This window comes from Leuresthes tenuis, unplaced genomic scaffold (genome assembly GCF_036924035.1).
Source record: "Leuresthes tenuis unplaced genomic scaffold, fLeuTen1.0.hap1 SCAF_5, whole genome shotgun sequence".
NCBI classification, from domain to species: domain Eukaryota; kingdom Metazoa; phylum Chordata; class Actinopteri; order Atheriniformes; family Atherinopsidae; genus Leuresthes; species Leuresthes tenuis.
Window position 1 is genome coordinate 31,624,387 of NW_027325359.1, and position 144,179 is coordinate 31,768,565.

Consider the following 144,179-nt stretch of genomic DNA (forward strand, 5'->3'; position numbering starts at 1 on the left):
TTAAGCATACTGTGTGATTCGTGCCGCGCGCGCTCCCGAGACAATCTTTAACAACTGTGCGCGCTCTGGCTTATACTTAACGCCTGGTGTCTGGTCTCTGTTTCAGGAGCGGTGCCAATGTGTACATCGAACAGGCGAATGAGAGCCTAAAAACAGGGATCCTGTGCCCATCACTGCGCCACAAACTCACGCATTTATCCGTCGTGAACTGAAGGACATTTCTTCCGAGGTAAGCGGGTGTGCCTTGGCGAGTGAAACATCAGATTTTCGAGTGTAGTGCGCGTTGGCGAAAACAACAGCAGACGTTAGCTTCTCTTATTAGCGCTGTGCTAACGTTGGCTGTTATCCTGTTTCCGTCTTCGTTTGTGGTTTAAAATCCCTATTGTGGACGTGCAGCCAATACAGAAGCCTTGTTACCAAACACTGTCATTAACATATACTGGACAGGGCATGAAAAACACAAGGGTATCTGTTTCTCGGGTTGTTCACATACTAGCTAAGCTAGCAAGTCACCGATTCGGCTAGCTGGTAAGCTAGGGGATACTGCTTTACGGCAGGACGAGGCCTTGTATGTCTGTGACTGCTAATGCTCGCTGGGTACGCCGTTGTCTGCATTGCCAGACGAGGCCATTTCACTTTAAGGGCACGTTAGGTCAAATATCCATCATGGTATTGTTTTGAATAGCAGCACTGCTGGTAGAACCTGGTTTGTGAAGGAAGTGATGAGTAATGTTTACCCCAAAGTAACGACTGTGGCTGCGTGGGTCTGTTTGTTCTGTCTGAAATGGAGCAGAGCAAACGTGTGCTCTTAATAGTATTTCTTAATCAGAAGGATCCTATCTGCTGTGTGAGCGTGCACGACTTGTATACGTGGACACCTGTGGATTGGTAACGCACACGGATGTAAACAAAACTGCCGGTGTCGCATCCGACTCTTCGGATCTCCTGTAAAGATCAGATTTGTTCTCATACCAGTTTCAAAGTCTCTGTTCAGGTCGATAATACCTGGGTTGATAATCTGATTAATTTATAACATGACAAAGGTCAACAGGCACAGAATGGGGACAGATGACTTGTTGAGTATCTTTGCATGTAGGTTAGAGATGCATAACAAAGTGATTAGTGCATTTAAATGAGTGTTTATTGACATTAATGTCATGGATTTAGTTGTTAAGAGCACTCTGGTGTGCTTTTTGGATTCGACTCGTATGAAAAGTCAAATAACTTGCCTTTTGCAAATGTATTAGATTTGCAATCAAGGGCACTGATGTTACGTATCTATAAAGCCACATATTGATCCGCCACATAAGTCGGTGAGCCATTGATGGACAGCGCAGCTGCAGGTTGTATTGATGTCATATCTGCCCTGTTCAGATTCTGCTGAGTGGCTTTTGTCTGTATGTTTCTGTGTTCATCACCAGTCATTTGCCATATGCTTAATGTGTGTGTTAAGCCCCTTTTCAAGTGTTGAGCTTAAACATGTCGAAAAGGGATGTTTCTGCTGCTTGAATCCATCACTGTTATATTTTAACCTATGTTTGCTTTGCATGCTAATACTGAATTGTTTTGTGGATATGACATGTCAGTGTATGAACAATTAAGTTCTAGAAAGACAATTATACCACACTTCATGCACATAATTAACATGTACAATATTGTGCACACACCATGACTCTTTCCATCACTTTACAGGCATCTGTGTGTGTGAATGAGTGACTGCCATCGCTTTGACACATTGTTAAAGCCGCAGGGCTTTAGAGTCCCTTCCTTGCAGTCCACAGCCGTTTAACTTCAGACAGAATTCCAGCAAAGAAAAGCATGTTTTTTTTGGTTTGTCAAAGATTTGGATAAGAAGGTTGCTGTTGCTTTGTAGAGATGAAGAGTCCCACAAACTGCTGAAATGTCTAAGCTAGTTTTTTGTTTTAGTTTATTTTGTCTTGGCTTGAGTTGCTGCTGCTCGGGTGTGGCTCTAATGGCATAGATTGCATTTTTAAGTCTTACACTAGTGTAACTAAAGCACACTGTTTTGCCCAATATATGTGCTTGAAATGCAAATTTCAGATGGTGTGTTTATCATCTGGCTGCAGGGTTGCACTGACAGAAGATGCCATTGCTCACAGCCTTCGTGATGGTCAGGGAGAAGCTGCTGGAAGGAAACTGAGATATTACATATAAGTAATCTGTGAAAGTAACATGCAGAGTCTCGGGTCTTCAGGTGTTATGTGAAGTGAATGACAGCTAATGTTAGGGTGGCAATGAATTGTAGTGAAAAGACTTAGTTTAAGTATCTGTTTAGACGCAATATGCAGAACTGGAGCTCGAGTATTGTAGTTGACGAATGGCTTTGGTTTCTAAAGTTGCTGTTTTTAAGAGCCACTGGCAACTTTGTTTTATGTTCATTCCTCTGCACTAAGCACAAGGCGTGCATGAGAGCTGCATGGCATTTATTAAGAGAGGCTTGGTCCCATTTGTGGTCAGTAAAAACAACACAACTTTGATACCTCAGACGTGCATTTCAGCTTGTTTATCTCAGTTCATAGGCTGGATCACATTTTCCACATATCCACATTACCACTGCTGTGCCAAACGGTATTCGGGGTCTGTAGAAGATGACGATGTTGTGGGAGTAAGTCCTTGTAAAATTCAGGCCTCGGTGGCATTGTTCTTCATGCATTACCATGGAATTATTACACAATTACATAAATGTTGCAGGTCACTCTGCTTGGTCAGATTGAAGTTGGTCGATTTAAAGATTAAGTCAGAATAGTCCAAGGAAACTGGCGGGCGAGTCATTCAGGCTGCACTCAGCACTGCAGACTCAGGAGCAACATTTACATTAATTCATATTACTCAGAAAACAGTGCAGGGTGTACAGTGTTGGTTGTTTGCAAAACAGAAGCAGGGGTGAACTTGTTTTGACCTGATGGTTTGAAGCTTTTAAAAAGCCTTCATTGTTTGGAAACATCACCACAGGATTGGTTTTTCATCCATGATGGTTGATAAAAATGGATTTATGCCATAGATGGGAAGTGAAATTTGTTTCTTCAGTTTTGTTCGTTTTTGGCTTGCAGTGTGAAAATATTGTCATTTTTTTCTCTGGAAAATGTTAGCAGGTGGTTGGTTGCTCTGTGGAAAATCATGTCCATGTTTCCATGAACCAAGGACATTTGTCTTTTGAACTTTGACCAAATGCAAAGTAGTTGCTTATATTTTTTCTGTTGATTGTGCAGCTCACTGACAAATGGTTCACCTCTGTTTTTGTTTGGATGGATGAAAGATGAAGATTGAGGTTTTAGTTTAATAAATACATCGGTGTATTACTGCGATATCACAAACTTTGAGTTGCAGCTGCGGTTTGAAATGTGCTCAAAATAAACTCTCATTTACGATCAAATACAGATGTGTTGGGTTGCGTGTGCACAGGCAGTACGGGCTTGAACGAGGTTCTGCAACCAGCCTGCGTTGCTGTTTTGCGGATGTATGTTTACACGTGAGACTTTTGCTGTTACTTGGGGGCAGTTCCAGTAATGTTTTGGCTGCTCTTGGTTGTGTTGGTGGTGTTGTTGGTCATTCAGCTTTGCTCTACTTTGGAAAAGGCAGAAGTCAAAGTGATGGAATGGAACTAGTTGTTAAAATGATCAAGTTTCTCCAGTACAGCTGATGCTTTTCAGTTCTTTAATCTTTTCTGTGCTTTGTCCTTTTTCTGATTTAAAATATCAGTTGTTCTCGGCTCCATCCAGCCCAAGCTAACCTTCAAACACAGCGGCGTTTCATCTACACAAAGTGTCAAATCTATGTGCTGTGAGGTTTTAGGGGAACTGCATGCAAGTCCGTCTGTGTTAATGCCCCAAATCCTTCCCTCTGTGTGAGGTTAGATTGACATGGACAGATGCTGTGATAAACTAACCGTAATGTGGTGGTTATGCTCGCTGTTCTTGACTTCACACATCTTTTTGAATGTATGCCAAAAAGTGACATCACAGTATCAGTAATATTGAAGCAGTCGTGCATCTTTTCCTTGATTAAAGGCAAAAACTGCAGGGGAGAGTACTACCCAGTACCCTGTACTGCCCACAAAAACCCAAAGAGGTGCTCTTATCCCAGATATTACAGAAACATCAGATAAAAGTAAAGCAGTTAGCTGAGTAGTTGCATTTATAACACCAGTTTACGTGATTAAAGCATCGTTTGACACCACAAGTCGCTCGAGCAGTGACCAATAATAGAGGCTGAACACCACATAAACACACACACACACACACACACACAAGTGGATGTTCACGTGGACATTTCTCACTGTAATCAAGAAGAGAAAACTTAGTTTGTTCGGTGCACTGCACAGTTGTAAACTGGAAACTTTCCTAATTAATGACTCCTAAATGAAATGTCAGAAGCAACGCGTCGTGATTGTTTCACAGGAGAATAAAAGCTACGGCAGAATTAAATGAGCCCTCATCCATCACGCTCTGACCAAATGACAGCGATGTGGTGGTTGTTTGTTTTCGGTGTGATGGGTTCCCATGGTTACATCCACAATCAACATGTCACCTCTGTCACAGCAGTTTTATTTATTCCATTTTTCTCACATGGGAAAGCACAGGAATCAGAGCAGGGATTGCCTCCCCCTTTAGAAAGAAGTGGGAATCAGAACTTACAGGAAAATAATGTCCTAAAACATCTGCAGAAAACTAAAGATGGATGAAATTCCTAACTTTGCACACATGTAGCTACACATACAAAAAGCTGTATCTGCCTGGTGAATGCAATGTTTCAGTTGACAGCAGTCCATTTAATTTAGTCCTTTGCATGTATCTTTTGCATTATTTGGTCTCAGTGGCTCAGCATTTGCTAAGACTTTGCTAAGACTGTTCTCACATTCCTCAGTGTTTTGACTTGTCTTCCACAGGGGAATAAGTTTCTGCTCCTGCTGCTTTTGGTGGTATGTGACCTTCCAGCGGTAAAGGTTAGAAACTGCTGTCCAATGTGTTTCCAGGTTTTCTTTTCAGTGGTTAATTCTGGAACACAAAGATGCGCCTCTGTTTGATCTACTGCAGTAAGGTCAGAAATCAGTGAACGAACATGTCATGAAGTGCGGAGGAAACATTCAGCCGTCTCATGGTGTGAAGTCTGGTTCTGCTGAAGTGGATGCTTCAGTATGACTGGAACAGGATGTGGCTCGATCGGGTGTCATCTCGTTGAATGTCCCGTCACTGATGCCGCGCCTGGCAGCTCATGTCTGTAGATCTCTGTCCAGTCATCGGGGGGGAAATATTAACAACGTGCCGGAGTGGTAACTAAACTACAGGATGTGTTGCGTGAATGGCGTCGGCAGCAGGCGTTGCATTCAGCAGCAGAGCCATTCAGAAATGCTATGAAGCAGTTTGGGTCAGAAGCGTTGCCCTCTTTAAATAAAAACAGCAATGTGACCTCTACCGTGTTTTTATTGCCACTAAACAAACCCACGATCAATGCTGCGCCTCACTCTGTGAGGCTGATGCTAACTTTGGTTGATGATGATACTCCAAAGGCTTTTAGAATGATTATTATAAGGAGCTGAAATAGTATTGATAACCAGCGTGAAACCAGTAGCCAGTTTAACGGAAACATCTGCTTTGTATGTGATGGAGCTCGACTCGTACAAACCCTTGTTCATGGAGCTGTGAAGCACCAGATCACCAAACCAACATCACATTTACTTGAGTATGGGAGAAGGTGCGATGCCTTGTTTGGACGTCCCGTTTCAACCGTGAGTATCGGATCAGGGGCGGACCGTGGATTAATGTCAGGATCACCGAGTACACCTCAGCTATGATTTTAGCATTCAAGTTAGTGTAATTAGCACAAGATTAATGACCATATTATATAAACGTTCATTTCTGAAACTATTTCCAATAAAAACACTGAATCTGTGGGAGACGTATGAGACGAACGGTGGAGCAGCATCTTCCAGTGAGGCACGTTTGTGTCATCGCGGAACATTTCACTTTCAATTACACGCTCATTTTAAGGTTTTATTCTTCGATTTTTTTTCCTTTTTTAATGTCAGAATTCACCAAGTTTAATGGAAAATACTTGTTAATGTTAAACACTTGCTAGAATTAAGAGCTCTCTGTAAAAACATTTTGGTTTTATATGCATTTTTTTGTTTTAATAATATGACAATACAAGGAAATCTGGGACAGAAACAGCATGACTGGGACATCCCTGTTATCTAGTCTGGAATCTTTAATTTCATGTCCATCTGAGCTGTCGGTCTGCATCTGTTGCTGCCGCCCGGCTGTCACATGACCACCTGTCCGTGTCACATGGCAAAAGATGAGACGTTGTTTTAGAGTGGGTACGTTTTTAGGCCCTAGTTGTGATCTGATTTAAAGCCTTCTTATGGGTTGTTTAGATGAAGCGTTGTGTGCTGTGCTTCGTTGGCTAAATGCATGTTTTAGGTGAGACGTTTTTACTGTCCGTGCACAGCATCAGCAGCTCACGTGCAGTAAATCTAGCTCAGCTCATCTTCAGAAGAATGACAGCTGTTCCTGTCTAGCCTCATGCAGAATGGAGGTGTGTGTGTGTGTGTGTGTGTGAAGGAGATAAACTCAGAAACAGAGGTGAATCAGTGGCTCTTTAACACCGAGGTAAATCGAGCTGTGTTACTAATGCCAGAGGGAGTCCCAGCTTTGTAGTCATTCCCTTTGGTGTGTGTGTGTGCGTGTGTGTGTCTCAGCGTGTGGATGTGTATGCATGACGCATGTGGACTGAGTCGGGGATGGGTTTGCCGTTGCCCTGATATCCCTGCCCTGTGTGGCTTCTCCATGGCAACAAGCTGTTTAGCAGCATTGTTTGGCGGTTGTTTTTTCTGCTCTGGAGAGGTTGCTGAAGCAAAAAGTCGCTGAAACAGAATAGTGGCTGTTTTAGACTTGATTTGGAGCCTCGGATCATTTGTTGCACAGGGATCAAGCTGATTGCGTTGGGCTAAAATGTCATGATGTAGTCTGTAGCAGGAGGTTTGAAATGGAGAAAAATTTATCATGGGTAAAAGGGACAGCAGGTTACAGTTGGAGGGAACCTGTTTATGTGGTCACATGTGAGCCTGAATCCATGCCACTGCAGTTTCCCAAGTTACCTGCAGATTTGTGGTAGCTTATGGTCCATCTGAAAGGTTTCCCACAGTTTAAATACTTTGGGTCGCTGCCCAGGTGTTACATCAGTCATTTCCTTCTTAATGCACTCGAACCAGATCAATACACAGTCATGCCATCAAGGAGCACCAGATGGGTTAAACTGTTTGTGATTAGATTGAGTGACTTTTAGATTTGTTTGTCTTTCTTATTTTTATTTTCCATCCATCCATCATCTGCCGCTTATCCGGGGGTCGGGTCGCGGGGGCAGCAGCTTGAGCAGAGAAACCCAGACGTCTCTGTCCCCGGCCACTTCCTCCAGCTCTTCCGGGGGACCCCGAGGCGTTCCCAGGCCAGCCGAGAGACATGGTCTCTCCAACGTGTCCTGGGTCTCCCCCGGGGTCTCCTCCCAGTGGGACGTGCCGGGAACACCTCCCCAGGGAGGCGCCCAGGGGGCATCCTAACCAGATGCCCAAGCCACCTCATCTGACTCCTCTCGATGCGGAGGAGCAGCGGTTCTACTCCGAGCCCCTCCCGGATGACTGAGCTTCTCACCCTATCTCTAAGGGAGAGTCCAGGCACCCTGCGGAGGAAGCCCATTTCAGCCGCTTGTATTCGCGATCTCGTTCTTTCGGTCTCTACCCACAACTCGTGACCATAGGTGAGGGTAGGAACGTAGATTGACCAGTAAATCGAGAGCTTTGCCTTCTGGCACAGCTCCTTCATCACAACGACGGGTCGGTGCAGCGTCTGCAGTCAGTCTCCCGCTCCATTCGTCCCTCACTGTGAACAAGACCCCGAGATACTTGAACTCCTGCACTTGGGGAAGGATCTCATTCCCGACCCGGAGAAAGCATTCCACCCTTTTCCGGCTGAGAACCATGGTCTCGGATTTGGAGGCGCTGATTCAGATTTTTATTTTTTATTGAAAAAAAGAGACTTTTTACTTTATTTACAAGCCTTATTTACTTTCTGCGCAGGCCGATCACTCACTGCCCCAACAGACATGAAGACTTTGTGCTGATGAACTAATGTAATGATAATTAGAGCTGCGGCAAACAATTATTTAGGTAGTTAAGTATTTTATTGGTTAATCCATCGATTAAGCCACTTTTTGTCTATCCCGTCCAGCCCAAGCCTCAGCTTCCTTCTGCTCCCTGCTAGCGTCCTTCTCGGCTAACAAGCTGACTGATTTCCATTAAAATGCTAACGTGAAATGTTCCCTGGTTTGTTCTGCTCAGTGGACTCGATATGTGAACTGGCTGCTTTCTGCTGAGATGCTGTAGCGTCGACGCTGCGCTAAGCTAACTGGTTTCACACACACTGTACAGTATTTTGTCTCGTCTACAGTTTAAATGATCCCAAACTTTAGACATTTTCACTCTCTTTCTCTGATTTTGATCCTCAGCGTTTTTTCCAGTTTCCTCCATCAAATCAAGCTGCTACAAATGCAGCACGCTCGCACGTTGTGCGACAGTTATAACTGTCCGTGTGAAACGGATCGAGCACTGAGCAGAACATGTTGGTGGGAGATAAACGAAGACTCGAAGCCAATAATTTTATTCATTTCTCCTCCAAAAATGGACTGACATAGATTGGAGAATCATTTCACAGTAGTTGGTCTTTCTTGGTTTGACAGCTGTGTTTTAAAAAAGAATCTGTGCAGATGTGCATTAAACAATCTGCAGTACAGTTTGGAAGAGATTAGCCTGAAACACGTGTGACGATGTTGCTCACGTGTTGATCTGTAGGCTTCATCCTGCAGACACTGGACTTTCTGCTAACATCCGTTGCTGCTTACTTGGGTTGAAGAGTCACTCTTGATCCTCAATGAGGGGGAAAAAATGGCTTGAGAACAGAAACAATGTCAAAAGCATTTATCTTCACAGGATTTACTCTGTTTGTGAAACAAATGAGACGAGGGAAACATCCCCTAATGTGCTGATGAGGTCTACCCTCTGAAAGATCATGTGACATTTTCATTTCAAGCAAAGACTTGATGTGATTAAGGCTTTATTGGCCTTATGTTTGCAGCAGAGACTGTAGAAGAAGAAGACAGCAGGCGTTGTTTCATATGGAAATGTGAGCTCGTGCTTTACCCAACCCCACCCTGTCAACCATCGCGCCCTTTTTTTTTTTTTTTTTTAAATTTCAGTGCATTGACGCTTTATTAGCGTGACAAGATTCAGACATCTGCATTGCTAAAGCGCGGTTAAGATGTAAATGCGTCTTCCCCTCACAGCTTCCTTCTTCTCCTTTGTAAACCCCTGGCTGAAGGTGATGAAGTGTTTGGGTCAACTGCTGCCTGGTCCAGATGGCTCATTGTTGCATCTCCTGTCCTGCCCCTTTAATAACACACTCTGGGCATGGGCTAGACTCACTGGTGCTGTTTTATAGCTCACAGTTGGCATGTGTGTCACAGTGGGGTGGCTTTGTATCCCTTCTTTTTTTCCCCCTGCTGCTTAATGATTGACTGCTCGGTTTATATTGTCGGCTCCTAATTTGAGCAGGTGTAGTGAAACGATTGAAGGGAGTCCAGCAGTTCACTTCAGAAAACTTTTTTTCCACATTAAGTCTTATTTTTAGTAGCATTTGAAGCAAAAGTCGGTAAGATAGCACAGTCTGTAAGAATAATTCAGTAAACACAATTACATGATGCTATAAAAAAAGCTAATTATTGTTGTGATCTGCCCAAAACTGGACTCTCAAAATACACACAAACATGTAGGTTTGAAGCTCTAAAAGGTAAAATCAGTGCTCGTTCACACTTTACTAGACTCAAGTGGATTTATGCGCTCTGCACAAGCTCCAAGGTTCGATCTTTTTGTGAAATAGTAAAGTTGTAAGTGTATATCTATCCAGAAACTGAGATTAAGACCAAATGTCACCTATCTGTCACTTCCAGACTGTCGCTCTGCTCTAATAAAGTCCTTATTTTATAAGCACAGCCTCATGCGACATAATGATCTCCCTCAGAGAAAGTTGGAAGCTGTGGGATGTCTTGAACATTTTCTCCCACAGTCCACGGCGTTGTGGCGTCTGACTTTGGTCGATAAATCGATGTATTCTGGGACAAAGGAGAGTAGTAACTGTAGCTCGACTCGGCTGTTAATGTAGCTGTACTGACTGAATTCAGCTGCATCCTCTGTGTTTGGCGAGTTGTTTCCATCTTTGTTTGGATCTGGAATCACCGTTTTTGTCATTTCTTCTTGGTGCATTAACCCAACTTGTCACTTTATTTCCTGTTGACGGTGATTTGGGGCTTTTACTTAAGCGTCTCTCTCTGGTTGGTTCGGCTTTGTGTGTTTTCATGTGTTGGTGTGCCTGTATGTGCAGCAGAATGAGTTGGTTTTGGAGGAAAAAAGGGCAAAGAAGGAGGAAACATTTGACATTCCTGGAATGGTAAGAACAAAAGCCTTGACTTACAACATGCAGCGGACTCCCCGTGATTTAACACCCATTTGCAGTGAGAATATGTAATCTTATACATGAACCATTAAAGTGTTGCACAAGCTACAGGGGGAATCAGCAGGACGGACTGAAAGGAAAAAGCAGTGAGAAAGTGAGGTATGGTGTCAGCGAGGGCAGCTGGTGGTACAGCCTGCAGCTAGACAAGCCTGAAATCTGAGACTTGCACAACCACGGAGAGAGGAAGGGGGGGGATGTCCATGCTGGAGAAAGAGGGCAAAATATGCAGGCTTCAAGCAGACAAAACGAGGTGTAGCAACACAAGGGGAAAATGGAGAGATGAAAGCAGTGAAATAAAAAGTGGAGTCTGTGTGAAAGAGGCTGTTTGTGCTGTGGTTTGGGTGAGGAAATGCCGAGGGAGAATGGGGAAGGTTGTGAGTGAGCATGCTCCGTTTGGACTGACATTGGATGCCGGCTCTGCTTAGCTTAGCTCCGTCTTTCACTCAAACACACCCAGCAGCAGCAGCAGCAGTGACACCTACCACACTCCAGGGGACAAAGGGAACAGCGCTCGAATGTAAGCTCTGAGGAGAAGAAGTGAGGGGAGAGGCTTTGCTTTGGACTTTCCCTTCCTTCCCTCCCTTTTCCTCTCAGGACACCAAGAGGCAGGGCTTTGTTTTCCCATCAGTGAGGGATTATTCCTGCAGGAACGCCTCTACGCCACACGGGATTTGTTCTTCATTGAAAGCAGCCCTCTTGCTGTGAGGATTATTTTTAGTTGCAAACCTGCAATTTTGGAAGTGGTTGTAGAGGAGTCTGTACCTGTTAAAAGCCGGGGCAGGGGAGTGCCACACGGTTCCTGAAAGGTAGAGCTCGCAGAGGGATGATTATCCAGTGTTGCAGGAGATGTAATGACTTGGCTAAACTAGCTCACGTTGCAGTTGGCAGGCAAAGTGAGAGTGTGGCAGGTTGACCACACACACAGCAGACAAACACTTTTTCTAAAGTTTTCACTGGAACAGAAAGCAAACGTGAGTGTTTCCGTTTTCATCCTGTAACATAATCATCCAGTAACCTCTGTTACTGTCAGTTTGACATTCAGTTGTGTGTTCTCACTCGTAGGCTGCTGTTTCCAGTGACTAAAGGAACTTTTTTTTCTTCTTTTAATTGAAGATTTTGTTAGTTTTTGAGTTGGTCTTCTTTTGTTCCATCCCCTCACGAGCTGCTATTTTTTCCCTGCCATTGAGGATCTGTTCGCCCTTGTGTGCACACAGCCCTCATTCTTTCACTACGGCATACTCTAAGCCCTCACGAGCTCATGCTTCCTAAATGGGGGGCCAGGAGGGAGAAATATGATCCCATGTTTTGTGGTGTGTTTAGAGCAACAGCAGCAGTGTGGTTTCCATGGAAAAGGCCAGAGAAATGTGGCACCGAGGGGCTGCATAAACGCTCTTCCTCTATGTCTGCGGTCCAAGTGAAATCAAAGCCGGCAAGTGTTGCACTACAACCTCCACCCTGGAGCTCCTTGTTCAGACTCTTCTCATGCGTAGCCACGAGGAATGTCCACACAACTAAAGGTGAATGAGCCTGAAAGTGACGACGCACATGAAGTTCAGGGTGTATCTGCCCTCATCCACCCACTGTGTTTTTGCAGCTGGCGTGGTAAAGTGTCGTAATTTCCTGCTCTCGCTTCAGCTGTTGCCGTTTGTGACCAGTGGATGAATTAATACTTTGTTTACGGGGAGCCCGGCCAGCAGAAAGTGTGTTCTGTGTGTTGAATAGTTTGTGTGTGGGTGAGTATGGAAGCCGCTCTGAACTTTGTGTTGTTGTGCACTGAGTGGGTCGTTTGTGTTGAAACTCGGCTCCTTCTCTGCCTCCACCTCTTCTCCATTTGTCTTCTTCCAGGTCCTTTTCTCTTTCTTTTCTTCACCAGATGTTTCCTTCTTTGCTGCTTAATTTTTTTTTTTTCAGCTTTTTTGCTTCGTATTCAGGTGATTTTTCTGTCTGATTTCGGTGCACAAACATCTCGTGATGTTGGCTTCTCTGTTGTGCTTATTTTCGGTCTTTGTCCATCTGATGTGTGAACAGTGTTTCTGGCAGAATGTGACTGTGTTTATGTTTTGTCTCAGGCAGGTCTGCACATGTCGCAAAGCTAAATATTTTTAGTGTATTCCTCAGGGACTGACGTCATATTTTCATAAACCTTACCTCTTTAAAGATCCGATTCTTGGTGTGAAATTACATGGCTTCTCCTTGCTGAAATAATTTATGCCTGATGTAAATGGAGTTCCAGTTACTGCAGAGATGTAGATGCATAAAAGCTTAACTTGGTTTTTCTACATGATGAACACCAGATGAAGGATGTTTCTTGTGGCTAGATGAGCACCTCGCCTAGACGATTACAGCCTCAAGATCAAGTTCTGACACTTTTGCTTCTATTTACAGACAAATTTTTAATTATGACCATGTGATAAACTCAAGAAACAAGTACAGTTTGTTGTAGCCCTATGCTGCTGCTAATGCTGCTGCTAATGCTAATGCTGCTGCTAATGCTGCTGCTGCTAATGCTGCCGCTACTGCTGCTGCTAATGCTGCTGCTAATGTTACTTCTGCTGCTGCTACTGCTAATGCTGCATGGATATGAACTTAGTAATCTCAAATTTAGTCAAACCTTTGAGGATTTCTTGCTTTATCTATTCTCGATAAGTAAAACCAAACATCTCCTGGCCTTAGCAGCCCCAGATGGGTGCTCGTTATTCCACTGATCATAACCACCATGGTGTTGGAGTCTTATCATTTGCACGGTGTGTGTGTTTGGTAGATGGTCTTGGTGCAAAGCATTATGGGTGGCTAACAGCTGCACAGTGTACAGTTCTGATTAATAAGTGAAGGCATCAGATTTATTTGTCACGTGGCCGATGAGGCAGCTGGATTAAACCCTCCACCTGCTGCTCGGAGCAGAGTTAACGTTGAGCCCTGAGTGAAGTCATGCAGGTAGGAAATCTCTGGGAAAAAGCTGCATCTTCTACAGTTTCTGTCTGTGTTGTGTTTAAAAACAGGAGAGAGCCTCCTCGTGTTGACTGTTCACACAGGATTAAGTGTTGCATCCATTAACTTTTTATGTCCTATAAGAATAATTTCATGTGGAAATCCCACATTTTCGTGCTTTCTGCAAAGTCTCTGATGCCTGAATCGGATGATTAAACCTTTTCCTGTCTGCATATTGCACACTGCCTTCATGGTCCATAGTGGGACCTTTTCTGTCAGATACTTTAACAGTTTGGAAGAATAACGTGAGATCTGTTTCAGGCTCTCCTACATTTCTGCTCAGTTTCCCTCATCAGTACGCTGGTGGGTCTTTTTTGGGGGTTATCTTGGCGGTTAACGGGCAGCTTAGAGGTGAATTACCGCCAACCAGTTGACTGAAGTCTGCTCAGGGATACACAGCTGAGTATGTAGATGGATCGACTGAAAATGTCTCATTAAAGTAAACTGAACTGAGATCTAATTTTGAGGTTGTTTTATCGTCCAGTCCGAGCTTAAACTATTCCGTCTGTTCCTTCTTAGCACGTTTTCCGTGTGGGGAGTTGTTGCTGATGCTGGGATTGCGACTTTCCAGCGCACATCTGGCTTTGTAGAGCAGCCAATAGGAACGCCTCTACCTTACAAGAGCTGTGATTGGCCAAACGCAGCCGTCACGGTGTGAACGTTTCTGCAGGCGAAACTGAAGCCACAGGAGATGCAGTGGTGCGGTTGTTTTGTCAGACCACTTGGATTTCAAATGGCTGCACAGTGATTATTGATTTATTTGACAAGTCAAACAAAATGTTTCGCCCGCTACAGCTGAAGGAAGTGGTGTCCAGATCGCGGTGCCGTGCTCCAAAGTTACATCACAGGCGTTGAAGCGGTGGTGTTTGTTTCCGTGTATCTGCCTCTGCTGCAGGTAAAGAGAGCTTCAGACTTTACGATGGCAGCAGGAGACCTGCCCTGACACGCGTGGCTGGAGCACAGTATATTAAGAGCAGGCTGAGACTGTATCTGGGCTTAAATTGATATTCAGTTTAACTTGTTTGTGGTGAGGTCTGAGCAGAATATTTTGATCCTGACTCAATTGTTTGAAAGTACAGAGACGGCTCAAGAGACAGATGTAGCTTTATGAAATGTGTATGAACAGTGCTGGCAGCAGACTCACAGTATGGATCAATGATGGAAGACTCATACTAATGTACATTACTTTAGCAGCAGGTAAGTAGCTTAAATGCCTTGAATGAGCATTATTCGGTCCACTCAAAAGCACTAGATGGGCTGATCTCCACAGGCAGCTGGCACAGTCGTACGTCTGAAACGCTAAGTGCTGACGGAGGCAGAGTGGGAAGGTGTGGGAGCAGCACAGAGTATTAAACCGAGCAGACATTACTTCATGGTTACTGTAGGAACACATTAGGGGGATTAGTTGGTGGGGTTCACCTTTTGTTAACCATTATTATTTGTCTTTTTCAGAGGTCCCCACATTTCAAGAGCAGACGAAAGCCTTATTTGGAAATCTTATGGACGAAGGTGAGTATCTGCTTCTGTAAGAGTGATTTTATTTTGTTCTGTGTTAATCTGCAGCTGTGCCATGTGACGGTACTCATGACACTATTTACAGCACATCATTTACTGTGTCCTGTGGCCTCAGCTCCATATAAACTTTGATTTATGGCTGAAGTATAAAGCTTAATATAAGTGGGTATTTATTAAACCTTCAGATCTCCAAGTGAACTGTTGATGTGACCAATTCTTCCTTCTGGTGTTGTAGGGTTGAACTTGTTTCTCTCCAAAGCTGCAGGGTTTGTTCTGAGGGAAGATCACAAGGCTGTGTGTAATTTGAGTTGATTAGAGGTTTTTAAATTAGATTCTTTATGTTTAACTTCCTGTATAGATCAAAGCACTCTGTCTGGAGTAAGCTCAGATATAAAGCTGAGGTGAGGTGTGCACCCAGTACTGTGTGCTCAGTCATGGTTGGTTCATCTTTGATCATCCTTCCTCCACCTCCGTGCTCCTGTTTTCTCTTCCTTCTCACACTCTAAGTTTACCCCTTTAGTTCTACAGGCACTCGAATGAAGAATCTTTGTTTTCTGCTTCCACATTGTAAGAAGTAATGCCCATAATCTGTGTAAACTATACATTCAGACTGTAAAAGCCACCTCTAAGCTTCCTACTAACAACTAAAGGCTGCTGGGGCCTGCTTGTCTATACTTTGCTTTTATCTCAGCAGTGTCACCTTGCCTCTACATGTGCCAACTGATGGATTGATGCTATGTTTATCCCCCCACACTCTTTAGTTCGGTATGTTGACTGGTGTGCTGCTGGATAGATATCGTAGCTACTGTTTGCAGTTCAGAATCTGTAATGTTAAATAAAACGGGAGCATTTCACGTCTCTGAGAAAGTCACCGGTTGCTACTGCTAACTCTGCCTTTTTGGTCTCTGTTGAGCAGACAAACGCTCGCTGTGTGAAAGCTTTGAGCTCAGACTGGCACAACCTTGAGCTGGACACTGATCTCTTTTAGTTTCTTATTAATCTTCTGTATCTATAGCTAGAGACCCCTCACCTCCAGGTCCCTGATGTAGTTGGCACGCTTTAGCACTAGATCTTCATTCTGTCCTGCGTCAGATGACTCTGCAGTAGTTGTGGCTTTTGATTGGCTCCGGCTCGACTTGGCATCCATGGTGACGACACCACCAGAGTGTGCACACGGCAGTGATCGGCAGCTAAAACAGCCGCAGCTACGTTCGTCTGTAACGTCTCACATGGAGGCTCTGGAACTGACGGCAAAAGCTCGCTGACAACACAAGACAAGCTTTTTGTCTTTTCTATGTTTTAGTCCATCGTCAAGACGGGTGAAACTGACCTGATTATCTGAAGAGAGCCGTGATTATCAGGAACTGCGGTTTGGCACCTGGAGGGTTTTGTGTAATGCCGTCACTCATCTGTTCTTTAGGAGGTCGAGATGAACTCAGTGGGTTGTGGCTCATTTCCGCAGGTGTTCCCGTGTTTTAAAAAACCTTTTTACTCTGCAAGAGACGAGAAAATAATGATCAAATCTGCAAAAGTCCAACCTCTTCTGAGCCATTTTAAAGATGTTTCAACACTGAAATGTGCCTGAAGGCTCCCACACACGAGAACAAAACTGCAAAAAGATTTAAAAATCTAACTCCTGACACCTTCTCGCTTCTAAAGACAAACCCACTGAGTTTTAAGACTCTTCCAGGGTCACTATTTATAAGACCACAGCTACAGAATGTTTCCCATGCTGCACCTGGTCTGTCGGGTGCCGCAGCAGTTGGTTCCCACGTTTCTCCCCCGTTCTGTCATGCCCATAATGCAGTTAGTTGCTCCTCCCTTTGTTCAAGCCAATTCAATCGTACGCCTCCTTCCTGTTTGGAGGCACACGTATTGCTTAAAAATGCAGAATGCGTCACTGATCGACACGGTTTGCGTAAAACAAGACAAAAGACTCGCGGTAGTGTAAAACGTGTCCCCAACATGTGAGAAAGACCTGATGCTGGAAAGTCTAAAACATCTCAAGCTGTGGGCTCCACAGATGAAACGTCGTGTCTGTCCTCTACGGGGAAATGTTTCAATCTTTGTTGAATTAAAAGTCACAGCGCTCCTGACTGAGCTGCGAGTTTGGATGTTTTTTAATGCGTTTCAGTCCTTCTGCTGATTCAGCAGGTCGCCGTCTGCTTTCTGCATCCTTCCCGCCGCTCTGTGACGTGTCCGGTCACATTTGAGAAGCAGTGTGCTCATTACAGAAATGACAGCTGAGCTCGACGTTTACGTTGACCAGTGATAGGCGCCGGTGCTGTCAGTGGAGGAGGGTAATGTGTTCACTAATGGAGCCGGCATGGGTATCTCTGCAGTGTGTGACAGAAGAAACATCTGCCACACCCAGGGCACGAAGGCGTCCCCTGAGACGCGCAGCCGGCCTCTAAAGATGCTGCCGCACAGACTCATTAAAGTCGGTTAGTTTTAAAGCCGTTGTGATTGTAACTTTGTGAATATTTCAGCCGACCGTGACCCTGGCCTTGGCCTTGCTGAACGTCCTGTCCTCCTGCTGCTAGCATGCTAGCCAGCTAAGAAGTTCTATTAATAGCTGCTAAGGCTGCGTCTCCATCACAGCAGATGTGTTTAGAGGCAGGCAAAGAGGCAGCCAGATAATGGTGCCTCCAACTGGAGCCAGTTTTTACCTCGGCTGGCTCCAGAGACACTTTTCCCTCCCCGAGTAAAATGCTGTTTCCTCAAAGAAAGATGGAGGTAAAAGCATCGCTGTGTGCTGTCGGAGTTGTCTAACTGCTGGGAAATTAGATTTGAGTAAAAGCTAATGAAAGACTAATCCCATTGATGAGTTTTTACTTTTTGTAAAATGGCTGAGGAGAAGACTCCAGGAAGCCGGGAAGCGATGAATCCTTCCTCAACCTTTTAAAAGAAGCTGCGAGCTTTGGCAAATTGAGCCGCCAGGACTAAACGTTTCCCAGCGGTAATTTCCCAGCTGGTGTGTTGTCTGCGTACATATGGCTGGGCTGACTCTCCTCTGTCGTCTTGGCCTCCCACACGTCCTGTCCTCAGCTTCTCCTCTCAGCTCTGCGTCTCCCCCTGTCTGTGGAAGGCCTATAAAAAGCATGAACTGCGCCAGGTAGCAGAAGGTGGAGGAACCTCCCACCTGAGAAACATGCTCCTCGCCCTTCTGTCGTTCCCACCTGGTGACGTCACTTCTGTCTGTGTCTGAAGCTTTGATTTGCTGGTCGTCTTGAGTCTGAACCTTGCTGTCTCGTTTCCTGTTTCCTCCAGCCATGCCGTCAGCTTTATCGCCCTCCTCCCTTCGTTCGCAGCAGCTCTGTCTTGTCTCACAAACCAGTTACCATGGCAGCGCCTCAGCACGATAGGAAACAGCAGCTCCGCACAGACACACAAACCACATCTGAGTTGTTTTTACCGTCGCTTGTACTTGTCTTAATGAGCCTGTAACGCTTCAGTTGAATTGTTTCTCAAATAAAAATGTGAATCACCTTAACTTGTACTCCTTTAAGTCTGCGTTTTCTTCGTCAGCGTCCTCGCCTTCAAAGTCCAAGTCCAGCTCAGAAGATTCCCAGCTGAACTCTTCTTCTTCACTCTTGGAAGTTACAATAATTTTTTCCTTCGTAAAATGTGATTCAGGACGTCTGATGTCAGTTGAATGTGTTTTTAAGCTGAAGTTGAGACGTCTCTGTCCTCTCACCACGAGCGGCTGACATTCTGTCCTGAGGGGCGGAGCACGTGGTGCAATGATCATTTGTGGTCCATTATACTGTTTTCATAGTCACGGGTCAGAATTAGACTTAAAATGTGATCATTGGCCCACCTTACACACATGCAGTGAGTAAATAAGAAGCTTATGATCAGACATTTTCTCTGGGATGTAGCTGCGAAACGTCCTCACGGCTGTTCGTCTCTTGTTACCAGAAATGAGTCGCCAGACTGCCACCGCGCTGCCCACAGGAACTTCCAAGTGCCCCCCCTCTCAGCGCGTGCCCACCCTGTCAGGCACCACAGCCTCCAACAGCGACCTGGCCAGCCTGTTCGAGTGTCCTGTCTGCTTCGACTATGTCCTGCCCCCCATCCTGCAGTGCCAGTCCGGGCACCTGGTACGTATGGGTCTGCCGCAGCTTCCTGCCTCGCTGCAGTCAGGAAACGGGCCGTTCTGCTGACCCTCACCTTTATTATCCTCAGCATGGTCCGTGTGCTCTTTGGATCGTTGAATGGAGCTCAGAGAATTTCACTTAACACAAGTACAGAAGTATGAATGAGGAGTGTGCGTTTGAAAACACGAACCTTTTCTGTTCCCCAGGTATGCTCCAACTGCCGACCCAAGCTCACCTGCTGCCCCACCTGCAGAGGGCCCCTGGGCTCCATCAGGAACCTGGCCATGGAGAAGGTGGCCAACTCTGTCCTCTTTCCTTGCAAGTACGCCTCGTCGGGCTGCGAAGTCACGCTGCCCCACACCGACAAGACGGAGCACGAGGAGCTGTGCGAGTTCCGGCCGTACTCGTGCCCCTGCCCCGGCGCCTCCTGCAAGTGGCAGGGCTCCCTGGATGCTGTCATGCCTCATCTGATGCACCAGCACAAGTCCATCACCACTCTGCAGGTCAGGCGCTCATAAACGACACTTGATACAGATGTTTGGTGTTTTAGAAGTCAGGATGTCACCTTATTGTAGTGATTTTATTAAAATGCAGATAGGCGCTCTGCTCAGCTCAGCTCAGCTCAGCTCAGAGTGTGAAACCCAGAGGTTACAAAGCTGATGGTGAATTATAAGCGCGCCCTCTGCTGGACAGCGAGGGATTCGCTGCTGTGTTTGGGATCGTTGGGAACAAACTGTTGCATGTTTTCCACTTGTGACTCATCTTAAGAAATGACTGAACCTGTGCAACCTGTCTGCGTCCAGGGGGAGGACATCGTGTTCCTGGCGACCGACATCAACCTGCCGGGCGCGGTGGACTGGGTGATGATGCAGTCCTGCTTCGGGTTCCACTTCATGCTGGTCCTGGAGAAGCAGGAGAAGTACGACGGACACCAACAGTTCTTCGCCATCGTGCAGCTCATCGGAACTCGCAAGCAGGCCGAGAATTTCGCCTACCGGCTCGAGCTCAACGGGCACCGGCGCCGGCTGACCTGGGAGGCGACGCCCCGCTCCATCCACGAAGGCATCGCCACGGCCATCATGAACAGCGACTGCCTGGTGTTCGACACATCGATCGCACAACTCTTCGCTGAAAACGGCAACCTGGGCATCAACGTCACTATCTCCATGTGCTAAGAACTTCCAAGAGAAGGTCGTTGAAGTTATAGATTGTTGGGGGCATTTTTTTAGGGGTCAAATCAGTTGTGACCTCGCAGTGCCCCCCTCCCTCTGCCTCACCCCTTGAGACGTGGAACTGGACTGTCTAATGGGACAGCTGTGGAGGCCCAGGGGGTGAGACGAATGAATGGATGAATGACTGGAGAAGTGCGTTTAAAAACAAGGACACAACCGTGTAGTGATGGCACTAGACTTGTTCTCACACACACACACTCGCACACACACACACACACGCCCTCTATCGGTCATAAACACACAGGCCTCCCGGTTTAGCGTCTCCTCCTCCTGGCGGCGCCGCCTCCTCAGTCCCGTTCACACGTTTCAGACACTACAGCTCTGTGGAGGCCGGTCGCCGCTCTGTGCCCCGACACGGAGGACGACTCGAGCTCCATCAACACACGCCTGGTCAGTGCTGAGAAGCTAGCCAGCTACCTAGCTTTTTTCTTTCTTTCTTTCCTGAGCAAAGACCCACCGACTCATGCAGGGGGGCGACTGTGGCTGCTATCGACTCCAAACTGGAATCCAGAGTCCATTTAAAAAAAAAAAATTTAAAAAAAAGATTAAAAAAAACAACTCCTCTGGACGTTTATATTCACACGTGACTGATGAGGCCGGGACCGGAACCGCCATCCACGGACACGGATGGCTGTAGCCACGCAGCCACGCTCCGGACCGGCACCGTGGATCCGCATCCAGGATCCATTTGATGTAAAACAGCCACACAAGCTCATCGGGTTTCCTTCTGGTCCAAAAGACGCTGGTTAAATGGTCGACGTGTTGATAGTTGTTAGGCTCCGCCGTCGCTGAATGGATCCAGGAAGCGTTTGTGGACACCACAGCGGTGTTCTGTCATAGAAAAGAAACCCACCTGTTCTTTGTGTTGCAGGACCGACTGATGATGATTTGTTTTTCAGAACAAGGAGAAAAAAACACTGCATTTCAGTTTTCTTTTGGGTTTTATTTCGTTAGTCTGTCGTTTCTTTTTAATCGTTTTAGGTTTTTTTTTGTATGGAAGGAGCAAAGACCTCCTTGTTTGTGTGTGAGAGATGAACATCTGGATAAACACCTGCTTGTTTTCTCCTTCTTCTCTCGGCTCTGCTCTCATTCCCGCTCCGTCACCCACTGACCGATCACCCAACCTGGAACGAGGGACAGTTTCTACCGTTAAAAAGTTGCTATTGTTATTACTGAATAGAGATTATCATAAATCTAATTTCTTTTGTATTGAATTTTAAAAAGAGAACTTAAAGGCAGTTGTAAAACTTGTGGCTAAACTTCAGTGTTTGTAGTTTAAAAAAAGCAAAAAAAGAGCAAGTTGTGTCGTTCTTCTGAAGGTTTGTCTGTTTTTTTTCCAGAGTTGGGTTGTTTTCATCTCTTTGTCCTCTTGTGTGGTAAGTCTTTGTTTTCCTTCTGTTCGTCTGTGCGGGGGGGAGGGAGGTCACGTCAATCATCCCGCCCCCTCCTCATGTGGAGTCTCGGTAATGTTGCTGCTCTCCCTCAAACTCCATGACTTCTGTCTGTTTTAATTTGTCATTAAATAAATCTATCTTTTTCATACTCTGTGCCCTTTTCTGCAGTTCTTCACCTCTTTCTAAGGTTCTGTTCACACTCGGTGCTAACGTGTGTTCTGGGGGATCCAATCACAGGCGGAGAGGTGGTCCGGGATGCATTCATCCATATTTGTGCAGAGATTTGAGAGGAATGTGTCCCCAGGACGGCCCCCAGATGCATTCTGGGACCACCCAGAATGACATAAACAAAAGCAGTCGAAGCAGCTGAATCTGTGAGGAAACGGAAGTAACGGGGCTGATGTTGATCCGTGGATCAGCAGGAGGTTTAGCTGCTGGTTGTACCCGCTGTGATCACCTGAGGGGGGGTGTGGCAACACAAACTGTTTGTGTGGAAAACAGCTGAGAGGCTTCAGTGTTTCTCTGCAGAGGCGTGCTGAGCTCTACGCTCATCCTGATGTAGCATCTGTGCTAACTGAGAAAATAAATCTGCAACGTGTGGTCTGAATGATCGATGAAAGTTGTGTGAATTAGAGTTTTAATCACTAAAAGAAACGCCCGTGGAGCTGCTGGCGTCCCGTTTGTGATGCTCGCTGAACTCGGACGCATGCTAACAACAAAGGTGAGCCTGAGGCCTCTTTATTATGGTTTGCATTACTTTTAAAGTTCAAACCGTTCTGGAGCACGAATATGTTCTGTTTAGATACAACAGGGGTGTTGGAAGTAGATGTTTCCCTGCTTCAACACAGATGAAATGGATCTCTTGGAAAGAAATCCAGCTAATGGGCCATGAATCTGAATCAGGTGGTGCAGAGAAACATCTGAAACCTGCAGCCCTGATTTATAAGGAAAAAGTTATTTACAAGGAAACGCCACAGAACATGAGGCAGGGCGAGTGGAACAGACTGTATTTGATCAAACGGCGCCACCCAGAGGCTGAAACGTGCATTACATCACCTTAAAGAAGCCTCTATCTAAGACACGAGGAAACATCTGGAGCTGTTTGTGACTCTGAACAGAGGTGTCCCAGTTTTCTTATGATCCATAGAAATTAAACTGCTTTGAGCATTCAAAAACAGCTGATGAGTATAAAAAGTTCTAATTAAGAGGAACTCTTCACACCGAGCTTCAACTGCATGTTTTTGAGATGCTGCAAGATTAGATTTAAAGGTGCTGGCTAATATTTAACAAACCATTTAAATCCTCTTTAAAATGTTTCAGTATTAACTTACAGTGTAGAAATGTACTTAATATTTATCAAGCGTCATTCTCCTGACAGTTAAAATGATAAAATGTGAAGACGAACTGGTTGTAATAAAGCAAACAGGAAGTAACAATCTGAACCCACACTGAGAAGCTGTGGTGCACGTCAGCCCAGTGATAACATTTACAGATATAATAAACTCAGATAAAGGTAGTTTTTCTCTGTGTACTACCATCCGACACATGAATGTTCTTATTTCAGTGTGCACGTGTTTTATGTAAGGTGGAAATGACTAAAAGACACCAGATTTCTTCATGTGAAACAGGCCTGAAGAGTCTCAGACTCATTTTATTTCAGAACTATCTGACAGTAAGTAATCCAAGAACCTGACGGAGCATCCTTTGTACAGAAACACTGTGATCTTTGCTAATAAAATGGTTTAAACTCCAATTTTAAAGTTGGACTATATAGAAATGAATGATATGAATAAGAAGGTAAACATGGAGGGATCACTAGATAAGAAAAGAGCAAACTTACGTGGTCCTTTGAGTGGTTCGTGGTGCACCTGAATGCACCATGAAGTCCAAAACAGCTCAGCTGCCTCCAATCTGTCATGTTTCTGCGTCTCATGCAGAGGATACAATCATTCACAGCTGAGGTTTTATTCTACACTTTTACTGCAGTTGAGTTTATTTCAGAACAAGCGCTTTACATAAAATCGCATTTTCTCCTGAGTGTGCTTGGCTCTGACAGTATGTGTGACCGTTTCAGCTTGGATCCATTAATCATCTCTATGTTACCATGAGAAGAATAACGGTCACTTCGCACCGATGTTTCAGATTACCTCACAACAGCGGAGAGAAAAACAACTTGCATCTGGAGCACACATCTGGAGTTGAAAACCTTCTCATTGCATTTCAGCAACACAAATACATTTATTACAGTCACTCACTGATTAGCATCTGAAGGAATAAAAAGCACTATTTGCAAGACTTTAAGCATTTTTAATTAAAAGATTTTCCAAAGTTTACATGTAACAGGACGCATGCGTCCAGGTTTAGTAAGAAATCATTGGATTAATGTTAGTAGGCATCAAATGAAGGTTAATATGAATAACACTGCGATTAAGTCTTTGTTTTCAATCTCCTTCCACTCATGAACCTGAGATCTCAGATTACGCTTCCGATTTCCCTTCAACGGCTGCAAATGTCAATGAAATGATGAAATTTACTGGTGGACAAATGTAATCTGAACCTCGTGCAGCGAGGCGTTAGATGCAGTGAGACAACATGCCCGAACAAACCAAGAAGTTATGCTATGAAATGAGTTCCAGGATCTGTCGACGTCCTTTAATAAGCTGAACTACGACGTGTCGCCAGCAGCCGTCACATCCGGTGACGATACTCAGCAGAGACGAGAGCTGGTTGGACAACGCTGACATGCATCAGCGAGGAGGCTGAATCCTGAACCTTCAAAACATCTTTTCATTTCAGGGAGTTTTAATACACAAGCATTGACTCTAACTGTGACATTGAAAGTCAGAACATGAATGAATGCAAGCAAACAAACGTGTATCAGTCCGGTAGCAGAATATGTTTTTAATCCTCGTCTATTGACAGCCTTATTTTCAATGTTAAAGCACTTTAAAATGTCAACAACATGACTCATGAAGGGCCCAAACTAACGCCGACAGACTCTCTGCTCTGTTACGTCTACTCGGGGACTCTCTCTGAGCTCGTGTGCGTTCAGTGCGTTACAGTTTGCTGGTGAGCTGTGGGTGTGTGCCGCTCGTCCCCGGGAACCCTCCTTCGAAGGAGGCGTTCAGGACCTCGTCCAGGTTTCCGGCAGTGACAAAGTCGAGGTCGGCTCGGACGTTGGCCGGAAGCTCCTCCAGGTCCTTCTCGTTGCGTTTTGGGATGATGACGCGCTTCACTCCTGCCCTGTGGGCCGCCAGGACCTTGTCTTTGATCCCGCCCACCTGTGAAGGACAAACCGATGCAGCGGGTTAAATGCGCCGACGCGGGGGTTTACGTCTCAGGAGATGAACGTGAAAACTCACCGGCAGCACCAGCCCTCTTAATGTGATCTCTCCTGTCATGGCAACGTCCGATCGGACCAACTGCCCGCTAAACAGGGAGGCCAGGCATGTTACTATGGTGACACCAGCAGAGGGGCCGTCCTTGGTGACGGCTCCGGCGGGGAAGTGGAGGTGGATGTCTGTCCCCTCTAAAGGATCTGGACTCCCCACCACTGTGCAAACACAGTAAATTAGCCTCTTTCACAGCTTTTTCATCTCTTTTTTTTCATCCGTGTGTGAACTCACCGTTGGTCAGCTGGTAGGTTTTAGCGTTCGCTCGGAGCCAGCTGATGGCCAGATGGGCGGATTCTTTCATAACATCTCCCAGCTGACCCGTCAGAGTCAGCTGACCTTCTCCCTCCATCCGACTGGCCTCCACAAACATGATCTCCCCGCCGAGCGGCGTCCAGGCCAGACCCAACGCTACGCCTGGCAGCGTGAGCCGCTCGGAAACCTTCCAGCACGTACACATAAAAACATCTGTAAACCTCTGAGTTACCTCAGAAAGTCTCCAAAGAGGATTTTGTAATAATCACAAAGAAGCACGGAGGAGAGGAACAGACCCAAACGGCACCGCTCTGTGAGACATCTCACACGCCGCCTTAGCATTCATGCATTTTCTGTGACTGGTTGCTCGTTTGGGGCACAGTGAATCGCATCATTTAGTTTATGAGCGCTGCAGATACTCAGAACATGCTGCTCTCATCCTCGCTGTGTGACGCCCCGCTTACCTCCATTTCAAACAGGGGAGGTCCCAGGATGTCTTTCAGGGCGATGTGATCGATGACGATGGGCAACTCTGGGGGCGCTGCCTTGTCTGAGAACACACAGAATCACACTTTAAAGCTCTGAAAACTCACTTCTGTGACTTAAAACCTAAACAAAAAACTGCAGTTTTCCCATCTTTTTCCGCCTCTCTGGTGAGCTCTGTACAGATAGAGTACAACAGACTATAACGGGACAACATTCCTCTCCCAAAGGTACAGCTGCTGGTCTCCTCCGGTCCAGATGTTTACAGACGGATGTTAACAGAAGACGGGATGCTGAGAGGTAAACGTGGACCTGTCCCGACTTTTTGAGCTGGTATTTTTCTGTTGTGAATAAGTGAATAAGTAAATGTTTTTTTCAGATTTACAAATCCCTGCAGCCATGTTACAGCGTTCCAACGTCCATCTGGTAAATGTGTTGAGACCCGGGGGGTTGGGACACCTGTGATCTCTGGCGGGTGTCAGAAACACCATATAAACACGTTAAATTGGTTAAAACCCAGATTTTTTTAAAGCACATGGGCCACACTGCAGGAGTTGGAGGAGCTAAACAGCAGATGAAAGAAGGAATATGTCTGTTTGTGGAGTCAGGCGACTGCAGAGTGTGAGCAGTAATCTCATGAAGAGAAGTGAATTTAACTGCGCTGCACGCAACCAAAAGACACAAAGGCAGGTGATGAGATGCTCACACATGGACTTATGAATATGCAAAGGAAACTAAGCACAAGGACATCGAGCATGGATCGTCCTTCAGGAAACTGCGGAGCACATGCCGTTTGTCTGTTACCCAGCAACACGGCCGGCTCTCTGCAGAGAAGCACAGCACAGCTGGCTCATTTATCCAGTTTCTCACCTGGAGACACGTTTCAATCTGCTGGTGACCTCGCAGGAAAAAGTAAAAATCCTGTAGCCTCTAAAAAGCAGCGTGTTGTACTAAAATCAGAATGAATGAGATTAAATGCTGTTTTCAAACAATATCAACTGGCTTCCTCATTAGACAGGAAGTAGCATTGTGACTTTGTCACTGAAGTTCTTGGTTGAATATTTACTCTGAGCTGATTTACACAAGCTTAAGCCTAATTAGAGGATTTCTGCTCAGAGTGACGAGCACCACCTTTTAGGTGTGTTCCCTTACTAATAGTAAGAGCTTCCTTCAGGACTGTGTCGTGTGCATTAACACTAAGCCTGTTTTTGACCCGTTATTAAATCGAGCGGTTGTGCTCACAGTCAGTCTGCCAGAAGGTTGTCGACACAGCTGCAGCTCCTCTCACTAAACAGAAGGTTCAGTATCACTGGTGTCAAAAGTTCCTGAGACATCTGAGTCAGAATGACATCTGATGTCAACAGTTTGTAACTTCTGACTTCATTTGAGTTCAGTTTGCTCCTCTGCAGCATTCAGGTGTGTGTTAACACAATGCCAAGGAGGAAAGACATCAGCAATGATCTCAGACAAGCAACTGTTGCTGCCCATCAATCTGGGAAGGGTTAGAAGGCCATTTCCAAACTATCTGGAGTCCATCATTCTACAGAGAGAAAGATTATTCACAAGTGGAAAACATTCAGGACAGCTGTCAATCTTCCCAGGAGTGGACGTCCCAGCAAGTTCACCCCAAGGTGAAAAAGCCCAGAGCTACATCTCAGACTCTACAGGCCTCAGTTAGCATGTTAAAGGTTAAAGGTCATGACAGCACAGTTAGAAAAAGACTGAACAAGAGGAGAAAGCCTCTTCTCTCTAAAAAGAACATGGCAGCACAGCTTAGGTTTGCAAAGCTGCATCTGAACAAAGCACAAGACTTCTGGAACAATGTCCTTTGGACAGACCAGACCAAAGTGGAGATGTTTGGTCATAATGCACAGCAGCACGTTTGGAGGAAACCAAACACAGCATATCAGCACAAACACCTCATACCAGCTGTCAAGCACGGTGGTGGAGGGCTGATGATCTGGGCTTGTTCTGCAGCCACAGGACCTGGGCACCTTGCAGTCATTGAGTCCACCATGAACTCCTCTGGATACCAAAGTATTCTAGAGTCAAATGTGAGGCCATCTGTCCCACAGCTAAAGCTGGGCTGAAACTGGCTCATCAACAGGACAATGATCCCAAACACAGCAGCAGATCTACAGCAGAATGTGGGAAAAAGAAAAGAATCAAGGTGTTGCAATGGTCCAGTCAAAGTCCAGACCTCAGCCTGACTGAAATGCTGTGGTGGGACCTTAAGAGAGCTGTGCAGAAACCAATGCTGCAAACCTCAATGAGCTGAAGCACCGCTGGAGAGAAGAGTGGGCCAAGATTCCTCCACAACCATGAGAGAGACTGATAACGTCCCACAGGAAACCATTAGTGACACGATGTAATATCTAATGTGATGATGGTTACTTCCTGACACACAAAACTGAAGACTGAATCTGGGTGTACTTGTTGTTCTTATGACAGAACGTGACGTATTTGATGAACAGCTACACCGTAACAGACGGTAAACTCTGTTCCTACAGTGAGAAAAGCCTGAAGTTTGTTCATGACCAGGACTTCACATCTCTGTCTTCTGTTCATAAGTTTTAAAATGACTAACTTTCTAATTGAGAAAGTGATGCTTAAAAACATGTCTGAACTTCTTTAATTCATCATCATCATCACCAGAATGTCCCAGAAGCTCTTTGAAAAGCCTCTTTTTGATCCAGAATGATAATTTCTTCTGTTTTAGCCTCTTTCCTGGCCCCCTGTGGAATCCAAAATGGAATTAGGAATTCCTTCCCCTCACACAAAAAGCTCTGAACAACCACTGCATCATAAAGACCTGCCAGCACTAAATGATCCAAACAGAAATGTATTTTCTTCATTATTTCCACCTCATTTTTCCACCATAGGAACTTTTCATCATCTTCTGCTTCTGCTAAAGAAGGCTGAGAGGAACCATCCAACATGAAAACAGCAGGCTTTAGACGACCATCGATGTCATGGATGTAAAAGTCATGATCCCTCAGCACGAATAACTCCTGTAACATCTGTCTGCCTAACATCTGTCTATTCCTCAAAGCCTAAAAGGTAAACAATGCATTTTTTATTTCTATCTTCCAACGTTCAACTCAGCCTCATAACTTCCAGTTGTATCATTTCACTCTTATTAAGCTTATAAAGTAATAGAAACATAAAATGAATAAGCCATTTACAGTGATTTGTGTGACAATTAATCCTCATGATAGTGAGAGCCATGAACATGGCTAAACTGAAGAGTAAATCACATTATGGGGCCACTTCTGGACTGTTGGCTGGGTTTGAACTGCATTTAGCAGGTCACATGTCTATTTTACAAACTAAATGATTGTCATTAATCACCGTTTAATGACATAAATACCTTTGAAGCATACTTGTTCTTGCTCTTCTAAATGAAGCGCATGTTGGGAATGTAATCAGCACTCTGAGGACACTCATGATCTGGATGCAGATTTCTCAAAGGTCACATATCCTCGCTGTCTGCACCAATTTCCTACTTGACTAATGTATCGTCTGCTGGGGTCATTTTCTTATTACTGAAAATCTCTGAAAGTGGCTCCAACATTAAAAATCAAGTGACCCAAATTATAAGGCCATAAGCATGCGTCCTGTCATTTCTGAGGGACGGGCAGCTGATCAACAAATCAGATTAACCTCTTCCACTTGCTGGGTTTGAGTTCAGCAGGAACCGTTTTGGCTGTTTTGTGGATGTGTGTCTAGCAGATCCATGACATTTCCTTTTCTTAGCTCTCATATCATCACAAATTCTTTAACAGAAATAGACTCGAGCAACCAAAGCTGAGGTCTGAGGTTCGTCCGACAGCCCGGATCCATCCACGTTAGGCTATTATTTGCACAAATAAAGACCTCACTGCCACTGAAAATAAACATGACCACAGTCGGTTCAGACAGCCACGACCATCAATCGGGGGGAGCTCCTGGTGCAAATACCTGCGTACCATCTTCAACGGCGTCCTAAAGTTCTCAACCAACTCTGAGGAGATCCTACAGAAATGTCACCAGAGACGGAATCTACTGAGGAAGCTGAGATCTTTTGGGGTCAGAGTGTATTAAACTTTTCTTTTATCTGTTGATTCCACTGACCAGTCAAGACTGATCAGTGTAACAGAGACAACCAACAGCTCACAGGACTGTACTGGACCCAACAAATGTTCTGTTCTCTGCATTTGACCTGCATCCCATACATAAAACATAAATACACACATACATAAATACACACACATACATACACACACATACATAAAACATAAATACACACACATACATAAATAAATACATAAAAAATAAATACATAAACATACATAAATAAATACATAAAAAATAAATACACACATTCATACATACACATACATACATAAATACACACATTTATACATACATAAATAAATACACACATTCATACATACACATACATACAAAAATAAATACACATACATAAATACATACATACATACATACATAAAACATAAATACACACATTCATACATACATATACACACATAAATACACATACATACATAAATAAATACATGCATAAAAAATAAATACACACATTTATACATACACATAGATAAAAATAAATACATACATGAAAAATAAATACACACATTTATACATACACATACATACCTAAATAAATACATACAAAAATAAATACACACATTTATACATACACATACATAAATAAATTAACACACGTACATACATACATAAATAAATACACATACATACATTAAAAAGAAATACACACATACGCACACACACATACATAATTTCAAAATAAACCGGGATTTTGCTCTATATCAGATCAGATTTTTTTTATTCTTTATATATATTTGTTATTGGTATTATATTCTACAGGGACCAATGTTGAATAAAAAATAATTAACACTTGGCCAATAGTTATCTTAGAGGACATCAAAGCACCACACTGAAAGTGGACTGAAAACCACTTTACTGCTGTTTTATGTTGTGAAAAGTAGCCGAAAGTTCAGTGTAAAGTAGGCCTATTGGCCACAGTGTTGTTAAAGGCCAATAAAGCTCATTATCTTACTATAAAACCCTCGACTGTGGACTAGAGCTGCCACGATTAGTCGACTAGTCACGATTATGTCGATTAAAATCGTCAACGACTAATTTAATAGTCTTTGTTTTTCTCTAAAAACTGCTAACCCTAACCCTATATAAGAGCAGCTGCATCCTGGTGCGATAAGCTGTATGTTTTACATTCAATTTATGTATGATCCGATTAGTCGACTAATCGAATTTTTTATTTTTTATTTATTTATTTATTTATTTTTTTTTTTAAATCGGTGATCAACTATTCAACTATTAAAATAATCGTTTGTGGCATCCCTACTGTGGACACATTTGTATGCATACCACATGCAATACACTACATCCCCCTAACCAGCACCCACAAACTAGTGGGTTGTTTATTGTTTCTTCAACATGAACTGATCAGCAGCTGTTTATTTAATTTGATTTAAAAAAAAGTAATTGTGTGTAACAAATAATAACTAGAAGAAAGCAATTAATGTAGCTTCTGTTTTAGCTAATGTTAGCCGCGGCTATGTTAGCGCCTAGCTGCTCTTGATGCACTGTAGCCATCTAATTTTACCTGAAACAACATTAATATAAGCTAGCTAGCTAATATAGCTAGTTCAAGAAAAAAAAAAACACATAAGACACAAAATGTTTAATTCTTTTCAGCTGCAACTTGGCCACAACTTGGTTGGGTCAAAGGTAATGATGGCTTTGGTGTCAGAGGTATCCCATTTGGTAAGGGTGCCTCAGCTGATCAAATGAAGATTACTGAATGCAGATTTGCACAACTTTTAAAAGCTCTGTACCAACTTTTATGGGTGTAATTAAAAAAGAGATCAAAATAAACACAAATTAGTTTGATAATGTTGGTTTTTAAATTAATATTGCAACAATGTCAATGTTGTGAATGCTTCAGCCACAAAAATCAGATATTGTGGTTATCCAAATTCATACAGATTCATCTTACTGTCCACACGGTCTCGTTGTAAAGAAATCAAAGTTTGACCATTTTCCGGCACTATGGAGTACTAAAACTTGCGATTCCCAGGTCTTATCTTGGCTTTTATCTGGGCATGTTCGTCTGACTTTGAAATAATTGATATAGTTCAATGTTTACACGTAGGTCAAATGTCCGGTTTCACTCAGACAAAAACAATAATTTAATTTTCGCTGTAAACCTACTGAGTGAGTCAGACACAAACATTCAGCTCTGGTTCTTACCTTCCTGCCGTGATGAGTTCTCAGGGGTCTCCGTCTTTGTGAATCTGTGGCCTTCAGCGACTTTCACAGCCACGGCTCGGCAGATCGCTCCGATCTTCCTCTCGAGGGAGCGCACGCCGGCCTCCCGGGTGTAACTAAAAGATCAGAATCAGGAGGGGCACAGACAGGCAGAAGATGAGTAAAAAGACGTCAATGTGAGATTAGGTTTGACTCCTACTGCAGCATCTGTTGCCAGATGTTTATCAATCTGTCATCGTGCATTACAAGGAGGATTGATCACTGATTTCAGGAGGCACAGGACAGAATGTAGGTATTAGGTTTGTGGGAGTCGGACCTCGGAGAACTGCAGCCATGGTCAGCTGTACCCTGCCTCTCGCCCCATGGCAGCTGGGACAGTTCGGAACATGCATGGACAGACCCACATCATGTGGTTTAAAGTCAAATCATTCCTGCACATTCAATCAGACTCAAACTGGTCTGCAAACCTGCTGCTCTGTACATTTTTAGGTTTAGCCACAGAAGTCAGTAACAGAGAAGAAGCACATGCGACTGCATGGATCTCTCTTTTGTAACGTAAAACAAGCTGAGAGGGGAGATCCACACTTACATCATTAATTCTATTCCCCTCCTGCGCTTGTGTGCTGGAACAAGGAGAGAAGTCTAATTAAATGGCCTATACCCAGACTTAACTATGCATGGAAACATACTGAATGAGAATTTCCAGCTGCTCAGACATCTGAAAGACACCTCCAGTTCTCAGTGCCTCTGCAGACTCCGCCCACCTGGTCACAAACTGCTAAACAATACATAAACGTCAACATAAATATAGTAAAAGATTAAGAGAAAAGATAATAAAAGTGCAAGTAAGAAGACAACTTATGCATGATAAGTAAATTGGTAGCATCATAATAAACTGATTATGTACAGTCAGAGTAACCCACATTACCACCAGGATTCCTTCATGGCATGGGGTTACCAGCTGCTACAGGCCTACAGCGCCTGGCAGACAGCAGCAGAGGAAAGAGATGCTAATCTGTGTGAGGTGAGTCCTGGACTGTGCTGATGAAAGTCATTTTTGACCAGAATTTATCATATAAAACTGGTTTCTAGGACTGCCTTCTTTCACCTTCGTAATATTGCTAAAATCAGGAACATCCTGTCTCAGGGTGATGCAGAGAAACTAGTTCATGCATTTGTTACTTCAAGATTGGACTACTGTAATTCCTTATTGTTCGGCTGTCCCACATATTCTCTGAAAAGCCTCCAGCTGATCTGATGAGAACTAACAGGAGAGATCATGTTTCTCCAGTTTTAGCTTCTCTTCATTGGCTCCCTGTTAAATTCAGAATAGAATTTAAGATTCTTCTTCTGACATATAAAGCTCTTAATGACCGAGCTCCATCATATCTTAAAGATCTCATTGTAAGGTATTTTCCTAACAGAGCACTTCGGTCCCAAACTGCAGGTTTACTTGTTGTTCCCAGAGTTTCTAAAAGTAGAATGGGAGGTAGAGCCTTCAGTTATCAGGCCCCTCTCTTGTGGAATAAGCTGCCAGTAAATTTCCGGGAAGCAGACACCCTTTCCACTTTTAAGATTAGGCTTAAAACTTTCCTTTTCGATAAAGCTTATAGTTAGGGATGGCTCAGGTAATCCTGAAACATCCCATAGTTAAGCTGCTATAGGCTTAGACTGCTGGGGGACCTCATCTGTCACACCTTTCCTCACTTTGCTCTCTTTTTCCCCGTTTAATTTCACAATTGATTTTATGTACATGTGACATTATTGTGGTTATTAACGTATGTTTCCCTGTTCCAACAGATATCCTTTGAATGGTGTTATGGTGTTTTTCCCCCCTCTTTTCCCTCTTTTCTGTCTTCTCAAACCCCAGCTGGACGAGGTGGATGGCCACCCTTCCTGAGTCTGGTTCTGCCAGAGGTTTCTTCCTGTTAAAAGGGAGTCGTTCCTCTCCACAGTCGCCACAGACACGATCAGGACGGGAGATTGGACTGAAGACAAGTTTAGGTGCAATCTGTTGGTTTCCTTAGCTAGGATATTGTTTTTTGAATTGGCTCTATATGAATGAATTGGATTATGATTACAATGGATTGAATTCCAATTGGCTTGAATTGGACAATATTATTTAAGTGCCTTGAGATGACAATTGTTGTAATTTGGTGCTATATAAATAAAACTGAATTGAACTGAATTGAATGAACATCTGTAGCATGACAGCAGCAGCTGTGGAGAAACAGGTTCGCTCTCCTCAGTGACCTGAAGAAGTGGAGGTGCCTTTTTTTCAAGAGAGCTGTCGTAGGTCCCCAGAGACGTATGAGCCCAGGAATTTAAATCTCTTGACCCCTTCACCGTGTTTCCTCTGATTTACAGAGGAGCAGGTTCCTCTTTCTTCCTCCTGAAGTTGATCATCAGTTCCTCTGTTCGCCCTCCTGTCCTCTGGAGGACGGTACAGGAGTAAGAAAAGTCAAACTGAAACCGTTTCTTTCCCCAGGACATCAGAGCCCTGAACTCCACCACGTGATGCTAACTTTTTAAGCGCAATTCTGTCATTCAACAATTAGGAGTATAAAGTAACAAAAAACACCACTAACTTAATGATGCACTCTGATGATTAAAAGTAAACTTCAGCTGTGAGCTGCCAGCTGACAGACCTGTATGTACTGTATGCAGCATTTAAGATGCTTTTAATCGGGAACATGTGGGGTCAAATCTCTTCTTAAACCAAATGACCTTTGTGGCCTGTTCACATAGATAACAGCATACTGAGCAGAGTCTCTCTCAGGGTCTCAGAGCATACACATGTCACCTAAATATCAAGAAGGCACAACATTAAGAAGTTCAGCTGATGCACACTGATACTTTTACGACTGTAATTAAATCCCTGTGTACATGAAGAATGTGAGTCTGTCAGAGTAACCGAGTATCAACCAAAGTTCACACTAAATCCCAGGGAGTGGCCATGCTGTTTCTATCAGGTCAAACTGAAGTGAACTCATTATGCAGTCTTACCAGGTGAAAAATGTGAAATTTAAAACAGTCCTTTGAAAAATAACTATTCTGATTTACAACAGTACCTTCAGCTGAATTTATAATAACTGAAGCGTCACATTCTAAGAGCGGTTTGTTGTCACACTGACAGTTGTTTCTTTCAGTTCTGAGGGTTTTGAATAGCAGGACTGATCCTTACCAGGTCTTGAATAGAGATGAAAACAACCTCAGATGAACAACACATGACGCATGGCCTGTTTTATTATTCACTGAAGAAAAACTGAGCCAAATGGAGAAGCAGCGCATTGCTTTGTATTTTCTCTAGTGTTAACATGTCAAACAGCAATATGGGGTTATTGTGGCTCGTCTGGTAGGTGCATATGGGATTAAACAACATGATTATGATCCTGTTTGAGTGCATGTTTGAATAGGAGTTACGAGTGTGCACCTGCTGATTATATCCTGTGTGGTCTCCTGAGGTATATGCAGCTGTTGAGGTGTTAGCCCGTGCTGCTCCAGCTGGTTTGGGATCAGGTGACGGTGAGCAATCTCCACCTTCTCCTCCTGCGTGTATCCTGAAACAAAGAAAAACTATCTTTATGTGTCATCTTTAATGCTTAAAGGTGACACATTTATGAAAAAACTCAACTTTTTTCTGCATATATGATCACCAGCAAGTGAAAAACACAACCCTGGTATAATTTTTGTCCCCTTTGTATGAAACTTCATCATTTAATGAGGTCTTCTGATTTTCATTTCAAATTTACGTCACTCCTTAAGGTGACCCCGCCTCCTCTACTAAGCCCCGCCCACTCACATCCACCCTGCTGAACGGCTGAAGCCAGCTTCTGGTGGAAATGTTCTGCTGTCAGCTGTACTGAGGAGCATGCATCTTCCATCGAGCAGCAGCCTCAAAGGACATAAGAGCCCAGTGGATAAACTATATCTGAGGCTAATGTTCCAACAGAGTTAGCTAAAGACTGTGAATGTGCAGCAAACACTTTTCATCCCACTGTTTTAAGAACTTGGTCCAGTTCAACGCTGGACTGAAGGAACTGAGCCACAAAGAGGAATCAGTTCCAACTCTCAGAGCTGAACTTCAGAGCAGGGAAATGGAAGCATCTGAGAAATAATTCCTCATGGTTTATTTTTTCCTTTAGCACTAGCTAACGCTAACAGCTTAGCTAATGAAGATGACGTACACCAACTTCTAAGGAGTAACTGCTGTTACTTTCTGACAATATTGTTCCCACATTACTTTGTTAACAGAAGCTTTCTAGTTGAACGGTTCCGTTCCATAACCCAGACAACCTGCAGCTGTGTTGATAAGGTGTAACCATCTATATCTATATATAGAGCTGGAGTGTTTTTGGTATGACTGCAGGAATTAGACCTAATCAAGTGAGGATCTGAGCCAAAGAGTTTGTGTTAGATATTTTAACTGCTCATGTGTTCTGTGAGAAACTCTTCTTCTCTGGTTGTTTGTGACTCTGTTAGTCCAGATTAGTGCTTCCAGTTACTGCCCACACTTTTTGTTCCAGGATCGTACAGCAGAAACTCTCTGCTGGAGATGAGTTTTATCTCACAAAGCAAGAGTTTGACCTCTGGATCAAAAGGAAACTGTGGAGATAACCACCTGGAACCTGCAGCACCTCCATCCTGTCCAGCAGCGCCGGGGGGATGGTCGCAGTGGTGTTTGCAGTGGCAATGAAGAGCACTTGAGAAAGGTCAAAGGCCACGTTGAGGTAATGGTCTGTGAAGCTGTGGTTCTGCTCTGGGTCCAGGACCTAAGCGTATATTAGAAGACTGGTTTTATACTAACACTTGCAGTTCAGTTTGACAGGAGAGATAATTGAGTTAGTCGTGAATTAGATTATGTTACGATGGAGACACCCACAGGGGAAAAGGAAGGAAAGGCAAAAGTAAGCTGACCTCCAGCAACGCTGCTGCTGGGTCTCCCTGCAGGCTCTTCCCCAGTTTGTCCACCTCATCCAGGAGGAAGACGGGATTATTGAGCGCCACCGTCTTCAGACCATTGATAATGCGACCAGGCATACTGCCTACATATGTACGCCTGGAGACATGACAAGGACTTGAAATACTGACTCAATTTTTGAACAAAGCTTAATTTACAGACGACAACAGAAAAGAGCAGAAGTATCTACACCAAGGTCAACATCAGGTCTTGTCCACAGTAGTTTGTCATACCCTGCGTCGTCTTAACATGGTCACGCTTATGCTAAACATATGTGAGCACTGTATACAACAACACTTTCACACTGACAAAAATAAATACGGACACAACGCTCTGTGTAACGAATGGACCTAATGCAAGCAAGCTTCAAGTGTGCATGAATGGGGTTCATGGACTCTAAGGTTCAAACACTGAAAAAAGAAAACTAGAAGCAACTTTTAGGTTGGACAAATTGGACGACGACTGCCATTTTGTGCACTCCTGCTGATAACTCTGCATCAACTGTGTGGAAAGGGTGCACAGCTTTAAAGGGGAACTCCAGTATTTTTAAACCTAGACCTTATTTCTGGCATGAAATACGTTTATCTACTCACTGAGAACAGTTTGGTGAAAGTCGACGTCCTTCGGAAGATATTTAGATAACTGGAGATCCATATAACGGAGTGAACGGGGCTTAGACGATGCAGCCTCTAAATAAGGCATTATCTGTCTTTATTTCACGTCCAACTCAACCCATGAAGATTCTAAATTCAAACTCATACAAGAGTGTCTTCCATATACGCATGTGATATGTGTCTATTGATACAGTTTTTTAGGCATTATTCATATTACAAGTGTGTGTGTTTTCATGCTTGTTGAATCATTTCACTGTATTCTGGAAATACAATGAAATGCATTCATTCTTTCATTCATAAGTCAGACTCTTCTGGCTGTAATAGTCATGAAATAAATTGGTATAACATTGGTATTACAGGTGAATAATTAAACTGTGTTCCAGTTTAATTATTTGTGTTTAATAATTTGTGTCTGCTGCAGCAGTTCATTTGATAAAAGGAGACAAAGTCCTTGTGATTGGCGTCTCAGTCGGGTGATCTTCATCGTGCCATTCTCCATCCCTCCAGCAGATGCCTCTCATACCTTCTCTCCTCCCGGCCTTGACACACTTCTCCACACCCACTCAAACACCTGCTTTCTTTCCCCTTGTTGTCAGCGCAGATCCCTGTTGGTGCCTGTCATGACTTTATTTGCGAAGGAAACCTTTGAACTGTTTGTGTGCACTGCTCTGCATGTGCGTTCTCCCTCCTGTTGCACGAACACTCAACCGAGACAGACACCAGATCACTCCATCTTATCAAGTCCATATTTATGGACGTCAGTGTGAAGCGTCTTAAGATTTCAACAGAACTGTTTCTGAAAAACCTCAAAGAGAATTCATCAGTCATTCAAATCAAACACAGGTGGAGTTTCATGCAAGCTGGAGGGTTATTGACAGGGTGAATCTTGTGCCAGCACGTTCAATGGCTACAAATGACTGAATGGCTTTATCACTCCTTTCCAGGAGTGGTGCATTAGGGAAAAACTCAGCTCCTTTCAAGAGTGTGTAAACGCCACAATGAAATTTCAACATTGTGTCAATCATCCGGCTCCTGAAACGAGATTGTGATCCGTGAGGAAACTAAGATCCACCTGCGTGCTGAATTTTGCAATAACGGCCCACCCTGTAAAGTCTATGACACTTCAGGACATTCGGCGTGTACATTTGCACAGAATTATCGTCTACTCGTAAACTACCTGTGTCCTCTGATGTCAGACTGGTCACAGACGCCGCCCAAAGCGATGCGGTGAAACTCTCTGCCCAGAGTCCTGGCGATGGAGCGTCCCACACTCGTCTTACCGACTCCAGGAGGCCCAACGAAGCACAGAATGGGGCCCTAAAATTTACACATAAATATCACCTTAAAAAGAGTCTAACACATGCTTAGGAAGTAGATGAAGAGAAGCCAGTTAAACAGAGGAATGATATAGTGGGGCTGGAGGGAAAGGTATTGGAACTTTTAAGATGAGCTGGTAATATGAAGATAAAAGTCTGGTGTTTTCAAGTGGAGAGCCTACTTTATGTAAAGAGAGGGGATCTAAAGACCAAAGTCTGATCTTAACAGCTCAAGTCCGCAAAGTGTATCCTGCTGAAGATGCTCATTCAAGCTGAAAAAGGTTACAAACATCTGTAAAGAGTTTAGCCTCCAAGAAATAAATGTCAGATGACTCATGACAGAACAAAATAAAACACCACCAGGAGTGAGATCTCCTAGTCTTTAACTCAGTTTCTCAACCCAAAGGAGGCAGCTTTTACAGAAGAAGCCAGAATTGCCAGAACAAAATGTTAGAAAGGTAGCAAGACTTTAGTTAATTTGTTTCTTAAGTTATGTGAAATGTACAATTCTTATAAGTTTATAACCTGCTCGAACTGCTCTGCCAAACCAAGTTTTACTAAAAGGTCCTGAGGAAAAGAAAGAAGGCTGCTGGGAGAACGTTGTGTGGATGAATGAACCAGAATACAAGGTTTCTGTTCTAAAACACACTGTTATGTTGGTGGAAATAAAACACTGTTAAACACGGTGGTGGCTATATCATGGTTTGGGCCCGTTTTGGTACATCTGGGACAGGGTGGCTGGGCCTCACTGCTGGAACTATGAATTCAGAACCAAAGCAGTGAATTCTGAAGAAAACGCCGGGACTTCTGTGTGTAATCTCGCCTCTTAGCCCAAAGATGTGAGCAGAGGAGTCGAGATGAACGAAATTGGAGCCATTTGCTCCCGAGCCATCATTTTTAAACCAACCAACAACACAGCTGCATCATAAAACTCTCTCAATATCAAATAATTCCTGTCAGATGAGCAGTAAATCTGTTCTTCTATCTACTTTAACTCAATTTTCAAACTGGGTCTCACACTGCCTTGAGACATCATAGATACTGAAACAGACTCAGCAAGTGTTTCCTCACTTATAGCTCTTCATTTCGTCAGAAACAGGGTCACACCACATACTGAAATACACACTTTTAGTATTCAGAGATTATTTGTTTTGATTGGCTTCTCTTCGTCAACTTTAAGGACTCATGAGAAAATCTGTTGATGTTACAATTTTAAGAACTTTCTGTAACACATGAGGGTTTGTCTTTGTATTTCAGTGAACTGTGGGATCTGTAAGAAGCACCTTGAGTGAAGTCTTCAGCTGTCTGACAGCGAGGTACTCCAACACACGTCTCTTCAGCTTGTCCATGGCATAGTGATCGTTGTCCAGCAGAGTACGTGCAGCACGGATGTCCAGGCAGTCTGAATATGGGTGAGGTGGATGTTTAAAAAGCACACATTTATTCTACTGAAGGCTTTCTAGACAAAGAGGGATGACTGAGTAATGTAAATTCCGGACTATAGCGCGCACCTGAATACAAGCCGCATCGGATTATACGCGGCGGGTTTCCACATTTTAATGCAAGATATTTACACATGAGGAGAACTTTTAATTTAAAGCGTACAGTGACATAAACAAATACGGCGTAAATCCTTTTTTTTCCCCAAACAGTGCCTGTAACACTGATGGTTTGAACTTAAACACCTATCAGTAACGCACAAATACGGCGTAAATGCTTTTTTTCCCAAACAGTGCCTGTAACACAGATGGTTTGAACTTAAACACCTATCAGTAACGCACAAATACGGCGTAAATGCTTTTTTTCCCAAACAGTGCCTGTAACACAGATGGTTTGAACTTAAACACCTATCAGTAACGCACAAATACGGCGTAAATGCTTTTTTTCCCCAAACAGTGCCAGTAACACAGATGGTTTGAACTTAAACACCTATCAGTAACGCACAAATACGGCGTAAATGCTTTTTTCCCCAAACAGTGCCAGTAACACAGATGGTTTGAACTTAAACACCTATCAGTAACGCACAAATACGGCGTAAATGCTTTTTTTCCCAAACAGTGCCTGTAACACAGATGGTAAAAAAAAAAAAAGAAAGAAAGAAAAAAAGACAGTAGCCTTCTTCATCTTCCTCCTGTGCACTAAAACCATCAAAGTCATCATTTTCAGTGTCCGAATTGAACAGCCTCAGAACTTCGTCACCCACTGCATCATATGCCTTTCTTCCTTTGTTTTCCATGTTGAGGGTGACAAATGTCCAATTTACAATAATTTAGTAGTGTAAATTTGTTTGATTCATCGTACATTTTCATTGGACCGCTGTGAAATATTCGTTCATTTTATTGGTCTAACGTTACGAGGCAAAATGTTACATTAGCCGCACCGTATTATAAGCCGCGGTGCTCAAAGCCTGGGAAAAAAGTAGCGGCTTATCGTCCGGAATTTACGGTACATAAAAGGGAAAAGCCGACACTGGAAAACACATGTTTTACCCAGTGAAGTTTTAGAAACCAACAGCTACAGCTGATGAAGAAAGAAAAACAAAGGGCAGAAACAAGCAGCCACTGGTAAAAGATCAGAGCACATTAATAACCAGCATTAAGACTCATTACTTGGGTGGAAACGAGCTTTATTTACCCTTGGTGCTTTTGCTCCATGGCAGCTCCACCATAAGGTCCAAATAGTTTCTGGTCAGGGCATATTCGGGCATGGACTGAGGCATCTTCTTCAATCTGACAACAGATGAACGAGATCAGACTTAACACACGTGAGACAAAGGATAAAAGAGTAACAATTCAAAGGTTAAAACAGAAATTCTCCATCTTTATGATTCCATTTAAAATAAACGTAACAGAAACTACAGAATTATAGTCGTGTCTTAGAGAGTAAAATGGAGTTTTTCACACACTCAAAGGCCATTATTTTGCATCGTTCCATCCTGACTTACACACGCTTGTTACTAAAGTTTTTGCAAAAATGTACTTTAAAGCAGGGATTTTGTTTCGTGTTGAAGGACTCTGGTATCAACTGGAAGAACATTTACCTCTTGAGCTCTTTCAGACAAACTCTGAGTGCGGCTTCAGGCATGTTGGCCCCATGGACCTTCCTCTCCAAGGTCGCTGTGTCGTCTCCATCGTCATCCTCATCCTCCTCATCCAGATTGAACTGTCGCCCTGGAAACACTCCACCTTTACGCACTGATAAAACCTAATCAGATGAGAATCAGGAGGCTTTGTGAGTGTGATCGGACATAAACATATCCGGCAAAGTAAAAAACACTGGTGGTCTCAATAAAAAGCAGGAAGTAAACATTCTGTCTTTAAAATGGGTTAGAAACAGAAGGATATAAGAAAGTAAGGATTGGAGCGACTCTCACAAACACCATATTGTGAAGGTTAGAGAACTGGATCAACGCATCTCCATAACTGCAGGTGGGGAGATGCAGTGATGTGGGATGCAGACAATGCTGTAGCGGTAGAGATCAACCAGGGGTGGTTCAACAAAGTAAAACTGGACAGATAACACGGTCATGAGGCTCCCGGACAAAGACAGAAGAGCTGCTCTTGCCCAAATTGCAGAACACGTTAACGCTGGTTCTGATAAAAAACAAACGTCAGAGCACAAACTCAGTTTGTTGCGTTTGCAGCTGCACAGCCTTTAAGCCATCAGGGTGCCTATGATGACCCGTTTCAACTGCAAAAGGCACCTAAAACGAACACGAGAGCATCAGAACTGGACCAAACAGCAATGGAAAAAGGTGGCCTGGTCTGAAGAATCATGTTTTCTTGGGTCTTGCCATTCAGCTGAGTGTTAATCTTACAAGCATCACCAACCTAAACACAGTCGTTGACCAAGAACAACCCTTCATGGGAACCGTATTCCCTCCTGCTATAAGCCCAATAATGCCCTCCTCAGCAGGATGCACCCCAATGACTCTGCAAGAATGGCTTATAATTGGTTTGAGGAACACACATGACCATGAGATGTTGCCTCCAAATTCTCCAGATCTCTAATTAAGTATGTGCGGGTTGTGCTGAACAAACACATCCAGTCCATGGAGGTCCCGCCTCACAACTTAACAGCCTGGTGCCAAATACCACAGCAGACCTTCAGAGGTCTAGTGTAGTCCATGCCTTGATAGTCAGGGCTGTTTAAGAAGCTAAAGGTGGACCTGTGTAGTGAGTGGTCAAAAGGCTGAGTGTCTGTTACCCTCTTCTCATTGTCGGGACTCATTTTCCTGGTTTTCTGCAGCAGTTTTAGTCCCTCTATCTGTCTGGTCAACATGGGCAGGGCCTTCTTAAAACGCTCCTCCAGACTCACTGCATCCAGCACCTTCACAGCATGTGCCAAAGAAAAAAAGGAAATGTTGAAATAATCTCTCCTCCCCGTGTTGATTTGATTTCCATAATGTGCAAAATGTTGCTGTAAATGCACTACAAACAGTGACGTAACATTCTCTTCTTAACTTTACATGTCAGGACTTAACAGAAAATATGTGGACATTTAAACTAAAACTAAGACCAAAACACAAAAGCAGTGTGTGAAAAACTAAGTGAACCCCTGATCCAGCAGCTTGTAGCAGCAGCTTCAGCAGCAGTAAGTGTCAGTAATGGTTTCCTGTGTGACGTTATCAGTCACTTTGTTCAGATGCAGCTTTGCAAACCTAAGCTGTGCTGCCATGTTCTTTTTAGAGAGAAGAGGCTTTCTCCAGCAGCCCTTCCAAACAAGCCATCCTTGTTCAGTCTTTTTCTAACTGTGCTGTCATGACCTTTAACATGCTAACTGAGGCCTGGAGAGTCTGAGATGTAGCTCTGGGCTTTTTCACCTTGGGGTGAACTTGCTGGGACGTCCACTCCTGGGAAGATTGACAGCTGTCCTGAATGTTTTCCACTTGTGAATAATCTTTCTCCAGATAGTTTGGAAATGGCCTTCTTACCCTTCCCAGTTTGATGGGCAGCAACAGCTGCTTCTCTGAGATAATTGCTGATGTCTTTCCTCCTTGGCATCGTGTTAACACACACCTGAATCCTGCAGAGCAGCAAACTGACAGAACTTCTGCTTTTATGGAGGAGCTCACACTGACTGATGATCAGGTAATCAGTGCACTGATCAGCAGCTCCTGGCTGCTACTTACCCTCTTAATTCCTATGGAGGCAGTAAGGGTTCACTTAGTTTTTCACACACTGCTTCTACATTTTTTCGCAGTTTTTGTTGAATAAATAATGACACAGTTCAATACGTAATGTCTTGTTGTTCATCTGAGGTTGGATTTGTCTCAACCTCAATGGCCTCACCTGTAGTTTCTCTTTGTTCGAGGTACGGATCATAGAGGCGACCACATCAGGCAGAGTCTCCCTGGGCAGACTGTCCAGCAGGCGCCTAAACTTGGCCACCACCGGGACGGACATGTCTAACATACCTAACAACTTAACACACAGACAGACACATGGATTTGATTTACTTGAGCAATTAAACATGTTTTCGATGTCCAGGTCTATTCAATCATTTTGGTATGTTGTCATATTCCATCAGAGTGAGTTTCTATGAAGGATAACAGCAATGTTGTCTGTTTTTTGTTTTTCTGAGTCTACAACACTTTTTCATCCTTTTAACGAAATGTAACTGTGACTGAAGGCAGCTGTGACAAGAATGGATTCAAAGCATTCAATGCAACACAACTTCCCTCCAACAGATGTTAATTTGTTGAACAGAGATGTATGAATATCATGAGTTTTGGACTGATGTTCACAGTAAGAGACAGATTTCAAATGTACAGGAATTAGAGCAATGTCTGGTCTTTAACATTCCTTTAGTTTTGAGACCAAAGCTGAAATTCGACAAAATAAAGAGCAAACACAGCAAACGCAACGTCTATGTCAGTCCTAAAAATACGACCTTAACAGCAAAGGCTTGACAGCCTGAAAAATATGGATTTGGCTGGTCCAGGGTGAAAGGTGTTCGGCATTTCAATGTCAAAGTCAAATCCCTTACGGCTCGTTGGTGTCTTAATCCAACACTATAAGACAAATGTTTTCTGCTTCTTTTTATTCTGATAAACTTTCCAGAGTTCATCTACATTTTCCAGGAATTCACCTGGTGAAAATAAAAACAGCTCTTAGCTTACATAAATTGTAGGAGCAAAGAGACAAAGGAAGCCTGGTGATTTAAAGTGCCGCACATCTGCCGGCTGCAGGTCTCTTTGCACGGCAAGATGATGCAAGAGCGAGCTTAACTCATCATGAGGCAAACTTTGTGCCCAAAAATCCAATCACTGCTCCGAATGTGTGTGCACTTAAACCCTCAAGAACATCTGAGACCTGAAGATGGAGGATGAGCGATGATTCCCATCAGATCTGCAAATCTGCTGCACTGAATGAGTAGAACATCTGAAACAGGGCTGCAGTGGTCTGGTAAAAATGACAAACTTGGATTAATTAACAGCCACAATAATGTATAAAAAGGCAGCATTACCATCATGGTCTTTTGGTGTGTGGGTGTAATGTGACCTAACAACACCTCAACAACTTTCTGAAGCTAAATGCTTCCTCACCACCTATAAATAAAGCCTGACATTTACACGTTTCAGGCCAAGTGAAGCTAATCGGCTGATAGACGTGCCTTATAGGAGTTCTCTCATTTTCTACAGTACAACATAAAAAGTTCCAGCTTTTTCCTAAATTTCAAAACACTGAAATATACAGCAAAAACACACACAAACCTACAAGAAGAATTACAACCTGAGAGGTTAAATATATCATAGTTGCAACTTTCTACTAACAGACTGAGTGTGTGTTCATCGGAGCATCTATCAATCTCTCCGGGGCAGCTGAGATTCAGGAGACTCAGAAGCTCCTCCACGAATAGTGAAATGACTGCTGCGAGTCCACCGACTACACCTCAGCTGATAAAGAAAAAGGACACTTTTCATTTGGGTGTCTGAAGAGAGGCTCTCAAACTCAAGAGTAAATTCATGCCTCCTCATCTCCACATCGTAGAGAATTCCCCGAACACCAGACTTCACTTAATTTACGAAAAATAAACTAAGAAATACATAAAGCAGTTCTAGGTATTAGTCTATAAAAACTTAAAGCTCCACAGGGGAACAGACAGACATTATGACATGATTTTGACCGTCTTTTGTGTTACTTTAAGGTTCCCAACGACAGTTCAATGTATGACATTAGAGGGATCATCTGTCAGTTTGGTGTGTGGTAGTCTGAGCTCTAAGGCCATACTGTATGCCTTTAACCCCTAACCCTAACACCTGGTGGTATACCAACCAAAACATGTTGTGGATGTTCCATTAAGAACTGAGAAAATTGTGTCACCTCATGAAAAAGGCTGCAGCATGCTTCCTTTAATAATAATTCTCATTTATTTCAAATTTGAGTAAGACGAAAATTTTAAAAAATTCTATTTTTTTGAGGCAGCACAAAAGACAGAAACATATCAAATGTAGGTTCAACTCAGCAGTTTTTATCTAATCTAGTTACCAAACAGAAGATCTGAGAAATGAAAACTATCCCACACCCCTGCAAACAGGGGGGAATGCACTGCTTTTCAAAGAAAGAATTAAATCAGAGGTTTGTCTGAAAAAGGAAAAACATCCAAGAGTGAGTTTGGAAAAAGGATAAAAAGAAGGAAGATATGCAGCTGTGAGCGCCAACAGGTTTCTGTCCACAGCCACGTTTTATCAGAGTGAAGTCACACTGAGGGAGACTCCTGCTTAAAGCTTAACATGCCTCATAAACACTGTGTTAACACGTAGTTACAACTACCGGTTCAAACTGAATGAGAGCAGAGCAGATGGAGGAAAGAATTACTTTTCTAATGACTTTAACATGAAAAAAAATCATTCCTATATGGCAACGAATGGCAATGTGTTTTCACTTTTCTCCACCAAAGTAAAGAGGTGGAGAAATGTGGTGGTTTTAATTCAAATCTAATCATAACAAGATTATGCAGAATCTGCTGAGTTTGATTCATGGTTGGTCCACTCAAATTACAAATAAATATAAGAATTTTTTTCTAACCTAATTTCCATGTTTTTGTCAAAATACATAGCGGAACAGTAGAAATTCATTCTTCTTAAGCAGTTTAAACCAAGTTTAAACCTCTGTTTTAACACCAAAACAGAGAGAAAGGCTCATTATCCAAGAGCATAACACCACAAAAAGCTGCAAATCTCACTAGAGCTCTGCACAAAGAACAGTTTTAAATGTTTCAGGTGCTGCTTTAATGTCAGGCGTGAGGAGAATTATGATAGTAAAGATAATAATGTTAAATCATTTCAATGAGAAGATAAAACGTGTGAAAAATGCTAAAAACGAACCAAATAAAATTAAACATGGAGGAAAGAATAATTAGAAAATACAGAATGAGTGGGAATGAAAATACTTTATTAAGATAAACCTGTAAGTAAATAAATAAATGACATTTTCCTGAACTTTAAAGGACTGATACGTCAATACATCATAGCTGCTAACTTTCAGCTAACAGATGGAGTGTGTGCACACTTTTGTCTTTCATAGAACATGTTTATGTTTTTGGTGCTTGTATCCAAAGCGACTTGCACTCATATCCCAGGTAGGCAGGTGTCGTAAGGGGGTCTTGCCTAAGCACCCTTACTGGAGGTAGTACCTTTCATGCAGGGGGGGTCAGGATACAAACTCAGGTCACTCACATGAAAGGTGGAAATGTTACCACTACACTATCCAGTCCCACAGATCCCACAAAATCATATAAATGTATCATCTAAAGCATCAAATGGCCGCCATGCAAGTCTTTGTGGGGCAGCTGAGGCTCAGGGGGTACAGCAGGTCATCCGTTAACAGATAAACGTGCTGAATGAACAGTACAGAATAAGAAAGTTCTGTGTGAACAGGACCTCTAGGAAACAGATCAGAACATTGCAACATAAATGTAATCCAGGTCATATCTGGATTTAGGGATGGGCGATATGACGATATTAAATCGTGAACGATCGCAACGTGAAGACGATCCGTAACGATCTGTCAAACTGCAGAGATTGTGGGATCGTCTAGTCTATAAATTGCAGTTCTATGCTGTTGCACCGACGCACCAGACGTATTACGTCATCAACCTGACCGACCAATCACAGCGAATTATGGGCAGTGATGTGCTTTCCTACCCGCCTCCTTCTTTGTGTGTGTAGCAGTAGCCGCATGGAGAGCCGTGGCTGAAAGCCAAACGGAGGAGTTGGTCGCTAAAAAAAATTCCACCTCTATTATATGGAATTGGTTTGGATTTTCCGCAACTGATCAAACGCAAGCAAATGTAATTTGCAAAGTTTGCACAGAAACGGTTTGCACGTCCGGTGGCAACACGACGAAACCTGTTCCATCACTTGAAGAGGAAGCATCCCAAACAGTATGCTGAGAGCCAAACAGCGAGGGGCCCGGCGGCACCGGCACCGCAGGCACAGGCAGCAGCTAGCTAAGACCAAAACAGACAACATTAACACAGGCGTTTGACAAAGGCACTCCTAAAACAAGTCAAGCAAGTGACAGAAAGAGGTCACAGAAGCAGTTACCTTTTATCTTGCAAAGTATTGGTACCGTTCAAGGTGGTAGAAAAGGAGGGGTTCGAACGCTTGCTTCAAGTAGTTGACCCGCAGTACGAGCTGCCCAGCCGAAAATACTTCTGCAACACTGTTTTTCACTTTTCAATTTAAGATTGTGATCAAATCGAAATTGTGATTTTATTCTTAAAAAATCGTGATATGATATTTTTGCCATATCACCCACCCCCTATCTGGATTGATAAATAGAAAGGGAATCAACCTGGAAATGCATCAAATGTGAAATTGCTTCAGTAATGTTGTTCATAATCCTGTTAAGAAGCAGACAAATGGAAACAAATATAACTCCACCTCAGCTCCGCCCTTTATATTTTCAAGTGAATCTCTTTTGAAACAGATCAGAAGTTATTTCATACTCAGAAAGAAACATTTCACCTCCTCAAATTCAGGCAATTCAACAAAATAAATCTGCACTTCTTTCATTTTGCTATATCTAGCAGTGATGGACCCAGCATAGAATTATGAATCAGAAGTTCATTTCCAACATGTCTCTTTCTCTGCTAAATCCTCCAAAGTGTTTAGCCGCTACTCTCAAACTTTATGATGCTCATTGTGTTGTCTATTATGACTTTGATATACATATATATTTGTAATCAATAACTGGAGCCTGCTGCAGACAACAATGTGAGAGCGAGCTAAGTAGGAACATGAACTAAGAGCTCAAACCCACTTCAAAGCTGTGAGGGGCTGCAGACTGTCAGCGTTGTCACAAAACTGCTCTCACACCATATCAAATAACTCCATCTTCCGAATACTCTGTTCAAAACGAGCCAGTTGCCAATACACACACACACTGTAAAGCCATTTCATGCAGGAAGGTGACCGCTTCACACATGTGCTCATCTGCTGTATATTATCCCATTTTATGAGACAGATCAGTGACAGTAACGGGTACAGAAGAAGAAACTGCCCTCTGCCTTCCCACTGTCTGTTTCTGCTCACACTTATTAAAGATGCATGTAAAAAGTCACATGTGTTAGGATATTCTGCCAACAAAGAGCTTGATCAGTCTCATTTTTGGTGCAGCTGCATGAGGCACAACTGCACGCACAGTAGGGTGCAAGCAGCCCTGCCAGTCATTTGATGTTCATTAGCGGGATGTAGCTTTCAACATCACAAGCTAAGTAAACAGCACCAGTAACTGGGACAGAGCGCTTCTAGAGCAAAAAGGCAAAAATGGAGGAATTTGTCCTCCGTTCCCCCAGAGTTACTTTTTATTCTGGCAGCTGTTATAGAAACCACCTCCAACACAACCATCAGAACTTCATAAGTAGGTCTGATGGTTGTACATCAGACCTACTTATAAGTACATAAGGTCTTCGTTGATTCACTAATAAAGTAAAAAAGTAACGTGAAGTAAAAGTGATGTCCTTAAGAAAGAGGAAAAAATCCAGCAAAGACCTGACAGGACCTGAGAGATGCATCTGGACCTTCAGCTGATCCATCTACTGTTGGCCCAAGCCTGATCAGAAATGGTCTCCATGGAAGGGTGGCTGTCAAGAAGCCATTCTTAAAGAAGGGAAACAGGGAGAAAAGGCTGAGCTATGCCAAATGACACAAGAAGTGGACTGAAAATCAGTGGCAACAGGTCTTATGGAGGGATGAATCCTCCCCAGAGCCCGGACCTCAACATTATCGAAGCAGTGTGGGATCATCTGACAGAGAACGGAACAAAAGGCAGCCGACATCCAAAGAAGAGCTTTGGGATGTCCTTCAAGAAGACTGGAGAACTATTCCTGAACTACTCCTTAAAGAAATGACAGAAAGCTCGTCTGAGAAGGTTCAGGCTGTGTTGGAGAATAAAGGAGCTCAGACCAGATATTCACTTTAAAGCTGCTGAGAACTGATAAAAAACTCTGTTTCTGCCTTATGCTGTATTAATGTTAACTACATAACTACAAAGCATAGAAAACCCAGAACATCAAAGTCTTTCCTGCTTTCACCTTCTTATGCCTGGGAAGTTTTTAAGAAATGACAGTTGAGGGAAACATGGAGGTCAACATAAGATCTGAAAAAAAAAAAAAAGAGAAAACTTTCAAAACTACACATCTGCTGAGCAGAAAAGGCGACGTGACCCCCACCTCCTAAACAGTTGCAGTAAGGTTTAGCTGACTAAGGAGTGGTGCACAGTTCCACTCTGCTGCTTTGAAGCAGGAGCAGGTTTTAATGGAAGAGTTATAAGGAGGAAAGTCAACAAAGTGGAGGAAAGTGTTTTTACTGTGCAGAACAATAGGATTCAATCACAGGCTGAAGATGCATGTCACTCTGCTTTACTAGCACCATCCCCTTCACACACGCACGCACACACCTGTACAGCAGCCTGGTAGAACTTCTGCGACAGCTCCCCCAGATCTCCACCTTCTGCAGCGACGGCCTCTGCCGCCGCCGTCGTCGTGTACTGCTCCAGTTTATCCAACTGCTCCACCTGCAATGTTTTGTTCAGAGAGCTCAGCCTCACACACACAAAAACACACTTACATTTCTGCAACACAGAGTGGCTGATGTTTAATTCTTCTCTTGACCATGATCGATAAAGCTTGGACATTATTTCAGAGGAAGAAGTGAAGGAGCTCAAAGATGCCCTGTGGAGTGGCTCTCTGTTGTATGACTGTGGACCCGGTAAAGGTGCAGGCGTAACTTAAAGGCATGGTGTGACGTCAGCTACAGGTTTCCCTTTGCTCTGATGATCGACAACTTGATTTTGGGCCTCAGAGACTTTGTTGAGCTTTGTTAAGTCCCACCTAAGGTCAGCATAACTTTGAGAGGTCACAGGTATACAGAACAGATTATAACTAAGTTTTACAGACTTCCACTAAGCAGGTAGCTGCATTATTTGTGTTGCAAACTCTCTTTCAAACTGTCTAAATATGTTATTTGGGAACTGTATTACAGTCTTTGGGCCCGTTTCCACCTGGTAGCAACATCTGGCCCAGGGGTTTTTACATTCACACGTCATTGCATTTCATTCAGAGTATCTTAATTCATGAGACAGGGCTGACATGTCCACATGCCGGAGTGTCGCTTGTCAAGAGGAGCAGTTATTATGCTACTCGGCATGCTGTTAGAGGTTATTTTATTTTACCAAGGGCTCTTTCTCAATGTACAGTATTATATAGAGCTGTGAAGGAGGGGAATGACCTCCCGAATTATGTCACAACACGAAGAAACGTGGTCAGTTTTAAAATGAATCTAAGACATTATTATTCAGATCTTAATTTTGACCATTAGTGTAAAGTGGGTCTGGGTATCTTTGTGTAATCTTTGTATAATGATATAATGTAGGAGCTGGTAGTGTTTAGGTTTGGTGTTTCTTGTGTACGTATTAAGTATATGTTTTCTTATTCATTTTTGGTGTAATGTAATAAGTATGTATTAGTTGTCACAAATGGATTTGAAAAGACCCCAGGAAGAATAGCTTTTGCTTGGCAAAAAGCTAATGGGGATCTTAATAAACAAACAAACCCCCACAGAGGTGGAGTGAGCTGACCTTTCAACTTGTAGGACTAGAGCTTTTTCTTAAGAATGCAGTCACGCTGTATGGATTGCATTTCCACCTGGCCAAGAACTGATCACAGGAGGGCCAACTCCACATGTGGTCCGGCTAATCCTTACGCATTCTCCATTACATTCAGGTGGTTTTTCAGCTTTTCTCTGTTTCTTTCAGAGTGTTACAGCCTTTTATCCAAAGCCCACACCAAAGGGAGTTAATCTCTACTTCTGAAAAGACTGCTCCTGAACTACTTTTCAACATTTACATGTTTATGTGACCAGGTAAAACATCTATATAATGCCCACGTCAAAGCTAGTTTGGCACGCCCTCAGATAAAGAAGAAGTCACCACCTTTCAACCCCCCTTTATTATCTAATATACAGCTACAGTCACAGAATTAACGGTCATTCTCAACTGGACAGCTGACTAATCCAGACACACTGGGCTTTCTGCTGCAACCTTAAGGGGATAATCTACATATACTGTAAATATATTTATTTTTAAGTTGGTTTGTGTGATTAAAACGTGAGTAATCAGCTTCTTACCTGCAGCAGACAGGTATCAGATAGCTCTCAGTTTGGATAATCAGAAACAAAGCTCCTCAGAAGAAGAAGAAGAAGCAAACCCTGAACATTTCATCATGGCTCAGGCCACTTCTGCATCAGTTATTGACTTTGTTACCACATTCCCTCAACCACAGAATGTCCATGTTGCAACCCGATCCACGGTCTGGGCTAGAACACCAAACCGTGATGACATTTTTAAGGTTCGAGTTGTTTTAAATGGTGAAAAATTCCCTCTTTTTTATGGTTTATGATTGTTGTGTTTCACACAAACCACCTTCTAAATAAGTGAACCTTTTAAAAGAAAACGTTAATGCTGACATAGGGTGGAAACATCTTTAGTAAGGCTGTAATCTACCAGACTGATCCCAAGGATCAAGTAGAAAAAAACCCATCTTCATTATTCTCTTGTGAACACCCAACTCAAGAAGTTTTGTTTCTGATTGGTGGCCACTTCTTTGTTCATCAGAATGTGTTGTGTAGCATACACTGAAATAATGTCTTTTAAACACTAAAGCATGAAGGAAGGATGTATGAATACAAGCTGGGTGTGTCTGCACATTCAAAGGACAGAAAGATTGTATACAGTATATATACACCACAGGGTTAAAGTTCTAATTGAATGGAAGTGTTACCTCTGCCAGGACAAAGGGTCGCTCCGTCAGCAGACTTGATACTCTAAAGCGGCACAGCCCGGTAATGAGGAGGGTGTAGTGAGGCTTAGGCCAGTTGCTGCCAACCACCTGCACCGCTATCCCTGCCGTACCGATCCTACAGAGACGGAGACAGGCAGTGTGAGACAGATGGGGAGGGTGCTGAGAGACTTCTTTCTGGAAGATAACACAAGCTTTAAAGAAGCATTCCTAATTCCTAAACCTAAACACAGGAGTCTTCTGTGATTTATGCTGGGCTTACACCAAGGGGATTTTCACAGTCCCAGACTAAAAACTGACAGTCTTTAGGAGTCTAACGAGTCTCTGCGCGCTCCCATCATCTCGATCGCTAAGTTTAAGGCGGTAATCTGCAGTCTGCGACCGTGTTTCATTCCAGTCTTTCCCTAGTCTTGGGTTTGGGATCATATCAAACGTGTTTAATATCATCACAGGTCGCAGTGACATAACACAATTAACAACCAATAGATGAGCACTGACAAAATCGGAAACAGGAAAGCAGACAGTCAATAACAAACATGTCGGCGGACGTAGAAGAACGAGCGATGGTGGCGTTTTCTCTTCTTTTTGTTGAGTTTTTCACTACAAACCACTGCACAGACAAGAGCAGCTGTAGCTAAAAGCTGCTTCTCCCCATTTTTGTAAAACTTCTGAGCATGATGGAAAAAAAATCTAGTTTGAGACCGATCAAAGTAGTCTTGTAAATATTGACCCTTTGTAAAATCTTTAGTCTGAGGCTAGTCTGGGACTAAAAACTCTAAACACTAGTCTTTAGATGTGAGCTGATAGTCTTTCAGAGTCTTTTCTAAGTCTTTTCGAAGTCTTCTGGTGTGTGGGTAGCATTAGTGTATGTTTGTAGCTTTAATCTTTGCCTGTTGGAGGCCTGAAATGTTCTGGAGCGCATATATCAGCATCCATCGCTTCAGTAATCTTGTGGCTGAGACTACGTACAAACATCAGCAAATATTCCTGAGCATTTACTGCCGCTCTGCGTGCTGGTACGAGTCTTCCTTCAAATCACAGCAGTTTCGACAGAGGCTCCCCCTTCTACACATTTCCAGCCATGAGAGCGAATCTCCTGCAGAAAGCCTCCAGCTGTAAAACACGTGTGAACAGCAACTGTGGAAAAAGTCCTGACAAAATTGTCAACACTTCCTCCTTAAAATCTCTGGCGCTCATGAGTGAAAACAGCTTCTGTCAGCAGTTCAGTTCTCAAACAAACCTCCTGTTTGTCTCTGCTGTGTGGAGTATCTCTGGGTTCTGGGTCATTTTTCTCCATTTTGTTTTAGTTTAAAGACAAAACTATATACATTATATGCAGCGAGACAGAACGTAGACTTTTCCATCAAGTTAAAGTATTCAGGACTGGTCGCCTGCATAAAAAAAACAACAGAAGAAGAGGTGGCACAGCAGGTGGACTGCAATTTAAATTTCCTCTCAGGTTTTTGCTGTCCCGGCCTGCTCTTTAATAACCGGCTCCAGAGTAAGTAAAAGGGACTCTGACAGCAGCAGCGCTCACATAACAGGTCATGAGCTCCCAGGAGACAGCAGAGGTCTTGTTTCATAAATACTTAAGGGGCTTCAACATTACTTTTAACATTAAAACGTGAAACCCTGAAGCTCACTTACAATGGCAACATAAACATCAACAGTTTGGTGTCACAGCTTCATCCAAATTGATTTCCCCTCATTGTAAGAGAAACTGACACGGTCAGAACATGCGGTGTCTGTGTCTCAGTGAGTTTACGACTGGTTCGAATCACACTGAAGTCTTTTAAAGCTGCCCATCTTCACCTGCACTAACACAAGCAACACCAGAGTAACACAGCAGAGTTCAGCTGGAAACCACATTTAAGGATATGACATAAACTCTATTTGTTAAGAGTGAATTACTCTACAACGACAGGGTGATTTTGATTGGACACAGCCGGGTTTCCTTTGGGTTAGTCGGATCAGAAACACTTAAGACTTGAATCAGAGATATATTCATTCAAGCTTTCCTATTCAGCCTCTTTATACACTCAGGGAGAGTTTTTACACATGATTTGACATTTCACCCAACAAATAATCCACACTGAGAAAGTCCCATACGATAATACCTTGTTGGACCACGTTTGGCTTAGATTAAGGCACACAGCCACTGTGGCATCACCTCAATAAGTTTTCATTTTCCTCTGGAGCTGCATACATTGTTCACCAAATATTGATTTAACAAGAGTTGAGTCTTTGTGTAAAGTAAGCCGGTCTGGACTGTGAGGGCCATTTCATCAATCCTCTAGTTAAAGGGGAACTCCGGTATTTTTAAACCTGGACCTTATTTCTGGCATGAAATACGTTCATCTACTCACCGAGAAAAGTTTGGTGAAAGTCAGCGTCCTTCGGAAGGCCCACCTTCTCTGCTGAGCCTGGAGCTCTGAGCACCACATTACTTTAACTGAAGCTTTCTATTTGAGCGGTTCCGTTCTGTAACTCAGACAACCTGCAGCTGTGTGGATAAAGTGTGTTTTCAACACAACACCGGCCCTCTCCTCACTCTCGCTGCTACACTGAACGCCATGTACCGCTCTCTGTGTGTTAACGTTACATTATCGGCATGTTTCTGATAAAGATGTAGGTCTCCAACTGTTTAATACAACAATTAACAGTACACATGCATCACTACGAGTGACGCTGTGTACATCTCCAGCTTGGTCCATGACTGTTGAACGCATCGTTTCCTAGCATCTGCTGCAAACTTACAGCTACACTGTGAACTATTCCCCTCTCAGATCAACAGAGTAACTATCTATATCTATATATAGAGCTGGAGTGTTTTTGTTGTGACTGGAGGAGCAGCTGGTCGGTCACTTTCTGCTCCATAAGTTTTCCTCCCGCGCGGCTCGCTCAGCTGTTGTTGTCATGGTAAAGAGAAGCCGTCGCCTTTCTCAACATCAACCCCGCGAGGAAAGGAAGGGAAGTGAGTATTCTTCACGCTCCACCTCAATAAACAGCCTGGTCTCAGGAGAGGTGTTTCAGCAGGGGTGAGAGAAGGACCACTGTGCCTAAACCAACAGATATTTTGATTTCGGTGTCGCTGCCTGACTAACTCCCCACTCACTCACTCCTTTCATTTCTAATCAGACTCAACGCTGAGGATCTAAACTTCTTGATGTAGAGAAGCACCTGAATGACTGCAGGAAGGTGTGTGTGACTGACTCTAACTAATTTATAAGTTCAGCATGTCAGTTGTTTAAATGTCAGGAAATTAATCGACAGAATTAATCTTTTTTAAGAAAAAGAAACATCAATTGTATTAGTTTTGCAATAGAGAAGATATTTTTCAGTTGTAAAAGGTTCCATCTGGTATGTTTCCTGCTTCCAGTTGTCCAAAGACATTAATATCAGATAAAATCTCCCGGCCCTTATGGATGGAGCTGTATCTAATACGGCTTCTGAAGATGACGTGACTCGAAATAAAAGACAATTGGAGGCTTGTTATCTGAAAAACTGATTTCATACCCCAGATTTAACCTCCGTTTTCCCTCACATCTGTGTCACATTACTTCGCTTTACAACAACAATGTCAGGGGTACCCGATTCTTTTCTTTCTTCTCAGAGATGTATCCCGGACCCTTTGATCCATTTGATCCAACTGTTTAGGACGAGAGGAAAATCCTGATGCAGCGCTTAGATGCCAACTCTGGAGCAGAGTTTAGGGTCACCTCTGACTCGCATGCATTTTGCTGAGTGGGACATTATACGCATCAGTCATTTCTAACCGAAGCGTTTTAAATTATAGAGCATCAGGAGTGCCACAAAAAGATAAATCTGCAAAAGAATAATAAAATAATTTAGTTTCACATTTCAATGATCCATATATTTTACTTTCTTGCATGTAAATTGCTATTTTGTCTTTCTCTTGTTTTAACTTAATTCATTCATGTTACACCTGTATTTTCCATTCATTCTTTTCCATTTTGCCTTTGTTGGGTCGTGATCAATACATTTGGCCAGATATGGAGCCACAGTGTGCAACATTGTCTTGAGAGTTTTTTGATGAGGAGACTAATATGGAATTAATTTCACCTTCACCTTTTACCCACATCTGTTTCTGGACCAAGTTTGTGGTGAGAAATAAGCAGTTTTGATCAACATTTGGCGAATAAAACCCAAACAGTGAGTTGGTACACTCGTCTTTTACAAATCCAAACAAAAATGTAATTCAGGTTCTGCAGATTAAATGAGTGGATACCTGCCAACTATAAAATAAAGGTGCTGCACTACTGTTACAGCAGCCCTGGAAAAAGTATTCCTCCGTTGAGCCTTTTTTCTACATCGACTTGGATGCAGTGCTGCTGGAATGGTTTCTACGGGTAATTTTGGTACTTTTTAACATCTGTTAAGATGCGAAGCCATACTGGGGGTAAAACTGGGGAGGGGTTGAATCCCAACATGGGGTCTTTATGCATCCCATGAATCACTTCCATGCGACTTTGCTCCAAATAACAAAACTTAACAAATTAGTTCTTTGTGAAATAGCTTAAAGCACAAAGTCAGGCTTTTTAGCCACAAGAAGATTCTGCAAATTCTTCCTGGTGTGAGGAGGAAGGATGGGATTCATGAGCTGCACCTGTACAATGACTGCTTACAGGTCTACTTCAGGCTGAGTGGGATGTAATTTGTCAGCCTGTTGGGGAAGAGTCGTGCCAAGACACAAAAATTCAAACCAAGTGTAGTCAGCTGATCACTCTTTAGAGCATCTGACAGTTTGTCTGAGGTGGGTGTTGAGATTTACCAGACTCCCTCTGACTGGATGCGTCAACATGTCATTACAGATGCACTAAAGTTGAAACTATTTCAGCTTCAGGATGGCATGTCTGACCTTGTGCTGCCCAGAGCGAGACGTAGCGCACCCACTCTAAAGTTGTGCAACACATACATATGAACAGGTTCGAAAGTGGAGCGAAGCACCCACCACATCCTCTGTGAAAGCCCCTTTACCCTCATTCAGTATTCACAGTGTTTCAAAGGATCTATCTGAGATCTACTTTAAACCCTCCGATGCCTGCTCTGGTCATGCAAAAGCCTGTCAGAATCATTGGATGAGACACTGACTTTTTGTGGCACTCCCGTCATGTCATATTAGAAGATCATCCTTGATGCTGACGCTCTGTTTTCCAGTTATTGAGGCTGTAAGGAGGACAAACCATCCAGAGCTCTTCATCTGCAACTGAGTAACCAGCCTGGCTGCTGATAAAAGTCCAAAGTCCACCCCTCCGTTTGCCTGATTGTTTTGACTGCAAGGTCACAGTGTAAATGCTACAATGTTCTGGAATAAATCACACTGTTGCGTTTGGAGAAATTGATGTGCAAAAACATGTAAAAATGTCACTGTACTGACATAGCGAAGGGAAAAAGTCTGATTGGTATGTATTCTTAAGGGAAACCGAATAGATTTATTTTTAAAAAAAAACAATGTTAATTTAACTGAGTATAGCTCTGCATCTCCCACATTCATAAAAGGGATTTCAGGGTAATAAGATTATACGGCCAAAGGAATAATGGTGCTATTCCCCTCAGACATATTATTTATTAGTGTTTTACACTGCACAGATGGAAACTAAGTGGTTGAATTTACAAATGTACGTCTGATGTATGGCCCTGAAAACATGAAGTACCCCAATCAATGAATAATAATTTGTATCTACCAGCTGACAGTATGAGGGGTCCCTGCTAGCTGTTGTCACACCTCCAAACAACAACAACAACAACAACACACCGCCCTAAAAAGGAAAACAACTTTTCACCATTTTATCCAGCTAAACAGCTAAATGTGCATTACTTGTGCAACGTGGGGAGGTCGTCGGTGTCGTGCTCGGGGTCCCTGGTGTTGGGAATCACTCCTATGATGGTGCTTTTCAGCGAAGTCCCCTTCAGCAGCCGCTGACTGACCAGGTGCATGTTCCGCGGAGAGTCCACGCTGAGCCTGACGGTGGAGCCCGGGAGGAGCACTCCTTCGTGGGTCAGCAGGAGCGGAAGGCGGCTCGGTATCTGAATCCCCCCGCCTGAAGCCATTGTCCAAAGTTTGGAGGACGGCCGGTCACCGTTATGAAACAAATCCTGCAAATACGCAGCTGTGTTTGCGTTTAACAGGTCAGCTGAGTGTAAACGGACGACTTCCGGGAAGTACTTTCAAAACAAGTTTCTTATCAACGACCCGCATAAAGAGTGAATTAACGGAAGAAAGAAACACGAAGAACAATTTCATGTTGTCTTCATCAAAAGCGTAGCTTTTACACTATTCTTACCCCCAGATTAAGATTTTTATTTTACAATTTTTCATTTACCCAGCTTCCCCTATTCTCCTTAATACGGAAAAGGCAGAGGGACAAAATAGCTCAACGCGAAAAAGCTAAATGACTCATGGAGATCACAAAGTTTACATCAAATGATTGGAGAGTCCTTTAAAATGAGGGCGAATATGACAATAATATAATCATACGGTGGAAAATCCTTAATTGAGCCCTGATTTCTTTATATATTTCCAAAAAAACAAGAAATAAGTGCAGGGAGCAAACAAAAATTGAAATAGAGTCTATAAGGCAAAAAAGAGTTTGCACTCTTCTAATGAGCTTGAAAGTAATTTATTCTCCAATACAGCCTGAACCCTCTGAGACCAGCTTTCTGTTATTTCTTTAAGGAGTCTTCAGGAATAGTTCTCCAGGCTTCTTGAAGGACATCCCAAAGCTCTTCTTTGGATGTGGGCTGCCTTTTGTTCCGTTCTCTGTCAGATGATCCCACACTGCTTCAATAATGTTGAGGTCCGGGCTCTGGGGAGGATTCATCCCTCCATAAGACCTGTTGCCACTGATTTTCAGTCCACTTCTTGTGTCATTTGGCACAGCTCAGCCTTTTCTCCCTGTTTCCCTTCCTTAAGAATGGCTTCTTGACAGCCACCCTTCCATGGAGACCATTTCTGATGAGGCTTGGGCCAACAGTAGATGGATCAGCTGAAGGTCCAGATGCATCTCTCAGGTCCTGTGTCAGGTCTTTGCTGGATTTTTTCCTCTTTCTTAAGGACATCACTTTCAGATCCTGTTCATCTGCTGCAGATAGTTTTTTAGGCCTGACACTTCTTCTTTTGTCCTCCACTTGTCCAGTTTCCTCAAATGTTTTAAGGACACACTGCACACCATACTGAGATATGCCAAGTTTTCAGCTAATAGCTCTTTGGGAATCACCTTGTTGTTGCAGAAATCCTATTTTCTGTCTGTCAAACTATGTCATCTTTGCTGTTTTTCATAGATGCAACTAAAGAAATGGGAACAAATGATGTGTCTTTGTGACAGGCTGCTGGTAACAAAGTGCCTGAAGAGCCAATTTAAAATGGCTTCTTTGCTAAGTTGTCTGTTATGTGTCGACACAACACTGGTTCATCCCTTGAGTCAACTCAATAACTGCAAGGTGCCCAGGTCCTGTGGCTGCAGAACAAGCCCAGATCATCAGCCCTCCACCACCGTGCTTGACAGCTGGTATGAGGTGTTTGTGCTGATATGCTGTGTTTGGTTTCCTCCAAACGTGCTGCTGTGCATTATGACCAAACATCTCCACTTTGGTCTGGTCTGTCCAAAGGACATTGTTCCAGAAGTCTTGTGCTTTGTTCAGATGCAGCTTTGCAAACCTAAGCTGTGCTGCCATGTTCTTTTTAGAGAGAAGAGGCTTTCTCCTGCAGCCCTTCCAAACAAGTCATCCTTGTTCAGTCTTTTTCTAATTGTGCTGTCATGAACTTTAACCTTTAACATGCTTACTGAGGCCTGTAGAGTCTGAGATGTAGCTCTTGGCTTTTTCACCTTGGGGTGAACTTGCTGGGACGTCCACTCCTGGGAAGATTGACAGCTGTCCTGAATGTTTTCCACTTGTGAATAATCTTTCTCTCTGTAGAATGATGGACTCCACATAGTTTGGAAATGGCCTTATAACCCTTCCCAGATTGATGGGCAGCAACAATTGCTTCTCTGAGATCATTGCTGATGTCTTTCCTCCTTGGCATCGTGTTAACACACACCTGAATGCTGCAGAGGAGCAAACTGACAGAACTTCTGCTTTTATAGAGGTGCTCATACTGACTGACTATCAGTTAATCAGAGCACTGATCAGCAGCATCTGGCTGCTACTTATCCTCTAAATTTCTGTGGAAGCAGTAAGGGTTCATTTAGTTTTTCACACACTGTCTGTGTTTTGTTTCAGGTTTTGTTTCATAAATGATGCAGTTTAATAAGTTATGTGTTATTTTTCATTTGAAGTTGTATTTGTCTAATATTTTTTTACATCCCGATACATAAAACCAAAGAAATACATTGTTTTTGACATGACTGTAGATATACAAGTGATCTTCTAATAATCCAGTATATTTTACACAGAGAAACTCATCTGTTAAGGATTAAAACAAAGATCAGCTGAACAGTCATAGACCTTCTAAAATATTCAATATCAGAAATGATGACACAGTCCGGGCCCAGATTTAGTTGATAAAAAATAATGATTTATTTTTGTATTTCTTTCATAAAAGCATTGTCACATAGCATACATTTCCAAAAAATAAATATTCAATATCTTGTGTTTAAAAAAAATCTGTTTGTAAAATCTTTGTGCAGACCACAGACAACAAACATCCATGTCTTTGCAGTTTTCTCTCTGTCGTTGTCGTGCTGCTGTGGGGAATGTTTCTTATTATCACCACAGAGGATCACTGAATATACTGTAAGCTGCTCCTGTGGTTACAAAATGACAACCATACAGTTACATATGACTGATAAAGCACAGGAAAAATACACTTCATGAATTTATAGAAATATACCAAATATTTGGCACATTGTAGACCTCCTTTTGTATATCGAAACCAAGTTTTCTTTTTGCTGTATACATAAAACATAACTGACCATCAGCATCCACCCTGCAGGTGGGTTACACAGTTATATTTACAAGGCTTCGTGTCTATATTATGGGATGTCAAGACTGACTGCTTGAACTGCAGCTGTAACTGGCCTACAAACAGAAAGCTGTCTCAGATAGATATTTAATCCTTAAGGTTTGTTTCCGGTTAGGTTAGCTACTTCTTTTAGTGAATTACAACCACTAGCGATGTAACCTAAGCCTTGTAAATTTAACATTCCTGTAGTTATATTTACAAGGCTTCATGTCCCAAATAGACATTTAATCCAGTTTGGCGTGTAACTCAGGATTCAACAGATTTTTAACAGATTTTTTAAAATTGCACAAATAAATACCATTTAATGTAATGCAAATTTTGAAAATGACATTTCTCACGTTGTACCAATGATTTAGTCAAAAAGCTCATCAGTTACAATGACATGTAATCCAAACTGCATAAGTGGAAATAAACTCTTGATAGCTACCATGAAACGTGACCAGGTTTTCCTTTCTGAACAGGAATTTTCAGGGTGTTTCCTCAACCAACTCTTGCTCAAACTGTGTGAAATGAAACAAAGTAGGCCAAATAGTAACGAGGGCTTAAGGTAAAGTTACACCATGAAATGACCAAACCAGCTTGACAGGATTTACAGGAAATGAATCATGTGCATCAAGTTAAAGTCCCCACCACTGCGACTCACATGCAAAAACAACATGCACAGTGAGTTCAGTGAAGCAGTGAACAAATAGCCTTGAGCCTCCCGACTATCCAACACTGTGAAAAGTCCATTTTAAGTTCAATAAGACCAAGCTTAAAGATATCAAAGATGGTAGATTTAAACTGTTCAACCCAAAACACATGCAATCCCCGCTGGTAATGTAGCGCCTTTCTTTCTGATTAACATCCAAGAATGTCTATGTCGATATGAATATCCAGCACTCTAAAACGTCCCGAGACTGAATCTGAAGGAATGAACCCATTGAGAGGAAGTGCATGTTGTTAGAATATGTTAGAAGTCTTACTTCTTCACCTGTCATTAATTCAGATTTTTTTTTAAAAAGGCCCTGTATTTTGACAGTTTGTGAATCTTTTAGGGTCTGTTATATCTCTGCAAATATTAAGTGTCCACACGAGTCCTAAAAGTGGATCAATAGAATCAAATTAAACAATCAACTCAAAGTTAATTGTAGTAGCTTAGTAGTTACTTTATTGAGCAAAACAACTCAATATTACATATTTTTGAGTGGCATAAGGATGTGAACTGATAAGATTTGCATTTAATTTGAAATATTAGATTGAAGTGTGTTTAATGAATTGACCAATCAGGTGTGAGCAGGGTGGAGTACCTGTTTTTCTTTTTGTTTTAAAGAACAGGGATCTGTGATAGAAAGGTATAGCACACCAAAAATGGGTAAATCATTTGAAAGACTTAAAACATGCTGCAAATTCTGGCTCCATATGTATCCAAGCAGGGATTTAACACAGTCTGATGGATAAGACCAAACAAGGTAGTTGTAGGATCATGATGTGGGGGGATCAGGATGACTCGCCACTTATCTATGGAACAATAAAGTCTGGATCAAACCAAAGACTTCTAAAAAAAATCTGCGAATTAAATACGGATAAAAGGGGATCATGTGGCAAGAAACAGCCGAGTTTCCATTACCGTTTGATTTGAAAATATTCAAATGGTTTGGCGCACATGAAGAGGAACAGGAACATCTCTGGAATCATGTCTGACCCTGTAAAGACAAAAATTATGTGAACCATCGGCTGTTTCTGGTCTGAGCTGGCAAACAGTAAACCCTTATGACTGACAGGCATCTTCCCAAATATCATACAACACTTGTTGTTGATTTATCTTCATTTTCCCTTCTGTGGATGTCCACCGCAGTTGTTGTTTTTTACTCCTTGAGGTTTGTTTCTGGTTACGTTAACTACTTCTTTTACTGAATTACAACCACTAGCAATGTAGCCTCAAACGTCACCACAAGCATTTTCAACAAAGAATGGCTAAAGAGGAACGATCTTTTGGAATGGCCTAAATTCAACAGAAACACTGTGGAAGGACCTGTGGTCACATTTAACTTGAGAACATCCAACGCTGAAGCTGTTATTTGCTGCAGGATGAACCAAATTCTTCTAAGCTGATGTGCAGCACTGATGACAAGTTACTGGAGAAGTTTAGTTGCACTTATCGTGACACAGCAGGGGTTGAGATATTATTGCCACTCGTAAATGTGTAATATCGGATATATTTCCTAAACAAATTAATGACCAAATGTAATAATCTTAGTTATTTTCACTTCTACTAAGGGCTTCTGGGAAAATCGGATAATTTTTTTAAGCTTCTATTTATTAGAAAGTAAATTACTGCAAAGAGAAATCATTTGAGTACCACATGAACATCTAAAACATCCCCCCAGCAGAGCTACAGAACCCTGTAGGGAAACCAGGGTTCACTGGGGCTGTTCTGGTGGCCAAACATCCTGCTCGTACACGTTATCTGGTTCTCTTTCTTTGATTTGTCTCATCTGTAATAGACTCGGCTTTAGAAAATTTACTATTTTAGTGGAGTAACAAGTGAAGAAAACGATTACATATGTTGCTGTTGGGTTTAATTTTAGTTGTGCTTTAGATAATTGCTCGAGCTGAAAGCAAAGAGTTAACTTAAATACCACGAGGATGAATTGCTGGAATGGAAATAATCATGCTTTCAATCACATTTTGCTACTAAATCAGCCTTGACGCAGCTGCTCTTTCTCAGCCCAGGTGTTCTGCATTTTCTCATTTCTTGTACCGACTGAACCTCTTCGCCAACACGACCACAATATACTGCAGTTGAGTATTAAGTATCACTGTTTTGGCTTGGCACTCTGGATGTGAAATAAACAACCAAAACTTGACAGCTTTAAGCGGAGGTGATTGCATGCAGGTTCCAAGTTAGAGAAGCGATTCAAAAACTTTCTTTGAGGCCAAACGTATTTGTTAGGTGCTGTAGAGCTCTAAAGAAGTGGAACTGTGACATATTATCATCAGCATGACCAGAAGCAGGCATGCTTTATCATTATTTACCACATGTCAGCTGTTTGTATATCTCTATAAGTGCAATAAGCGCTCTGAACTGCATCTGTAAACGTTCTTCCGCCCCAGTCTACAGATAATTATGCGGCCATGTTACGGTTCTTTAAACCATAAAAGCAGCCGGATGTTTCCGCCATAAATTGAGACATATCATCTTCTCCTCGCCGTAATAAAGTATTTAATTTTCTAAACCAAACAAGGTGGGCTTGGTGTGTGTACTTGACTCATACCACAAACATCAATGACTCGCCGAAGAGAAAGAAAAAAGGAAGAGAAAAATGTTTTCCCGCAGAAGACAACAAAACAAAGGAAAACAACTACATAAGGAGTGTTGATATTAGCCGGGTGTCTGGTGCCATTTAGAGGATGTGAATAAGATACGTTTGAGGTGGTTATTACTTCTGATTTGCATCAGTGGGAATGGATGTTATATCATTACCAGACATGATATAATGTCCACGTTATTCCCGGAGATTAAACCAATTCAACTCATTCAGAACACTTCGTTTTCCTATCGTGGATGTCCACCACAGTTTTTTTCCTCTATGAAGTTAATTTGTGGTTAGAAACACTTCTTCTCCTGAATCACACCCACAAGCGATGTAGCCTAAAGAATTCATTCATTTCAAACCAGAAACATGCTCGACTCATGTTTCTTTTTAATGTGTTTTTAAAAGATCGTTTCAGATTTACTTTGCTGGTGAATGAAAACCAGGCTACTGTGAGGACGTGAGAAGGCAACGTAATCTGGCAACTTTGGTTTTGCTTCAGCACTCAGGTTTAAGTGGGTTTTTTTTGTTGAGAAACGTTGCTGATTTGACTTGATTTAAAGGTTTGTGCTCGATTGCCAGTGACATTAAATGTCATGCTAAGTTAGGCTAAAAAGGCTGGTTTGCCGGGAGCCTTTTTTAAAGATTTGAATGATCTATTATATGTTGGGCCTCATAGTTATGGCCTGTTATGACTTCTGAAAGGACAAACTCAGCGATCTTCATCCAACCACTTGACAGTAAATTTTGGAAAGTGACTGTCTTTTTCCAATCGGTTCTTCATTGGACTTCCCAGACGGTTCAGTGAAACAAAGCTTGAACTTTTCTAAACTCTCCAGCACAAGCAAGACAAAAAGTTAAGCAGCTGACCCATGATTCAGTTAGGCAGCACAAAGAAACCAGAAATGAGATATTCAAAACCTGAAATATGTCCTGGTGAGTCCTCCCTCATGCACTGATCAGTCCTACAGAACATAGAATATTTTTTTCTGTATCCTGTAGGTGCACACCATGCAGCCAGCACCTCTAACCCCTCAGAAACATGGACTTTGGGCTTCGAGGGGTGTCCTGTGCAGTATATCACCTTGAAGCTGGCAGCTAATCATTTCATCAAGCTTGCGCCAACATGTCTTTTTGATATTCCATCACATAAGTTTGGAGGCCAGGCCAATGGCTTTTACGTGCTACTTGAGCCTTTGCTGAAAAGTTTTCCCACACTGTACTGCTGGGGGTGGCTGCTGCCACTGGGAGCAGATCATTGCAATGCAGCAAGATGACTGTTGATAGTCAAGTCAGTGGCTTTAAATGCACAAGTGCAAAGAAATAGAAAAGACAGAAAAGGCAGGTAATACTGATATTCTTTGAAGTCAGAATGTTGGAATAAAACAGCTTGAAAGATTCAGATTTGCATGTTGGGCTAGACCCTCTCAACACTTGTCAGGTATATAAAGACACAGGTTTCAGATTTCATTCTTTCGTGCATAAATTTCTAGCATTATTCAAACTCAAGAAACCTCAAACCAGACAAATGATCATTTTCAACATGTGTTTTCTACCTTTCAGTTCATAGCATGCTTGGTGAGGAAAAGAGCAAGAGATCGTAAAGATGAGCTGGAGACTGAGAGAGATAAACATGTTGTTTGACCAGTTACATGTTTCATCCTTTGTGCATGGTAGACGTATAGAAAATGTTTAAATAAATGAAGAAGGGCAAAAAAACCAAACTTTTCTGATAACTTCTGATTATGTCAGTTGAGTCTGTTGCATACCTGTAAAACGTCTTTAAATGACGTTTGAAAGAGCAGTTGTTTGACTGTTGCACAAAATCAGTCATAGCTTCTCTTGTTAGTCCATGAAGGTTCTTGGGAACACATCAAAAGTTATTTTTGGCAGAGATATGGTAATACTATAATGATAACCCTCTGACAGGTGAAGTTAAGCCTTTGCCGACAAGCTCCTTTTTAAAGAATCCATCTTAGAAAAGAACGTATTGGCCCTACATCATGTCTGAGGACATGAACAAATCTCATTCTCATTCTATACTGAAGCTTCTTCACAGAAAGTCCATGTGCTCATAAAGTAATCCTGGATGCTGTTACTGAGCCTACAATTTCTGTCCGCTTTCACTGATGGAGCCTCGCCAGAGTTTGAGTCAATACGACAATCTTGGCTCTGTTTGGTACATTTGGGAAAGACTTGTTGATGTTCTTTCGCTGTGAACTGTTCTTTAACCCCTCTTCCTGTAGCTCAAGGGAGATCATTTTAAACGCTGATCAGTGTCTACAGGGAAACGTCACTCTGCTGGCTCCTCTGGCTCTTTTACTGCTGTCTGGTTGGAAGTCTTCCTTCCTCTCCTCAAATGGGAACCTCCACAGTCTGAAAAGCAATGACAAAGTAAACCCAATTACAAAATGAAACCTTTATTTCTCACAAATGGAGATACATCCTGACCAGCTTCTGCCCTTTTTGACATAAGCTAAAAATGAAAGGAAGCCTTTTATACTACTATAATGAACATCTGCAAATCTACTTTTTCCAGATATTAATGTACAGTTGACACATTGTGCAAGACAGATCACATAAAAACAAAAAACTAAAGTAGTATAATTACAATACCGTGCTAAAATCTTGATCCATCACTCATTTGTGTATATTTGTTTCCAAGAAGCCAGACTTTCTTTCAAAGTTATTCTTTAAATTGTATCTTTAGTCACTTTGTTACGAGCAGCCTGTCACAGAGACACATCATTTGTTCCCATTTCTTTAGTTGCATCTATGAAAAACAGCAAAGATAACACAGTTTGACAGACAGAAAATAGGATTTCTGCAGCAACAATTTGATTTCCAAAGAGCTATTAGCTGAAAACTTGGCATATCTCAGCATGGTGTGCAGTGTGTCCTTAAAACATTTGAGGAAACTGGACAAGTGGAGGACAAAAGAAGAAGTGTCAGGCCTAAAAATCTATCTGCAGCAGATGAACAGGATCTGAAAGTGATGTCCTTAAGAAAGAGGAAAAAATCCAGCAAAGACCTGACACAGGACCTGAGAAATGCATCTGGACCTTCAGCTGATCCATCTACTGTTGGCCCAAGCCTCATCAGAAATGGTCTCCATGGAAGGGTGGCTGTCAAGAAGCCATTCTTAAGGAAGGGAAACAGGGAGAAAAGGCTGAGCTGTGCCAAATGACACAAGAAGTGGACTGAAAATCAGTGGCAACAGGTCTTATGGAGGGATGAATCCTCCCCAGAGCCCGGACCTCAACGTTATTGAAGCAGTGTGGGATCATCTGACAGAGAACAGAACAAAAGGCAGCCGACATCCAAAGAAGAGCTTTGGGATGTCCTTCAAGAAGCCTGGAGAACTATTCCTGAAGACTCCTTAAAGAAATGACAGAAAGCTTGTCTCAGAGGGTTCAGGCTGTGTTGGAGAATAAAGGAGCTCAGACCAGATATTCACTTTAAAGCTGCTGAGAACTGATAAAAAACTGCCTCATATTCTCATATTTTGTATTTGTTTATAAATATATTCTATCTATTTTACACAGTACTGTTAATCAGTGATATTAGCAACTCATTTACTATTTTCTTTGCTAAGAAGATTATTTGAAAAATCATAGTCAATCATCTAATTGTAGGTATCAGGTCTTGTTTTATTGATTATGTTTCACTGTTGTGTGGGAGGATCCACAGTGTTCTGCAACACAGTTTTCTTACCGTCCTCTGTGACAAGGTGTCTATGGATATTAACTTGTGTAACTTGTGCAGAGAGCAGAGGAATGAGGAGGCTTGTCAGAGGAGCTGTGAGCGAAGATGTTCTATGCACAAGTCTTTTCAGCAGCTGTGATGTATTCAGGGCATGTTACACATTTTTAAAACTGAATGAAAATAAGTTGTCATGAACACTGTTCAACTGCAGCAGCAGGCTGCAACAAAGCAGTGAGAGGGATGATGCTGTGGTGACACTCGTCATACTTAATCAAAATCAGTTTATGAATAAGCAAGGATGCCTCGTTTTACTTTTTATTATTCTAATAAATGGTGGGAGGTGGGAGGATGTAAGACGAGGGAGAGGAATCGAGGACTTACAAACTGAAAAATGGGGAAAATTACTTACTAGAAGAAGGTACGTTATACCATGAGTGAAGTTACGTGCATGGAAAAAAATCCCTTAGAGGCACTGCTATGAAACATTGGTATGAAGAGCAATTAAAAATATATATTTTGTGTCTTACAGATATGTGGAATATGGAGCTTGTGTATTCATGATATAATATTCTAGAATAAAAAGTGGTTGATGTGACGAGCATATGTTGGAAAACCCGTATTGATAGAGAAAATATATAAATGAATGGGTTTGACTAAAAATCCACATTTGAAAATCTTTAAGACAACAGATTCCCCCCCAAAAATCCACAGAAATGCAACCAAGCAAGTTTAGTTTCTAACATTCTCAGATAAAGACAAGTCCTGCTGAATCTGAACAATAGTCTGATGCAAAAATACATTTATTTCATTAAGTTTATCAGGCAGGAGATTGTTATCACTGCAGGATTTGTCTTTTTTATTTGATAAACTGCACGATCCGATCCACTGTCGTCTTCATGCACGTTCAGTGGGCATTTGGATCGAGTTATCTCAGGGTCTTAATTCGATCGCAAGTAACCCGATCCGATTCGATTTCTTGTCAGATTAAGGTGTCTACATGAGCTGAATAACTCAATCTTATTTTTATTCAGCCATTAATTCGATCCGATGGCACGCATGTAACCGCACTGAGTGATAGTAAACCTAAGTGTCTGACGTTTAAACTCTCACTTTGCTTCTTCAGTACTAACTGATCCACCTGCACATCCTGTGGCTCATTTAGTTCATCTATGATTTATTTACCAGCCTGATCAACATGTGAAAAGCTTTGGTCACAAGATTTAAGGCGTAGCTGTCTGTGAAACCCCTGGGAAGGACAGTCAAGGCTGCATTGTAATGTTGGACAGGTGATACTCTCTTTAATGGTTGTTTTTCCTCTTTCACCTACATCCTCTCGTTTGTTTCTCTCTCCAACAATTTGTCTTCTCTGTCCAGAATGTGTGCATTACTTTCTTTTGTGCTTGGAGAACATCCTTCTAAGTTTCTCAGACACGTCTTGTTAGTCTTTTTCTCTGTGTTTGATGCGGTGCTGTTTTTTCTTTTCAAATTTCTTAGCTAACTTGACAAACGTGACCTCAAGGACTCTTGAAGTGTAATCAGAAATATGTCTGTCGTGACCTACCGTGTGATTTTGTATTTGGATGAAACTCAGTCTAGAATACAGGAATTAAAGGTAGTTTTAGAGTTTGACTTTCTTACTAAATCCCTCCTTCAGGGGGCTGTCTGACCAGCTTTATGCTTAAATAAGGCACAACACATGTGTTCGGGCACCAGATGTTAAGGCCTCTCAGATGGGAACTGAGTGTTGTCACATTCTGACTTGGAGCGAGTGTCAGCTTGTGAATGTCATCATTATGAAAATTAGTATTAGCAACATGATGTGAATCCACAAATCTACAAAGAACCCTCTCTTAGCTTCTTTACAGGCAACTGCAGAGAGATCGCATGTTAAATCTCCTACTTTACCCTTCAATGTACTTTGCTAATAGTGGTTCCATATGATTGGTCGATGATTGACAGTGATATATGGTTCGTCCAATCACATGCCATGTAGTTTTTTGAAAGCGCTCGCCTCCCTTTTCCAAACTTTTTCCAGTGGCAAAGTTCCAGATGGTTCTGTGCAACATACCATCGGGTACGTCAGGCTACAGATAAATACGACTTTGTAGGAACATGAAGACACAAAATTTGACCAGATGGCTTGGCTAAGGCTCCAGCACAACCTAGAGCATCAAAGGATTGTCTGTGCTTTGATCATGAGCTGGAGAAGACACTTTCACAACAGAGCAGGGCTTAAGAAACAAAACTTATGGTTGCTTGTGTCCAGTCTGCCAACTAAATTCTGCTTGTGTCACAACTAATCTGGAACTTGAGTTGTTTTCTGAGAAAAACTTACATCTAACCTCAGCTTCAGCTTCAACTTGAACCATATGGAGCAGATCATGGCTTGGACACAATGTTGATGTTAGCTACAGGATACAGACACACTGCAGCTTAAACCAGTTACATCTTAATGTAATAAGCCAGTTAAAGGCTGATATTAGAATGATATGTATATGCACAAGTTTAAGCTTTAATCCCATTTTACAGTGTGTGCTGCTCTCTCATAATATATGGGAAACATCTAACGCTTCCCGTTATGGTGGGTTTAAATGTCTTATCTGTGATACTCACAGTCCTGTTGAGCTTCTGTGCTGGTAAAGCACTCACTGAACAGGCAGTACATGGTGTGGCACAGGTTGTCCACGAGAGATTTTGGAGAAGCGAGTCGCCAGCTGGACTCCGGCACTCTGTCAGTCTCCTCCGTTAACTGATCCCAAATGTCCTGAATTGTCTCTGGAAGCTCCTGCTGGAACACCTGGACACACACCAAAACACACACATGTCTGAGAGACAGTCAGGTAGGCTTTATGTGAGTGGGTAAGTGAAAATGGATCCGTCAGGTGCTTTGCATTGAGAAAGGTCTGCGTCTCGTGGGAGATAAATCACCAGAGGATTAGCATTCACTGTGTGCTTTTCAGGGGGTAATTTTATGGACGTTCAGAAAAGTTCCTTAGACAAAACTTCCACATTTTCAACTGTTTCCAATCTGAGACAGCCGGCAGACACTTTTACCACATTATGTTCACATGTCCAGGCTGAGCATGTGAGTCCTCTTGCTTTAGTCAAGATAGTTTAGAGTTACGTGCACATAAGTTTCATTAATCATTTGACTATTTGTTTCTCTTTTATTAGGGTTAAGTTTGCTTTCTCAATGCTTTTTCATGGTCATCTTAATTGAAAAAATGATGACAATGTGCTGTTGCATACTATATAAATTCCACAGACCAGAGCTCTTCCCACAGCCACTGTAGGAATCCAGTGAGAAAAGGCATTTATGATGTGTGATGTCATTCAACGCATCAAACTCTTTTTCCTCTTATGCCATGCCAAGGGAGTATGGAGTATGTTTTGTGGGCCGTTTGTGTGTCTGTCAGTCTGTCCGTTGGCAGCGAGATTTGTGAAAAAAACAAAGAAAAGAAAAAAAAACACCAAATTGAACTCAGTTTTTCCCTGACCAAAAACAGAACAGAAGTGTACTTGAAAAATTAAATAAAATAACCCTTTTTGCTCTTTTTCTTAGTCGGCATTTTCATCCACAGCAACTTACAAACAAGGAACAGCTTTCAAGTCTTAGAACAGTAAGAAATGCTATTATACCCATTAAATGCTAAATCTACACTATTTAAATAGATTCAAATGATTTAAAGCAAGGTTCTCGCAAAAGATGAATCTTCAAGTCAGTCTTTAAGGTACAGAGGGTGATCTGCTCATTCCACCATCTTTTAAACACAAACACAGAACAGAGGCTGCTTTGTGCAGAGACGACAGGAACAGATTATACTCCTCAGAGGAGCACAGTGGCAGATAAGGAACTCCTAGTTTGGATGGTTGGGTGGAGACTGAGCAGTCACTCTGCAGGTAGCATTCGTGACTTGAATTTGATCAGCGCAGCCATGGGAAATCAAAAAGGACACATGAAGTAATGGAGCAGATGGGTCATTTTTGGCTGATTGTGCACCAGATGTGCCTGCCATCAACATGATCTTCTCTATGGTTTGCAGAGATAGTTAGTGAAAAATGTGCTGGTCCTGATCTTATCTATTCTTATTTATATATTCAGTTGGAATATTCCTAATAAGTATGATTACATGGCCCACAGCACTTAACTTACTTCCCACTGTCAGGCAGCAGTGAACGGACTCACTAATTCAACTGCTGCTTTGAATGCTCAAACATGCTTTTGTTCTCTCTTTGAGTCATTAAGAACTGTTTGATTCCCAAACAACTACATAAATGCCCAATGTAAATTTAGTTTTTTGGCATGTCTTGTTTTCAGGTTTTAGGTTTATTTCTTGCCATGTTTTTTTCTTTTCACATCATTAGGTACATTCAAGTCACCTGTCTTTGTTTCACAGCTGCACCCCATCACCAATCACCTCCCTTAGTATTTAGTTTCCTAGTTTCCTCAGTTCAATGCGAAATCCTCACCTTACCTTTCCTCACGGCTTGCCACGATTTCCATGTTCTTCAGGTTTTTGCCTCTTGTTTGGTCCACAGTTTAGATTTATTTATGTTAACCGGCCCAGCTGCATTTTTTGTTCTTTTTTTGTAAATAAATCTAGTTTATTCTTTGAATTCTGCATCTGGGTCCTCTCTCCAACCCCTTCTCCTAAGTTTTTCTTGTGTTTCAAACACATGGGTCATACGTGGCCATCAAACAGGCCAGGGGGGTCAGGCACCACGTAGTTCCTTGAGCACAACCCCCGTTCCACCGGTTGTGACAGCAGCTTCAGAAGCTAAGGCTTGCACGTCAAACATGGACAGTTACTCGTGGAAGTTGATATGTGATATGGCCCGATCAGTTTCATTACGGACAGGAAGAATTATTTCCATGATATTCCAAAACTTCTGTAGTTGTACTTAACTTTATGACTTTAGGAGGCCTGGAAAATGACACTTTAAAATCTTATATTCCATGGAATTTAAAACTGCAACATGAGTTGTGTGAAAAAAAAAGTACACCTATCAAATGTGAGGTTTTATGAATCAGGACATAAGCAAAAGAAAAAAAGCTCAGATGATCGCTAACACATGACATATTTCACCATGTCCAGCGGTTTAGTGCAAGGTTTATAGAGCAGACAAAGACATGACATGCCTGATCTGCCTCTCACTGTTATATATGAGGTGCCTTTATTGAATGGGCTGTTCAGATTCATGTATGAGATTTGAGGCACTAATCTTATAAAATAAGATAAAAACAGTAAAATGTTGCGTTTCTGGGTCAACTCAATATGGCAAAGAAGTCAATATATGCCAGTGTATATAACACGTGTTACTCTCCGCTACATCATGGAACGTGTCATTATTTATCTAATAAATCTAAGACAAAATTCAGAAGCAGTGTGTGAAAAACTAAGTGAACCCCATGATCCAACAGCTTGTAGAAGGACCTTTAGCAGCAGTGAGACAGATACATACTTTGGTATACAGAGGAGTTCATGGTGGATTCAGTGACTGACAAGCTGCCCAGGAGGGCTTTTCCATGGCTTTTTATATCACTTCAAGACCTGGCAGGGACCAGATGACTTCTTTATCATCTTCCAAATCATAAAACTTTAGAATTATTTGAGCATGTGCTTTCTTTTTCACATGACTGTACAGAGCATGGCTCTTTGTGGGTGATAGCTCCCTGAGGGCCATTTTACAGTAATCGTAAATTGATCCCAATAACTTAATTTAAAGTTTAAAACGATCGGAAACTCCAGAAAAGTAATATTGCCCTTTAGGGTCATTACTGTCGTCGATCATCATGAAAAGATAAGATGCTTTTTAATTGCAGCCGCAGTAATCTGAGGTCACAGAGGAAAGTCAGATCTCTGCAGCCAGCTGAAGGAACCAACAGGGAAACACATGAAGCATTCCTCTGTTTTGTATGTGTTTAACCAAATTGTCTAGTATATATGACGACAAAGGATGCACACTTCAAATCACGAGATGACAAACTAGATATAGATCAAGCATAAGATGTCTTATCAACTTGAATCCAGACTTACTGTCTGCTGTTTTAAGTCTATTTGGCTGCATCATTACAAGGCGATGGGTCACTGTGTGATGAGGCCTGAAAGGGAAACTATGGGAACTGAATAAACTGAACTGGAATATTCTATTTTTTAAATACCAGCACAGATAAGTCGTTATGAGAGCAAAACTGGCCTCATAACCAGCACCCACACACTTCACTGAATGATCAATGGGTGCACTAAATTCACCCGCTGTATTAACACTCCCATCGCCTAATTTCCTAGTGATGATAGTATTTGTTCTTAATATTAAAAAAAATTTAATCAGTGTGACATTAGTTATCAAACTGCTTCATTTGAGGAGAAACTAAATACTGATGTGATATAAACATGTGAACTTACCTCCGCAGGGTGTGACTGCACAAAGACTCCCTCCACATCCCTGAAGCGTCTCTCCAGCTCAGCTGTGTATGAACGGGAAGGATGCCTCTCTGGCATGACCCGGATGATCTGAAATTTAAACTTTGTTTAGTTCCGAGCAGCATTTAAAGTGTGCTGAATAATCAATTACCAAAAAGAAAGAATCCTCCATGAACAGGCTGTTGACTGTGCATGAAATGCTTTTTAAAATTCTAAATTCCAGGGGAACAAATGTGGAAAAGTGGGCATTGGCTGGTTTGGCCACTGGAGATAAGTTGTAGGAACAGACGGGGCTTTTGTGAGCGTATGTGTTTTAATTTCACATGGTCACATTGAGATGGCAGGCTTACTCTTCATCACTGGCTTTGTGGCTCTAAAATCCATGATAAAACACCACGTTCCAAAGATTATCTGACCCACAGCAGCCTATTTTAGGAAACAGTCAGAAAACAGAGAGGAGGACGCTGAAGAAGGCGGAGAGCCAACAAGAGGTCGTTAAACTGACAGAACCGATGAAAGGGTTGAGGCTGCTGAGAGAGCAGCCGCTGCCACATCTGTGTATCTGTGGTTGCTGCGACTCCAAACCTGTTGCTGAGTTGACACAGTTTAACCCTTTAATGCTCACACTGGGCAGCAACAATGAGAATCAGAGGTTTTTCAGTTGTTTATTTATAAAAAAGCTAATATTTGGAATACATTTTTGCATTGTTTGAGCTAAATTCAAAAAAAGAGAGAGAAAAATGACTTTAATTACCCCGAAGGTAAATTTCCCATCCAGTCTCAACAGAAAACGTGTGAAAAGTATGTTTGTACACGTCTTCAAAAGTTTCACAGTTCAGTGGTTGTAAATTGTGAGACCGCATTTTACCGAAGGGCAGCATCAGGAATCACAACCCCTGAACAGAAAAACATGTAGGCCCCCCAACCATGTACACATCTTCTAGCTCAAACTGTCTAAACTCTTACTTTTCACCAGTAAGAGGGAAGTAGAAAAGTGAAAAGATGGTGCAAAATATGCTGGATGGGTGTCAAAAGTCTATACAGCAGCAACATCTGCCATTTCTGTTTTTAACCTAAGATTAATGAATAAAGACACTTTTCTACATATGGGTTCCTATCCAGTAGAAGTCCATCATGTTTCCTCATCCACTCTCATCCCTTTCCCATGATTCTCTCATCCAGTCCCTTAACCTCTCCCCACCCCTACGATTTAGTCAGAGGTGATTTACGTCATGCCGTCATGGTGTAGTCTTTATCAGTGAAAAAGTATTTGTGGCCGAATCGACAGTGCATGAAGTGTGGAGCGTGGATGTTGACATGATCACGACGGAGACATAAGCTTCATCTCTGCAGGGAACTGAGAAATTTAGTTATTGTATCACAACACACGAATGAACCAACATAAGTTGTATGTTCTTTGTACAAACTTCTAATTTGCTTATGGATGCTTGGAGGCCCCGGCTGGGGCCTTTCTGTGGGGAGTTTGCATGTTCTCCCTGTGTGTGCGTGGGTTCTCTCCAGGTACTCCCGCTTCCTCCCACCGTCCAAAAACATTCATGTTAGGTTAACTGGTGTCTCTAAAATTGTCCTTGAGAGTGAGTGTGTGTGGTTGTTTGTATCGTTTGTCTCTGTGTGGCCCTGTGATGGACTGGCGACCTGTCCAGGGTGTACCCCGTCTCTCGCCCGCCTCTCGCCCTATGGCCGCTGGGATGGGCTCCAGCCCCCCCACGACTCGACTGACAGATTAAGCGGGTATAGAAAATGGATGGATGGATGGATAATACTGTCTGGAGACCTTCCAAGAGCACTTTGTCCTCTACATCCTGGAATCTTAAAAGATTCTTACCTTAAACACAAAGTGCGTGACAACAAATAAAGAGGAGGGTGGAAACCCTGGTTAAATGGTTACTGATTAACAACATTAACAAAAGTGACAAGTCTACAAATTAAATAAAGCTTTCAGTGCTCGCAAGTGTGAACAGTTTATCTGTAGGACAATGCTTCATTTTGACAGATTTAAATGTTGGTGGGGAGAAATTGGAGGATCAGTGGTGGCATCTTACTGGTTGTTAATGTTTGTGTGTGTGTGTTTGTGTTTGTAGAAGCGGTGGAAGCTTTGCCATCCACTATAAGCTCTATCACTGTAAAAGAGAACCTGGACTCATGGCAACACCCAAAAGTGACTCACTAGCTCAAGCCACAACCACCCCCACCAGCAGTCTCCTTCCAGATATAGAAACAGCAAGGTCCTAATAAGGAAACAGGAATATAGTGTAACAAAAATGCAGCAAGTAAGGTCATGTCCTGAGGTGGAGAGGTGTGTATTATTCTCAAATTGCCCGCAGTACGCTCAGTTATGCAACTGAGGTCACTCAAGCACAGCATCTTTTTCCAGATTTCCACAGACAAACAAGTCGGAACAATAAATTCACTTATTAAAGCTTTTGAACTTCACATTGAGGTGAATTCGGAAAGAAATTAGCTTGATGAATTAATTTGTTTACTGATTTTTGATGGTCGAACTATACAGATGCCTCACTGCTAACAGCTGGACTGATGTGTTGCAGCTGACTGCAATAATTGATAAATTTACTTAGCTCTAAATGCCGGTCAGTATTAGGTTAAGAGTGCATTAAATGTGGTTAAAGGATGTTATTTTTCGTAAGTGGGACACACTTGTCTAAGTAATATGTGATGTGTGATTGCAAGTGTGAGTCAGAGCAGAAGAGAAACCAGAACAAACTAAAGTTCAGCCAGTCAGGTCCAGTTACATCATGCAATAGCTTTATGTGAATCTAGAATCTGCACAAACAACTAACTCAGCTCAGCGGAGTGGTTGGAGACAAGACAAAGTTTCCTCCTGAAGGCAAGCTGAGGTGAATGCCAACTTGGAGGTGGGGAAGTGAAACGAGCAGCAAAAAGTGAGCACAATTAAAGCCACACTTAAAGAAGTGTTGCCGTGAAAGGAATACGTCATGTGAGGGACTCGGCTTAAGCCAGTTCGGAGACATAACTAACGTTAGCTACAAGCATTGAGGGCTTTCTCTGTAGCATGACTTCTGTGGCCCTCAGCTTTTGGACGTAGGTTTTGAGTGTTTACATGGCTTCATCAGCAGCTCTGGTGGACAACATGAAGGTGATTTGTAAACATACACAGTGTATATATTCCCATGATCCAGCAATGACTCGCATGTGATATCTTAACATGGTTATCTTTACTGACAAGCTGACAGAGCTTGTGCTTTCCCAGCTGGTACTTGGTACGGTACTCAAGAATGTTTGAGCTAAAAAAGCCAGGTATATTTGATAAGTGTTCACATGCACATCACTTACAGATGTGCATAGATCTACGTATGAATCTGGATTGATATCTCTGACTCCAGCCCTCTGCTTCTGTTTTACACAGCCAGGCTCATGGATGATCATACAGTTTCATGATGAACATGAACAGGGTTTTAATGAAGACTTGTATGGTATGAGGTGTTTGTGCTGATATGCTGTGTTTGGTTTCCTCCAAACGTGCTGCTGTGCATTAAGACCAAACATCTCCACTTTGGTCTGGTCTGTCCAAAGGACATTGTTCCAGAAGTCTTGTGGTTTGTTCAGATGCAGCTTTGCAAACCTAAGCTGTGCTGCCATGTTCTTTTTAGAGAGAAGAGGCTTTCTCCTGCAGCCCTTCCAAAAAAGCCATCCTTGTTCAGTCTTTTTCTAACTGTGCAGTCATGAACTTTAACCTTTAACATGCTAACTGAGGCCTGTAGAGTCTGAGATGTAGCTCAGATTGTAGTTTATTCTGTTCTTATATTTAAAACATTAGAATTTAAAGTGGGGATGACTGTTTAATGCTACCTTTTTTAACACGCCTTGATTAACTTGGAACCACAGCCTCTGCAGAACCAGGTGATCCAATCCCTCCACCTTTAACCTCTGCAGAGGGGAGAGAAAAGAGAAAGCAGTGTTAGGCGAGATGATCTGAATCTACATCGATATTTCAGCAACACAGTGTAACAAGCAGCTTAAGGTGCGTTTCTCTGCTGTGGCCAAACTGTTGATGGGTCTCCACCAACGTGCTCTCTGACAGGACAATTAAAAAGATGAATCTCTTTCTTAAACCTTAAAATAAAATGAAAAGGTCTGGTGACACTTACCATTTTGCTGATATTTGACAGTCTAAAGATCTCCTCATGATAAACTCTGATGGAATAGTTGATGGGGAAGTTGTGCTTCTGTAATTCACAGAAAGGGAGAGATAAATATTAGCAAATGCAATTTATAAAACGAACTCTTCCTTGACTCCTTAACGCATCAGAATGAATTAAACATCTGCTGGTGCACATTAAGAACCGGTACTGGAGGTCATTCCAACTCTCTAAAACGATCATTTCTTATTCTATATTCTAATCTAATTTTTTTTCTTTTTTATCATTTATATATATATATGGCAACTATCTAATTTCCCTTTGGGGAAGTTTCATTCAGTTCAATTTAATCAAATTCCACATAACTTACAAACAAAGAAATGTTTTCTCTATATCACTCAACAAATGGCACAAACTCGCAAGGCAAATCAAAGAACATACAACTTATTATTAAGTCATTTAATTCAAGATATCGTGCATGATAAATGGAGGAATTGCACAGAGCTGTATTGTTGCTTGCCTCACTTTCCCTTCACTAAGGCAAAAGTTGCTGCTGTCGGCTGGATTGTTTGACGTCGGCTGGATATTTGATGGAAAAATACAATAAAATCTCTAAATGGCCATTGTAAGCTGAACTTTGCTGACTCTACATAACAAGTTCATGCAATCTACAAACCTGACATTTTTTTAACCTTTATTAAACAAACAACAGGCATAAAAATTAATTTCAGTGTTTTACACCAACCAACTTCATGGTATTTAGCAGGTATAAAAGCAGCATCTACCAAAGGTCAGTCTCTCCAACAAGGATGGGTCGTGGCTCACCACTTTGTGCCAAACTCCATCAGAGAATCATGAATATGTTAAAAAATATTTCTCAGAGTAAGATTGTAAAGAACTTTGGTCTTTCAGCATCTACAGAGCAGAATATTGTGAACAGATTCAGGGAGTCTGGGGAAATCTCAGTGTGGAAAGGACAGAAACCACTGCTGGATGAGCTCGGAGCCCTCAGGCAGCACAGCATGAGAAACCGTCAGGCCACCATGATCAATACAGCCACATGGGCTCAGGAGGAGCTCGGAAAAGCATTTTCACTCAACACAGTCCACGGCTGCATCCAGAAATGTGACCTGAAGCTGTATCACACCAGGAGGAAGCCATATATCAGCTCTGTGCAGAAACACGGCCCGGTTCTCTGGACTCCAGCTCATCTCAGATGGACAGAAAGACAGTGGACACGTGTTCTGTGCTCAGATGAGTCCAAGTTTCAGCTGCTTCTGGGAAAAACTGATGTCTGCTTCTACAGAGATGAGAAAGAGCATCCAGGCTGTTATCAGAGAAAGGTTTAAAGCCAGCGTCTGTGATGGTATGGGGCTGCAGAAAGAGTCCATGGCATGGATGGCTTCATCTGTGTGAAGGTACCACTGATGCAGAGCTGGATGTTGGAGTTTTGGAGAGACAGATGCTGCCATCAAGGTGACGTCTTTTCCCGGGAGGTCCGTGGTTATTTCAGCAGGACGATGCCAGACCTCATTCTGCAGGACTTCCAGCAGCTTCATACACACAGAGTGTGTGTGCTTGGCTGCCTGCCTGCAGTCCACATCTGTCTGCTACTGAAAATGTTGGAGCATCATGAAGAGGAGAACCAGACAACAACAACCAGGGACTGCTGAGCAGCTGAAATCTGGGATTCAGCAGGAACGGAGACAGATTCCTCTGAGAAACTGCAACAATCAGTTTCCTCAGTTCCCAAAGCATTAAAAAGTGTCATTAAAGGAAGCTGATGGAACACGATGGGAAACATGACTCTGGAACCACTTTTACTGAGTGTTGCTGCTTCAGATTCTAGATTTGTTTCTGTTTCCTAAATACAATGAAGTTGGTCAGTGAAGACACTGAAAATCACTTCTGTTATTTGTTAAACAAAAGGTTCAAACAAATGAACAAAATACAGATTCAAATTTGTGTTGGATTTTAGAAAACATGCAGCGTGACCTTTCTCATGTCCAAGAGAATTAGCTGGATGAGTTGCATTGCTTGTTTGTTAGCATGACGCTTTAAAATGTTATGGATGGATTTGATGACCGTTTTAACTGAGGCATGGTCCAGCTTAGAGGAGATTAACTTTTGATGTTAATCTCTACCTGAGTCTGGATCCAAAAATGTTTTAGTCAGCCTTGGAGGAGGTATGCAGCCTTGGTGTTGCAATTGCTGTTGTAAAAGGTTATCTTTTAATAATCGTTTCCCTTGTTTGTTAGTTAGAGAGGTCAGCTGTTATAGTTTAGTTCTTTTATTTTGGAAAGGTTATCTTGGTTATGCTTGGCTAGTTTTATTTAGTTTGTCATACTGACGTTTGTTCAGTCCAATGTAAAAACTCTGTATAAATAAATTTTAAAGATATGTCTCTGTGGTTGATGGAAGCCTGCGGATGATGGGTCCTTTTCATGTTGTGTCTCAGCCACCCCTAGATGGAGCTTAACACTCAGACTGCTCTTGTCCCATCATGTGTTTGGAAACTACAAATTCTTTACTGAATCCTGGAGTGAATGACTTTAAAGACTTGGGTGTTTACCCGACAACTCAAATTTAACAAACTGCACATCAACACATGAACTCTAAGTGGTTGTGGGGCTAAAGTAGGATGTTAAAACCAGATTTTCCTGACTTTATGGGAGCGCTAACTTTATGGAATGCCCTTTTAAAGTTAATTGCAGGGTTTCCCCAAAAGGTTTATGGGTTATGCCTGGTGTTGAAAGGAAACTCACTTTCTCTAATCACCATAGTTACCTCTGTTTCATGTGGGGGTTGTTGATTCTGGTTTAAAATCACTGACTTCAGCGGATGATATTCATAGTGTGTTTATCTGAGGATGAAACTTAGCTTTACACCATTTCTCTGCAATTTTGGCCCACAAATCGGTACTGAATGAACTTCCACCCAGATGTTTTCAAACGTAGCGTCATTCTCTCACCATGTACCGCCGCCTGTGGCTGAGGCTGTCGTTCAGCGTCTTCAGAGGTGTGCACATGCTGGCTGGTGTTGAGGCCATCAGAACCGGAGCTATCACAAACAGGCCTACAGAGACAGAGCATGTGATGTGTCATTTCTTTACAAAGCACCACGTTTTTCAAATCACAAACTACTTACAAATGCACATGCAATGCATGTGAATGAGCAAAAATCAGCCAAACCATTATGACCACCTGCCTAATGTTGAGTAAATCATCTTCATGCTGCCAAAGATCTCTGACCAGTCAGGGTGTGGCCAAAGAACATCTCAGGTTTCATGTGTGGGCAAGAGTCATAATGTTAAGATAGGTGGCAAGTTTCAAATGTAAATACAGGTGTTACAAGACTAATAGTTACTCAGTTTACCTGTCAGTAGTTTTAATGGTATGGCAGATTGGTTTGTGTTGCTATAGCATCTGTTTTTTTGTATGATCTGTTTAAGATAAACCAGAGGCAACAGAGGAAAGTGTCACAGTTCAAGTTGACAAAACATGTTGCAAGTTGAGATATGTTATAACCCAGTGGATGTATACCTTGGAAGATTTTAAAAAAGACATTTCACCAACAACACAGCAGCTATGCGCTAACAGTGCAATAGTACGCGTTCGTTCATTCATTCGTCTTAATTATTGGTGTAAATAAAGACAGATGATGCCTTATTTAGAGACTGTATTGTCAATGCCCTGTTCTCTCTGTTATATGAATCTCGAGGGATCTAAATGTCTTCCAAAGGACGCCGACTTTTACCAAACTGTTCTTGTGAGCAGATAAACGTATTTCATGCCAGAAATAAGGTCTAAGTTTAAAAATACCAGAGTATTTTTAAAAATACCCGTTCAAGACAGGACAAGACAACATTAGGGCCTCCTCAACAATACCATCACATAGGTGGTAAAAGACAGAAAGCTCTGATTGAGCGTGACATGTTAAAAGTATGACTCTGTAATTGTCTCATCTGAAATGACAACTATGTTACAGACACTGTGTGATATGAACCAGGCAAAAGAGTCTGCAGGCACATCTTTCTTAATTCCTGATCTCAGCTTGTTGAACGACCTGGTAAAATGTTTAGAAAACCTCAACCACAAATTCCAGGGGATTCATACACAAACACAAGAAAGGCTTTTCACTTGGCCTAACAACTCAGAGCGAGGAATCCGTCTTTAAAAAGGATTTAGGGGGGTTCTGGGAGCAGCTGACACTAAGCAACACGCAGCATCGTTTATCTTAAATGAAATGATGAGCCCGACCGCCCTGTCAGCTGTAGTTTCTCATTGAATGACTCATCCAATGATGATGTGTCAGGATGTGTCAGGCCTCACCCTCGAAGCCTTTTCTCTTGTAAAACTACAAAAACATTGTTTCAGAGCACCAAAAATAAAGTATAAATCGTACCTTTGTATGGAAAAAAACACAGCACTGAGGCTCTGACTTGGACAGGCAACACAAAAGGTGAGATTAATGTTGCAATCATTCTTGTGCTCCAGGAGTACCTGGCAGTGTCTTCTGTACTGATTCAAATACCGTCTAAGTATGTAGAAAAACCCTCACAAAACTGTGTTTGTTATGATGAAAAAGGCCAGAGTATCTCAGAGTTATTTAACAGAAGCAGCTGTGACTCCCTAATCTACAACCACTTCGATATATTCCACCTTTAAAGAGCTACATTGACACCTAAGGCAAAATTAGACATTCATAGTTTTAGGTTTAAATGTTAAAAGTACTTTAAGTTTAATAAAAAAATCTGTTTACTGACATAAAAAGGATGTAAAAATGTTATCGTTACTGTTGTAAATTTGCAGAGTTGCTGAAATAACTTAGCAGGGCATGAACGACACTCCAGAATCTGGGGGCTGGAACTAAAGTGGATCTTTTTTTATATTTTTTAATTCAAGTTGCAGACAGTCAGCCTCAATGTGCCAACTCCATATCCAATCTGACCAAAATTTACACACCAGAAATCTCACGATATCTCACAACCGTAATCAGGCCAGAGCTAAATCTCCAGAGGCACACGTGGTCCCATCCCAGTTATTGTATAACCCTGCTATCTGTCTGCTGCGGCCTGGTAGACCTTTTCCCTGATATTACAGCTTCCATATGTCCTTTTTTCCTCCTTGTACGCATTTATCTGTTGATGATATTTCTTGGATAATTTGGACTTGTGTTCCTTCAGCGACCTCGTTGTGCAAAGTGTGTGCTTGCAATTCTTAACCTCACAGGCATGCACCAGAGTTAATGTCACAATATGAAGCGTGTTGGGCACTTTGGTGTCAATTCAACCAGCCGTTCACCTTCATTTTTGTAAGCTGTTGCGTGCTGCAACATGCTTCAAAAGTATATATCTGACAACCTGGTACAATAACAGGCTGTCGTTCCATCTTATCAAATCCATTCTGGCTTCTTTTAGTCAGTATCAGGTCTTCTTTTTAGGCATGTCAGCTGTGCTTTCAGTCTACCATTCCTGACTTCGACACATCGGGATTCAGCTCCGGGTCCCAATGTGTCTCTCTTCTGCTCTGCTGTTCCCGTACCAGGAAGTGAAACAGTAGGTTAGGGTAAAAGCTGCCACAGAAATCCTGAAAGCTGCCACAGAAATCGACAATATGTTCCGATTCAAGAAACGAAATCCTGCATGTGGTCAGTGCCACAAACACTGTATCCGTTTCAACCTCAGAAACTACAGCAGAGCAATCTTTCCCAAATAAAGTCCTGTGAAGATGTCTCTTTCATTCACATTGAACTTGTAAATTGTAACTGTCAGAAATCAATTTATCTGCAAACGCGAGGTCCAAAGCCAGATGGCTTCCAGATGGCTGTCAGTGTTTTTAGACTAATCTTTGAGAAAATCTCAAACAGCAACTGTGTCAGACACTTGGAAATAGTCACTCAACGCAAACCCTGGGGGCTATATCCGTTAAAACTATGGGATGGTGTCAGACAACTCCTGACTTGCACCACGGCTGAAAGAGCCCTGCAAGGACTGGGCCGGGCGACTCATAAAAGCCACACGACATTCATCGTGACAGGCTGATTATCAGCTGCTTCACAGAAATAAGATGCTTATTTCTAATAGTTTATCAAAATGACTTCTGACATGGAGCGGAAAGAATACTGACATTTTTCCATTCGTCAGTTTTTAACTGCTGATGTTGCACGTGTGCATCCCAATCAAGGTTGAAATACCAATCACAACTAGGGAGGCTATGACAGCATCTTCTAGAACTGTTACCATGACCAAAAGCCACAATCGATCCCTGGAGAGTTTTGGTTTTCATGGATAACTTTAAGGTTGGCATGGTAGAGAGTGATTTCCAGTCTGTTTAAAGTCTGTCTTTCACAGTCAGTCAACCCTTACAGTGTTTTGTTGGTCTCGTTCAACCTCCATGAAACATGATCACAGCAAAGGAGTTTGTGATGCATAATGGTTCAAAAAGTAGCAGCTGCTGAAGAAACCTCAGAAGGAAAGAGTCTCAATGCATTTTTAAAAGAAATACAAATGTGAAAATCTTCATCCAGACATAGACTATCTTAATTAATTAAACTATTAAACTATCTTGAGAGCCTTCACTCACAATCTTGCTATACAGTGGCTTAAGCTTTATTCAACCAGGAACCTTTTTCAAGAGTTTGCACACGGGGCATCAAACTGGATCACTGGCATTGTGAAATAAACCTGGAAACGATCATGTGACGGCTCTTTTATCTGCAGGTCAAACTCTCCTTCCTCTTTTCACCAGATCAGATGGGCCCAGCATTTACCACTCTTTATCTTTCATAAAGAGGAGATAAGACCGCAAAATCATCCTCGCTGCTCGATGGCTCCATTTTGCCGTGAACGAATATCTGTAACGGATAGATTAATAAAATGCACCACACTCAGTGTGCAATTCATTTTCATTTAATGACAGATTTATCTAAAAATGCATACGAAAAGTACGGACTTAATGTGCAAAGACCTCAAGTTTTGTGGTGCTGGAAACCAATGGAAAGCTTTTGGTCATGTTTAATCAACTTTTAGCTGTGTTTTTTCTTTCTGACTCATTGTTCCACCCTTTTTAGCTTCAGCTTCTGTGTTGTTAACCAGTGTTTCTCATACTGCGTCTCTCAGCATTTCCTCTTAGATCATTTGTGCCTCAAACTGATTGTGGTTGTGGTTTTGTCTTCCCTGTCAGGATTTATTTGTAGTCGCTCTTCAACAAGCTTTAAAGCTCACTATTTAGTTACACATGCCTCCTGTTTCTAGCATTTGAGTTATCTCTGAATTAAAAAAAAGAATGAATAAATGTGTGAAAAGTTAAGAGATGGGACCAACCAGCTGATAATCATACAGGACTAACAAAGCCTGAAGCTGTTTGCAAGTTAAGGGAGGTGGTTCAGGTTTACTGATCGTCTAACATTTAACACACTCCTCTCCTGTGTAAGTGGCAAGTCAGAAGTCAAGTGAGAAGAACTCATGGCTATGACTCCCCATTGCCTCTTCAGCTGACATTTCCTTTTTGAAAAGTATCCATGATTTACATATTCGACATCCACAAAATCCGCCCGAAGCCAGGTGATTGAATTGCACGTCAAGATTCCAAAAGTTCTTTCTTGCAATGTTAATTAACAAAAAAAAAACATTTGGTGGTCTGTTTCCTCCGTTGAGGAGGAAGAAAAGTCACATCATTGTAGCACTAAAAAAAAAGGCCTTAAAAGGTCTGAAACCATGACAGAAAGTCATCATCTTTGTGTACTATGCTGTTTTTCACAAATTTGTGCACATGAGCTCTTTCACAGAGGTATACTCGAAGGTTTCATACCCAAGAGCCGTAGCGCTGAGAAGGACAGCATTTTGGGAGCTTGTTGAGTCGAGATCTTTTAGATAAGCTGGTCCTCTGCCAGTATGTAATCAGAAGGATTTTAAAATCAGTTCAGCCAATGTGGAGAAGCTAACCCAGGCGAAATCTGATCTCTGTAGGTGGGACCAGTCAGTACTCTGGTAGCAGCATTTTGGATTTTAAAGGGAGTTATTTGCACATCCATCATTGAGCGATCCGTGGTTGAGAGAGTCCAGAGCATCAAATTCCTGGGGATTCATCCATGGGAAGACTTGACCTCCAGAGGCAATACTGTTGCTGTAGTCAGGAAAGCACAGCAGCGGCTTCACCTCCTCTGGAGGCTGAAGACAACAGGCCTCTCCGAGTCAGCCCTGGCTGCGTTCTAACGAGGGACCACCGAGAGCACCCTAACCTACTGTTTCACTTCCTGGTGCGGGAACAGCAGAGCAGAAGAGAGACAGAGACTGAGCACAGTGGTAAAAACAGCGGAGAGGATCGCTGGAGTCCCGCTGTCTCCATTGGGGGACATTTACAACAAAAGATGCACACGCAGAGAGGACCTCTCTCATCCCTCTCACAGTCTCTTTTCTCTACTGCCGTCAGGAAGGAGCTACAGGAGCATCCGAACGAGGACTTCTCGACTTCAAAATAGTTTCTTCCCGTCTGCTGTTACACTGCTAAATGCACAATAATCACTGGCTGGCTGTCCCCACTATGCACTTTAACTTTGAAAGTTTTTAAATACTGTATCGTCTTCTCAATTTTAACTGGTAACTGCTACGTTTGCGCTGACTTTTTTAACTGTTTTTAACTTACGAAATAGCATTTCGTTCTTATGATAATAAAGTGAATCTTCTTCTGAATCTTCTACTGAGAAGTAGTCCAGCATAGCCTGTGGTGAAAACGTGGAGATCTTGAAATACCGGCGGCTAAAATAAAGTGTTTAAGACAGAGGGGGGCAAGAGGTGCCTCAGTAATGTACATGATGAGAAAAATATGCTTTGTGAACACTGACACTGAAGTGTAAGTAGCAGACTCCCAAAACAAGACTAGGATCCTGGAAATGAGCAAAACATGGGCACTTGACATATATCTCGTCTCACCCTCACACACACGTACGCAGAACAACCTTCACAATGTACAAATGAAGTATTCTCAGGCTCTTTGCCAAAAACACACAGGCCAAAAAAATGTATTTACCAGCTGTTAAAGACTGACTTGCTCATGCAACTTTTTAACCTGTTGAATTTACTTAAGATGTTTGAGAGGAACACAACTTGAAGGATGGCTGCAGCTAACGCTCTGTCCAACCCACTGTACCTTGAACACATTCAATCTGCAACACAGAGTTCAGATTTAATGTGTAGAACTGGAGCACAGTCACGTCCAACAGCTCAATCAAGCTTCTTTAAAGGAAGAGTCCTCTGTCAGCTATAAGTGCTGTAGATCTTTGGTGCTCCGTAAGAGGATTCAGTACAAAGCAGATTCTGGGTTTCAGAAAGTGTGAGGGGAGCTTTTCTTTTGGTTTGGTACTACAGGAAGAATGAATACAGGAGTGGCTGGCAAGTCCAGGTGAAGAGCAAGAAACACTGAAACACTCACAAAGTTGAATGATTATGGTCAAATTATAGAGACCAAATGAGTATAAAAAACCTAAAACTTAGTCATATGAAAAATCTGACTCAAAATTATGCCTCTCTCAGTGATTCCAACTTCAGACAAGCAACACATGACATATTACACATAGTAATTACTAATCCAGCAGCTTGTAGAAGCAGCAGCTTCAGCAGCAGTAAGTTGCAGTAATGGTTTTACTTGTTCATTATCAGTCTCTCACATGGTTGTGGAGGAATCTTGGCCCACTCTTCTTTCCAGCGTTGCTTCAGCTCATTGAGGTTTGCAGCATTGGTTTCTGCACAGCTATCTTAAGGTCCCACCACAGCATTTCAGTCAGGCTGAGGTCTGGACTTTGACTGGACCGTTGCAACACCTTGATTCTTTTCTTTTTCACACATTCTGCTGTAGATCTGCTGCTGTGTTTGGGATCATTGTCCTGTTGATGAGCCAGTTTCAGCCCAGCTTTAGCTGTGGGACAGATGGCCTCACATTTGATTCTAGAATACTTTGGTATCCAGAGGAGTTCATGGTGGACTGAGAAGTGGACTAAGATCATTGCTGATGTCTTTCCTCCTTGGCATCGTGTTAACACACACCTGGATGCTGCAGAGCAGCAAACTTGCGGCTCACACTGACTGATGATCAATTAATCGGTGCATCGATCAGCAGCACCTGGCTGCGACTTCCTCTCTTAATTCCTGTGGAAGCTGTCAACATTGACTCCAGTTTTTGTTATAAAAATAAATAATGCTCACCTTAGGTTGTATTTATTTACGTTTTTTAGGTCACTTTTTTAAAACAACACCCTGATACATAAAGTTTTAGAATTAAGACTGTTGTTATGTGTGGCCAGGTAATGCCACACCTGGAGCGTTTTGTGTGCTGCTATTTCCCCGCCCTCTCCCTCCTCTTTGATTCCTCCTCCACAGGCCAGAAGACGATTAATAATCAGGTCGAGGATAAAGGAGGAGGAGGAAGGCCGGCTCTCTCACTGTGGAGGCAGCAGCCACATGGATGGTTTGCTTCCTTTTGATTAAATAGTTAACCCTTGTTTTTTTTATGATTCATCATAACATGAGTTTTTTTTCGTATTTTAGTTGGTTTTGTTAGTTTGAGTTGGAGACCGCCGGTAGTCCTGTTTTGACGCTTTTGTTTTAGGTTATATTTGGGTTTTTTTTCAGTAAGTGGGGAAAACGCACTGCGTGGCTGGCCTTGTCTTTCACCTTTTTGTTTCTTTTGGCCGGGGTCTCCATCTCTTTTTGGTTCATAACTTTATGGGTTAACCATTAACTGTTTTTTCCCTTTTTCCTTTCCAGAGGCAACTTTTCAATAAATAATCTTTTCTTTTTGCAAACATTGTGTGGTGTCCTTACATGTTATGGTCTCATTGAGCCTCTGTGTTATTTTAATACTATTTAATACTTTTAATACTTTTCTTTTTATTCCATTTATTTATGTTTATACATGAAAGACAGAAATCCAGATCTGTTATATCTGCGACACTTTCACAAATCTTTATCTTTCTGGCAGATAAGCAAATATTCACTGTGCTGAAGTCCAGCTGCAAGAATGAGCAAAGCTCTGAAATATGCTTTGTATACCCGGTTACTGACCGCAGCATTTCTTCTGGAGGCTCTGACACTGACATTAGTTGCAGCTCATGATAAACAGAGCCTGCACTACAAGTCCTGCTGAACTGTGGTCCACCAAAGTCTGCTGGACATTTAACCGTCATCTCTTGGTGTTTCAGGTTGTCTGACTGGGAGTGCATTCACAGTAACCGTGCATGTTTCTGGTAAAGGAGTCAATAGCCTTGTTGTAACGGGTGTATCCATATTTTAAAAAACTGCACATACATCGTTTCGGTTTGAAAAGGGCATGAGTATGAATGAAAACAGACACAGAGGCCAACAATCTGCTGCTGGTCTCTTCTCTCACTGGGAGGTGAGTGAACACAGTATGTTGCTGTCCCATCTGGAAGTCTTTGAAGGTAAAGAGTGTAGAAATCATTGTAAGGTGAAGAATACGAAAGCCAGGCATAGAACATTGGTCATTCTTTTCTTTTTTATTAAACCAAAGCTGCATCCCCCGAACGGAAGGAATTCTGGATAATTCAGACCTGTCACACAGCTCAGCTACTGCTATTTAACTTTGTTTTATTCACATTTCATTCACATTAGTGTCCTTTCCTTTTATGGTTAGTTTGTTTTAAACAAACAGGCTGCCAAAGTACTGTTGATAAAAAAAAAAGTATTTTCTATCTCGGAACCTACATGTCAAAACATGCTGATATGCATCATACACAAGCAAATTTCTTTTTTTTTCTGTGTCAGTGTCTGAAATGGATCTATCGGCACAGTGAAAAACATCATTTTCATATTATTTGTGTTGTCAGCAGCTTATTTATCCAGTTAATGATATTCTGTTAGTTTGCTGCATTCACAAACCAGTTCAAAACATTTTTTTATAGGGTGGTAGACACAAAAAACAGAACATGGATAATACAACAGTGTGCAGCAAGCTGCATCTTAATGGCCTCCATATGCAATGCTCTGACACTCAATTTGCTTGCCCCCTGAACCACAATAACTGCACATCTGTCAACAATCACAGAACAAGACTAAAAGTTAAGCAGCTGTGTGAGGCTGCCGTGGGGTGAGCCAAATGTTAACAACCCACCCTTCTACTTATCAGCTATACCCACTTTATCCTGAAGTACATCAGAGGGAATGAAGACCATCTCAGTGTGGGGCGAGCGGTGAGGTACACACTGAACAAGTCACCAGTCCATCATACAGCCAACACAAAGCGGCTCCCAACACCTGGGTTGAACAAGTGCCCTGAGTGAGCTGGGTGGCTCGGGGAGGGTCAGGTTACACCTGGTATCTTGACTTAACTCTTGTTAAATGCCAGTAAACACGCAACCTGTGTCATATCATCAGTTGTGGTCATTTATATCATGACATTGAAGTGTTTCAGATTTGGTTGATTCACAGCGGCTGTCTGACAAACGTTTCTTTGTTAGGAAATAGAGGTTGTTGGAGTATAAAATAACTGTAAAGTTACAGAGGTCAGTGTCAGCACATCTTTGCTGACTAAAGAACACACAAACTGAAGCTGATAAACTTTCTCGAGTTGTCATCCTGACACAGGTTAAGTGTAGAAAATGTTGCATCCCATTATACGTCAAGGGGCAGTGGGCAACCTGGGGTCTGCACCCTTGTGAGATGATAAAAACATTCCTCTTCATTCCTTTCCCTACATTAGGTTCTGCTGTGTTACATTCGCTCTCAGTTTGGAGAATCAGGGAAGAATTCTTATGGAGAAGCTAAGCTAACAGCTAATTAGAACAGGGCAGCAAGAAAAACAATGCTCACTATCTAAAACAGCTTAAACGTTTTATAACCATTTAGTGAACGTTTAATATGTTGAACTTTCCACCATGTTATTGTTGCAAGAGACTTATTTACTTAATCACTATTTTCTGAAGAACATTCATGTTGCTCAGCATCAACATTGGCTGCCCAACATATCCTGCCAACGATCAGCTGTGACCTTCAATTACCCTGTTGTAAAACCAAAATACCAACCACAAGACAGTACAAATTAATGAAAAGCCTGAAAAAGCACAAACTATCTTTAGAGTCAAAGGCAATACTGAGCAATACGCTATCCAGTGGCTATCAGTGGCAGAGCAGCCACTGTACATGCACTGACACAAAACAACACAGACCTTTTTATCCATTGAGAAAATAGTGACAAAGGAAATAAAAACCACCAAATTCAATCTTTGCTCAAATTGTTATTTAGATGGAGTCACTCTGAGAAGCCCTTAGCTTAACTTCTACCTCAGAATTCCTTCCAGATTCTCCAAACTGAGAGCGCTTTGACTGCAGTCTCATCAGTACTTTCTACAACACCGCTTCAGAATAAAAAAAAAAGGGAAATGTCCCTTTAAAACGGAGGTACTGACGAGCTAAATCAAACGCAGCTCAGCTCTAAACATTTGTTTTGCCAGTTCCGGCACTGCGATCGCTGTTGCTGCAGATGTGAACACAGGAAGGGAGTAACGTCATTCCTGTGCAGTTGGGAGCTCTGCCTTAAACAAAATATTTCTTTCTGGAAAACATATCTAAACATAACTAAATACGCCTTTCAGTCCACACAAACAGATACCTATAGAAGAAGATTTCACAGTGAGTCTCTGCGGACGACAAACATTTTTCATAGCATGCAAACGCATGTTTTTACAGCAATGTAACCCTGATATGAAGCTGAAATATCCCTTTACACAATGTGCTTTTATTTGCAGCTGTTGCGTGTGCTATAAATAACCACAGCTGTGTTGTGCATAATCACTGTGGAATACCTCTCTAATGAGATTAAAAATGAAATGAACATTTAGAGATCATTCTGATTTTCTGGCACCAGATTGTCTCACAGGGCTGTTCAAGAAAACAACAAGCATACCGCAAACCATTTATATATCTGTATCTGATCATCACAGGCTGTACAGACTGTGCATTCAACTGTTGTCGGTCCCGATGCCCATTTTAACAGCCAGTTTATAATCCCACCATTTATTTCTGTTCATCACTGCAGGGTCCTTTTCTCTGAACTTACACAGCCGATCGCTTGTTGCAATTTGAATTCAGCAGTTTTTGTTCTGTTCAGATAACGGAACTGAGATTTGCTTTTTCTCTGCTTCACTGATGAGTGTCTCAGTTTTATAAATGGTGACACTGCGCTCTTTCTACTCTTGTTTTCATTATTATACCCATTTGGTTGAGGTGCATTAAAAGTCTTGACATGCAAATATAAAAATAGGGGGTCGGCTGCATCCATCCACGACTAAACGGAAGTGGAAAGTAAGTACAGTGTCATGATGACTGAGATAAATAATGCACATCTTTTAAATTTGGTGAAAACAATATGTAAGCATGTTTATGCCTTTGTGTGTACACACAGTTTTAGTCACGAATCTACTCTAGGTTTTATGCACCTGATCCAAAATGAGCAGGAGGCCCTTCAACGTGGCTCAGGACACATTTGTGTACACACTTGGTTTGAGCAATTCGATCTGAATCGGTCTTCGATTCCTACTGAGTGCTTTTGAAAAGTATCGCCTCTGATGCACGTTAGCACCAGGTGTCAGGGAGCAGTCACATTCAAACCTGTGACCAAACTCCATCAGTGCTGGCGAAGCACCTTTTCCACCTGCAGCATCTGGTTTGATAAAGTCTCTTTGAGGTAACTTTGATGATCTCTTTGAATAGATCATCGCTAGGGGGACCTCATCTGTCACACCTTTCCTCACTTTGCTCTCTTTTTCCCTGTTTAATTTCTCAAATGATTTTATGTACATGTGACATTATTGTGGTTATTAACTTGTGTTTCCCTGTTCCAACAGGTATCCTTTGAATGGCGTTGTGGTGTTTTTCCCCCCTCTTTTCCCTCTTTTCTGTCTTCTCAAACCCCAGCTGGTCGAGGTGGATGGCCACCCTTCCTGAGTCTGGTTCTGCCAGAGGTTTCTTCCTGTTCCTTTCCACAGTTGCCACAGGCATGATCAGGACGGGAGATTGGACTGAAGACAGGTTTCGGTGCAATCTGTTGGTTTCCTTAGCTAGGATATTATTTTTTGAATTGGCTCTATATAAATGAATTGGATTATGATTATAATGAATTGAATTCCAATTGGCTTGAATTGGACTATATTATTTAAGTGCCTTGAGATGACAATTGTTGTAATTTGGCGCTATATAAATAAAATTGTACTGAATTGAATTGAATTGAATTCACCTTATTAAAATCCGCTGGAGGAAACTAACAAAAATATTTCGACTGTTGCTCTTTTAATGACGCCAACTGCATACACCCTCTTCTGCTTTAGTGTTTTTGTTGGCACCTGAGTGTCCTGAATGCAACGCCAAATATGACACAATCACTGTGGTTATAAGCTAAAGGAAAAACACAAGCCCAGTAAGTGGGATGTGGAGGTAGAAGGAGGTAGACTCACCATTCCCATCTGTTCATATGGTGTACAGTATGTGTAGGCCGGTTGTGTAATAAGAACAGTTTGTTTGCTGGAGTATGGGAAAAATAATTTTCGATCACGATACTTTTACCCAAGAATTTAAATGATGTGCCAGAGACAATCTGCATCTGTAGCACAGAGATACTGAACCAAACGCTGATGCAGCCCCTCCAGCTGTAAGGTCAGCTTCCCTGTTTCTTGGCAGGAGCTGAAACTATACTCTTGAGATACTTTAACTATTTGAGTGATTACTGAATGAGATTGTTGTATTTATATTGTTTTGTGGGGATGTAAGAAATGCAGAGGCCAACAATTAATAAGTATAATTTACCAAATTGCATGTATATGAATCTGAAAAACTGTTAAAGAAAGAAATCCACAAAAACAAAACAGCTTCCATATGTGTGAGTCGGACTCTGTACTTCGCTGCTGGAGTCACATGTCTGTTAGCACCTCATTGCACCTCTTATATGGGTTCAGCTGCAGAAAATGGAACAGAATGGGAGTAACGTTCTCTTTGGATCAATATCAGATAACTTGGACATCAAGGTGGTACCCAGTTTATCCTTAAAAATACCAGAAACTCTTGGGTTTTTATCCATATACTGTGACCCCTGTGCCAAGAAAACATGCCACATTGCTTTGGCATGATATGAGAGTAAACTGCATATAAATATAAAAAGGCTATATTCAGCAGTGTGATTTTGACAAAGTGACTTCTGCGGGTTTTATAGCCGTTACAGAAGCTGTCCAGCGTGCAGCATATGATGTCAACTACTATGTTGCATTTTATTTGTCTGTGAAATATTTCAAACATCTAAAAAAAACAGTTGGCATCAGTACTGTATGTGCCTGTGTGTAGTGGGGAGTGGAAGCAATGTTTAAGTCAGCAGAAAAGAGGATGAAGCAGCAACTCTAACTGGCGCCTACAGGCAGTAGCATATTGGCTGCTGCTACATTCACACAGACTGCCAAACTCACTGATATTCTGGAGTTTTAAATAAGGGCTGGATGGAGTCTGAAGGGGATGCTGCAACCATTTGTATTCACATATACCACCACTCCAGAACATCTCCAGAACATTTCAGGAGTCAAGTGCACATGTAAAAACAGCAAATCACAAGCTAAATCTGTCAGAGTTTTATACCGAACAAGCCTGAGAAAATAACTTGCAGAATGGAGCTATTTTTTCAGAGTTAGCAACTGTGATCATGTTTATTTCACATAAGCATTTAGCAACCTATTGATGAATGTAGGTTAACATGGTTAAGTGGAAGGCTCAGCTTTGTTTCCCTTCAGTTCAGTGTGAGACAGTGTAAGAGTGTAACATATATGGATCCCACAACACTTAATGAGGCAGTAAGTGTAGACTTGAAGGCATTTTCCTGGTAAAAGACATGCAATGATTATTCAATCACAATAAAGAGATATTGCTTTTTAGAAGCTCTGACAGTACATGAAATGAAGTAAACTCATTTGTCCAAACATTGACACAAAGCCAAAGACTTAAACTTGAAACACTCCAAATCTTTTGGCGACACAACGTGTTCTCAGGAAACATCTTAAACACTTCCTGACAACAATGACATTTCTCAATCTTCAATTTCTACTCCCACTTGTCCTGTTCAAGGTTGCCACACAGCTGCATCCCATCATAACATATCTCAAGGAGGAGGCAGAGGAACACACGAGACAGGCCTCCTGGACATCGCAATGATAACATGCAAAGGCAGACAGACGCATAAAAAGATTTAAGGTTTTCTAGCTTGAACTTTGTTGAACTGAGGCAAGAAACCTGAATTCTGAAGGAACAAGAGAACAAAACATGAGAAAGGTCCGCTTTAAGCTGGAGGGGATGAAAATAATTCAATCATCTGTAAAACCCACTGAAGTGTTGACAGATCAAGTGTTCTGAGGTTGGCACATGTTCACAGAAATACATATTGTCCAACAGCAAAATGCGGTTGTTGCAATTCCCTGACCAGAAACCACAGATGAATAGAGGTAAAGCTCAAGTTGAGTCAAAAAGAAAGCCTTGGACCAAGTTTGAGGAAATGTGAAAGCTGGGATCAAAGACACTAAAGCAGAGACATCAGCAGAGACTTTAGTTCTTAATTGAGCCATTAATAAACTCCTAGATAATTGAGACTTTTTTACCAAGAACGTCAGTTTGTGCCTTAAAATGGATTAGATGTAACTGCTTCATTTACTATTCTGACATCTTTGAATGAGAGCTGCTGCTAATTAAAGTGATTGGCTTCTTTTTCTTCTAATTGTCACGGTTTGTGGATGAGGTAGAAAACCAAGCGTTCAAAATTCAAAGGTGGGAAGACAGAACATACATGTTCAGGATCTGACAAAGATCAGTGAAGAGTATACACACCAAGGAAGGTCACGACAAATACATGACAGGTGCGTAGCAATCGCTTAACTAAGACTCGGGGAACAGAAGGGACTGGAGCCAAATCTACAAAACAAGACAGGAAGTATAAAGCAGAAATAAGGTAGGCTAGAATACCAAACATGGAAATCCAAAGGACAAGATCAACACCGAGACAAGGAAACAAGGCATAAACTTGATTTCCACTTGGTTAAAGGAGCAGCCCCCACGTTTGAGGCCACTTTAGCTGCACCAAACTGGAAAAAAGCTGACACTGCAATATTTTCCAGATTTTTTTTCACCAGAGTACCTGAATAGATTTATTTGGAAATCATTTATTATTCTAGACTGATTTGGCAAAACAACACAAAGTTTAATATTAGTTAACAGTGAAACTGCCTCTGACTGAGAGTCTGTCATTACTCCTCAGAGGGAGGATGCTACTTCCAAAGCTACGCTTTTAGCGGTGTTGAGGAGAGAAGTGTGACACGCAGAGCAGCTTAGAAAGGTGGAACCTCAGCAAAAATAACTCACTCTTCTCCGTTATGTCGAATCAGAAAGGGAGGACAAGACAGAGACACACAAGCTCTGGATAGTGATCAATAACTGATAGTCGGGATATAGAATGGGTCCAGACACTTCATCACAGGTGGTTCCTGACAGACAGAAAGGCTGAGGCTGTTTTTAATTGTTGATTGATTTAAGCTCAGTACATACAGCATCTATCCCTGTGAGAATGACTATGTGGGCTTGACTACAATATGTAGTGTGTTACTGGACTTCCTGTCAGAGTGTATTAGTAGTCACACCTCCTCACCCCCCCTCACACCCATGACAAACATGAAGAGAACTCTGTTGTAAAGTTTGCAGATGACGATTCATGTAGCAGCCACTTGGTGCTCAGAGAACAACCTGCTGTCAAACATCAACTAAACCAAGATCCAACAACAACACAAGTCCGTGATGTCAGTAAGTGTGTTAGACTGAGTAAACCTGGACATTTCAAATACATGTAGACTTCAGACTCAAATCCACCTAAATCAAATTAGTCAGACTAGGACAATAATTTGTTTTCTTCTAATTTCATTTACAAATGCTCGTGGTAATCAAATTACTCGTGCACGTATACGTTCAACTGGACCTAAACTGGCCTCAACGTTCTGTGTGAATACCGTGAAAGGATAGTGTGTTTCTTATCTTTAAAGCATAGTAAAGAATGAAGCTCTATGAAATGTACAGAGCTGTAAAACTGTCCAATTCACCAAACAAAATCATGCCAATTTGCCACCAACTAAACTGTCAGTTGTTTCTATTTCTGTGGTGTAATAGGTAAACCTGAAAAAGCCCAATACTAACAAGCTGAGAGAGGCTCATATGACAAGAAGAGCAATCCAGTTTCTTGGCTTTGATAGCCGAAGGTCGACTTAACTGTGCGGGTAAACCAACAGTGTCAGTGGAGACCCAATATCACAAAGAACCTGTTAAGATCATGTCACATCTCCAGCCTGGTTAAGAAAATTCAGAATTCATTTGTTACTCTATATCGGGATAACATCACAAACAAAGAAAGGCTCAGCAGAGAAGGATAAAAACTGTCCAGAACATCAATGGTAGCAACCTACAGAGCATCAGTGGTATCTGTGAGGTGTCTGCACAGAGCCCAGGGGACAGAGAAATAGGTAAATCACAAAAAACAAGAGCATGAAAAAGTGTAAATAATGCTTAGTCAATAGTCATATATATTCTGACCAGAATACAGAAGTATCTGCAGCTGTAGCATAAGGCTACTAGATATTTATCCACTAGATAAATTCAGTAGTCCACTATCCACTAGAGTCTGACTGTATAACAACAATGAAATTGAATCTAGAATATTAAATTCTAAATTTTCAAAGCCTGGATCTTATTGCTTTGGGGATTACATCCAATATCTAAAACATCTAAAACTTTATCAAGTCGAGTGAGTGAAAGGCAGCGAATGCTAAATGACGAGCAAAAATAAAGACTGTCTTTGTTTTCCCGTTTTAATGAATATTTATTTCAATAGTTCAAATTCTGGTGGAGCTCATAACTCAGACATTGTCATACTTAAACCTCACTAATGAATTATTTGTTGTAAACTTATTAAGAGAAATCAAGAAGCTGAAATGTTTTCATGAGGTGTGAAATAAGTATCTGCTGAACCTAAGTAAACATTTGAGACTTTTTCAGAATAACTTTTAGAAATGTGAGGCAATTGCATTTTACCAGGGCAGATAAGCCACAAAACTCAAAACACACTGTATTCATGAGGGGATATTTGCATTTCCAAGCCACAAATTTTGGAGTTTTCTGCCAGTGTTTTGTGTATTACCATGACAAAGCATTCCTGAGTGAAAGAACTGCCAGGTCACCGTAACCCCAGAGCTTTAAACACTTGGATTAAAGGTGCCAGGGGACCCCGTGCTTGAATAACTGCTTGAGCCCCTCCTAAAGTAACATATGATTAGCTACAGCTGCAATCGCAACACCTGGTTTCTCCTTCATAGAGACTGCAGACCATGACAAGTCCCGAAACAGAGATACAGAGTAATCCTGCCCCCCCCTCCTTCTGTCAGGACCATCAGGGGTTGAAAATCAATTGCCCCTGACCTCCTTCACACGGCTCCACAAAAAAATAAACAGAGTTTGCCTGAAGACTTGTCACCAGAAAGGCTTCAGGAGGTCAGATGAGGTGGTGTAGAGACCAGAAACGTCAGCATGTGGTCGTGGTGAATTTTCACCCCCCAGACCAGGGATCGGCTTGGTAAGATTTAAAAAAGGAGATTAACTTGTGTTAGAACTGATCATTTCACAAGTTAACACCAAACATGCTGACATGAAAGTTAGTTTGAGCTAAATCTGGCTTTTAAAATGCATGTAAACATGTTAGTCTGACTGAAATTTTCCACATAAATCTCCTGCATGTACACGCTCAACTGGACTCAAATGGGCTTAGGTGCTCTGCATATGCTCCAAAGTTAAATCTTTTTGTATATTTTTGTAAAAACAGTACAGCATTAAAAAAGAAATTCCCAATAACAGCTGTGATTGAAATTAATCTGCCCACTGAGACTGTGTCAACTCACTTAAAGCATTTCCAGACTGTTCTAATAAAGTCCTGATTTTATAACCACAGCCTCATCTGACAAAAATCACCATTCAAGTAACTTAAAGACAACGTTTGTGCAGTGCATCCAGCTGTACTTACGCACCATGATCTCCCGCAGAGGCAGCTAGAAGCAGCAGAATATCTTGGATGTTTACTCACACAGACCACAGCGTAGGGCCGTCCGGCAGACTTTGCTGTTTGAAAGGAGGATTCTTTCAATCATACCCTCTTTACAGGATACGAGAGATGCCATTGAAGCTTTGAATAGAACTTTTTTCAAGCACTTGGGTTGAATATACACATGCATTCATTCGGGATTCTCTCCAACACCAGACAAACATCATCCTAAAGGTTATATAGGGATGTAAATGAATCACATAGTTTTCATTTATGGATAAGGCTTATTCCTTGCAAAGTTTGCACAGAAACGGTTCGCACGTCGGGTGGCAACGCAACGAACCTGTTCAATCACTTGAAGAGGAAGCATCCCAAACAGTATGCTGAGAGCCAAACAGCGAGGGGCCCGGCGGCACCGGCACCGCAGATGGAGGCAGCAGCTAGCTAAGACCAAAACAGACATTAACACCGGTATTTGACAAAGGCACTCCTATGACAAGTCAAGCAAGCGATAGAAAGAGGTAACAGAAGCAGTTACCTTTTATCTTGAAAAGTATTGGTACCGTTCAAGACGGTAGAAAAGGAGGGGTTCGAACGCCTGCTTCAAGTATTTGACCCGCGGTACGAGCTGCCCAGCCGAAAATACTTCTGCAACACTGTCTGTTTTTCACTTTTCAATTTAAGATCGTGATAAAATCGAAATTGTGATTTTATTTTTAAAAAATCGTGATATGATATTTTTGCCATATCGCCCACCCCTACACTAGAGTATTTGACAAACTTTTTTGCTCATGTTGAAGAGGCCTCAAAGACACCATCAAAAACCCACAAAAATGTCAAGTTACTGTAAAGCAACGCAGCGGGGTGCATGGCGGGAAACCAAAATCATAAACTGCGATGTCTCAACCGCCCCAAGCACTAAAGGGCAGTTTTAGGCTTTTAATTTTAAGCTTATATTGGTAAAGTTTCTGTATTCACACATGCATTTAAATAGTAGTTGAGCATGTAAATGTACTGAAGGTGTCCTCTCATTTTGAAAAGCTTGAAACTGGAAACAGCTTTTTTTTTTTTTTTAACAGATTTTTTTCTACTGGTGCAAAATCAGCCTATTGATGTGTCAGCGGTTCATAAAAGGCACCTGGAGTAATTTACTGCAACCAGGAAATATGGTCATATTCTCCATGCACAATACTGCGCTCTGACATACATAACATATGTCAAACTGAACTGGTAGGAACGGGACAACTTCAACCTCCCTGATTTGGAAATCCAGAGTTCATTCCCACTTCATACCAGGGGAAAGCTTCTCTTTACGCACGTTAAAAGAGCATCAGATAATGTATAAGTCCCACGGTTGTCTGAAGAGATGAAAGCTTTACATACAGCAAGAGATGGAGAAAAAAACAAGATCAAGAATCTAGAGTCAGCCAATGTGTGAGAAACATGATATGCATTCATCAAACCAGTGCTTTTCTTTGGATATGCTAATGAGAACTACTGTATCTACTGGAAAGTGGAGAGGTTAGAACAATTATTCAGTCTTTACAGAGAGCTGTTTCATGAGCAGATACCCCATTTTTTTCTTCCACTCGTGCAGACCTACAGTTCCAGTCAGAAGTTTACGTACACTCATAATTTTGATCAGAATGACAATGCAACATGTACCTATAAGTTAAACACTGAACGATCCAGAGAAAAAAGTTTTGATCTAGTTTGGTTGGTACAGGTCTAAAATGTCAGCTGATAGTTTAAGTCTGCCACATCTTAACTTCCTGTTAGTGATCATGATTGACTGCAGCTTCTCTGTGCCAAAAAAACAAACAAAAAAAGGCTTTGTTTGCAGGCAATGGTTGGATTGACCAACACACAAAACAATGGGAGGCTCAGAACAGATCTTAGAAAGAGGATCATAGATCTACATAAGACAGGAAGTTCTCTCTGAGCCATGTCTAAACAGCTGCAGATTCTAAGATCATCAGTTCAAAAGGTGATACACAAACACAAGTTCCTGGAGCTGGAGCCACTTTCCTAAGGTCTGAAAGAAGACATAATCTGTCATCCTCACCTGACATGGCATGTGTTCGATGATATGTAACAACCTATGAATCACAAAGGCACACGTCTGCCATGACCTGGAAACTCCTGGAACACGGTCACATGCATAGTCGATTCAAGCAGTTAGAGTTCAACCCGGCTGATTAAGTTGACCATCCATCCTTTGTCCCAGTATGCATGTACAGGAGGGGAACTGAGTTATTCACTGAATTATGTCCGACATGGAAGAGGAGGAACTCTTCCTGTTATTCATATAATGCCACCATGGAAAACAGAATAACTAAAAACAAACAGCTGTGAGGTATCTATAGTCATGCAACATTATACTTTGCACGAATACATCCAACTGGGTTTGTGCTTCCTCATTTTTGCCTTGTGTGCTGAGCACCGAAATACCACAAAGACAGAGGGTGATATATACTGTTGAGGGCGTTAAAAATCACACCTCAGCATGACAGCTAGCTTTCTCTGCAGACCTGTTGAAACCCTGTCATCCTGAGGCAAATCTTGCCTTTTAAATGATCTAGACAAAGAGCTTTTATCAGCTAAGGTTCACCTGTGCTCATCTGTCAATGTCTATTAATACCCTCAGCTGCCTCAGCAGAATATATTCTCTCAAATACAGTTAAACATGGAATGTTTGACTCCTTTAAGATCTCATTAAACTACAGCAAAACTTATCACTGTCAGAACTACGTAGCATGGGGACAGGCAGGCAACTTGAGGCTTTGTCTTGTCACATATAGTCTTCTAAAGAGAACTCTGCATCCGTGCAGCTTCACTTTCTGCATGCAATTAAGGCCTCCAATGAGAAAAGAATCATAATTGTCACACACCCCTCTCTGTGTCTGATGGGAAACCAGCAGCAGCTTGAAGGTTCAAATAAAGAGCAGCCTCTTCAAACTCTGTTCACACAAAAGTAGAGATCCCTCAGGGTGTCATGGCAGGAAGGCAAGTCAAGGCTCCAAGCCTCTGGAATATAGATAATTGGCTAGAGATGAATAAACTACCCCCATAGTGCGAGTGGGAATGTACTGCAATCTCGAACAATGTGGTGGTTGTTTGAAGTTATGGTTAATCACACACAGACTAAACTGTTTTCTAAACTGTTGCTTGTTTGAATTCATTTTAATTATTATTATTTCTTTCTATTTATATTGTTTTACATATTTTTAATGCTTTTTCTGCTCAAAAAATAAATAAAAGCCCACTACATAAATGATTCCTCCAAGTCTTTAATGTTTAACAATGATGTACAGCTGATGTGGGGACAGCTTGGTCAGAACGGTCTCATTTCAAAATATAAAAGTAAAAATAATTCAGGTGTTACTTTCCAAGCACTCTTTCCCAGTTGGAGAAGCTAAAAACAAACCAGGCAGCCAGCTCTCACTTTGTCTTTTTTACTGGACCCCTGATGTTAAACAACAAAGCAGGATGTAGTCTTTGACAAGTGGAAAACATTCAGGACAGCTGTCAATCTTCCCAGGAGTGGATGTCCCAGCAAGTTCACCCCAAGGTGAAAAAGCCCAGAGCTACATCTCAGACTCTACAGGCCTCAGTTAGCATGTTAAAGGTTAAAGGTCATGACCGCACAATTAGAAAAAGACTGAACCAGTATGGCTTGTTTGGAAGGGTTGCAGTAGAAAGCCTCTTCTCTCTAAAAAGAACATGGCAGCACAGCTTAGGTTTGCAAAGCTGCATCTGAACAAAGCTCAAGACTTCTGGAACAATGTCCTTTGGACAGACCAGACCAAAGTGGAGATGTTTGGTCATAATGCACAGCAGCACGTTTGGAGGAAACCAAACACAGCATATCAGCACAAACACCTCATACCAGCTGTCAAGCACGATGGTGGAGGGCTGATGATCTGGGCTGGTTCTGCAGCCACAGGACCTGGGCACCTTGCAGTCATTGAGTCCACCATGAACTCCTCTGGATACCAAAGTATTCTAGAGTCAAATGTGAGGCCATCAAAATTCCTCCACAACCATGTGAGACTGATGACGTCGCACAGAAAACCATCACTTCAACTTATCACTGCTAAAGGTGCTTCTACAAGCTGTTGGATCATGGGGTTCACTTAGTTTCTCACACACTGCGCCTGTATTTTGTATCAGTCTTTGTTTCATGAGAACAGTGTTATATGTCATATATTGTTGTTTATTTGATGTTGTATTTACTTCATTTAAAAGTTTGGTAAAGATAAGATAATTTCTTTAATGTCCTGATTCGTAAAATCTTAGAACTGAAAGAGGATTCACTTTCTTTTCTTTTAACTGATTTAAGCAATCACCTGTTTGAACAACTGACAAGACTGAAAAATAAAATCATCTGAAACAAATTAGCGATAAAATCATTGTCAGATCAGCAGATTAATGCAGACGGCGTGTGTCACCGACTCCTACTTTACCAGTGAGGAACACTGATTTATAGAGACATGAGAGACCCACTTAGGAAGTTTAAGATGCTGACTACTTTAAACTGACAGTTTCATTTTAAACTAGCCCAAAAGTCTGTTGATGGTTGATGTATTCAGAACGTATTCAACTTACCACGTATCACATGCAGCATGGCTGCAGTCTCCCTCACACAAATCTTCACATATAATTCACATTTTTTTGACAATCCTTCTAGTTGCCAGCAAGTTATGTTCCTATATATTTTCTTTTCTACTGGAACCCACACACACATGCAGATGTCTCTTACCTAAAAGGCCTCCCAGCAGGCACAATGATGTGGACGTTTGGATCATTTTGCTTGGTTGTAGTCCTCAATGCTTTAAACACAGCACAGTGTGGATAAACTAAAACACAAGCAACGTTGAAGCCTGAAACTCTTCAGCGAGTGTGTTCAGTTGGACACACACGAGTCACCCGGCTTTAGGTCTTCATTGCTCTGCTGAGCCTCTCTCAGAGAGACAGACGGGTCACTGCTTTTCAGCTCGTCGCTTTCTGCTGTTGACCGCCTGAAAATGAAAGAGAAAGAAACAGTCAAGAAAACCCCAGAGAAGACAGACAGAGAATAACCGTAACCCTGATGTCTCAACATGTTTTCTCAATATGTTTCACATATTCTGTTGTGCTCGAAAGCCACTTAGGATGGAACACATTTTTGTCGAAATTGTGGCTTCTAAAGGCAAACAAATGTTTTCTCAAGAGGTCAAACATAAATAAAATGTTTAAACATGTGGCTTTGATTAGAGGGTTTTCACATGCGACTTTCAGCAGTTGACAGCAGATAAGGATAGTTTAAGTGACGACCAGTAAATTAGGTTAAGATGATTAGTATTATGATGCCCCTCCTAATTGTAAAAAAGCCAGGTTTTATAGAACTGACGAGAGCTCCAAAACATGCTCCACTAAAGTAATATACTTTCAGTTGACTGTTTATCAGATCCCTTATTAGCTTTATTACTCCCTGAAGTAGCCAAATTCTCACAGTGATCATCTGATATAATTGTCCCTACAAAGAACCAACAAACTGCATTAAAATGAGCGCTCAGTTTGAGTTAAATGTACCATCCTTTGACTGGAAAAAACAAACTAATCCAGAGCAAAATTAAATGGTTGGTGTATTTTGTGAAAAGAAGAATGCACCCGGGTGCTCAGCAACACAAAAAGGAACGTCCAAAGATGACAACAGCAGTGGATGATTGTGGAAAAAAATAGTCCTCCAGAACATCCAGTGTGACAAATCCAAAGTGCAGAACGCTCTCCATTAGGAGAAGACTTTAAGAGCAAATAGTTAGGTCCTTAAACCTTGAACACAAAGGTTCAATACAAAAAAATACATATTTTTAAAGAATTGTAAAGCTTAATTAGACTCTCCCAAAGCATATGTTAAAAAGCAAGACTGGGTCTTGAGCAGCATTCTTCAGGGAGATAAAACCAAGATGCCGTACCAGAATGAAGCTAAATGCATGGAGTGGGTCTGGAGGGGCCCCTGATCCACAGCAAACATCACCTGCAAAACACATGAGGCAGATGGCATGGACTCCAATGGATCCTTTGTGTTTATTGATGCTGGGATAGAAGACAGAAGCAGCTGAGTGAAGATTCAGATTCAGCCAAATGCTGCAAAACTGTTTGGGCGGTGCTTCAGAGTTCTGATGGACAATGAGCTGCAACACATAGTGAACCTAACCTAGGAGTTGTGAAGGTAGAGGAATAATCTATTGTGGCCAAGTAAATCACTTGATTTTAAACCTTTTTCAACTGCATTTCACACAATAAAACTAAGGCAGAAAGACCCAGGACATGTTATTTTTAATTATGCTAACCAGCCGATTTATCTTTGAGACAGTCAGCACCTTAAGCTCATACTCATTATGAAGTATAAATACAGTCTGAATATGTTTTGGTTAACAGTTCAAATAATAGGAATTGTGTCAGTGTTCAAATATTTCTGAACCTAACTATATGTAGGTGCGAAACTGCTTCTCCATTTGTCCTTACGAGTCAAAAAGAGATTGATTACAGAGAGACTTTAAAACAGACTTCCAGCAGGGGAAATGGGTTAATTCTGGCATACTTCAGAAGGGGAAGCAAGAGGAAAGTTCCCACAATATAAGATTGAACGTAAATAGAAGCACACTCCAAAAAGATTGCATAGAATGAAACTGATGATGAATAATTTATGCTGGAAGTATAAACAGAGCTTGGACCTTTCCAAAAATGTATGTGAGAGTTTGCATTAGTGAAAACAAGTTCTGTAGGTCCAATCAGTCCAGAGTTCGGTTGATTATAGGAACAAGGATTATTAAAAAAGTGACATAATGAATAGGACAACCCACTAGAATCTTCTTTCAACTTATATGAAAATCATCAACTATGGAGAACTTGTCTGAATTTTGAACCTCATCTCACAGAAATATATTAAATGAGAACAACCTCATTAACAAGTTACACATGGTGCACATAATGTGCACTACAGAAACTATTCCAATAAAGAAAAGTTAATGTGTTGCTGTCAAAATGTGAATTAACATGTTGTGGTGGACATATGAATGTCCTTGCTAAATGGAGAAGGTACAATGGCCTGAAATTCCACTTTGAGGGGAAGGAATTCCAACACTTCAATCCCAAACACCCTGGTTTTATTCTTAAATGGAATCATTGTTCTATTTCCAGTTTTTTTGGTGTATTCTTAAGTTACTGTTACTTTTATTTTCAGTCTCTGTTAAGGCCGAAAACTAGCAAATAAAGAGTATATCAAATATACTTGGTCTTGTGTATGAAAACATATATATATATATACATATATATATATGGTCTGACAAGGAAATGTAAAATTAGCATGACTTCTTTATACATTACAATCAAGCCACAGCTGTGAGGGCAGGTTGATTGAATGACAGCAGTGTTTATTCAGTTGATGCAGACTGAGTTAAAGAAAGAGTTCAGCACAGTGGTCATAACAAATGAGGGGGTACACACGTCTGCACAGAGTCACATACCCTTTAACAATAAAATTCTAAAAAGCTCACAAGATAGTGAAGTCTACAACCATGCTAGCATCTTTGTGAGGTTAGCCAGCTTCAGTACGGTAGTGTGTTGAGCTAAATGCTAACATTAGCATTCTTACTATTCACAAGACAAAGCTAATTTCACTAATGGTGAAGCTTAGCTTGAATACAAGTTATACCATCTTTAGTATGACTAAATACATAGTGTTATGAAGCAGCAGCTTGTTAAACTCGACTAAAGACATTGTATTTATGAGCGAGACAAGTTCATTCTTTAGCAAATAAAATTACCTAGCAGAATTTCATGAAAATTGGTGGAGTTGGAGCTTTTGCAAAGGAAGAACACAACAAATGGGGGAGTAGATTTGCAATTTTCAGCTCTGGCCAATGTGGCGGATGCTGTCAATGAGTAGCTACTCTTGTTACAACATGTCTTGAAGGGGCCACAAATATCTAAAGAGAATTTCCTGGCAATAAGTCCGATAGCTCCTTAGCTTTGACCAAATGTGAACTGACTGACTGGTCAACAATGCTATCCTTAAAGCCAAGATAGCAAACAAAGAACAGCAGTTATTGAGCATCGATAAACAAAGGCTACTAACAACCAATATTTAATGAATAGCAACAAAGAAACATAACATCTTTATGACACAAAAATCAGACTCAGTACAGTTTTTATGAGCTACGGAGATGGACACAACAATTTATGTTTTCCCCTTAATTGAACAAACATATTTAAAGTTAAAGATATCATAAAGGTTTAGCAAAAAAAATTAAGAGCCCTTTTTATGACCTGGGTTAGTTTGACTAAAAAAGAAAATCACCTCCAACTAAAAAATGTCCTGACAGCTCTGATTAAGCAGAAGATTAAAGCAAGAGAAGAGCTGCTTTGTAACAAACAAATAAATAAACCTGGAATCTGTCTGACAGCTGGCCTGTTAGATGGTTAAGAAAGCTGTGGCCCATTTTGCAAACAGATGCAGTTACAACCTCTCACACATTAGCAATACATGCTAAGATAAATCTTATTAGCTATATTGAGTTAAAAAGGCAAGATGGGGAGTAAAAAAACAACATATTTTAACTGTTTGAATACCAAAAACAAAGATAAATCATTAGAATTTATGCAAAAAATCACTTCTAATTCTGAAGCAGCAGGACGCTGGTAAAGACATGTTCCTTAATTGATCATGTTAATGATCTTCTTTAAATAATTTGAATACTTGCCGTGGAGGTTTTCATTGCCTATTAACTGTCATAGAGACATGTCACACTTTCACATTATCACACATTTACAGTATTAAACTATTATTATTCTGTTACTAATCATTACTTACTCCTCTATGACTTAAGATATTGATTACAATAGTATCTCTTAATGCAATGAAAACAGGCCGATACTCAACACCCTGAGGTCAAGTCTACATAGCTCCTATAACAGCCCGCCCAGAGTGCAGACATTTAGAGGGTAGCAAGGCTTAGAAGAATGGTTTGACCTTGGGGAGCAGGCCTTGCAACAGTAGCATTGCACTCAGCACAGTGACATGCGTTGGGAAACCTCGCAATGAAACGAGGGGAGAGCAAAGGAAGGTAGACAGCTGGGGCAAGGAGACCAGCAACAGTCTGCCACACATCACTGATGACAAGCCAGGCAGGAGACTATCATCACTTAAGTCTGGTATCACATCAAAATACTTTTTTTAATTAAACATCTACATAACATTTGCATGATATCCCCTGCAGTTGGCCTATCAATACCTTGGTGTCACACATTTGCAGATACTGCAACAGCCTTTACTGAGCCAAACATCTTTATGTCACATTTCTTTTCTCATGTGTCTATGCATGAAATCTGCATGGTATCTTTTAATTTATCTATCATTTTAATTATTTCATTTGTTTCTCTTTATATTCTTTTATATATTTTTAATGCTTCTTCGACTCCCCGCTGCAATACTTTTATGTAAAGCACTTTGAATTGTTTTGTACATGAAATGTGCTGTACAAATAAATTTGACTTGACTTGACTTGACTTGTTGGGAATTCATTACAGCATCTATCTCCAACAATCTCTCCACATGCAGTATGAAGAACTGTGGGTATTCAACCCGCACTGAATATTGATCTGTTTCAAGTTATTTGGATCTGGAGAGGATGTGGGCCTCATCACTGTGCACATCCCACAGCATAAGAAGCAGTTTTTTAACCTGAATCAAACCTCTGTGAAGAAAATACAACACACACTGCAGTGGAGATAAAAATGGACTTTAACCTCTGGGAACATCTGGGATGTCATACCTGCCTTTCAACCTTGTGCATTTATTATTTATTTTTGTCATCTTTGCCAAGTCAGACATGATTCACAAAGTTGTTTCTATTCCCACCTTCATTGAAAAAGGCAAAAATGTTTCTCCAGTTTTAGTTTTTATTTTTCCACATCTTGTGTGTGTGTGTTGTGTCTTTAGATCTCGTGTTGCAAAGCTTTACTGAGAGAGGCAGCATCCATTTTCAATCATTCCAAAGAGACACCACCCTGGCCCGTTTCTCAGGTAGCCAATCATGCACACAGAAATCAGCACCTTGGTTATCAAGAAAATGGAGAAAAAACTATTCTGGTCACATTTATCTATTATCCGCTGTACTGGTATTATATGACAGAAAAGGAAAAAAGACTGCAAATTATTTGAATAAATTAGCCATATGGACTGATTTAAAAAGCAGTTTATTCAAGCAACTGGCAAATTGTTTCAGTAATAAGAGGTGATCATGAATTGATCAACATAATCTGACAATAATCTCCCGGCAAGTGACATAACGATGAGGGGGTTCGAGGGTCAGGTCCTTGTTTGGTTTTACAGTCTGATTATTCTGCTAAGGACCAAATGGCACGGCTGACTCGCACAAATTCCAATATGTAAGTAGGTTTATGGAAGTTTAGCCAGTGAAGAGAATCCACCCATCTATTTCTACAAGAAAATGGAGGCTGCTTTATAAAAGTGCATCCAATGTGTCCACATCGTAAATCATTAACCGTTAGGAACAGATAGGTCAGCAAACAGAGAACCAAAATTTACACGAAAAACAAACCAATGATTTAAAATGAAAATAAGCAATAAAATACAGAACGAGTGGAAAGAAGGATCAGAGAAAGGCAGGAAAGCAGTTCATAGATAAAACACACAAAACATACCTCCTCCCGTCCATTTGATCAGATCATGCTGGGAACCCTACGTCTGCTGTTTAAGTCCCATCTGTCTGTAACTGTAGGACTAAACTAAAAATAAAGGTGTCTGCTTTCCTGAGTCCCGTGCCTCCTGTTGTAAATCTGTCCCTGGCTGTAATGAGTTAGTACTGTAATCACATGGAGGATGTTTTAAATTAATTATACTACAATTATCTTCAAAACTAATTTTCCCCTAAAATTCTGACATGTTTGAATCACAGGGGATGAAAGGCCACTCAACTCCAGATCTATTCCAAAGATACGAAGAAAATAAATTCCTTTGATTTCATCTAAGAAAACGGCAAAATAGTTCCACAAGTTTCCACAAACATCGTTTCCATATTCAGCTGAAACACTGTCAGGATCAATTAAGGCCTCGACTTTGAGGTTTTTCAATAAGAAAATGACCACAGCGACTAATCCAGCCTACAAAGGGCATTTCACTGGTAACAAGCAGACATCAAACTGTCCCAAGATGTCTTGAAATGAAGCAGCTCTCAGAGGGAGGGTAAATGAAAGCTTTGACCCGTTGATGGCGCTGGAATAAAAGCAATCAGGATGTGTTTCGTGACAATTAAGTTTGCAGTTATTTAAATACTTAGGTTTGGACCATAAATCTACCCTAGTATGGCTTCGAAGCCATAGTAGTAACAAGCTCATATAAGGTGGAAATGGTGGAGTTTTCAGGGTCTCCAACCGGCCCATCATCCGCTGAAATATTACAAAACTGCTTAATTACAGTCGCAGCATCACCTTCAGTGGAAACTGACACGTAGTGGCATCACTTTCAAAGATAATGTGTCTGCCACTGTTCTTTTTTTTTAATTGACTTTACATGAAATTTAAAAGTCCAGAGTTCACACACGCTACAACAAGCAGGAGGGGAAATACGACTGACGAGCGTTTCCACATCGAAGTTAACATCGTTCGAGTCAAATGTTTAAGTTTAACATATGAAAGCTGCCTTTCGGACCCCTGAGTTAGAATAAAACTATAATAACGCTTTACGAACACTTTAGTCACTTCCTACTTGGGTTTAGCTAATAACATAAGGACACAATCACTGTGATGGCTAAAATGATTCACTTTTACAATGCAGCCGTCACCTTTGTGTTTGCTGGTTGCTATGGTCACACATCAACTCAACACATTAGGACAATTTGTCGTCCTCCAAAAGGATGTTTGCACATTCACTGAAAGTACTTATTGCTAATTTTTTGGCCTCCACAATTTGTAGTTTTATGCAGATTGCTGAACCTCTGCCCATCTTTGCTTCTGAGATACTAAAGGTTTCTTTATAACCAGTCATGTTACTGACCGGTTGCCAATTAATCTAGTTAGTTGCAACATGTTCATCCGGCTGTTTCTTTTAAATTCAAGATGAACTATTCTTAGTGAAATAATAAAACGTCTCACTTTCAGAGTTTGATATGTTCTATTGGGATTAAAATATTGGTTTATGAGATTTGCAGACCATGACAATGTTTTCATCTACATTTCCCAGTGTCCCAACATCTTTTAAATCGGGGTTGTTTTCGGAGGAGTTCGACATATCTTCACATCTGTAACAGTGTCCAAAAAGAAAGCCTGTATAAACTAGGCGTCCAAACTTTTTAGAAAGTTGTTTTTGTGATGCAAGATAAATAACAGATGTGTCCCCAATATAAACAACATTTGTCTTCTAAAATTCACAGCATTCATTTCCAGTTAAGCAGCAGAAAAACTGGAGAAAGATGAGCAAGTTGAAAGCAGAGCGCATACATTTCATGCTGTAAGAGAGGTCCTCTATGGGGCTGTGGTTATGGTGGGACTGTTGTACTCAAATACATCCTATTTCTATTATAATGGTGTCTCTAATCTTTGTCCAACCCAGTTAGACAGAATATTAGAAACAACCCATGGTCTTTTGGTCAGAGAATTTCAGAGCAGCAATCCACTGGGTCCTCTCTGCGTGCTGTCAGAAAGGTTTTCAACACAAGGAATGCTTCTGATGTCTTTAGTGGAAAACACTCAGGTTCTAATCGATAGAATCAGAAACAAATGGACTGATCTTACATAATCAGAAGAATATGCTCCATTTCTAGTTGTAAACACCTCAAATGAGCACACTAAATGCATCACAAAAGTCATTCATAGACGACTGAAACAAGCATTAAACATTCCTCTTAATTATGACTCTTACACTGAGGAGCTTCTCACTAATAAACTTTAGTTCCTCTTTTCTTCATCTTCTTTGTTATCCCTCCACCTTTTTCAGTCTTTTGCTAAATTATTCCAGTGCTTCTCAGCTGCATAGCACACCTCAGCGAGCAGCCAGCGGACTATAACTCAGTCTTCCCTGCTGTGTGAATATGCTTTCACTGTGGCAGACGGCCAACATGCTGGTTTCTTTTTGCATAGGTTGTAATTAAAGCATGCTGCTTGTACAGTTCCATTTCCAAATAGTGTGTATAATGTAAATTAAAACCATTTAACCCTAATTGAATTGGAAAAGGTACAAAGACTACAAAGAAAAAAGGCAAACATGCTATTCTTTTAGGTAAACTGCCTTGTTTCAGAAAAGTTGGAATACTAAATGCCAAAAGAAACATCTCACAACTAACGATGTTAACTGTCAATAAATAAGTCACATGAGTGGGTGTGAAAAGAATCAGAGGCTGAGTCTGTCAGAAAGATGTCAGGTTACTCCTCTAACCTAAAAGTTAACAATCTGCTTGTACTCAAGGACAGTGTTGGCAACCAAAGTTGAAAGTTGGTGATCCTAACACCTGTCAGTGAGAACGGTCCATCACTGCATCCCTCTGTGCAGCCATGCAAAAACGGGCCGACGCGAAGTGGAGGAACAGTCCTGAGGTCAGACAAATCCAAATCCATTCAGCTTGTAATCAGCACACAGTCAATAGTCAGCATCTATGCATTAGTGCAAACAACAGGGTTGCATATGAGCATTAAAGACTTGAATGTGATCAGGAAGATTCATCCTGTGGATAAAAGTGAAGTTGGGACACTGTGGTGCACAGAATCTTTCCTTTTTCTTCTCACGTTGCCTTCAACACTAAAGTCTCCTGCTCTGGAAGCTCCAGGTGTGTTTTAGGTGTGACAACAATGAACAATGCCAGCTCCCGTTGCTTGTATGGTTCTGCTTGATTTATCAGACTGAAGTTTGCTGAAGACTTTAAGAGACAAATGCTTCATCCAGTCACTTGTGAAGTAAAAGAATTTGTTTTCTATAAAAGTTTAAAATTAAAACTTGTTTGCTTTCAAAAGTGGTTCTGCGAAACAAACCATCTGGTGTTTCAGACTAAACCTCTAAAGCTTCAACTCGTTAAGCGCAAGAATGAAGAAACTTTAATTTATTATTTATTTAGTTTCTTTTTTTTCTTTGTTTCCTTGGTCCCTGCAGAAATGAACAAATAGAAGTGTAAATACTTTATCTTAGTGATGTTTACCTAAAAGATGACTCGTGATTTAAGGATGTAAAAGAGAGGCAGAGACACTCACACTGAATCCTGGAAGGATCCTGCTGCTGACTGCACAGGGAGAACAAATACTGTGCAAAAGTGTTGATCTGGCTTGCTTTTCTTTATATTTAGCTTCCAAGCAGCCAGACTTTCTTGTAATCTTTTAAAGTGACACCAAACCCTATGGTTGCTTTTTCATTCATTTTGCAGCAACAAGGTGATTCCCAAAGAGCTATTAGCTGAAAACTTGGCATATCTCAGCATGGTGTGCAGTGTGTCCTTAAAACATTTGAGGACACTGGACAAGTGGAGGACAAAAGAAGAAGTGTCAGGCCTAAAAAACTATCTACAGCAGATGAACAGGATCTGAAAGTGATGTCCTTAAGAAAGAGGAAAAAATCCAGCAAAGACCTGACAGGACCTGAGAGATGCATCAGTTGCTCATACCAAATATTGACTTTCAAGCTTAGTAGAGTTGTACAGAATGTATTTGGCTTGTATATCGTATTCAGTTAATGTTTCAACAACTCACTGCACCTATTTCCTGTGTTTCAGGCAAAATGAGAAGTGGATCAATACTTTGCACAGAACTGTACCCAGAGACAGTTGAAGAGAAACAGAAGCATGCAGCAGCAGACATGTGGGCACACAGACAGCAGCAGACAGACTCCATTTAGATGAAACCTATACAATAGATGCTGTCTCTTCTGCTACTGCCCCCCTCCTCACTGACCCTGAACGCCCCCACTCTGAACCTAATCCAGTAGAAATGTGCATATCTTTAACCAGTGTTGTCTTAATAGTGGGTCTGAATGTCCACACATAAAAAAGGCCCAAACCTCAGACTGGTCCTCACAAACATAGAACTACAGAAGCGGGAGACGCGCACAACCACACGCATCAAACGTGTTGCTGGAGGCTGACACGCCGCAGATTTCCTCTGTCCTCTCCCTGCTTCATGTTTGGATGTGTTGGTCCAAAAATGTCTCCTCATTTCACACAACAATCCAACAACAAAGAGGCCTCATTGGCCGCCGGTGGCTGCGAGCCGGGATCAAGCAGCTGCTGAGATCTGTGCTGCTGTCTGCGGCGGTGTGCTACAGACTGAGCGGCCACAGTTCACTGAGGGAGGGCTGTGTCATAAAGCAAACAAAAGGAGAATCAACTGTGCTGGCCGGAGCAGCAGCAATAAGAAAAATCAGATGCGCAAGCTGCGGCTGTCTGCGCGTCACCATGAGAAAGAATATTTACTTTTCAAGAAGAAAATGTTGTGAATCCGCAGCTGGACGCGCATCATGCTGCGGTTAGTTTGCCCTCAGTTGATTTACAATGAATAGATGCATTACCTTTAAACTCATTTTCCCTCTTTGGTTTGCAAGTTCTCCATTGTGGAACTAAAACAAGTTTCTTCTGCTTTTGCTGCAGTGTTGAAACTGCGCCGCGGAGCTGCAACACTGTGAGGTCTCACCTGTTGTTCAAGATAATGTCACAACTTCTGCAAACTTGGCGGTAACGCCGCTGGTTGCAAAACTATGCAGAGTGAGCTCTGGAAACATCACCAGCATACCTGCATTCACACCAAAGGAAGGTCTTATTGAGCAATACCTGCGCAACCGGTGAAAGTGAAAGTATCGCTGGACAACAAACTGCGCACAGGCAGAAAAATCACACCTGTATGAACCATGTGAAAGCTTCAGGTATCAAAATCCAAGTTCACGCGCACACAAATGTTGATAAGACGCAGAGTAGCCCTTTTGACCCTCAGATTAACTTTCACGACTTGGTGCCTTTCCTTAACCTTAACCTCCAAACCCTCACACACAGTTTTAATCCTCAAACAGCCTCTTAGGAGGTTCGTCAGAAACAGCTAAAGCAGTCCTCACCTTTCAGAAAATCTCCTCACGCCCAACGTCCTCACTGAGACAGATCAACAAGTATGCACGTATAGGTACGCACGCACCTTGTGTCCCTTTGCCCCAAGCTCCCGGGATGAGTAGTCTGTCTGCTCAAATGTGGCGGCTGTACTGAGCTTATCCGAGAACCAAAGCTGAGAGATAAGAATCCATTCACCAACCCGCCAGTAAAAGTCACCAAAGGGAATTGATTACAGGTTCCGTCCATCCATGGAGCTGTGGTGTGCTGAGTGAGGGTGCCGCCAAGTGCGCAACACGGTGGCCCGCAGCTTCTTCCAATCAATTTCAAGTCGCACATATAAATATGGCCTGATTTCAAAATAAGAGCCCATACCCCCTCACATACCCCCACACCCCCCTGGGAAACAGAGCACTTCCTCTTTTATCTACATCACATCTACGCAAAAGCTCGGATTGTGTCCTGAGACTAAATGAGTGGGTTGTCCTTCCACTAGACATGATATTAGTCAAATATATTTTTAAATGCATCTATAATGCTGAAAATAACCAGCACAATGAGAGGTTTCACATCAGTGTGCAGAAATCACATCCTCCAGGGATGTTTGATGAAGTTTTCCACCAAGCGATGGTTCATAAGCTTAACTTTCAGGCTTTTAACCCCTTCAGCTCCAACCTTAACCTCCAAACCCTTAAATATTGGATATGAAGATTCTGCGCTTTAAAATCAGGTTTTAGACGGTTTATGTTCTTATAAATCTTCTGAATTCTGTGAACTTAAGACTGTTCTTGCCATTCGGGTCTCTTTTACGTGTTTTTTTATTATTATTTTGCACCAGATACATCAGTGATAGAAAACAGCGGCGTTGATCACTGGGAGATTTACTTTGAAGGTCACGTTTTAACCGGAATTGTTGATATAGAATCACATGTAACTTGACTCGCGTGCAGACTCCCCCCAACTGCTCAAGGACTCCCGCTGGTGCTCCTCCGGCCGGCCGCCCACACGTCCTGATTCGCCGCTGCAGCGCCCTCCGGAGCCACCTATCGGGGTCGTCTCCTGCACCCGAGCCGGTGACCCGAAGCATGAATACTCCTCAGTACATAGCGCAGAAACTGGACCGCGACAGATGTGGACAGAAGAGGAGTGCGGGACAGGCGGTCCACGCCACTGTCAAACAGACTGAAATTACTATTATAAGAAATGAAATGTCTGATTCAGATCAAATGATCTTCTCATCACTTTGTTCCATTTCTTCCAGAAGAGAAAAGAGTCCGCACAGGTCTGAACTCATCTGAGAAAACCGAGGGAGCCACGCGTTAATCCGTTTTCTCGGTTTATAAAACGGGTTCTCGGATTAGTAATTAGTTCCCACAGGTTCCTCTCGGGACGTCATGGTGCATTTAGTTGCACCCTGTAAATATAGGATTCTGCACGGAAATGGCCACAAAGCGAGTTTCTAATCTCGTCTTGGTTTCCCTCATTGAAGTACAATAATCTGTCATTGCTTTCTTCTTCTCCCACCACGGTGTTTTTTTAATATCGGCACTAAGCTAACACTCCTTTTGTTTCTACACAGCAAACCCCAGCATTCCCCAGTGACATTCAATTCTGCTGGAGTCATCTCCTTTTCTCTTTTCTCTCTGAGCGGTTTCTCACTTGATGTCTTTCTCTGCCCTGACAGAGTGAATTAGGGGTGATTGAGATAGTTTTTGAATCTTCGTCTTGTGGAAGCTTTCTTGTCGTAAATTAAATGATCCCTAATAGAAGGCAACCTGTTCATGGTTTTTGAGGACATTTCACATCTCATCAAAGAGGTTTATTCAGTTCCAGCTGACCGGTGGGGCGTTTCAAGCTTTTGAATTATAGTCTGGGCACCCTTGAGATGTAGGAGGACCACTGAATCCACCTACAGCCGACTCTACTGTTGTTCCATGCACTTGTGAAGTGGTTTGATTTCCCCCGATATAAAGGTCTAAGCACTCTTTGCTGCACTGGACTGTGTTGTGTTTTTGGTATGACTAGAGGAATAGCTTAATTATGTTTGTGTGTACTGCATTGAATTACACAGCAGATGCGCAGGTTTTGATGACAGGTAATGGATGTAAACACATCGTATGATATGTCAGTATGAGACAGCTAAGTCTCCACCCTGAAAACAGACAAAGAGGTGTCAAAGCAGTGCTGAGAGAAGAGCCACTGTGCCTAAAACAACAGGAATTATGAGCAAACCTGTCTCATGCATCTCAGTAATTGTGTCAAGCTGTTAAAAAGGTCATAATATGACACCTTTAATGCTAATGAGAATATTTGTTGTATAACAATTTAAATCAAAACAAGTTTTCAAGGTGTATTACAGTCATATGAACAAATATTACACTAAACAAAGAATAAATACAATACAAATACAAATACAATTCCCAAAGCATTTTTTAAGCTGATACAGTGTTAAATTGTCAGATTCTGGATTATTCCACAGTTGTGGAGCTCTTACAACAAATTCTGTACCCCCTGTGCCTCCAGCTTCACCCCAGGGACAGTGAGCGACAGCTGGTTTGCAGATCAGAGGGCACGAGGCATGTGAGGGGCCAGAAGGTCAACAGTTTGACACATAATGGTATTCAAGTGTTAGGATTTCAGACTGCCTCTGCATCCTGCTAACTGATATCATGTCAGTTTTATCACCGGTGAACCCACCAGACCTACCTGAGGTGAGATCTGTTGGGTTTATAAGGTACTTCTCTGTGTCATGGGTCCAGCAGGACCAGTGAGGAACACCATACTGTAGGTGATTTTTGTTCTTCACCAAACTCGAGTTGAATTCCCAAATGAAATAGGGAAGGTTCTGTCGTTTAAAAGTAAAACCAAAAGCAGTGCGGCTCCGTTCACACACACATGGTTTTCCAGTCTGTCACTTTGAATGCTATAAATTATCATATTATCGTATCGTTTAACTGTTTCCTTAGCAAGGCGACTTTTCTTTTAATAGGCTTTGAATGAATTGGACTCATTTGGAATTTAATAAATTAGATTTCACTGGAGTATTGATGGTATTACAATTAATCTGACTGTAATTGGCTTGAATTGGACTGTATCCTTCAAGAGCTGCGAGATGACATTTGTCGTGATTTGACGCCATATAAATAAAACTAATTGAAATGTGCTGGTACCAAAGAGCTGCAGTAACGAAGGAGAAAAAGGTCACTAAGATCATTTTCTTTCCTGGGATTCTTGCCGTCTTTCGCTTGCATGAAAATGCACCACAAGTCGTAGCCGTGCACCCATGTGCAGGCAGTAGAAATGATGGGGAATCTGTGCTTTCCTTGTGTGTGCAAAGCGTTTGGGACTCCATCGATCTGCTCTTGGTTCCATGCATGCATACATGCGTGCACCTATGGGTATATAATCAGTTGGCAGTACATTTGAGAAGAGTGGCTCTTGACTCTTCTCATGCAAACTCTTCTTTTTTTTAGGATTTTTTCCACACTTCTGACCTCGATCTTTTTCCAGTTTCCAGTCTCACTTTATTCAACTCTCTCTGAAAAGTGTGATTTAGTTGCCACTGATGAATCAAATGCTGCCCAGACATCCTGTAACACTTGGACAAAACAGCAGCCAGCACCAGAACTTATCCTGATATCAAATATGATCTTTCCTCATCTAATTACTCAACTCTGTGTCCAAAGTATCTGTCAACAAAGCAAACTGATTTATTTCTTATTGGAAATGTTTTTGTTCTTTGCAGTGAAATAACAGAGAATTGATGTAGAAATCACAGCAGTTTACATGTAGTTATCATCTTGGTTGTAGCTTCGTTTCTGCCAAAGCTAGAGAACTTGTATTAGGATCTCACAAAACTAACTCTAAATGCAGTATCTTTGGTATTTTTGATTTCAGATTAAGAACAGAACAGAATCTCTTTATTGTCATCATATCAATGCAGACGACAAAATTTGTAGAGCTTCTCTGCTGCTCGGTGCAAAGGGCTCAATAAGTTTGGACAAAAAACACTAAAATGAACACGAAACTATATAAAAGGCAGCAAAGCAAGAACAGATGAACTAAACCAAACAGAATGAATAAGGATGGGCCGAAGTAGCTGAACGTGGTGAGGAGCTGTGATTGCACATGACAGTTAATATATGTTCAGGGTTATTTTGTATTACATACGGCCCAGGGGATAAAAACTGTAAGTCTGGAGGAGCAGACTTTCATTGACCTGTAGGGCAGCAGGTCAAACAGGTAATGAGCTGGATGGGGGAAATATTAACAACTACAGGTGACGCTCACATGTTTTCAACATGTTGCCTGAATGCTTCCACAGATAAAACAACAGGCAATGAAAAATGTTATTGGGATACAGCAACTACTTTGGATGTACCTATTGCATGTTTATTTTAAGAGTGAGTTGTAATTAAAGGCTTTGAGGTGGGAAACTTCAGAAAAACCTGCTGCATTAACATGGAACAACCTCCAACGATCTATTTGCCACATCCTGAGATGGACTAATCAATGGATCCACATTTATAATTGCTTATTTTGCAGTTCCGTTTGGGGAAAAGTGTCGGTCTATGCTTGCAGGATGGAGGGACCTTTTGCATTAGAGGAGCCAGATCACACCAAAACACTTTGGGCCAAACCTCCACCACAACCGCATGTGTCTCTCCAGACTGTCTGCTGAGCTCAGATGGGAAAGCCCGAAACAGAACAGGGCATAGCAAGGCAGATTCTTTTAAAGCATTATTTCCATTTAGTCATACAAGGTCATATTTTTTGTATTCTTCCGCTGAACTGAAGGTCTAATTTAGACCTCTGCGTTGCAACGACTGGAATTTTTCCCCATTTAATACTTGGAACAATTTTCCCAGTTAAAATGTACAAGCCGACAGTGTTTGAGAAACTTGATGTAATCGTCTGTGTCCTTGGCCAAAATTTCTGAAAGTGATGTCCTTAAGAAAGAGGAAAAAATCCAGCAAAGACCTGACACAGGACCTCAGAGATGCATCTGGACCTTCAGCTGATCCATCTACTGTTGGCCCAAGCCTCATCAGAAATGGTCTCCATGGAAGGGTGGCTGTCAAGAAGCCATTCTTAAGGAAGGGAAACAGGGAGAAAAGGCTGAGCTATGCCAAATGACACAAGAAGTGGACTGAAAATCAGTGGCAACAGGTCTTATGGAGGGATGAATCCTCCCCAGAGCCCGGACCTCAACATTATCGAAGCAGTGTGGGATCATCTGACAGAGAACGGAACAAAAGGCAGCCCACATCCAAAGAAGAGCTTTGGGATGTCCTTCAAGAAGCCTGGAGAACTATTCCTGAAGACTCCTTAAAGAAATGACAGAAAGCTTGTCTCAGAGGGTTCAGGCTGTGTTGGAGAATAAAGGAGCTCAGACCAGATCTTCACTTTCAGGCTCCTGAGAACTGTACAAACTTTGTTATGTCTGAACACGTTTTCTTAAATCAGTGCAACTTCCTTCTATTTTCCAGTCAATATGTCGGGAATTGATGTCTCATTACTTTTGCACAGCGCAGTGCGATTAAAAGGTATTCCCAGCTCCTGTCACAAAAGGACTGATGACCAGTTTTTCAGTGTCAGCGTTTGCAATGGGACACAGGAGGCGTTTGTACGTGAAGTTACAGATGGGATCCAGGAGGGCTGACTTTGTCTTGTATCAAAAGCAACTTTTATGTTGTTTTCAGCCACTGTTTGCTTTCACCATGTTTACTTCGGTAAAACAGTAAGATTTAACATCAACTTAAACATTAAATACTTAAGGGTTGGGAAAACAGTAGGTCCTCCCTTAAAGTACACACTCATGTCTACTGCACGCTGCAAGCCTCCCTTTATTGGCTCATCATGTGATTGATTCATCTGCAAAATACACAAATACACTGCAGATTGGAAAGAAACTGCCTTCATCGTCTATTTATTTCACATTTTACCATGAGATCCAGTTGCATGAGTCCCTAAAAGTTCAGCCAATTATTTCTGTAGGCCTGTGGTCTGAAATGTTGTCAGAACGATCTCCAAACCGTCTACATTATGGGCTGTAATACCAGAAAGCATCTCAGCATCACAGTTAGATGCCCCTGAGTCTTTGAGATTCCCAGAAAAATACCTCCAACATGACATCACTTTGGTAGCTGAGGTTCCAAGGCCATTCTGTACGAAATGTTACATGATCCATCCCAGAACTGCAGAACACCCTGAAAAATGCAGCAGATACTCTGATGTTAAGAGCAGCAGGTCAGGTCCAGTGAACACAAACGTCAATCTGATCGATTACATCTGCTGAAAGTGAAGCAGTGAAGCCATCAGAACCTTTCCTGTTGGACATTTTCAGAAATATGCTTCCATTTGTGCTGATAACCCCCTTTTTTAAAAAATCTAGAAATAACAAATGACAGTGATGGCAGAAACCATAGAAATGCTCCCTCCTTCACCAACAACTGTGATTCAGCTCTGGTAGAAATGCTGGGTTGCTACCAGTAAAGGCCCTGTGGTTAAACTTGGACCTGTTATTGTCTCCAGTTCTGCTTCTCCATTGTTCATATTTACAGAAAAAACAACTGAAGCGTGGTTAGCAATGACATTTCCTAATAGATTATGCCAGAACTCACAGCGAGCCATCAGGACACGGCAGATATTCGACATAATTTTGATGAACTTTTGTTTTATTCACTTATAAATACTTTGTTACTTAACTTCTACATAATTTGCAGGTATCACTACTTTGCTTAAGTACCTTTGCCAGATACATTTAAACAATCATATCCCTACTTTAAAAATATTTGTTACTTTAGCCCTAATTAGGGCTTTATATAGATTCACACATAGTTAAGCGTAAATCTGTTGGTGATCCAAGAGAAGAGAGTCTACCCACCATTTAAACAGCATATCAGCTGACCCACGCATTGCTTGCATTGGACATGAAGATCCAGAGTCTGAAAACCAACATTAACAATGCACCATCAACTCTGACACCTGAAAAAACAATTGGATTTATACGAAGGAAGGATCAGTCTGCAGGGCATCGATTAAATAGCACAATAGATCTGACCACTCACCTGATGAGACGTCACGGTGAATACCTGGATGCTAACACAGCTAGCACAGCTAGCACAAGCAAGACAAATGTCACATCTCAAGCTGAAGACCTTTTCCATCCACAAACACAACCCTGCAAGGTCAACGGTAGTTATCGGATGTATTGTAGGATTTATTGGAAAAGCTTTACAAACTCATGCTTTGGTTACATGATCCTGTTCACACATCAGAGCCATGGTAAAAGAGACAAACTAGGAGGTATTTTACTGACAAATCAGAATCAGAATCAGCTTTATTGGCCGAGTATGTGAACACACAAGGAATTTGACTCCGTTTTTTTCTCAGCTCACGCTGTACATAACAAACATTCAACTAGAAAGAACAAGAACAAAAAACAATATGTTAAGAAAGGTATAAAAATAAGTCAGCAGCGTGTCCAGCCTATATATATCAGTATATGCACGTTATGTTATTTACAGTGAGGATTATGCTGTTCCTTTATGTACAGGCAGCATGTTGAGCATGATAAGACATTATGAGACGTATAAAGTGCAAAGTGAACGATTGATTTTGGAGTCAGGGGGTTACTGACACTGGGTGACTGATCAGCTGTGCATCAGTGTGACGGCCTGGGGGAAGAAACTGTTTTTGTGTCTGAATGTTTTGGTGTACAGTGTTCTGTAACGCCTGCCAGAGGGGAGAAGTCCAAACAGTACATCCTCTGCTATGGACTCGATGTTGGATGCCCACTTTAGGTCCTGGGAGACGGTAGATCCCAGAAACGTGGTGGTGATGGGGGGCAGTGTGGGGGGTAGCTCCTGAAGTCCACTGTCATCTCCACAGTTTTGAGCGTGTTCAGCTCCAGATTGTTCTGATCAGTGTATGCCAGACTCCAACAAATAAATTCCTGTTTTATTGCCATAAAAATACTTGTGATTTCCTGATATTTTTAATTAAATATCTCTTTAAAAGTATCTCAACAATGACCACTTAAAGTACACATTCACATTTAGATGGAGGCAACATGGGCTTCACTTTCTTGCCCAAGAACACTCGAAAACCGCCAACCTTCTGATTGCTCTGCTTTGCAGAGGGAGAGGGGGTGATGGAGATAAGGCTGAAGCAGGACAGAGGCCACCTGCGAATGCTCAGATCAGAATTTACCTAAAACTGAGCTGAGTTTCACACACTAAAGGAGGCTGGGCAGCGTCTCCTGATTACAGGGCGTGAGCTATTTCTTTTCTTTAATGTTGAGGCTTTAACAGCTGACTCTGTTTCACAGTTGGTTTTCTAAGGTTAAGCATGACTTGAAACGACATGTTACCATGTGGCTCTCTGGTTTTCATTACAAAAATCATAAGATTCAGACAATTCACGCTACTATAAGTTCTAAGAGTATGAAACTCAATGCTTGTGTTTACCAGTCCAGGGAGACACTCCGCCATCACAGGATGGAATTTGAGGTTCAAAAAAGCCTCATATATTTTTAAAGTAATATCTAAAGGTAAAAGGAGACCCAGCTTGGTCTCCCCAGCTTCAGGTTACAAGTCAGATGCTTTTTAGGGGCCTGCTTATTTCTACAGTATCGCGTTACAAATCATCACAAATGTGCAAAAGGACAAACATGTGCTACCTAAAGTCAACATGTTTGATAGAATCCATTCATTTTGTTTACAAGAGATCAGAACAATACATCCTCACATCTGTCACATCCTGCCAGTTAGCTTAGATAAGATCAACCCTCCAGAGTATAGTCAGGGTCACGAATAGATATGTGTCTTTTAATCGTTTTTCTTGTCAGTTTTATGGTTATTTTATTACTCTGGCTGCTGCATTTTTACATTGCATTGTTATCATTGGATTATTTTTGGATTTGATGCCTCACTTCTCACCCCAGAGGCTTCTTCAACCTGACAGCTTGTTTGTGTTTGACATTGCTGAACTGCTTGTGTATCACTTCCACCAGACAACCTCTGGGTCACTTAGGCTCTGTAACATATGTGCCTCTGCCAGACGATCCACTCACACGTGAAATGCAAAGATTCCAGATCAGCTGCCGGACACTGAGGCAGGTTAAAGTCCAACATTTAAGGTTTATTTTCAGGCCAAGGTCAAAACTGGGAAGGCAGTCAGAGAGCTAAATTAAGAAAATAGACCAGACACAGGGGAGTGTATGTACAGGGAGGATAATCCACTAATGGAACACAGCTGTGGAATAATCGATAAATCAAACTCAGCTGATACAACTAGGGACAGAAATTGAAAAACATTTAAAACATTTAACGTCGTGACAAGCATGACATTTATAAGTGCAACAAGGAAATTCACAATGCAAATCTTCATCATTAATAGTTTGGACAGGAATTCAGGATAAGCTCCTCACAAAGGAAAAAAGCATTGACTTCATTTTACTCATCGACATAAAGCCAGCAGGCCTTAGTTCACATCTGATGTACTCACAGTGATTAACTTTGGAGGGTTGAGGATGAGGGTTGGCTCTTTAAGCCTTTTAGACTATAAGAACCATGAAAACTTAAAAATGTGGCATTAAAAAATAAGAGTTTTTAGGGGATTAATAACTTCTGTAGTGGGACAAACCAGTATCAAAGCTCTAATAGTTTTTCAAGTGACTACATGCCTGTGGAAATGAGTGACGGCTTTATACAGGATTTAGATTTATGACTGTGATCAGCAGCAGATAAAACCCAAACAGAGAGCAAAATATTTCTGCTTCAGACAAGAACAGCAGGCAGACAACTCTGCAAATTCACATTTAGTCTGGTGCAGGTTGAGTTTATACACTTTGTACTTTACAGGCACCTTTCATGACATCTACAGGTATGTTTTATGCCGTGTTGACTTGAGTAGCTGTGTTTCTTGTCCAGGACACTCTTAGAAATGAGATTTTAAGATGAGATTTTTAATTTCTTAGTTCATGGGTCACATGAAAGGAAACGCAACCCCTGAGTAATAAAATGTGAGAATTAAAAACGTCAAGAGTTTTTATATTCCTAACCTTAACTGTTCTGTGATGAGAGCAAAGTAGGAAGGTGAATAAATGCAGCTGGGGGGGGGAGTGAACAATCTGCGTGAAAGTTTCTACTTTCATCAGGAGTCAAACATCGTCATCTCAAGGCGACACGATGAAAGGTCACAATGGAAACAAGTCAGGAAAACTTACTGATTGCAACATTTTTTACCCTTTAGTGCTTAAATGCTTTTCAGTTCATTTGCAAGTACGACTCCGTACTGCAGCTAATTATCGGGGGTGAAACAATGGAGTTACTTATGGGCAGTTGATCGAAAGCCAAATTAATCGTTGCTGCAGCAGTTTAGACTTGTAGCTTGTTGCGAGTGATATGTAAACTAATTTGATTTCTGTCTCAAGATGTTAGAGCAAAGCAGCAGGGAGGCTGTCATGGGGACAGCGCGTGCCCTCAGTAATGTAGGCTGCTCAATAGTCTATACAAATTTATTTAATTCCATCGAACCAGCTGCATAGACTTATTTGTGTAGGTTAGCTAATGTTGCGTCCTGTTCTTCAGGAGGAGACATAAGCTGACCTTTTAGCTTTGGCTAAGATAAAGTTAGCATAGTAAAACATGTGGTTTGCATGCTAACGTAACTAGCTTTGTGTTTGGTTATTGCATTTTCTTTATCATGCAAACTCTCAACACTTTGCACCTCCACATTCAAAACCCGTTATCAGTTTTAAGTCATTTTTGTTTTGATTCTGTTACCCATGTACTTGGACGCTCTCCAGTCCCTGTAGGCTCCAGGTCGAAGGTCTGGCAAACAGGAAGTGCAACACTCCAACACACTTTATAGCAGAGGGGCTGTCGGAGTGTTCCATTTGGTTAGGAAACGGGAGAGATTTCACTGGCTTTGATGAGCAGGCTTGTTGGTATTTCTATGTAAGAGCAATCAGGATAATTGTTGTGTTGAATTAATACTTCCATGGTTTGAATAATGATTGTTTACGGTTTGTTCTTGTAGGAGAAGCTTCAGGTATGTAACGTCTGGAAAAGCGACCCACCCAAGGGTATAGAGTTGTATTTCATCAAATATAAAGATGGTAAACAGATGGCTGACTGCTTTGTGCGCTGATGTGAACAGCTAGTGATGTGAGTATAAAATGGCTGCCATCAAGTTAAACATCAGTTGGCTCACAACAGCAAGTGATCTCACAGGGATCCCATAATGGGCTCCAGGTACCTCCATCTTCCCTTGGCTGGCTCTCCATCCTGCATACACTCACCAGTGTTCTCATACCGTCCTCTGCTGGGGCCCCATAGTTGGGCTCCAGGGAAGTCCCTCTGCCCTCTGGCTGCCTGAACACCGGTTAGAGTAACACCTTCAGAGAAGACGCCTTCTGTTTAACACCTCGCAAGGAGGGTGAAAAGAGACTGAGATTAAAATCATGAATACACATCCATGAATGAGTTCTTTGCTCATGATAATCACATTCTTTCAGCCTACATCAGTTATTTTTCTTATCATCCAATTATGACTTTGATGTTGATATATTTCCAAAATGGGTGATTTTGAATAATTTTCCATCATGTAGTGTTGGAAATATTTCCAAAAGGGTTTTTATAAAGGATAAATACAACTAAACATCTTGAAATAAGACTCTGGCTTTGGTGGAATATTTAGAGTGAGGTCGTTAGCTCTACATCTCAAAAAAAACCTCTTTCAATAGATTTTTCTTCTTTAACTGAAGCCTTGAGGGCATCTCTAACAACTCTTATCCCCAGTGACGTCCAGATCATCCGAGCAACACGAAGGCATCCGTGGAGTTAACAAATCATAAGAGAGTAGACTTTTAAAACAATCACATTCAACAATGTTCGTGGTACAGAGTTAACACAGAACTTAATTTCTTTGTGCATTTCACACTAAATAAAACATTGAATTCATTGTACTCAAGAAAGATGCTGCTGGTGTACAGCAAATGTACAATCAACCAAACATTTTATTATTTCATTCCTCTTTGAAGATAAAGGACAAAGATGTGAAACGTGTGAGTGAACCCAGGCAGAGGGGCAGCATCACAGAGGTGGATTTCAGCAGTGGAGAAGCTTCAGCGTCTGATCTCTGCCACCTACAGCCACCTCAGCCCTGCAAGGTTTTAAAGTCATGTGACAAGGTGACATTTTCTGGTCCTGGCGAAAGTTGGACTAGAATTCTTATCAGTGCACTGCTTCAGGACCATCATGCATCATCTCAAGTTGGTGCTGCACAACACCACGTAAAGCCAAATGCACCTAAAAGCTAGTTGGCCTGCAGCCACGGGCCTAGCCTCAGTTTTCTTCTGCTGATATTTAAGTTTCCTCATGTTCTTTTGCCATACACTGTAAATAAAACCATACACTGGTTACACATTAGTCCTGACGTCACGTGTGCTTCCTCCACCCCTGTTCTCAGTCTTTTAGATATGATGCTGAGATATTAAGTTGGGCTTAATGTTAATGGAAAGTAGTTCATGTCTGAGCATTGACTCTCTGGAGTCTGAATCATTTGACAGATATAAGATGATGTAGCAGCAAGACGCAGCCTCACTGCATCTCCGTTTCAACTTTAGTTGAAAGTGCGGACTTCAAACTATTTACCAGTTTTTTAATTGTGTTCATAGGGTAAGTAAAACCAGACTCATGATGAAATAACTAAAGCCACTCATGTAAATCGTTTTAAGGTGAAATGTAAAGGGTAAAATCAAAAGTATTCAAAAATGGCCATTTGGACAATGAACCCAGAGGGTTTAAGGACGAAGGGTTGGTGCTAAAGGTGCTACATGTTGTAAGCCTGTTACACACGACATCATTGAAAAATGAACATACAGAGGTTGGAGATAAAGGCATGTTTTGTTTTTGTTGTAATTCATGCTGCTGAACCGCACAGGAAGCTGGTGATGAGGCTCCGTCTGCTGTCGATTATCTGACAGAGAGGGAGAAATGTGGGCTCCAACCCTGCGCTGGATCTCATCCCTTTGACGCCTGGACTTAATGTGTTAAACTGTCATTAAATCATAGTACCAGTGGGTGTTGGGCAGCACCACATATGTGCCTTTACACTGAAGCCTTTCACACACCAAAGCTCAGGATGTGGCCAACCTATGGAGAGCTTCTCTTTCGTTGGCCTTGGGATCTTATTGTCAGTTGATGAGCAGTAAATGGGGGAAAATTACCCTCTATTAACTTGCTCGGCCTCAACAGTATCTCAGATTGTCTTCTCAGGGCCTCCGGCATCCGGCTTTATATTTTACTTTACTGCATTCAACAGAGAATGTAAATCACATTTCATACAATTTTCTGTTTTAAAGGAATTATTACTTATTATAAAACTGTCCCTTTTGAACTATAATGAATTAGATTATAATTAATTTAACTGAATTGGATAATAATTTGACTTGTATTGAACTTGTTTACTTTCTCTCTAAAATGTCCTGACATGACTTCTGCTGTGAATGACGCTGTATAAATAAAATAAATTGAATTGAACTATTATTTGAAAGAGAGATAACTTCAGTTCAGAAATAACTTGACGACTCCTGAACACACAGGAGTTTTGTGTCTTTTACCCATCAGTCCTTCAACTCAATTTTAGTTGTAAACAAGTGTGTCACACCATAAAAATGTGGCATTAAAACTCTGTTTCTGCTCAGTATTACTGTCTGTAAAACACTTTAATTACTAAAGAGCTAAAGCCCTGAACAGGACACAGATATAAACTGTGCCAGCTGCAGTACCTTTATTAGACAGACCGGAATTATGTAAATAAAGAGTGCAGGAAAGTTCAGCTGGTGGGGAATCGTAGAGACTTTTTACCACTATGATGTGTATTTTGATTAATTTTCCTGCTTGAATTTTCATTATAAGTCGGTATAATAGAGAAATTTGGAGAAAATAACTGATTGTATAGTAAAAAAAAAGGAAACAACATCATAGCTTTTACATATCAGGACATAAACAATCAGCTTGTTCTCAGCAGGTGTGAAAATTTGTAAAGATTTTGTGCTGCTAATCAAACGCACTTGATTAATCAGACATCAGCAGGTGTGAGCACCTCCATAAAAGCATAACTTGTGTCAGTTTGCTGGTGTGGAGCTTTCAGTTGGTTAGAAGATCATTTCCAACCTATGTGGAGTCCCCCATCCAATCATTCAACACTAAATTCGACAGTCCAGTCTCACCAGAAAAGACAAAATGGGAATGTCTTTCTGCTCATCCAACACCATAGTTTCACGATCCAGGCTTCAGAGGCGTGAGATGGCGATGCTTTAGCAGACAGTTTACGTTGGCTAGCATCACATCAGGTGACCGGAGTCCAAACCAATGAGTAATAACCATGAAATCCATAACAATCTATAGTTTTCTAACCTTAACCATGTACTGTTAACACTTAAACCACAGTAGTAGCAGCAAGCTGCAGCAGCTCTGGACATATTGTCTCTCTTTGCATCTTCTTGAGATTTCCCAATGAGCCTTTTCTGTGAAGACACATTTCTTAAAGACATTCTGCCGTGGATGCTGATAATTTATGATGCATCACCAAGGCAACGGAAAAGTCATTTGGATGTGGGAGCAGCTGATTGAGCTTTCCAAAGCCCAAGTAACACCTGGAATTAGGCCCAAATCCAGATGAGTTGAAGAGGATATGTCAAGGATACAGAGCAGGAACAAAAATGAAGAAAAAGAAGGAGGAAGTTTAAACACAGTACAGGAAGAGGGATGGCTGTTCCTCTTAACAGATGGAGCAATCCTGGACATGTTACTGTCTCTGCACCCCAGGTGTTGAACTGCTGGCTGTGAGTTCCAGCTGTGTTACCTGTTGATTTGCTAAGTTGTTGATAAGCTCCAAAAACAACATCCCAATCTGTTCATGGTGATCTCTGAAGATTCTCTCTCTGTTACACTCTCTAAATGTTTGTTAACTGATTACTATTTAATGCATTTTATCTATACCAGTAGCACATCTATGATAATAAATCATAGTGCAGTAGTATAATTTCCCTTTGGGGATTAATAATGGGGTTTTACTCAAAAGTGGCAGCTATCAGCATCATCATGTCAATGAGGCATGTAGAATCTGAGATGGAAATGGTCTCATAACTTCCCGGATTGATGTTGTTAATCTGACGTTAATCGGACGGAATGATTTTTGGGAATTATTTCCTGATATCTAAAACTTCATTGCTTAAACTGTACTTTCTTTCTCACATACTATTATGTTATTATTAAGGAGCCCATGCTCAGCATGTGTGAATAAATTAACTGGTTTTATTTGCTGTAAAACAAACTGAATCAGAGAAGTCTCAGAGCCTCAGATGGTTTAAATTGGCTCAGACTGGTTTGTCAATGTGACTACAGAATCAAGTTACTTTTGGGTTAATTTTATGTAAAAATTTGCCATAATTTTCAGGAGATTTTGACACCACGATTACAGCTCAGTAGGGTCAGCAAAGAAATGTATAAATAATTGAACTTGAGGTTTCATTTTGGCACTAAGACATAGAAAAAAATTATTGGATTTTACGGCTGTCGTAAAATGATATCTTTATAAAGCCGGATAGGGACAAGGCCACATTGATGAATATGAGGTTAGGACAAATTGAATGAAGACATAAATAAATTAAATCCAAACCTGGAAAAGACAACCAAAACATATTGGTGGCAGACAAAGGGACAAAAACACCAGCTCATAAACAGAAACAACTGTTCTCGGTGATGGTCATATACCTTGAGCAGGTGAGGATTACCAACACAGGTATATAAACACGAATGGTTGATGAACTGATGAATGTTGATGAATGTGAGAACAGCCTGTAAAGGTACTTATGTGAGTTCCACCACACTCTGAAGGAGTTATTGAGTAAGGAAGCTCATGTATGTAAATGAATGGGTAAAAAAACATCACTGCAGCACAGGTAATTAAAACTAATGCTTTGAAAACAAAGCAGGAATTTCCTCTGACGTCAGGTTTCACGCCAGACTTTTTGAGCTCCAGTAACTACCCTGTGGCTGTTTAGCTGCCACAGGGTAGTTACTGGAGCTCAACCGGATGTGTTACTGTGTTTTTTTAAGCTTAAGTATAAAATACTTTGCCATGTAGAGGATTGTTTTATTAATGGGCCACTTAACTCTCTCTCTCTCTTAACTCACCACTGTGTGATTTCCTTGGTGATAATCTTCCTGATCGATTTTAGAGAGATTAACTTCTGATCGTGTGTTTTGACCAGTTATACAAAGCAGCCTTAATATACACTGGCCACTCACTGGCCACTTCATTAGGTACACCTTGACCTTGCTAGTAAAAGGTTGGACCTTCAGAACTGCCTTAATTGGGCCAACAGTAGATGGATCAGCTGAAGGTCCAGATGCATCTCTCAGGTCCTGTCAGGTCTTTGCTGGATTTTTCCTCTTTCTTAAGGACATCACTTTCAGATCCTGTTCATCTGCTGTAGATAGTTTTTTAGGCCTGACACTTCTTCTTTTGTCCTCCACTTGTCCAGTTTCCTCAAATGTTTTAAGGACACACTGCACACCATGCTGAGATATGCCAAGTTTTCAGCTAATAGCTCTTTGGGAATCACCTTGTTGCTGCAGACATCCTATTTTCTGTCTGTCAAACTGTGTTATCTTTGCTGTTTTTCATAGATGCAACAAAAGAAATGGGGACAAATGATGTGTCTTTGCGACAAGCTGCTAGTAACAAAGTGCCTGATTCTTTTAAATCACAGCAAACCCAAACAAAAATTATGATTAAAATGATATTATTATTATATTATTATGTACTGCCGTTAAATTCCTTCATAAATGTTGACTTGTAGCTCCATATTATCTTGTGTCAAAGCTTGTAGTTTGTAAGTTTAATTTATTAAGAGACTCTTTTCAGCTGTAAGCAGAGTTACACACTATGAAAGAGTGGGACTGTGTACAGGCTGTAAGAGGATCACTGTGAGTATATAAAAGTTACTAATGAGTCACAACTTCCCAGAGCCTTGCATGTGACCACAGTGATGTCACCCGTTGGTTTATAGACTAAAAGACAAAAGACAAAACACAAAAAAAGAATGAAACGTTGTCCTTGCCTTGACAACAAGCTGCAGAGTGAGATAACACAACTAAATCCAGTCTGTTGTCTGTTTTTAACCGTTCGTGATGATTCTTTGGTTTTAAATAAAGTTTTCTGAAAAGAAACCCACTAAGTTGCACATTTTTATGTGTTCGTACATTAGAGATTCACCTTCAGCCAAACGTTTTTTGATATTTCTAATCTGGGGTCATTTTACTCTCATGTGCTGCATCTCTGCATCACATTAAAAGCCCCACATCATTCACAGTTTGCTTCATGCAGTTATAGACGGGGGATTTACAGTGTCTGTAGATCCCCTGTTCTGTGTCACTCCCATCACATTAAAAGCTCCATTTCACTGCAGTCTGTTTGATGTTTTTTTGCAGATGTAGTTTACATAATCGCTCTGAGGCTGTGGATCACAGCCAACGTAACAGAGTACAATCAAACCCAAAATGATTTAGTTATATGGCAAATTATGATTTAAAGTAAATGTTTCTTTATCCTTATGCTTCGTCTGGCTTTAAATTACATAAACAGCTAACAGATGACAGCAAGGTTCAGACAAAAACGGCTCCTGTTATAGGGTCAAATGGTGCATTTGAGTGACACTGAAGTTTCTGTTTTAATCAACTTTAAACTGAGTGATTAAAGTTGAGAGCTTCACTTCAGAGGCTGGATCTTATGAATACTGAGTCAAATACTGATCACTGGCTAAAACTAAAGCATCAGTGAAAACCTCTGACTCGGCACTGTGGCTGCCAATAATTTGGAGAAAGGCTATAAAAGCATATCAATTTCTTACCCAAGTTAACTGCCTTTTCAGCTGGTGTTTGTCACACTACATGGCTCCTCTGGCAGCAATATATCAAGCAGACGCTGGAGTGGACGCTACACTTTTGGGATCTTTTTATCATAAACTCAGAGGGAGGATTAAAGAGAAACGTAACTGCTTTAAAACAATACTTTATCTTTGGTTTGTTAGAAGAAGTTGGAAACATTCTGCCCCAAGAGTTTCATTCCCATGTTGGTGGGACAGTATGAGCAGGACATTTGGTACATTGTATTTGTACTCGAATATTGAAATTTCAAGTTTCCCCGTACAAAACTTAACTTAAACAACCCCCAAAGTCAGATTTCTGATTCAGAAGGTTGGAGGAACTTCACTTGCAGCTTACAGTGCATAAAATGTAGTAACTTTCAAACAGTCGTTATTCAACCAATGCAAAGCATCAGCTCCAAGGTTTTTGGAGGACTGCACATAAGCCCTTCTGCACTGGTTGAATAGCCTTAATCCTTGACTCTGTGTGGGATGAGATCACCTACCTGATGCCATAATGGGGCCCCTGGTGCTGTGGGAGCAGGAAACCTGCAGAAAAAACTGGACCTCCTCCAGCTTCTGATAGGACATCGATCCAAAACAAACAGGCATAGAGAGGCTTCAGTTCCCAGCTGGGATGTCACAGAAGAGTTAAAAGAACCTACAAGAGAAGAAGAAATCAGAGCTCACCTCTACCCCCTGCAGCAGCCAGACTAATCCCCAGGATTTAAACTGAAAGACAGTGGAGCAGAATCCGACTGGCTTATCCACTCATTCACATTAAAGGGTGCAGTATCGGGATGCATACATATTCCATCAGGTGATTAATTCCTGTCAAACTTTAGGAGCTTGTATCTGATCCCAGGGTGGATCAGGACACCCATCCTTTTTTTGCGGTGCACTATATTTCGTGACAGCATTGTCCAAGAGACGGCCAAGCATAATTATCCTGCAACCCCAAAAAGATAGAAGGATGATAAAAGATGATAAAATTCCAGAAATCATATGAGTCATCTGCAAATATAAAATAATGTTTCAGCTGCTCAGATCTCCACTTCCTAAAGAAACATGCAACTTCCTGTATCTAAATACATTAGATAGATGCTGGATGATGGAGCACATCCTGGTTAGTCAGAGGGTTGGTAATCGGTGTCATTTTTCCTGGGTCAGAGCACATCCTTGATCTCCTGATAAAACAAGCCATTACACGATTAGAGGCCCACTGCTGCTAATTACTTTAAGATGTGTTCCAATGAGCCGTACGTCTGCTGCAGCTCATACCACCAGGACTGCCGTGCGCTGCTTCTGGGAAGCAGGAAACCACATTCAGAGGGATGTTCAGCTGTTCGCAGATGAGTGCACGGACTGGTATTGTATGTGGGTGCAATCAATTTTGGGCCTACAAAACAGGGCAAAAATGTCTACAGATTAGTCTTCTCATAAATATTCTCTGCTTGATCATACATCATACAGTCCCAATGACCCATTTCAGTTTTTGTGTTAACCAAAGTACTGGTTATCCTTTCTTTTTCTTCATGAAATTTTGTGACTTTTCCTCATCTAAGGTCATGAATGTCACGTCTTTAGGTTTTGATTCATGTCTTGTCTCGTCATTTCCTGTTTTATTTTGAAACACTAACTGCTCCTCTCGTTTCAGGTATCTTGCTCTTCCTCCTGTGTCAAGTGTCTGATTGTCTTCTCTGATTCCAAAGTGTTTCCACCTGTTCCCCATGGCTCCTCATGTGCTCAAGTAGTCTGCGTCTCCCTTGTCTTGTGCCAGTGTGTTGTGTTCTCTGTCCTGTGCCTCTCTGCTAGCGTCTTTGTTCCACAGTTTCCACAGCCATAGATGCCTTGAGCCTGCAGTCGAGCGATCCTTTGTTTTTGTAAAATTATTCCATAGCTTTAGGTTAAACAACGGTAGGTTATATAGCCTGTTTCTGTTCCTTACTTCTTTTTTTTTTGGAGTGATTTTGTGTTTTGTACTTCAGTGATCCTGTTGGGCCTCCGTTAAAGGAGTGCTTTAAGTTAATTGTTAAAGTTTCATAGTGCCTCGGTTTTTGAGAGCGTCTTTTGTTTAAGTCCACCTCAGTAGGAGACCGTGAGCTTATTTTGTTATCTTTGATAGCCCTTTGTTTTCCTCCTAGAGTGGAGAGGTTTTGTTTGTGATAACTTTCATTGCTGCACTCCACCATAGTCACTGAGGAGAGTGCTCAGGATTTTCACAGCCCCTTTGTTTGCTCTGCTTGGAGATCCTCAACCTGCTGTGTCTTAATAAACATTCTTGACTCTGAACTCGACCCTGCATCTGTGTACTCGAGGCCCTGGCAATGAACTGGTGTGTATAATCTGGACACTTTGACGTGTAGTAGAACATCTGTGCAGAGTTTGTATGCAAAGATGATGTTGCAGGTCATTTTGACCCAGACATTTTAATGTGGGCAAGTAGCTGTTCAGATCCAAAATAAACATGTCTCTTTGTACTTTAGTTGGATTGCCCAATTATTTGTATTTTGATTACCTCGGAGGTAAAATCTTTATCACAGATTTTGAATTCGAAGAGATTTCAGAGACTAAGAACAATGTTATTGATGATCCAGATTGTCAATTTTTCTACGATGAGGAGGATTCAGAGCACGAGTCTGCCATTGTCTCTCCGTCAGATGAAAACCAAAGACTGCAGCAATCATCCTCCAGAGGGGACATGGGCATCTAAAGATGGCATAATAAAGTGGTCAACCACAGCAAAGCCGAGGCAGACTGTCATCTTCCAATTTCATCAAAATGACTCCTGGTCCTACAATATTTACTGTCACACAAGATGATGTTCAATCAGCATTTCAGCTCTTCATATCCCTGCCAACAGGATTATACTGGACATGACCAACTTGGAGTGGAAGCGTGTGTTTCAAGAGTAATGGAAACCACTGGATCAGACTGACTTGTATGCTTACATTAGAATTCTGGTATTAGATGGAGTGTAAAGGTCAAAGGGAGAAGCAACTGCAAGTCTATAGCATGAAGACAATGGGAGAATCTTTTGAGCAACACAAGACCTTTCACATGATATCTCGTGTGATCTGATTTGACAACTGCGACATCAGAGCTGGTCGACGGGAACGAGACAAACTTGCTGCGATCAGAGATGTATGGGTTGAAATCTACCTTTGTTGTACAATCCTGATTCCCCATGTTACTGTAGATGAGCGCCTTGTTCCATTCAGGCAGCGCTGTCCTTTCCGATAGTACATGTCCAACAAGCCTGCCAAGTATGGCATCAAAAAATGGGCAGCCTGTGATGCAAAATCTAGCTATGCATGAAATATGCAAGCATACGCTGGAAAGCTACCTGGAGGAGCATCTGAGAAGAATCAGGGGATGCATGTGGTGCTGCAGATGAGTGAAGGGCTACAAGGTCATAACATCATGTGACAACTTCTTTACATCCTACCATGAAGACAGATGGATCCAAGATCTCCACCTTGGAGATGAACTTCAGAAGAGAAAGCTGACTATGTTGGGAACAGTCTGAAGATGCAGGGCAGACCTCTGCATTCCTCAATATAACAAAATAGTTCTTAATATGGCGTTGGAATTAAAATGTATTGTATGTCTCTTTTCTAAATGTTTATATAATCTAAAATAAAGTTGTTATGGGTTTAACCTATTGTTTTTTTTTTACCGTTTTGAGTGGATTTAATCAGTACGGGTCAAAATGAACCACAACATAATCAATGTAATTATTTTCAACATAATACAAGGGTTAAGAGCTTTAAAAACAAACATTAAAAGTTTAAAATCAATTCTATAAAGGCCAATACAGGGAGTTAAGAATAGGAGTGATATGCACACATCTGTTAGTGTTGGTTAAAAGACGGGCAGCAGTGTTTTGCACAAGTTGAAGGCGACTGAGAGAAGTCTGGGAAATGCCGACATAAAGTGCATTGTAGTAGTCTAAACCTTGGACTTATTCGGGCATGGATGGCTTTCTCAAGGTTGTGACGGCTTAAAAACATTTTAACTTTGGCCAGGAGACGCAACTGGAAAAAACTAGTCGTGACAACACTGTTAATTTGCTTGTCAAATCTCAGATGACTGTCAAAGGTCACTCCCAGATTTCTAAATATCCTTATGTTTTCAGCTGTGCTCTTTTTAATGTTGAAGCTTTTAAAGTGGAAAACGTGGCACAATTTATGAATGAGCTGTATTTGTTTACAGCGACCGTTACTATGAATGAGAGCCACAAATACACCATGAACAGGTAGTGAATCATTCCTTTTTCCCCTGTTTGTTCGGGAATATTCCAGAAAAAAACAAAATATTACAGTTGTTTACCACAACCACACTGTGATGTGAGCATGATTCACATGTGTTCTCAGCCGTGGCAGCACCCCCAGACATGTCTGTAATGATTGACCACAGGACACCAGCAGAGCGGACGAAGCAGCAGCAGAGCAGTTCTCGTAATTCAAAAGCCTTCAAAGAATCCAGAAGTGACCTCTGTTCTATTCTTTATGTGACGGGTTGAACTTATTTTGTCAAAATCTCATAAAGTGAGTGACCAGAGGTGAGGCACATATCTCCTGATTATTAAAGCTGCTTGTGAAGATGTCTCTTAGCTCCACAACAGCTGGTGTCCATAAAGCCACTCATGCTGAGTCATCTCAGGGTTTCACACAGTAGTGGAATGCAGAGGCGTCATCATGCAACATACTGTGAATCACAGCAGAGTTCATGCAGGCAATTTCTCTTCCCTCTTTATCTTTTGATGATTGTATCACAGGTCTTTAGTTCAAAGACCAAAACTTCGATATGCGCACTGCGACTTTTTCAAGATTGATTAAAGGGGAATTCCAGTATTTTTAAACCTAGACCTTATTTCTGGCGTGAAATACGTTTATCTACTCACCGAGAACAGTTTGGTGAAAGTCACACAGCACAGCACAGCACAGCTCATTCACTCCGTGCTCTGTGACAGTTGGCTAACTTCACACGTAGTTTGCTACTGATAGTTTCGTGCAACATGGCAGGATATTTATCAGAGTTTGACGACAACTTTGAGTACGATGGACGTCCTTACCGGAGTGAATGAGCTGTGCTACAGCAGCGGGCGTCAATGACATAGAAAGCCCTCTATAAGCCCCCCGATAGCCGCAACCCTAACCCTGGTATTTCATGCCAGAAATAAGGTCTAGGTTTAAAAATACTGGAGTTCCCCTTTAAAAGAGTCTTTGATTCACCTACTTTTTACTTTTATTTTGAGGGGTACCCATACATCCCAGACTGAACAGAACTTTCCATTTGAATTTACATATAATCTCGGGGGCTGCATGGTGGTGTGGTGGTTAGCACTCTCGCCTTACAGCAAGAGGGGGCCTTTCTGTGCATGTTCTCCCTGTGTATGCAAGGGTTCTCTCCAGGACCTTCAGCTTCCTCCCACCATCCAAAAGGTTAGGTTAATTGGTGATTCTAAATTGTCCGTGTGGCCCCGTGATGGACTGGTGACCTGGCCAGGGGGTATCCTGCCTCTCACCCAAGGATAGCTGGGATAGGCTCCAGAAAATAGATGGATGGATATAATCTAGGGTGAGTCATGCAATAAGAGTTTCTAGGTTTTGGAAAGTATAATTTTTATCATATCTTGTCGATATGCATCAGTGTTTCAGGAATAAAATTGTCTTCTAATATTTCCAGATGCGGTAAAAATATAAAGAAGCTGTACTTCACTGTGGAAAACTCAGATTTGTTTTCCCTGGAGAGTGTTTTGCTTCCGGTGGCGGTTGGAGAGCCTTACTCAGTCACTGTTTTTCTCTGATTCACACCATTCAGTGGAGCAGCTACCACAGACGATTCCTGCCACGTCTGGTTCGACAGATTTTAGTGTTGACGGGGGACAGTCCTGTGGAAAATCGTTCAAACACAAATCTTTCTTTAATGGTTTACTGATTCCTTATGACGTTGGCGTGCCTGACCCTCACAGCATGCATGACCACACATCCCTCCGCTGGGAAAATTTCAGAAACCTGCTCTTTCAGCTCAATACTTAAGCTGTCAAACGAGTCAAAAGAAGCTGTATATATTCCTTCTCCTGTGAAGGCTTAGTGTTCTCAGCACTGAAGAGAATCAGTTGGACCAAAGTCTGGCTCTTTGTCAAAGCAAAAAGTTAAAGTTTCCATAGAAACAATACATTTTAGGAAAGGGAAAGTAATGTAAAGCTCTTAAGCAAGAAGAAGCCTGTGATGGACTCAAAGAAACATGCACTGAAAATCACTGTTTGTGAGGAAGCATCGCAGTGTGAAATCGAGACTTACTAAGGAGACTCAGTGTGTTGAACCCCCTCAACAGCTGGTAAAAATCTTCTTTGTGTCGTAACAGGGGGTAACATTAAAAGAATGTTGACCACATACAGGCAGAACCCAGAGTGAACCAAACACCTCCTGAGTCAAGCTGTGCCATTAGGGACTCCCAGAGATCGGTGTCACAGCATTTTCTCATTGTTCTTACAAAAAGTTTGAATGAAACCTAAAACATAATCAGATCAGATTAATCTGCCAGCACCATGTTTCAAAGAGGCTGGAACAGAGTTTGGGAATTCTTGATATTTTATTCCAACAGTTTATGGTCACCTTTGTTGTTTCTTTCTTCTTTATTTCATAAGAGTTTGCTACAGGTTTGGACTGTTCACAGTCAAGTTTAGCACACGTTTTATTTCTTATTACAAAGCCAAGATCTTGTGATAAGTACAGAAGATGGTGAGGCATTGTCTCCTCATAATAAGCAAGGCCTTCCCTGGAAAAAGAATAGTCTGGAAGGCTATTAGCAGATTCATTTGAGCTCAGAGATCCTGGCTGTATTTGCTGTGATCCAGCATAACATGTGAGGGTTAGGTTTGGTTAGGTCAGGCTTGGTTAAAAGATAATCATGGTTAATCATAAAGTTTTTTCGTTGGAGAAGCTTTAAACAAGCTGAACCTGCACTTCCAGGAATGGACCTTTGTATGGAAACAGATGCACCAATAAAACCAAAGAAAACTTCTTAAATATAAAACAAAAACTCACTGATGCAATAAATGAATTAATAAAAAACAAGCTTTTAGAAGATATGAAACTCATATGATGCCCTTCTTAAACCCACTCATGCTCTGACTTACTGACAATCAACCAACTAGCGGAAATATCTTCCAGTTGGTGTTTTCATCTTTAGCTTCTTACAATCATCTTCCAGTCATCTTTTCCTGTTCTAACTTTCTTCAAATGTGTTCGTAGATAAGCAAAGTACATTTCAAAATATAACATGAGGAGAATAAAACTCATGAATCCCTACATTTATATGGAAAAGACGTATGACATTAACTAAGGTCTAGATATTTTGAGGATGAGACTTATTCAGCTGACAGTTTATTTTTGCCTGTAGAAAATACTGCACTAACTGCCCAAAAATCCATCAATTTTTAGTTGAATATTCACTGTTATTTACTGGTAAATACGATTTGGAAGATCTGAGTGCCATGACGATTGGATAATAAATTATTCTCAGAAACTGGAAGACACCAGGAGCGCCTCCTTATTAGGACTGGATGATTGAATTGGGAGTTAAAGTTGCTGACTGAATGTCAGACAGCACAGAAAATACCTCAATTTCCTCTTTAAGAGCATTTGCATAAAGATGGTATGAAATAATTTTGCATTTACTGATTTTTAAGAATTTATTTTTAATTATCATTATTTTTCTTATCAGGATCTTAATCTTGACAACTCTAAGATGTACCCTGGTGACATGCTGGGACTCATCTTCAGTGATTTTCATGAGGTCATCATGTGTTTTGGGTCATTTTAACGTCAGACAGGTTGATGAGACCTCAGGTAGAGTGTCTGCATATGACTTGATGCTAGTCTTAGCAGCCCAGGTTATACCAAGTAGAGTACAAAGCTTACACTCCTGGTCTCCAAAGGACTTCTAACAGTCTTTAGAGAGGACTTCTAACAGTCTTTAGTGAGGACTTCTAACAGTCTTTAGCAAGTTCCTGGTATTAGAGGAGTCCCAGCCTCAGTGAGATTTTTAGGAAGCGCTTCCAGAACTTGAGCCGTTTCTCTAGTTTGACGCGGAGGAAATCAGTCCGCCTGCAGAGGGGCTGCGGATGTTCACCAGTTGTGATAAAGATGATCCTCCACTGGCTGCATGCAGGCTCACTGCTCGTTGTAAGCATTAGAGATCAGCTGCTGAAGATGCGCTCGTGTGGATCGCTTCCAGCGCAAAAAATAAGGACAAGTTGGGTCGCCGATCGTTCCCCAGATGTGGAATATTGTTAGATTAAGTGAAATGTCATACACAGGATGGATTGTGAACTTGTGTAGAGCTACCTCTCCCAGCTTGTCTGTTCTGTCCGCTGCTACATGCCATCCTATTGGTCGGTTTCTCTTTAACACCAGCCGCACACAGGTGCCAGTACCTTCAGTCTGATTTAAACTCCTCATTGAGACAGCTGAATGGAAGTGTTTTGTTTTTACATAGAACCACACCTAAACCAATTGATTATCATTTATTTATCTTTGACTATAAAAGAAGTTCAAAAGATCCATGAAAGAAATATGATGACTTGAATATTTGTCTGCTTGAAAAGAAAGACGTGATCTTCAACATTTCATTACTGAAATAAATCCCTCCTCTGGACACGTGTGAGAAACTGTAAAATCTCTTCAAACTGAAATTAAATCCATTGTCATCATTCAGGTTCTCAGTCCCAGAGCAGCATTACCAGCGCTGGAGAGTCTGCTATTAAGAAGCAGCCACAGCTATGATTGTTTAATCACATTTACACAGGCGGCTGAAATCTTCAAAAATAAATAATTCCCGCATTTCGGACCTGACTAATGTTTTGCGCATGGGCTTGTGCGCTCAGGGGTCACAAGTACACGTACCAGTACCAAACCAATTAGGCGATACACGGTGTGTGTGAATGCTTCGGTTATCTGAAATATGTCCTAAATCATAAAAAGGATCAGCTAATAAAATTTATTTTTAACTTCATTCTGGACGGAGCAACTTACCCCCAAAAG

The 144,179-nt window shown here is 41.6% G+C and overlaps 3 protein-coding genes across 4 annotated transcripts; 1 reads left to right on the plus strand and 2 right to left on the minus strand.

The window, feature by feature from the left end:
• Positions 1-56: 56 nt before the first annotated feature.
• Positions 57-21,957, plus strand: siah1 (siah E3 ubiquitin protein ligase 1). 2 transcript variants are annotated; one of them, XM_072386658.1, is made up of 5 exons: positions 57-229; positions 15,021-15,077; positions 19,005-19,186; positions 19,390-19,686; positions 19,987-21,957. In XM_072386658.1, the coding sequence occupies exons 2-5, from the start codon at positions 15,068-15,070 to the stop codon at positions 20,356-20,358; spliced, it is 861 nt and encodes a 286-aa protein (XP_072242759.1). In that variant the 5' UTR covers positions 57-229; positions 15,021-15,067; the 3' UTR covers positions 20,359-21,957. The 2 variants fall into 2 exon arrangements, with proteins under 2 accessions (XP_072242759.1, XP_072242758.1); XM_072386657.1 differs by lacking the exon at positions 57-229 and adding an exon at positions 11,740-12,097.
• A 1,809-nt stretch (positions 21,958-23,766) lies between these two features.
• Positions 23,767-59,627, minus strand: lonp2 (lon peptidase 2, peroxisomal). Its single transcript, XM_072386664.1, has 17 exons — positions 59,288-59,627; positions 53,431-53,566; positions 51,051-51,167; positions 44,436-44,567; positions 43,351-43,473; positions 42,185-42,348; positions 41,779-41,873; positions 40,428-40,546; positions 39,006-39,145; positions 37,172-37,313; positions 36,876-37,026; positions 35,688-35,814; positions 32,237-32,370; positions 25,921-26,006; positions 25,436-25,643; positions 25,172-25,362; positions 23,767-25,090 (listed from the first exon to the last, which is right to left on the minus strand). Exons 1-17 carry the CDS (start codon positions 59,518-59,520, stop codon positions 24,866-24,868), a joined length of 2,523 nt encoding a protein of 840 aa, XP_072242765.1. The 5' UTR covers positions 59,521-59,627; the 3' UTR covers positions 23,767-24,865.
• Positions 59,628-65,477: 5,850 nt separating this feature from the next.
• On the minus strand, positions 65,478-117,520 carry il34 (interleukin 34). Its single transcript, XM_072386666.1, has 8 exons — positions 117,194-117,520; positions 105,869-106,127; positions 82,971-83,074; positions 80,009-80,086; positions 79,710-79,787; positions 75,843-75,950; positions 72,049-72,232; positions 65,478-68,106 (listed from the first exon to the last, which is right to left on the minus strand). Exons 2-8 carry the CDS (start codon positions 105,912-105,914, stop codon positions 68,024-68,026), a joined length of 681 nt encoding a protein of 226 aa, XP_072242767.1. The 5' UTR covers positions 105,915-106,127; positions 117,194-117,520; the 3' UTR covers positions 65,478-68,023.
• Between the last annotated feature and the right edge of the window lie 26,659 nt (positions 117,521-144,179).

What these genes read in the sequence shown, in the direction of transcription:
- siah1 (XM_072386657.1), top strand. Translation starts at nt 11,839, where the DNA reads ATGCTTCCTAAATGGGGGGCCAGGAGGGAGAAATATGATCCCATGTTT. An exon ending in GAATGTCCACACAACTAAAG is followed by an intron (nt 12,098 to 15,020) that starts GTGAATGAGCCT and finishes TGTCTTTTTCAG; the next exon opens with AGGTCCCCACATTTCAAGAG. An exon ending in AGTCCATCACCACTCTGCAG is followed by an intron (nt 19,687 to 19,986) that starts GTCAGGCGCTCA and finishes GTCTGCGTCCAG; the next exon opens with GGGGAGGACATCGTGTTCCT.
- lonp2 (XM_072386664.1), bottom strand. Translation starts at nt 59,520, where the DNA reads ATGGCTTCAGGCGGGGGGATTCAGATACCGAGCCGCCTTCCGCTCCTG. An exon ending in TCTGACATCAGAGGACACAG is followed by an intron (nt 37,314 to 39,005) that starts GTAGTTTACGAG and finishes TCATGTCTCCAG; the next exon opens with GCGTACATATGTAGGCAGTA. An exon ending in AACCTACCAGCTGACCAACG is followed by an intron (nt 25,363 to 25,435) that starts GTGAGTTCACAC and finishes GTGTTTGCACAG; the next exon opens with TGGTGGGGAGTCCAGATCCT.
- il34 (XM_072386666.1), bottom strand. Translation starts at nt 105,914, where the DNA reads ATGATCCAAACGTCCACATCATTGTGCCTGCTGGGAGGCCTTTTAG. An exon ending in GCCACAGGCGGCGGTACATG is followed by an intron (nt 80,087 to 82,970) that starts GTGAGAGAATGA and finishes TGTGAATTACAG; the next exon opens with AAGCACAACTTCCCCATCAA. An exon ending in TGCAGTCACACCCTGCGGAG is followed by an intron (nt 72,233 to 75,842) that starts GTAAGTTCACAT and finishes GTGTGTGTCCAG; the next exon opens with GTGTTCCAGCAGGAGCTTCC.